Source organism: Anolis carolinensis, chromosome 4, assembly GCF_035594765.1.
Source record: "Anolis carolinensis isolate JA03-04 chromosome 4, rAnoCar3.1.pri, whole genome shotgun sequence".
In the NCBI taxonomy this organism is placed as follows: Eukaryota; Metazoa; Chordata; class Lepidosauria; order Squamata; family Dactyloidae; genus Anolis; species Anolis carolinensis.
The window spans coordinates 73,899,376-74,043,554 of record NC_085844.1 but is presented as its reverse complement, the minus strand read 5'-3'; the positions used below and the strand labels follow the sequence as shown (position 1 = coordinate 74,043,554).

Genomic DNA, 144,179 nt, shown 5'->3' with positions numbered 1-144,179 from the left:
TCCACAGGGTTTCTTTCCGGACAAGAAACAGTCAAGGTCAGCTAATCACCTCCCAACAAAGGATTCCCCCAGGCAGGAAGCAGTCAAGCTTTGAAGCTGCAAGGCTATTCAATACTAATCAAGGTGATCAATTGCAACATTCACACTTACCTCAAACAGACAAGAGTTCTTTCTCTCACCCTGGACATTCCACAGATATACATACACTCCATTTGCCTATTTTCCACCAAACTCACAACCTCTGAGGATGCCTGCCATAGATGTGGGTGAAACGTCAGGAGAGAATGCTCCTTGAACATGGTCATACAGCCCAGAAAACTCACAGCAACCCATTGAATATAATCTTTCAGAGCTGGGATATTATTTTTCCATATCCTAAATTTATTATTTTGGGATATTTTGGGATATTCAGTGGGTAGTCATTTTACTGGCTGATGCAGAAATAACATTTTCTTGAACCTGATTAAATTATTGGTGGAGCAGCTTTTTAAAATGTACTGCTTAAACTGTCACATTTCTTAAGGAGTCAGTAAAAAGAAAACAAATCCATAGAAACATTTGTCTCTCTTCAAAACATTTTGGAATAATAAGTATCAAAATAGAATCTCACTGCATGATTTATCCCTCCCTTTATGATTTTATTATCCTTTATTGCTGGCTTTGGAGTTTTATTCTAGTAAGACCTACCTTCAAATAAATGAAGGCTATGCCTGCATTCTTTCTATGTGACTTAGTTTGTTCTGTGGTGGAATACCAACTGCTGTTTAAGCTTACTCCCAAACTTATATTTAAATGTTTTGTTAGTTGCCTTTTCCAGTCTTTAATTGTGTGTGTTCAATGAATCTTTATACAGTTTGAACCCTGTATTCATGGGAGCCCTGCCCCACTCCATGGATACCTGAATCCTAATAATGAACATTATATTTTGACTATTTTTATCCCAGAAGCATACAATGAAATCATATTGGAGGAGCTAAAAAGGCCCAGAAACTCGTTCAGGGGAATATTTTTGGAGCATGGGAAGGGAAACCATGGTTATTGAATCCATAGATAAAGGAGTTGTACTGCCAATCTAGCAGTTCGAAAACATGCAAATGTGAGTAGATCAATAGGTACTGCTCCAAATAAAAGCCTGTTATTTGTTTCGGCGGGAAGGTAACAGCGCTCCATGCAGTCATGCCGGCCACATGACCTTGGAGATGTTTATGGACAATGCCAGCTCTTCGGCTTAGCAATGGAGATGAGCACAAACCCCCAGAGTGCTCGACTATACTTAATGTCAGGGGAAAACCTTTACCTTTTACTGCATTTATCTAATATATCAACAGTGGCACATAATATATCTGTTGCAGTGGTTGAAGCTTTTGTTGCTATTCCTAGGCACATTGGTGATTGTCTTATAAGCTCTGCCAACCTCACTCTGTCTCATTCTGGCACACTTTCTGGAAAGTGTCTGATTCTGAGCGGTCTTTTCTCAGAGCCAGGCCCTGTGAGTAAGATGGCTTGAGAGATCACATATGTTATAATTATATGGGAATCTTACGGTATATGTCAAAAGATGGTTCTGTCTTTTTTAGAGCTCAAATCACATCCTTGTCCTTTTTCTCACATGCACAAATGTATAGATCTCCCCATCTTTAGTGCATGTGTCTGGTGGGTAAGTATAACTCAGCTTACTTGTTATGTATGGGGCCGGGCTGTGGCGCAGACTGGTTAGCAGCCAGCTACAATAAATCACTCTGACCAAGAGGTCATGAGTTCGAGGCCAGCCCGTGTAGGGTGAGCATCCAACAATTAAAATAAAAATATAGCCCCTGCTAGTTGTTGACCTAAGCAACCCGAAAGATAGTTGCATCTATCAAGTAGGAAATTTAGGTACCACTTATATGTAGGGAGGCTAATTTATGACACCATAAAAATCACCCAGCCGCTGTTGGAATGAGGAAGTTGACGTCACAGTGGATGATGAAGCAGCTGCTCCCCCTGTGGCCGGAATCAAGCATACCCTCAGAAAGCTGGAAGCTAGAGAAGGTTTAAATTGCCTCTGCGTCTGTCTCTGTCTCTGTTCTATGTTATATGGCATTGAATGTTTGCCTTATATGTGTACAATGTGATCCGCTCTGAGTTCCCTTCAGGGTGAGAAGGGCGCAATATAAATACTGCACATAAATAAATAAATAAATAAATGTCACTTGGTGCGCGCCATCTCCTGTTGTGCCTTTATGGGAGTGAGAGGTTTACAGCCTGCATACATATGTGGAATCGTTTAAAGAAAGCTTCCCGTTTACACAATAACCCATGCATGAATACCAAGGGTGTGGTAATGAGTGTACGCAGTGCAAATACAGCTTTTGCTTTATTTGATTCTGAGCATCACCTGGACCTTGATGTGATTCAGTCCTCTGAGACCCAACTCAGCCCTGCTAACCTTGTGGTAAGCTCTTCTATCTGATGCACGTTAGCAAACAAAACAGAAAATCCAACAAAGCCACGTTTAGAGAGTTTCCAAAAGACAGAATAAACTGTGTAAATTTCAGATTTGGGTGACATTTCTGTATTTGTTTTGCCAAATCAATCAAAGCTAATTGATGAGATGCACATTAGAGTAACAGTAGAGCATAGGAACAGGTTGAGACTGCTTTCACAAGAATGGGCTGGTTTTATGACACCAGTGTTCTTGGTTCCCTATCCAAATCACTTTAATCATTTGGTTTCCTAGCTGCAAGCAGGACTGGAGGAAAGCAAGCAGCTCTTATATTTCCACAGCATCTGTCAACTTACTTGGGAGCAAATGTGGCCTGCCACGACCAGCAATTATGCCATTTTTCATAATTGCAAACAGAGAATAAAAATCAGGAGACCAGTTTAATGCATTCTGCAACATAATAAATGCTGTGACTTCTTATTCCACTCACTCTGTACATATATAGTATGTTCCCAGCATCTATATTTATATATATAATAAAAGTCAATGTTTGTATCGGAGTATGTATCAGCGTTTGATTGGCCTGGCGGAATATGTGCTCGCGTTTTGATTGGCCTGGCGGAATATGGATCAGCTTTCTGATTGGCCGGCCGGAATATGGGCCAGCTCTGATTGGCCGCCACTTTCACAGGCCACTGGGATTGCTGAGGGAAAAACTACTACCAACTGGCTTCGTTCGGCCTACTTATCTCCTCAGAACGATGCTAGCTTTGGGACAGTTAACAGCTTTCGGCCTACACTTTGGTAATAAAAAACACCACTGCCAGCCCCACGAAGACCGGACCTGGACCAAACTTGACACACATCACCCCTACGATCCATGAACCCACTGACAACAGATGGCCCCCTTTGGCCCCTCTGCTGACATGTTTAAGGCCTTCCAGGCTGGCCCCACGCCGTTAGGCCCAAAAGGGGACGCCATCTTGCCTCAGCTTTCAACTTCCTTGTAAGGCCCTACTTTCCTCAAAAGACAGCAGAGAACATTGTTATTATCTTTTTAATGATATGCTTATGAACACTTCTAGCCCCCAAAGCCCCAATCCAAGCCGCCTTTGATCATTTTGCTAACACGTTTCAGGCCTTGCAGCCTGGCTCCATTGTGCTAGGCCACAAAAGAGGCGGCCATTTTCCCTGTTCCAAACAGAGCAGCTTTTGCCTGTGTCTTTTGGATACAGCACTCTCCTTCAACAAGGTCAGACGGCAGTACGTAAATAGGTTGATCCACTGTGATGGCACTTCCTCATTCCAACGTCATAAATGAGTTAAATTTGCCTCCCCACTTTATAAGTGGTACCTTATTTCCTACTTGATAGATGCAACTATCTTTCGGGTTGCCAGGTCCTTTGGCTCTGGGAGTTATAGTTCACCGTTATATAGACAGCACTGAACCCAGCCAACTTCGGATCTGGACCAAACTTGGCACACTGCCTCATCATGCCCAACTGAGCATACAGGCAGGGTTTCGGGGTGATTCTCCTTTGGCTCTGGGAGTTGTAGTTCACCCTTATATAGTTAGCACTGAACCCAGCCGACTTCGGATCTGGACCAAACTTGGCACACTGCCTCATCATGTCCAACTGAGCATACAGGCAGGGTTTCGGGGTGATTCTCCTTTGGCTCTGGGAGTTGTAGTTCACCCTTATACAGACAGCACTGAACCCAGCTGATGACGGATCTGGACCAAACTTAAGTGATATTTCCTCACATCCCCAAACAACTCAATGCCGTCTACTAATAACCCGGGCACCGCCGGGACCCCAAGCTAGTATATAATGAAAGTAAAATGCGAGTATGTATCAGCGTTTTGATTGGCCTGGCGGAATATGTATCAGCGTTTTGATTGGCCTGGCGGAATATGTGCTCGCATTTTGATTGGCCTCCACTTTCACAGGCCACTGGGACTGCTGAGGCAAAAACTACTACCAACTGGCTTCGTTCGGCCTACTTATCTCCTCAGAACGAAGCTAGCTTTGGGACAGTTAACATCCTTCGGCCCACTCACACATTCACAGCATTCTGAATCCAACTAATGATGGGAAATAATTATGTTTTAATGCTTCCTTTGTTTATGAAAACTTCTACCCCCTCACCTCACCCCCCCCCCCATCAGCGCTTCTACTGACAGGTCAAGGCCTTTGCAGGTTGCTAGGCCCTGCTAGGCCGCAAAGGAGGGGGCCATCTTCCCCCCTCAGTACTGTTCCAAAGAAGACAGGTTTTCCCTGGCTCATTGGGACACAGTACTATTCACAGCCGACTAAAGAGAAAATAATGACTATCTTTTTATTCTTTCCTTTTAAGGATCGTTTACTCCCCCCCCCCCCCCCCAGTTTTTACTGAGGCAAAAAACTACCACAGAGCAGGCTTTGGCCTACTCACTCTAACAGGCTTGACACATACAGTCTCCATGGCCTACTATACATCCGGGCCCTGTTTGGAGTGGGATGGAGCATGGATGATGGACTTGCATATGGGAGTTGTAGTTCACCTGCCCCCACTGAACCCAGCTATGTCTTATTTATACTACTATTGCTTGACGTTACTTTTATGTTTTATTTATATGGTGGATGTTAGCACGTGGCTTAATGACCTTGCAAGCCACTTCGGGTCCATTGCAGAAAGGCGGGGGAGAAGTATCAGAATTAAATAAACAAATAAATGTCTCAATCGTATGTATGGTTGGAATGACCTTCTGTCGGAAGGGCTTGAATGGTCTCTTCCTTTGTGGCAGAAGGGGCTGGACTGGATGACCTTCAGAGACCCCTTTCAAATCTAGGACTATCTATCTCCCAATTGTATTTTTGACTGGATGGCCATCTGTCAGGAGGGCTTGGATGGTGTCTTCCTCTTTGGCAGAAGGGGGTTCGACTAGATGGGCACCCCTTCTAACTCTAGGATTCTATGGAAGCCTTTAAACCAGGCACGGGCCAACTTGGGCCCTCCAGGTGCTTTGGACTCCAACTCCCACAATTCCAGACAGCCTACCCCATGACGCGCTTTATGTCCTGGTGCCGTTTGCGGGATGATTGACCATGGGTGATGGGATATGTAGTACTTTCAATCACTACGATTCCCACAGGCCACTGCGATGCCCACCAGTGACAGAACTGGACCAAACTTGGCACACAGATGGGACATGCAGTACCTTCACTCGCTTCTTGAGACCACAGCAACTGCTACATATGACAGAACTGAACCAAATCTGGTATATATATCCCAAATGACACACTTTATATGTTGCAGCAGTTTGGGGGAGGATGGACCAAGACGATGGGATTTGCAGTACCTTCATCCAATTCACCTCCCACAGGCCACTGTGATTCCCATGAATGACGAAACTGTACCAAACTTGATACACAGGTGCAATGTCACACAATTTATGTCCTGGTGTGGTTTGCAGAAGAATGCACCAAGGATGATGGGATTTCCAGTACCTTCATCCAATTCACCTTCCACAGACCACTGTGATACCCATGAATGATGAAACTGTACCAAACTTGACATATAGGTGCAATGTGGCCCACTTTACGTCCTCCTATCATTTGAGGGAACAACAGACCAAGGATGATGGGATTGACAATACCTTCACTCACTTCCCCAGACCACTGCGACCCCCACCAATGTCTGATCAAGACCAAACTTAACACATCGAGTCCCCATGACCTGCTTTACATCCCGGAGCTGTTTGGAGGGGGATCGACCATGGACTTGCATATGGGAGTTGTAGTTCACCCGTACCAACTAAAGCCAACTGACACTGGATCGAGACTAAACTTGGAACAAAGGCAAACAATTCAGTTCTCAAATAACCCGGGCACCGCCGGGACCCCAAGCTAGTATCTTATAAATGTAAGCTTCAATTGTCTTGAGAAAAATTAAAGATACATAGCCTGAAATTGGTTAATCCCAATTAGAGTAAACCAATGAAGAAATGACGGAACAGTAAAATAACACATCAATAAGCCCAATTGGGAGCCCCTGGTGGTGCAGTGGGTTAAACCGCTGAGCTGCTGAACTTGCTAACCAAAAGGCCAGCAGTTCGAATCCAGGGAGTGGGGTGAGCTCTTGCTGTAAGCCCCAGCTTCTGCCAACTTAGTAGTTCGAAAACATGCAAATGTGAGTAGATCAATAGGTACCACTCTGGTGGGAAAGTAACTGCTCTCCATGCAGTCATGCCAGCCATATGACATTGGAGGTGTCTATGGACAACACCAACTCTTCGGCTTAGAAATTGAGATGAGCACCAACCCCCAGAATCGGACACAACTAGATTTAAATTCAGGGGAAAACCTTTACCTTTACTAAGCCCCATTGAATCAATGGTTCTATTCCAGTCAGAACTAAAAATATTTAGACTTGTTCCGGATTTGTTAAGCATTTTTTGAATGTGTTTCTCTTTTCCAAATCCCGCTCCTCCCCCAACCAGAATTGGAAATATGCGATATTTGCAACTATGAACAACTTGTTATTTCCCATTTTGAGGTTTTGGCAATATTTTGATTTAAATTGTAGTCGGGTGACAGTGCCTTTTTCCAAGCACTTTTCTCCGAAGTTAGCTATCATTTCATTTTTTTAAAAATGGCTTTTGCAAAAACAAAAAACAAAAAGCAAAACAAAAACCAAGCATGTTTCTATGAGCCAAACATGTTCTGAAAACAACAAATACAGTGCCAGGACACCTGTCTTCAATGTGCTTAGCAGTTATTAATATTCATAGACTAATTAAGGGAATAATTTACTGATCAAAGAGAGAACTATGACACAGTAAAAGTCTCAGTGCTGTATAAACTAAAAGTCTCTATAGAGAACACAGCAAGCATTGGATTGCATTCAAGGACAAAAAAAATATGCCAGTAGCAATCATCTAGGATTGGCATGAAAGAGACCCTGGAGTACACATCCAAGAGCATCACTGTAAACATAAGGGATCAGAGTGCGATGAGGAAGCTCAGCATGATTACTTTCCAAAGTTTCCATGAATTAAGAAGACTGGTGTTTCTGGTAACAGCTGACAACCATCCAAAGGTGAAGATCAGTGAGGTTCTCTTGATGTGAACGATGACAGTAATGTCAGAAAGTTAACAGTGATCTTAGCTATATCCTAAGAGCTGGGCCTGGATTCCAGGAAAGGTTGACATTTTGGCATGTAAATAAGCTTACATATACAATTAAGAATGTAGAATGAACAATACAGTATATTTAATAACACATCGGTAGTCCAGACGTCGATACTGAATCTGGGAAATCTGGCACCAAAATAAACATAGGGGCTGGGCTGTGGTGCAGCTGATTAGTAGCCAGCTGCAATAAATCACTATTGACCAAGAGGTCATGAGTTCGAAGCCCGGGTTGTATTGAGTGCCCAACCATAAATAGCGCCAGCTTGTTGTTTACCTAAGCAACCCAAAAGATAGTTGCATCTGTCAAGTAGGAAATGTAGGGACCGCTTATGCGGGGAGGCTAATTTAACTAATTTACGTCACCATAAAAAGGTCCAGCAGCGTGCGTGCCAGAAGATGAGGAAGTAATCCATCAAGGACTCGGCATCACAGTGGATGATGAAGCAGCAGCTCCCCCTGTGGCCGGAATCAAGCATACCCTCATGAAGTCAGAAGCTGGAAATGTTAAATAGCCTCTATGTCTCTGTCTGTGTGTGCCATATGTCTAATGGCATTAAATGTTTGCCATGTATATGTACATTGTGATCCGCCCTGAGTCCCCTTCGGTGTGAGAAGGGCAGAATATAGTAAAGGTAAAAGTAAAGCTTTCCCCTGACGTTAAGTCCAGTCGTGTCTGACTCTGGGGGTTGGTGCTCATCTCCATTTCTAAGCCGAAGAGCCGGCGTTGTCCGTAGACACCTCCAAGGTCATGTGGCCGGCATGACTGCATGGAGGGCCATTACCTTCCTGCCAGAGCAGTACCTATTGCAAGTTCAGCAGCTCAGCGCTTTAACACACTGAGCCACCAGAGGCTCCGGGCAGAATATAAACACTGTAAACAAATAAAATAATTAAATAAAATAAGATAAAGTGTGTTAAAGTGCTGAGCTGCTGAACTTGCAGACCAAAAGGTCCCAGATTCAAATCCCAGGAGTGGAATGAGCGCTGCTGTTAACCCCAGCTCCTGCCAACCTAGCAGTTCAAAAACATGCAAATGTGAGTAGATCAATAGGTACTGCTCCGGTGGGAAGGTAACAGTGCTCCATGCAATCATGCCGGCCATATGACCTTGGAGGAGTCTACGGACAACACCAGCTCTTCGGCTTAGACATGGAGATAAGCACCAACACCCAGAGTCGGACATGACTAGACTTAATGTCGGGAAAAGCTTTACCTTTTCCTAGTAGAAAATGCCACTTATTCAGTTGTGGGGTCAGAATGCATCATCTCCTTTTCCTTGAGATTCCCAATGCTGCCAGTTATAATTTTTCCTTATTTCAGTATATTTTTTTCTCTGGCTTAGCTGAACTTCCAGGAGCCCCCAGATGGCGTAGTGGACTAAGTGACTTAAAGGTTGGGTTGCTGACCTGAAAGCTGCCAGGTTCGAATCCCACCTGGGGAGAGTGTGGATGAGCTCCCTCTATCAGCTCCAGCTCCATGCGGGGACATGAGAGAAGCCTCCCACAAGGATGGTAAAAACATCAAAACATCCGGGTGTCCCCTGGGCAACGTCCTTGCAGACGGCCAATTCTCTCACTCCAGAAGCAACTCCGGTTGCTCCTGACACAAAAAAAAAAACCAGCTGAACTTCCAACCTTTCCCTTTAGTACTCTACTTTGGTTCAATCTCTTATCTGCCTTGCTTCAGTTTCATTTAGGTTAGTGGCATCTGTTCAGACTGTGTTGGGAATCCAAGCAGATTATAAAGAAATCTCAAGCTGGGTTTCATCAGCATATAGATAACACTTACATTCAAATTGTCACTGTATTGCTCCGAGTCATTTCATATATATGCTGATAGGTGTTATGATGAACCTTGCGAGACTTCAAGGACAAGATCCATATGCAATGTTCTCCCACACTCCCACCTCCATTTTAACATCTCCCAATCAGAAGTGAGCAAAATAATTTGAGAACAATCCCCTGAATGCTTGAAAGGTCTTACACATATACATACACAGACATCATGTTGGTCTATAAATGCATGAAAAGATCAGAAGTAGCAGTGCTTCTTGAAATGAGGTCTCCTCCTAATTTCTAGCTTTCCGCTACCAACTAGTTGAACTACATTATGTTCCAAGTTTCTGTTTAACTCACTATATGAGGCCTAATAATATGAAGCCTTGATGACTCTTTTTCAAGGGAAGGAAAGAGTGGGACATTAAACAGAACAAGCTGTCGGGAAGGCCACTTAGCGATTCTGTTGCTGAGCAGCCATCAAGTAGGTTGTATCTCTAGCTCAGCAGAGTGAGCAAATGCGAAAACAAAACACAAGGCGGCAAATGAGGTTGCTTGAAGGCAAAAAACGTCGCTTCATTTGAGCAGCCTGATGTGTTTTGATGCCTGACTAGAAACAGATGGGATCCAGATGATAACAAAGTGTGAAGGGGAAGGTAGTTTGGGGGACAGACCTGTTTAATTCACCATCCTTCAGGTGGTTTTATCATTTGACCTATTTAAATTGTCCTTAAGAATGCTCAAACAGCACAAGACACCGACAGCCATCGGTATCCTTATCAGGGAATATTTACATGAATACAGATAATAAACAGAAGGCCAGATCTCTGGTCTTTCATGGGACAGTTATTCGTTGCTAGCTGATTAATTAGCATACTAGAATAGTTCATTAATTCATGCAAAGATGGGGACTTATTTTGGCCCAGGGCTGAATTTTAATTTTGTGAAAGGTCCACATTGCAGCATGAGGCGAAGTTGAAGTAAAGTAGAAAGCAGATATAATTCTTTTCAGGAATCTCAAATGCTATTCACATGGGAGGCGGAGATAGAATCACTGTTGCTTTCTGATGGTTCAATGTACACTAATTGTGTTTTGTGCTCAAAATTATTTAAAATACTGTGAATAAAATTATCCTCAGGCTGTATGTATAAGACTGTTGGGTAGGACCAAAATATCAGCCCTGCTGTATCCTCCCTGGTGGAACACAAAACTAGGATGAGCCCTGAAACTCAGCAAGGTTGTGTTTAGACTTTGGTCCCACAGCCATGATACTTTTTTATGTATGTGTGGTAGATGCAAAATCTGAAAAATCTGAAATCCAAATCATTTCTGGTCCTATATATTTTAGTGAAGAGATGCTCAACCTATATTGAGTATTTTCTGACTGAGCATACAAAGCACAACTTTGTTCTATATATTTCTGCTAAAGAGCAATCTCCAGTGTAATCATATCTAGGTGATCCCTTGTGTTCGAGTATGATTGCCTTCCAAGTGTAGGGTCTTGGCGATGGGTCCGTAAGTATCTGTAGAGACCTATTTTGGATTTGCATGGTTTTTCACAATGAGGACATTGATTTCTAGATGAAAGGGTTTTCTTGAAGTAATTCCTACTGGCATGTTTCTCCCTTCACCCTCCATTTGTTCCTCTTCAAAATCCATAGCACCATTGGTAACAGCTAACCTCCAGTTGAAATGTTCAAGTGCCAGAGCTTCCCAGTTCTTGGTGTTTATTCCATATTTTAAAGGTTTGCTTTAAGCCAGTGGTTCTCAACCTGTGGGTCCTCAGATATTTTGGCCTTCAACTCCCAGAAATCCTAACAACTAGTAAACTGACTGGGATTTCTGGGAGTTGTAGGCCAAAGCATCTGGAGACCCACAGGTTGAAAACCACTGCTTTAAGCCCATCTTTAAATTTGTGTTGTCTGACATTCAGTTTTCCGTTCCTGAACTGAGAGTAAAGTAACTGCTTTGGGAGATGGTGATTAAGCATTTGGACAACGTGGCCAGTCCAGTGAAGTTGATGGCAGAGGATCATCGCTTCAATGTTGGTGGCCTTTGCTTCTTCCAGAACGCTAATGTTTGTCCACCTATCTTCCCAAGAGATTTGCAGGATTTTTGAAGGCAACCTTGGTAGAATCTTTCCAGAAATCAAGAGTGACGTTTGTAGACGGTCCATGCTTTGCAGGTGTACAACAGAGTTAGAAAGACAATAGCTTTATAAAGAAGCATTTTATTATCCCTACAAATGTCCCAGTCCTCAAACACTCTCTGCTTCATTCAAGAAAATGTTGCGCTCGCAGAGCTCAAATAGTGTTGTATTTTAGCATCGATGACAGCTTTTGTGGAGAGGTGGCTCCCTAGGTAGCTGAAATTGTCAATATTTTCTAGCTTTACAGCATTATGCTTTATTTCTGGCACAGCAGAGGGATTGGTTGGTGCCTACTGGTAGAGCACTTTGGTTTTCTCTTTATAATCCCCAGTCTAATTGCTTCCCAAAGCAGAACTAAATGCTATATAACAGTTTCCTCGACTGCAAAGCACAGCTGAAACCTACACAACAACTTCTTATGTTGCAAAACAGAGCTCAAACTGACGAGGAACTGGAAAATATAGATTTTAGACATATATTGTATGCACATTAGAAGCACTGAAATGTAGAAAAAGTATGCTGTCTCTGTACCAGGCACTCAGACACAGGCACAAAAAAGGTGCAAGGGGTATGTGTAAATGTACAAGCTGGCAGGACAGGGAGAAGGGGGGTCTGTTATCTATACATTTTGGTACAAGATGGTGCCAGGTATGCTAATGGAGGGAGAGTGGACTTCTCTCTTGACAAGTCAAAAGTAGGCCCCTGATTGATGTACTATAGCTGAGCCGTAGTTATCTGTAACTTGCTACAGGCTGGTTAGAATGATTAGATAGGAAAATGCTGATACGTACATATTTATGCCCATGTATGTAGACATGTGAAGTGGCGTACTGATGATGAGACGTATGTGGAAACATGTTTCTTTGTTTGAAAATGTATAAAAGGCAATGTCAATGCCTTTATCCTGGCTCTGGTTTGCTTTTGGATGAAAGTCCACCCAGAGTCTTCAGCTGAAAATAAAATCCTTTTCAGCCTCAATGAAGGGGTCATTCTTGGTGTTATCTCTCCTATCATCCACAACAAAACAATGGTTTCAATTGTTAACTTCATTTGAAGCTACTCTGTGAAAATACATACAGATAATGCTGTCAGCATAATGTCAATAAGTTCTTTATTTAAGTAATGTATTTATGCTTAGTCTACAAACAATAAGCAGCTTCTCTGTGTTATTTGGTCAAAGGCATTGTGATCTTTATTGAACAATCCCTTCGTGTCAACTGTGCTAAGAGATTTATTTTCCAAATCTACTATTGCTACACATCTTTTCTGAGGGTTTATTTGTTGTTGTTGTTTCTAAATAAAGGCTTAAGTGTACTGATTTTCTGCATACCCAACAAGCACATGTTTATTACATTGATCCCCATTATACAGGGTGAGATCGTCTGCACTGAATTAGTAGCATGAGCCCTAAAGCTTACTTAGGGTTGCATATAGATGCTTAGATTGGTCATGCTAACAGCTACTCCAGAACAGCTTCACGCAATCTGTCATTATGCCAGCACAGTGGGCAAATCCATTTGCTCCATTCTGGGAGGACTGGGATGTCAATCTTATTAAGCAACATCACGCAAGTGAGAATACTACTAGCTGTTTCTAAAACAATAAGAGCATTTTGCTCCATGGCTCTCATGACTCAGAAAAATAGCATTGCCAGCATTCTTCTGGCAAGGATCCAGTCTAGCAGATTCTATTTCTCCTGGTTTGATGGGCAGAGGGGAATTTCATTGACTGATTCTCTCATCATACGGCTTCTCCAAAGCGGACAGTCCTGCCAGAAAGAGATTAGCAAAACTCAAGGAGAGGATAAATATTTACTATAGCCAGCGGCCTACTGGAGCCAAACGGATAATGTCAAAATACTGAGACATTTTGATGACGAAGGGCACTGAAATGCACTACAAGCTTTCCTGTCCTCGCTTAACTCAACTACAAATTGCAATTATTTTGCAGGAAAATCGGTTTATCCTGTAACGTATTGTTATGAGCTATCACAGTTACAATGCATAATAGTTCAGGGTAGCATAGTCTTATAGGCACAATAAAGACCCATTAACTTTACAAAACCCTAAATCTGGTGGACATGAGAACTACTATAGCAGGTTTGTTAAAAGAGATCATTCCCATTTTTGAATTCTCCTGGAAGGCAGGATTATGAGAATTGCCATCATGAGCACTTATACTTCCAAATTTACCAATACACCATTGGCTACCCCTTGCGGTGAATGTTAGTTCTCCAGCTGTAGGTGAAACAACCTCATGCATTAAAAGTGTATTGTTGTTTTAAAATGATTATACCGTAGCCATCACAAGTTTGGAAATTACAAGTTACGATCGACTATGTGAATGTAATTTGTTTAAGTCATTACATGTGATCCCTTCTCCAGCAGTTAACATTATCACTATTGTGACTTGACAAGGAATCTATTATTGTTGTTGTTGTTGTTGTTGTTGTTGAAACTTTTTTGACATTTCGCATTAAAGTTACTGGGACTTTACTAAATAATGGAGGAAAATTTATGGGGTATTGAAGCAAGGAAAGTGTGTTTTGAACCACAGCCCAAAGGCTTGTATGATTTTATTGTTGTTGATTTAAACTAAAGTATGTAAGAAGTAACTATTCTGAACACTTTTCAGTAATGGGAAAATAAAGAGCTGTGGGTTTATGCTTTTTTTAAGATAAAAGAACTAAATATCCTGAAGGCACCAGGTCCCATCTGATCTTGGAAGCTAAGCAGGGGCAGGCCTGGTTAGTACTTGGATGAGAAATGACCAAGAAATATAAGATGCAACATACCGGCTATATATTGAAGGAAAGTAATGGTAAACCGACTTTGTGTATTTCTTGCCTAAGAGATCTCTACGAAATTTATGGAGTCAATGGATGACTTGACAGCAAATGGCCATAAGTACACAACTACAATGGTAGCTAGTTACTATTTTTTTATTTATTTATTCATTTATTTTTCCCAAAATGGAATTCAAGGTGGCTTACAATAATTGTAAAAAGATTATTTTTGAACATTAGTTTTAAAAAGTTGAAAAAAAGAATCAATTAACAATGTTCTTTTAAAAACAAGATTTACAACAATTTAAAACACTTAAAACTTATTTAAAATATAACTTAATGGTTCCTGGTACTAAACATTTTACTATGTAATTTTTAAAAGAAAATTTTCAAGCTCTGGACTGGCAACTGTAGCATTCAAGGATTGACAATGTAATGTTTGTTTAAGGATAAACTATAAGAAGTAGAGGGAAGAACAGAAAGGTAGAAAAATAGAAAGAAAATGTCTGGACTTGGAATATAGAATCAAAGAGTTGCAAAAGACCTCATGGGCCATCCAGTCCAACCCCCTGCCAAGAAGCAGGAAAATCGCATTCAAAGCACCCCCCACAGATGGCCATCCAGCCTCTGTTTAAAAGCCTCCAAAGAGGGAGCCTCCACCACAGTCTGGGGCAGAGAGTTCCACTGCTGAACATCTCTCACAGTGAGGAAGTTCTTCCTAATGTTCAGGTGGAATTTCCTTTCCTGTAGTTTGAAGCCGTTGTTCTGCGTCCTAGTCTCCAGGGCAGAAGAAAACAAGCTTGCTCCCTCCTCCCTATGACTTCCCCTCACATATTTGGATATGGCTATCATGTCTCCTCTCAGCCTTCTCTTCTGCAGGCAAAACATGCTCAGCTCTTTAAGCCACTCCTTATGGGGCTTGTTCTCCAGAGCCTTGATCATTTTAGTCGTCCTCCTCTGGACACATTCCAGCTTGTCAGCATCTCCCTTCAATTGCGGTGCCCAGAATTGGACACGGTATTCCAGGTGTGGTCTGACCAAGGCAGAATAGAGGGGGAGCATGACTTCCCTGGATCTAGACACTATACTCCTATTTATGCAGGCCAAAATCCCTTTGGCTTTTTCAGCTGCTGCGTCACATATCAACACTTCTATTAACAAGAAGGTCTTTGCTAGCTCCTGGACCACAACCTGTGATTTCTGACTCACTCAGTGCTCCCTGTATTGTTTTTGGTGCCCAAAGGCTCCCAAAATATCCTTCTGTGTGTACCAAGTGAATACGACTGAGCAGCTCCACTCTAGACATTGGCTTTGACTCCCTCTGGAGGTAAGCATTAGCTAAGCAGCGATGGAGGATTTCTTTTTTGGGTGTTCATCACTCCACCTTCAAGAAGACACAGTTGCAAACATTTTGGAGAATTAGTTATTCTTATTGGAAATTCTATAACCTATATTTCAAAGGAAGGCAGAAATGCAATTGGTTCTCTATTGATTCCTACACAAGCACAACTAAGGATCTGCTCTCTGTCCACTCTGAGGGACTCAGGTTCCCAACTATTCCTGCTCAGGGTTACCATGTGAAATATGGGACCAGGCTCCTGTTTCTTAATTTGTGTATAAACAGGAATTTAAGTGTTGCTTGTTACACTTGTTTCACTGGACAATACTATTCCTTCTCCAAGTTTGCTGTGGGTTAACACAATGGGTTCACACACTTCTTGATGTCTCTAGATCTAGCCATGAGATTATTCCACTTTAAAGTTGTGGCTATTGGCAAAATGAAGGCATTGCTTCTCCAAATCAGAATTCTGCTGCTCCCTGGAAATTTCTAACATTGCACAGTGAGAGACTGGAAATTGTTCACATCTAGATCAGTGGGGGGGGAGGGCTGGTGGCGCAGCAGATTAAACCACTGAGCTGCTGAACTTGCTGACCGAAAAGTCGAGGGTTCGAATCCAGGGAACGGAGTGAGCTCCCACTATTAGGCCCAGCTTCTGCCAACCTAGCAGTTCGAAAATATGCAAATGTGAGTAGATCAATAGGTATTGCTTTGGCGGGAAGATAACGGCGGTCCATGCAGTCATGCTGGCCACATGACCTAGGAGATGTCTACTGACAATGGCGGCTCTTGGGCTTAGAAATGGAGATGAGCACCAACCCCCAGAGTCGGACACAACTAGACTTAATGTCAGGGGAAACCTTTATCTTTACCTAAATCACATTTGGTGCCCCTGGTGGCACAGTGCGTTAAAGTGCTGAGCTGCTGAACTTGCGGACCAAAAGGTGCCAGTTTCAAATCCCGGGAGCGGAATGAGCGCCCTCTGTTAGCCCAGCTCCTGCCAACCTAGCAGTTCGAAAACATGCAAATGTGAGTAGATCAATAGGTACCGCTCCGGCGGGAAGGTAACGGCGCTCCATGCAGTCATGTTGGCCACATGACCTAGAAGATGTCTTCTGACAATGGCAGCTCTTCGGCTTAGAAATGGAGATGAGCACCAAGTCCCAGAGTTGGACACGACTAGACTTAATGTCAGGGGAAACCGTTATCTATACCTAGATCACATTTGCTGTGTTCACATTCCCATGATAATTTTGTCTGCTCATTTCTTTGCATGCTCATTTTCTAAGTGCTCAACATAAATTTTTGGGTACTGCAATGCTCTCAATTTGCTCCCTAGACCCTGTTGTACTGCTATTCCACTCAGTGCTCAGCTAATGAGTTTACAAGGCCAAGTTCAAATAAACAAGAACTTGTATCCAAGAGCAGGTCTAATCCAGAAATTTTCTTTCTGTCTTTTCTTCCTAAGACATTTGCAAGTGCCAATTAGGGAGGGAATGTTTATCCCCAATGAACCTGCACAATCCCACTTCCCAGGGAGGATTGTGAATGATCAACAGTCACAAATATTTTTTCTGATTCTGAAAAGTAGAGAAAATCTATACTGGCTGATATATTTGTGGCCAGCTCAGAGCAGAAATGCCAAAAACTGACCTCAGAGGCAGCTACATATATCCTGCCAAACCCACTGTGGAACCAAGTTGGCATCCACATGGCCCAGTCATGCCAAGATGGCATCAGCCCCATTAGACCATCACCCCATATTTTGTGTCACTGTCACTATTCCCTGCCAGCCACAGATCTCTGTGTGAGCTCTTGACTGTCATAGGCATCCAGTTCTCATATCAGCAGAGGTACTACTTTTCACTGAATCCCGAAGCTGTGTGATATGCCAGAGCTTAAAGCAGGGACGTCAAACTCATTTTCACCAAAGGCCACATCAGCCTTATGGTTGCCTTCAAAGGACTGTTTGTAACTGTAAGACTGTATAAATGTAGCTATGTTGCCCTGGCATTTAAAGCCTTGAGGGCCACATGAAATGATGGGCCTTGCATTTAATAAGTGTGGTTTTAAGCAAATACAAGCAAGTCAAAGCTAACTAAAATCAGCATAACCCATGATGTTCATTAGAAGTACAAGGGTTTTGTGAAGACTGTCTTGTCCTTAAAACAGACACTACAGATGGTGTAAAACTCTATTACAGGTCCCAATTTGGTACAAATAGATTATTTCCCATATATGAAATGAAATGAAAGAAAATGATTTCTCCTCTTATTGAAGTCAGATTGGAAACAATAATCTCTTCTTCCCTGTCAACTGTATGAAAATGGTTGTTTTGCCCCAAATGCTGAGATTAACGAAGACCTTCCAATATGATCTTCTAATGTTTCCTAATTATAAATTCAGCTTTATCCCATTGTTTAGGTCTGAAACCAAAGACAGCAGCTTCCTGAGTTATTTAACTTCAGAAAGACCACAAGGCTCACCTCCTTTAAAAAGCTGTTTACTGACAGGCTGCTGCTCAATGTAATCTCTTCAATCCCTTCTTCTGATGGTCATCCAAAATATAACATAGGATGTTTTTCATTTCACTCAAGCTTATTCAAAGATGGAGAGGGACAAAGGGAGACAGTGCAAAAGAAAAAAAAAATTCACAACTGCTCCCTTGTTTTGTTTTAAACCTTAACTAAACAAATACCATTTTTAGGTGTCTTAAAGTAGCAGAAGAAAGGGCTGAAGACATGATGGTAGCTGCAGAATCAGTGAACTAGACTAATGCTAATGTTTCTAGCCCTTATAATTTGAATGTGATCCCAGTGGGTGAGGAGTCTTTACCCGTTCATTTTAAGCAGCAGGAGCACTCTGCTGGAGAAAGCTGCCTGTGTCAATCTTTCCCTCAATCGACTATTTTCTCCAAAGTTCAGAAAGTTTCCTTTTGGATCACAATTCCCATATTCCACATGGGAATCTCCTAGTCCAAAATGTAACTGCGCATTTTTCTCAAAATGAAGCAAGGACTATCTCTGGCAAACACAGGCACTACATGTTGCCCTCCCACAAAATTTACAATGCATAAGATTAGCGGAACTCAACTTGTTACAAGAGAATTTGGCCAATACATTTCATTCCAACACATATTTAATGCACACTAAGACAGTGAAGAGAAGCAACACCCCGATTGAGAACTGCAGCTCCCAAAATTGCCTACTCAGTTACCTTTTTCTGCAGGGGCATTTCTTTTATACACTAGTCTACAATGAGAATGTGAGATAGAGTGAGCAAATTACACTCTCCAGTAGTGATGTGCACAGTATTTGTTTCATATGTTTCATTCGTCTATCCATTTAGTATCGCCCATAGTAAAGGTAAAGGTTTCCCCTGACGTTAAGTCCAGTCTTGTCCAACTCTGGGGGTTGGTGCTCATCTCCATTTCTAAGCCGAAGAGCCAGCGTTGTCTGTAGACACCTCCAAGGTCATGTGGCCGGCATGACTGCAAGGAACGCCGTTACCTTCCCGCCAGAGCGGTACCTATTGATCTACTCACATTTGCATGTTTTCGATCTGCTAGGTTGGAAGAAGCTGAAGCTAACAGCGGGCGCTCACTCCACTCCCTGGATTTAAATCTGGGACCTTTCGATCTGCAAGTTCAGCAGCTCAGCACTTTAACACACTGAGCCACCAAAGGCTCCAGTATCGTTCATACGGATGCAAAAAAGTAAAGATGCCATTTTCAGACGAAACAAAAAGTGACACAAAAGAAAAAGCTGCACGGTCACCATACTTGCTTTCATTTTCCTTTCGTTTTGGGCCATATAACAAATGCTGATTTATTATCAATAAATATTTGATTTTATGCCTATTTTATATACCTATATACCTGGGGTCACATAAAAAATTCTTGAATAGAAAGGGGTCACAAGTGGGAAAAGTTTAAGAAGCCCTGCTCTAACAGACTGTGACTGTTAGCTCTACCTTCTGTACAGGTGGATCAATAGCCTCATTCTTTGTATCTTTGATGATGTTCAATTAAAACTTCAGAAATCTGCAGACAACACCAGTTGCCATGGTTGTGTCCCTCTGTAATTACCATGCCTGTCTTTACTGTTTTCCTTCTTCTGACCTGCAAAACCATAGTGAACGGCTGATCAATATTAGGCAATCAAACAAGCTTTCAAAGTAATCCTTTTTTTCCTGTTCTCATTGAAAGAAATTACCCATCTAGAAATGTTTTTGAATGTACCAATAGTCTCACTGGCATAATAGGGTCAAACTGAATGAGGCCTCCAGGGTATTCAAATGGTAAGGTCTGTAGCTATAAGAAACTGAAAACAATTTAGTTTTACTCACCCATGGTATTTATTTTGTATATGTCAAATCATTTCCATTTGAGAAGTCCAAAATGCAAAGAATCCTTTAATGGGAAACAGAAAATGTTCCTGAAATATAAAACAACATGCTTATTTACTTGTCACTGGGGAAGGGATCTAATAGGTAATTCTATGCTTGAATACTCAGTACTTGAGAATGGTTTTCAACAGAGCTCTGGAGCCTCTTGTGGCGCAATGGATTAAACCTTTGTGCCGGCAAGACTGCTGAGCAACAGGTCGGTGATTCAAATACGGGGAGAGTGGGTGAGCTCCCTCTGTCAGCTCCAGCTCCCCATGCGGAGACATGAGGGAAGCCTCCCACAAGGATGATAAAACATCTGGACATCTCCTGGGCAACGTCCTTGCAGATGGGCAGTTTCTCAAGTCGCTCCTGGCATGAAAAAAATGGAGCTCTTCTTACTATAATAGGTAAGTCAGAGTATAAAAGTTACATTGTGGACCACAGTTCCTAGAAGCCGCTAGCCAAAACAGCCAATGGCTGGAATATTCAGTGAGTGTTGCAGTCCAAAATGGGCGAAGCGTCAGGAGAGAATACTTCTGGAACATAACCACTTATGTGGTTACTGGTTACATAACCCGGAAAACTCACAGCAACCCTTTATCAGTTCTGTTAAGCCAGGAGACTTCTTCTGGTTTCTGCTTGGCAGTTCTGGTCCAGCACTCATCATTGCATGTGTTTTGATTTCTTGGACGTCAGAGTAAATCCTCCTTGTAAATAGTTGTGTGTGAGTTTTGGGAGGCAAGTCTGCCAAGAGACACTTCTGCCAAGGCTCAACTATCCTGTTCATCTGTGTCCCATGCATGGTTTCACAGAGAAGCGACCCTTATGAACAGTGCTTTGTAAGGGAGGTCACAAGGTCCCCTTAGAAAGCAGCAAGAGACTTCAACCCTAGGAATGGTTCAAAACAGTTCAAATAGTCATTTTTCTTTCAACTTTTTTAACATCTGGCCAAAAGAATGTGGGAGAGTCTTTGAAGAAAAGAGAAGTGTGTTGATTAATTATTGGGAAGAGTGGAGAAACCATAAGAATTCCTTTGAGTTTCCTGATTTGTTTTTATCATGTCAGAAGGGGCTTGAGAATACAGTGTTCCCTCACTACTTCCCGGTTCACTTTTTGCGGATTCGCTGTTTTGAGGTTTTTCATTAAACTCTAAAAGACTATTATAAATCATAAAAAATACAATTTACAGCCTAAGAAAGGGAGGAAGGAGAAGCCAAAGGGAGAGAAAAGAAGCCCAAGCGGCAACAGGAGGAGAAGGAGGCAATTTATCAACACACAATTGGTTGATAAAGACTTAAAATAGTGTAGTAAAGGTAAAGGTTTCCCCTGACGTTAAGTCCAGTCATGTCTGACTCTGGGGGTTGGTGCTCATCTCCGTTTCTAAGCCGAAGAGCTGGCGTTGTCCGTAGACACCTCCAAGGTCATGTGGCCAGCATGACTGCATGGAGCGCCGTTACCTTCCCGCCAGAGCGGTACCTATTGATCTACTCACATTGGCATGTTTTCGAACTGCTAGGTTGGCAGGAGCTGGAGCTAACAGCGGCCGCTCACGTCACTCCCGGGGTTTGAACCTGGGACCTTTGGGTCTCCAGCTCAGTGCTTTAACGCACTTTGCCACCGGGGCTCCTAAAATAGTGTATAAAATAGTATATAACTACTAAAATAATGTATAAATATTAAAATAAATATAGCGTCCCTACTTTGCGGATTTTCACTTATTGTGGGTGGTCCTGGAACCTAACCCCCGCAATAAGTGAGGGAACAATGTATCCTGCAAGTTGCTTCTGGTGTGAGAGAATTGGCTCTCTACAGAGGCGTTGCCCAGGAGACACCCGGATGTGTTAGCTGGGAGGCTTCTCTCATGTCCCCATAAGCTAGAGCTGACAAACGGGAGTTCACCCCGTCTCGCAGATTCGAACCGGTAACCTTCAATTTCCTGATCGTACAAATGGAACCAAATATTGTGTCATTAGTTATAAGTTGCATTTCTAACATACTGTGCATTGAATTCTGATTTTTTTTTTTAAAAAAAAAACTATTTTAAATTTTGTTTTTCAAATGGAAAGCTTTGGGGAGAGCATTCCTGCATTTAAATGAACAGAATTGCTTGCTTGTGTGTGTGCTTGAGTGGGTTATTTTTTGTTTGTTTTGCTTCCTCCTGCCTTTCGGAGGGGCCTCAGACGGTTTTTTTTTTCCTATGGAATGCAGAGGTACATCTGCTCCACATCAAAGCTGACTGGCTGCTTCTCTGCCTTGTGTTGTGGTTCGTCATGCAATATTCTCAATCCATTCGCCACTCCTCATTTTTCTCTTCCACCACCAGCACCAATTCTTAATCGCTTCCTGGCAAATCCCAGCTATGTCACTAAGGAGACTACTGTTTCAAACCTTTCGAAAACAAAAGGCAGAAAGCTTTTGTTATTGTTCCAAAATCCCCTGGATTTCTGGTGAACTCCCAACAACCCCGCAGGAGGGAGATGCTCCTCTGGCTATTGTTTCTGATATCATTTCCTGGATAGTCACTGTTTATTTTATTAGCGTGGGGTGCATTGCTGCAGATATCCAGATGGGCTGAGTTTTAGATTAGAAAAGTGGCTTTAAGTCTGACAGCTGGGCCTCTGCAATGCCCCTTTTTCAGACAAAATAGGCAGGACACCAATGTCCACAAGATGTGCAGCCAGTCAGTCCACAGTCTCATCAGCTCTTAAATCAACATACTGCTGAAGTATGAAACCAGAAGGTAGTGGAACTGACAAATTTGTTGAGATAAACTCCGTTAAAAAGCTATCAGATAAAAGTGGTTGGCAGGCTGATTCATTTGGCAGGGAAAGTTCTGATTAATCCTCTGATTAATAGTACCACTTTTTCAGCTATTTTTCAAATGTCCCAGTTTTTCCTCCTTTCTCCCTTTGTCCTCAGCTGGCCCCAATCTCTGGAAACTGAAATCAAAGCCCAAAAGTAATTTACTATCAATTAACCCAGCCTCCGGTGGCTCAGTGTGTTAAAGTGCTGAGCTGCTGAACTTGCATACCGAAAGGTCCCAGGTTCAAATCCGGGAACGAAGTGAGCGCCCGCTGTTAGCTCCAGCTTCTGCCAACCTAGCAGTTCGAAAACATGCAAAATGTGAATAGATCAATAGGCACCGCTTCGGTGGCAAGGTAACGGCGTTCCATGCAGTCATGCCGGTCACATGATCTTGGATGTGTCTATGGACAATGCTGGCTCTACGGCTTAGAAATGGAGATGAGCACCAACCCCCAGAGTCAGACACGACTGGACTTAACATCTGGGGAAACCTTTACCTTTTCCTTAATTCAGCAGAGGGGTTAAAAGAACAGGGATGGAATGTCTCCTTTCCATCTAGAGTCAGAGTAATCTAGGAACTCATCACATTGAGGTCCCAAATGCGGGCGACACCAGGAGTATCACCGGGCATTGTGACAAATCCATGGGGCAGCAGGGAAATCTGTCACCATGTGCCCCACATCACATCTCTACTTTCTCCATCACACAGGGGAAAGTGTCAACACCCGGTTCCCCCCCCCACACACACACACACACACACACTGGCCTTGCTTTGAGCAATGAGAACACGGGAACACTAGGATGTGGAACAATGGCTTCAAACTTCAGGAAAGAAGATTCCACTTGAACCTGAGGAAGAAATTCCTAACTGTGAGAGCTGTTCAGCAGTGGAACTCTCTGCCACGGAGTATGGTGAAAGCTCCTTCTTTGGAGGCTTTTAAACAGAGACAGGATGGCCTGTTGGGGGTGCTTTAAATACAATTTCCTGCTTTTTGGCAAGGGGTTGGACTGGATGGCCCATGAGGTCTCTTCCAAATTTATGATTCAATGATTCTCTGAGCTCCGCCCTAGGATATTTCTTAGATAGATACAGTAGAGTCTCACTTATCCAACACTTGCTTATCCAACATTCTGGATTATCCAACGCTTTTTTGTAGTCAATGTTTTCAGTACATCGTGATATTTTGGTGCCAAGTTCGTATATATAGTAATTTCTACGTAGCATTACTGTGCATTAAACTACTTTTTCTGTCAAATTTGTGGTATAACATGATGTTTTGGTGCTTAATTTGTAAAAGCATAACCTAATTTGATGTTTAATAGGCTTTTCCGTAATCCCTCCTTATTATCCAACATATTCGCTTATCCAACGTTCTGCCGGCCCATTTATGTTGGATAAGTGAGACTCTACTGTATAAAGTTTTACTTACCTACTTAGGACAGGGCCCCACCGAAGTATCCCTGTGTCATGTGATGGGCTCCGGCCTAAAAACATCCAAGGACAGAGTCCAAACCTCATGTGATGAGATCCCTATTTCCCAAAGCCACCTTTCTCCTGTTGCAGTCCCCCAACAGAGCCATTCAAGGAAAAGTGGGGAAACACTCCACTATATTCCTATTACTGGATGCATAGCAATGATGTTTTTCTCTGCCACTCCTGGAGGAGCCTTTGGAAGTCCCAGGGGATACCTTTTCACTGTGTAACAGCTGAAATAACATAGGCCCAACCACACTACATAAATATATCACAATATTTCACTTCAATTGCCATGGCAATATCATATGGAATCACATGGCACTGGAACTCTCCGAGAATGTGAAGTGCTCCTAAATGCCAATCTCAGGATTTCATGGGATGAGACTATGACATTCAAGTGGAATGTAATGCTACAATTGTGTATTACTGACACTTCCTATAACTGGGTTTTTCCTCTGCCCTCCTATTTTCCTCCAATCCAAGTCTGAAACGATTGTAGCAAATAAAAATGGGTTAACTGTGGTTGGAAGCAGGGAATTGGCATGATACTGTTAAGCAGAAGGTCATGCTACATCTTTCTGCTCCAAAATCTTGGCCAATGTTTTCATGTGAAACAATAGGCCTATTTATGATAACTGGAAGATATCCATATAGCTGTTTTAAATTGATCTGCCTGAGATTTTTGGCATCTACAAGTGAATGGTAGTGGTATCATCTCAGACTCAGAATACGTATGCCAGTAAGAAACTCACAAACCATGTACATATGACACAAAGTTACATACATAGCTTCCATCATCCCATAACAGCAATAATGCCAGTTAACTATAATTACTACAGCGAATCAAGCAAATAGAATTATTCTATTTGTTAAGGGAAATTAAAGCTAGGGCTTTAACTTTAATTGAGATGATTAAAATGCCTTAAATGCTATTTTCTGGCATCCTTCCTAAAGCTGTTATATTCAATTCAGGCCACTGAGAAAATTTAGCCATGGGCTGAACTGCCAAAACCACCTCCTGAACTCTACACAGATATATTTATTTCACAATATTTGTATACTGATTTCTAACCATAAAAGGTATTGCAATAACAAAAATGATGGATAGTATTGTCCTGGCAATGACAAGTCCAATAAAATAGATAAAAGCACTGGAGAAAACGCTCTTTAATATATGCTCTTTAATAAATTCTCTCAAATTTGTGAGTTAACTTAATTTACAAGTCTGAAAAAAATATGACGGAAAAGGAATGAATCTTATTTTACGCCCCTCATTTTTCTGAACATTATCAATTTTCTCCATGAGAGCTTAACAATTTGTGAAGCAAAGGCCACCAGCTGAAAAGTGTGGGCTCAGTCAAGGGTCAAAAGGTGATTTGTGCTGACTTCAGAATACATATCAAACAACCTTTTTAAGCCCCTGGAATTGCAGCAGAGGGTCAGTACAGGTTAGCCAAAAATGGCATCTGTCACAAGCTCAAGAGGTTAACGAGAACAGGCTTCATATGAAAACAGAATCAGGAATGACAATCCCTTCTGTCTCCGGTCCAGGTGTACAGACGGGGTAGAAACAAGAAACAACCTGTTTCTCATATAAGTGAGCACCTGGGGTGCTTCAAGAAGGTAGCAGATGCTTGGAATATTTTACATTTTAATCAATGGAATTTAAAAATGATTGTGAACTTCCATCTGCATTGCATTTCATTTCTCATTCCTGAGTGCCTTTTACCATTTTCTTTCCGGAGGCAAGAATTTATGGAATTGTGCTGTGTTTTCTTTCCACTGTTGGACAAGAGGCAACAATGGATGAGATGCCACTGTTAGCACACAGTGAGTTCCATCTGAAAGTTGCTATCTTATTCTCCCACTAATAGCTTGCCTTTTGAATTCTGACAATGAATGCTTGCTACTGAGAAGAAAAGATTATCAGTTTTATCAGTTTCTTCCATTCTCCTCCTCTTTTATTTTCCTGCTATTTTTTTCCAGCCACTGGTTTGCACAGCACAAGGTAGTTGAATTCCGCCACCTACAGTTTTAAGGGAGATTTACAAAAAGAATCTTCACAAATACAGTTAGATAATGGATGAATGGCATAAGCACTTTGCATTCTTTTAAACTTTGTATATTGTATTTTATGACTATTTTAACTGTTTTAACATTTTAGTTCATTGTATATCAGTGTAATGGCATCAATTGCCACTTGTAAGCCGCCCTGAGTCCCCTCAGGTGAGAAGGGCAGGGTATAAATAATTGAAATGAAATGAAATGAAATAAATAAATAAATAAATAAATACAATTACAGTGGAGTCTCACTTATCCAAGCTAAACGAGCTGGCAGAAGCTTGGATAAGCAAATATCTTGGATAATAAGAAGGGATTACGGAAAAGCCTGTTAAACATCAAATTAGGTTATGACTTTACAAATTAAGCACCAAAACATCATGTTATACAACAAATTTGACAGAAAAAGTAGTTCAATATGCAGTAATGCTATGTAGTAATTACTGTATTTACGAATTTAGCACCAAAATATCACGATGTATTGAAAACACTGACTACAAAAATGCGTTGGATAATCCAGAACGTTGGATAAGTGAATGTTGGATAAGTGAGACTCTACTGTATTTATATATTATAAATTGCATTTTGTCATTTAGGGTTGTGTTTTCTACTAGAAAGAAGAATTTGAATATCCCAGAAATAAGAAGAAGTGCTAAGAGACTGAGAAGACTTCTTTGGAGATATCCAATTAAAGGCTGATAGTATGATGGTGGTTCATTGGGTTTAGGATACAGCTTGTTTTAATATTTTGTTCAAAATACAGGACAGCTATATGGCCATAAAGAAAAAAAATGGAATTCATATTAGAAAATATCTTTATTAAGATGACCAAAAAGAACACAATTATGTGTTCTTTTAGATTGATTTAATTAAAGTTATGATCCTGATATGGATTTTAGGTCTAATCTTTAATTACAGTTCAGTTGTAAATTCTGAAATGAGAGGTACAGAGACATAGTGATTTGATTTTCAGAAATAGTTACTTTTTCTTTCTTTCCACTCTCCACCTCATGCTGGTTCTGTTAATAAACTGTTAGAGAACATGGTCAGGGCAACATAAATTCTGTGTCTATATTTGCCATCAAGCATTGCAGAGTTAGTGTATTTTTATATCAGTTGGAAAATGTAGATCAATTTTGAAGAAACTCCATCAAGAGGTAAGGGCTAAAATTCTTGACAGCCATATATTTGGAGAAGGGAAAAGCATATAAACTGCTGAAATGTTCTGAAAGGTTTTACTGACTCCAACCATATGGAAAGCTTTCTTTAAATAGAAAATAAGTTTGCCAATTCTGTCAGGTGAACATCTACATCTATATTATATTCTATATTCTTTCTATATTCTATATCCATATATTCTATTCTATATTCTATAGGTAAAGGTAAAGGTTTCCCTTGACGTTAAGTCCAGTCATGTCCAACTCTAGGGGTTGGTGCTCATCTCCATTTCTAAGACGAAGAGCCAGCGTTGTCCGTAGACACCTCCAAGGTCATGTGGCCGGCCGGTATGACTATTCTATATTCTATTCTATATCTATAATAAAAGTGAAAACCCGTATTTGTGCATGTGGCACAGGTGTCTGCTCATACAGACAGCTTCCAGCCTGCACAAACAGGCTATAGTTCCCAGTACTGAGGCGCCACCAAGTCACTCTCTTCCACTGACATTGTGGTTACAGCGAGCTCCATGAACATGTAGCCCAACCCCCGCCAATGTCATCCCCAAACACTATGGCCCACCACCCAAGGAATGCTTTCGTTTGGGGACCATTTCATCCTAGATTTTGCATTTTCCTCCACCACAGGCAGGCATCCCAGGGTTCTCCATTGGTGTGGAATTTGCATGACCCCGCCTACTGCCCTTCCCTTTCAAATCTGGCTCCATAACAAACATAGCAGAACTGAGCAACAACTAAATTTCCTGGAGGAGTTTGGGGGATTGACTCCACATGGTGGAAGTTGTAGTTCACCCTGCATCAAGTCAGAGCACTGTAACTCCTACTGGAGAATTTAGAGGAGTTGTAGTTCACCCAAATGCTATGAACCCAAACAATGATGGGTCTGGGCCAAACTTGCCATGCATACCCGATATGCCCAGATTTGAATACTGGTGGGTTTGGAAGGGAAATGGCCTGGACATTTGGGAGTAGTCAGTACTGGGATTTATAGTTCACCTGCAATGAATGAGCACTCCAAACCCCTCTGATGATGGACCAGGACCAAATTTGGCACACAGAGCCCCCATAACCAAAAGAGCATATTGGACACATTTGGGGGAAAGGGAGTTATAGTTCACCTGCATCCAGAGAAATAGTGACCCCCACCGACAATGGACCGGGACCAAACTTTGCACAGAGAAGCCTCATGACCAACTGAACATACTGCAGGGGTTTGTGGGAATGGGCCTTGATTTTGGAAGCTGTAGTTCACCTGCATCCAAAGAGCACTGAACCCAGCCAATGACAGATCTGGATCAAACTTGGCAAACAGACTCAACACAGCCTCCTGTGGATACTGACAGATGTTTAGGGACAATTGCCCCTGGAATCTGAGAGTTGTAGCAGTTCACCCCCATCAAGAGAGCACTGCAGCCAGGCGATGACCAGCCAACGACAGATCTGGACCACACTTGGTACACAGGCCCAAAATGGCCAACTTTGAATACTAGCAGGGTTTGGGGAGGATTGACCCACGATTCTGGGAATTGTAGTTCACCCACTCCAAACTGAGAATACCTAACAAACAAAAATAATGTCTTTATCAAATAACCCAGGCATTGCCGGGTTCCCAAGCTAGTCTTAAATAAAACTTTCAAAAATGTAACTTCTCCCTCAACTCTGGCTTCATGGCAAATAAAAGCAACAAAAACCTTGTAAAACATATACTGCCACAAATCAAAACACTGAACAGAAAAGGGAACATTCAGACTGTCAAGGAAGATGAGAGCAGAACTATACAAACAAGAGAAAGGATGCTAATACACCTCAGCTGCAATCTAAGAAAGGTATAATCTATGAACTCTACCTTAAGGAGGAATTTGTTAGTTGTTCACCAAGATTGCATACCCTGAGGTTTCTCTTTCAGCAAGACCATATGTCATTTTAAAAGAAGTATTAAATACTTGTGTTGTATAGTGCTCCTCCTGCTGTGGTTAGAAAGTAGTACAAGTAATCATAATTGGTACTACCATTTTCAAAAGTTAAAAGGATTTTAAGCCTACAATTCAGAAGACACAAAGTGAAGACAATGTCTTGCCAGCCTGTGGTAGTGGAGTAACATTTCCAACACATTCCCCAAGTAGATTTAAATAATGTGAACGTCAACACTTTCCTGGACAATCACACACCAAAACCCAAAAGAGGTTTTGTCCTGCCTTTTTTTATCAAGTTTTATCAAGAGAATAAATATTTGCAAGTGGGATCATCATGGCATAACATGCACTGTTGCTCCACCACATTTGCAGTTTTAATTTTTGCAAAGTCGATTATTCATGGATCTGATTTAAAATGTTCTCTGTAGGAATCTCTAGGTCCTCCGGTGTGATTTCATGGTCAACTTCCTCCAGAACACCTAGTAACCTCTAGGTTTCCAATATGATGCTGTAGTCAACGTTCAGTAGAAGTTGGCCATAGAGTTCCTAGAGAAGTGTTCTCTCGGGCAAAAAAAAGTAGCATTTTTTTATTTGTAATTTTTCACATTCAAGAGGGTTCTGTCCCCCTAACCCCAGGGAAGGTGTGGGCCTGATTGTAAACAGAGGAGGACAGAAGATAGGCCGGCATCTATTGACAGGTTGTGATTTGCAGTAAATAAGCAAGAATTTCTAAGTTTGCAGTATTGTCAGCAAAATGACCCTCATATACACACACACAACCCTAATTTATGCTGCTAAAATTAAGAGAACGAAGGGTAGAATTTTGTGTGGAAGGATTAAACTCCATTCTGCTGTGTATGTGTGCATATGTGCCTTCAGGTCACCTTTCAACATATGGCGATTCTTATACATTTCATATATTCTTAAGCACGGAATAGTCAGAGACAGTTTTGTCAGTTCCTGCCTCTACAGCACCTGGTAGTCCTTCAATACATTTTTCTGCTCAAACTTAAGTGCCTATATAGCAGGCTCCGATTGATGGTGCTGCTTAACTAACAAGTTAGATCTCCTAAGTCCCAGCTCTGCCTGCTCCTTGTGTAAGGATACAGGTTGAGATAAAGACATGTTTCCAGGGTATTCTTTTTAAGAACCAGCTATGTCGGGAGTTGTTTCAAATACCTAAATTGTCTGTAGATGGCAGCCACACTTCAATTGTGTTGAAAGCAGCCGTGCTGTCTGTGGAAAGTAAGCAAACAGGTTATTCTAGGGTGAACTCAAGGGGAGGGAGGGCCAAGATATAAAATTCTAAAGCAGGTTGATACTAGCTGTCAGAGCTGCTCTTTCTTCATCTCAGCCAATGCCTTTGTTCCAGAGACCAGAGTAAATACTGAATGCTGTCACTGACAAGTCCACATACAGGAACTCTCAACCAAATATTGGTTCATCTGGGCCCAACATTACTTTATTTAAAAAAAAAACCATACAAATCTGGACTTAAAAATTATATTCCCTCCACCACACACTTTTCAAGAGCTTTCCTGGGGAAATAACATGATTCATAGAATCATATTTCATAATTTTGTATATTTCAGTTTTGTAATTGACATCTTTGGAATGAGTTTGTTAGGTGCCAAACCACAGCAGACAGGGCATTCACTCTGAGAAAGTGTGTGTTCTTTGTGAAGTGATTCCATACTTACTCTGTAAAGCATCTGCATCCCAATTTGACACCATGCAACTGCTGAGTCAAGTCTACACTACTGTTTGGGCCATAGAGTAAAGTTTTCAAATGATACCGTGAATTGAAAAGTAATAGAGTATATTGGAAAATGGCCAAGATAACTTGGGGATTCTGGAAATTGTAGTACAAAAAAGTAACTTTTCTGAGCATTCTGCCACAGGAACATATTGCACACTGGGATTTTAGCTTTAGACCATATTAATGATATAAAAAGATGGATGGAAAAGGGAGTAACTAACCAATGAAGACATAGACTGTGGTCTACAAAAGCATATGATGCAATAATTTCTTGTGAGACTGTCACATGCATTAATTGATTGGTGAAGCTATATGCCAGGAAAAATCATTCCCAAGACATGTGCCTTGTAGCATGGATAACTGAGGAGTTAAAATCACTCAGTACCTAGAGACCGGACCAGAACCACACCTCCGCTCAAGTGAGACAGATGTCATGTTCAGGGTGTCAACACAGAGATAAGCACAGAAGGGAAGTGATAAAAATACAGGATCATATGCTTGATTTCTCTCTTCTGCCTTGACTGTCTGAGTGTGAATAACTTTAAATAATTTGGAACAATAAAAAAACAATGAACCACCAAGGGCTCAAGGCAGAGATGCAAAGTTCCAGTGTGCTTGATTTAAGAAGCACAGAGGCAGGGGAAGAGCAGAGAGGTGCCACAAAGCGTACATGTCACAGATATCGCTTGTGTCTGTGACTGCAAATCCAGGGTGCCTTTTTGGGAACCTGTGACAACATGAATCTAATATTCTGCTACAGCCATGCTATCATTGTTAGTGGATATAAACTGCGTTGAGAACACCTTCAATATCACACCTCTCTTCATTAGTGCAATTGTGCAAATCTGTCAATCCATAGTCACATGTTGGTTTTTCTGCATGCCCTTATAACCTCATTTTATTTATTTATTTATTTGCCTTATTTATATACCCCACCTTTCTCTACCCCGAGGGGGACTCATGGTGGCTTACAAACAACACTATACAGTGCCTCAAACATAAAAACAAAAGCATGAGATAAATTAAAAACATACATAAAAGCATAATTAAAATACATTCCAATGATAAGACACGTCATCCAAAAACAAGATCTAAGCCATTCCATATCAATTGCATAATTTCTGATAGGGGAGTTAATCTAGGCCTTTGATATCACTTTATTGCTAGCATGCTGGTACAGAAGCGTAATAGACCCATTATCCCAAGATAGATTATGGGAATGTTGCAGGATTGAGAGCTAGAGAAGGGAGAATCACATTGAGGGGGCACAGATTGACAACGGGATGTATACAGTGTTATGTGATAGGGACCATCACCAAAGTCCAGCTGCAATGCCAGTTTGCCTGCCTCATGCTATAGTAATGCCACAAGTATCCCTTTTCCTTCCCTCTTTTTATATTAATTATATAGCTGGTATTCCTGAATGGGCTCCTGTCGTCTTTAAGCAAAATGCAGAACAATGACTTGAAGATCCAGCTAGGCATTAGTTTTGTTTTGCAATGGTGTGTGTTCAAAGATCTTTTGGCAGCTTTGCGTCTTGTGCCCCGTTGGCTGGTTTTCTGCGTTGGCGTGGAAGGTTCCCAGGTGTGAAATTCTCTTCTCCTTTTAGGTTTTGGAAGAATGATCACCAGTACATGGCCTGTTCCAAGAGTGATGAATGGTGTGCTACCTCATATTGAAATTGCATTCTGGCTGAGAACAGGCTTATGCTCACTGAGCAGCTGAAATAAGAGCAGAAGAGTGGCAAAACTCTTTCCGATGCCATGTAAATTGCCTTTGAACAGCAGGGGCTCTTTGTTTGGCTGATAAATCAATAATCAGCTACGCAGCATCTTTGCAGCTGCATACAGCATGGCGCATAATAATTTTATGATAATTATTACTATTGTTCCTTCATTTCTTGGCAAAGATCAGAGTGTGTGGAAGCACTTCTGATGAGCTTTTGTGTGCTGAGGATTTAGTTCCTACAGTTTGGCATCAGCACCACAATACCAAGGCAAGGTCAGGGAGCAGTTTGGCACCCAAGCTCTGGGAGCAAGGGCAGACTCAACAGAGTTGCTCTTCCAGGACCTCCAGGCATCTAAGGGTTTGACTACTTACAAAAAAAATCCATTTAGCACCACATGTTTCTGGTCTGCACAGACTGCAGTGATCTATATCACATATAGCATAGTGAGATCGCCATAACCAGCCATACATTTTCCCCAGCTACACTCACTATAGGGTCTGTTCCACATTTCCAATCCTCTACATTGCTTTCAGCCATACAGCAGTGGACACTTTGCACACACACACACCCTGATCATGCATGTAAATAAATGTATTTTCTTTTAGGCTGAGGCACATTAATACAGAAAATTTAATTTGGGAGAAATCTACTTTCTAGGGCAGGGGTCCCCAAACTTTTAAAACAGGGGGCCAGTTCACAATCCTTCAGACCATTGGAGGGCCGGACTATAGTTGGCCACCAAGCAATAATAATAATAATAATAATAATAATAATATCAGGACCTCAAGATCGAACTGCAAAGGCTCTGGCAGAAACCAGTGCAGGTGGTTCCAGTGGTGATTGGCACATTGGCTGCCATGCCAAGAGATCTCAGCCGGCATTTGGAAACAATAGACATTGAGAAAATCACAATCTGCCAACTGCAAAAGGCCACCCGACTGGGATCTGCGCGCATCATCCGAAAATACATCACACAGTCCTAGACACTTGGGAAGTGTTCGATTTGTGATTCTGTGATACGAAATCCAGCATATCTATCTTGTTTGCTGTGTCATACAAAATAATAATGATAATAATAATAATAATAATAAAGAGGGTTGGAAGAGACCCTTTGGGCCATTGAGTCCAACCTCCTTCTGCCTTTGTGCACCAAAAGCACAAGCAAAGCACCCCTGACAGATGGCCTCCTCACCTCAATGTTAATAATAATAATAATAGTAGTAATAATAACAACAACAGTAATAAAGAGGGTTGGAAGAGACCCCTTGGGCCATTTAGTCCAACCCTCTTCTGCCTTTGTGCATCAAAAGCACAAGCAAAGCACCCCTGACAGATGGTCTCCCAGCCTCAATGTCGTTAATAATAATAATAATAATAATAATAATAATAATAATAATAATAATAATAATAATAAATTAGGATCTGCCAACTGCAAAAGGCCACCCTACTGGGATCTGCACGCATCATCCGAAAATATATCACACAGTACTAGACACTTGGGAAGTGTTCAACTTGTGATTTTGTGATATGAAATCCAGCATGTCTATCTTGTTTGCTGTGTCATACAATAATAATAATAATAATAATAATAATAATAATAATAATAATAATAATAATAATAGAAGAGGAGAACCTTCTGCCTTTGTGCTGTGGGGGCCGGATATATGGCTTTGATAGGCCACATGTGGCCCCAAGGCCTTAGTTTGGGGACCCCTGTTCTAGGGGGATTGCTCAGTTCCCATCATCCAGTTCCACCCTGCACTAACTCCTTTCCCCAGCTTCATAACAAAGCAGTGCCACCTAGAGGACTGTCCACATGTCTAAAAGTCTGGACTTTTTGTAAAACCTGGGGGTAAAAGGCAAGACTATTTGAAACAGATTAAAGCCCAGTGAACCAGTGAAGGTGAGTTTGATTTTTTTCAGTCTGTTTAGACAAGCCCTATGCATGACCGTATTGACTGGAGAATTCAAGAAGGTAATGGCTGAAATATTTATAGTTAGCTAGCTTCCATTCAAGTACAGAACTGAATAAAAAGTTGAACAGTGAGTCAACATGTAGGTAAATCCAGTTGATTCAATGACACTATCAGATTATCCATCACTGATCGGGTCCTGGACAGCAATCTGACCAGGAATACTAATCATCACCTGCTATAAGTTAATACCGTATTTCTTCCATTTTAAGATGGTATTGATTGTAAGACTCACCCTAATTTCAGTACTGCCACCACCAACAAAAATACACAATGAACACCAAGGGATCGAGGCTATGAACACCAAGGGCTATTCTAAGACACACCCCATTTTTAGAGATGTTAACATAGGAAAAAATGCATCTTAGAATCAAAGAAATACAGTAATTTTCTTGCTAGATAGATAAATATGAGCTTTTCCTTATCAGGATTAACTCCGTTTGTAGCAGTTATGGAGTCTTAATATGGAACTGTTTAATGCCCGATTCCTTCTGTGGTTCTAAAATTCAGTATTCCACTAGTATGGCAAAAGTACTTTTACAGACTGGTCTTCTGTAATAAATATGAGATCTACAATCTCTGGAGCTCCTAAAAAGAACTATATATTCAGTCAACTGGGAGTCAATAAACTGACTTTTGAATGACAGGAAGACATCAATTTCTAGAGTTTCTGCATTGTGCTGGAGTCAGAGGTGAAACAGTTCAGACACAATGGAGATGCAGTTTTCAGAAAGGAGGAACTTCAACAGGAAATCTTTGGGAAATTATACAGGAACCAATAGAAATTCCTTAGAACACCTGGGATCTTCTTGTTACAATCTCCAAAAGAAAGACTGTATATTCTGATGGAAATGCAGTCTTCTGAAAAATCCTGTTTGGTACTAGGCTCTCTATCCTTGTTGATAATATAACAGAACAGAAGAATGGGTTTAGGATAAAAGTATGCACTAAATGAATCATACCACTATTATTTTCTTACTATATTATTGGTGATGGGCACCTCCAATGGGACAAGTGTGCTGGAAGTTGTTTATTTGTTTCTGTAGTTCTCATTTTTAAAAAATCTGTCTACCCATTCATCCATCCATTATTCCATCTATATATCGTCTATCTGTATCTAAACAACATTTCTGTTGTCCAAGACTATATTCTGATAAATCCCAGCATCAGAAGCGTTTTCTTAAAAACATTCTGAGACAAATCAGAACAATAAAGTATTCAAGAGACCAAAGTATAAGCAAGCAATTTATTGTAATGAACACTTAAAATATATTTTTATTTATTTCGTGTCAAAAGCATTGCATAATAAACTTAAAATATATGAAAAAACAGGAATAAGGAAAGAAGATGTATAATTAAAAAAGGGTTAGCAATAGATGATAACCAGGCAGTAATCCAAATGTCTCATGCAAATCCTAAAGTGATATAGTCCAGGAATAGCCACAAAGTCACAAGCACAGTCACAAAGTCACAAGCACACAAAGTCACAAGCACAGTCCATAAACAAAGGTATACTTAGTAAAACTTGAGCAAAACATAGAAAAACAAAAACAAAGAACATATCCAGGATACTTAACTCCAAAATCAAGGCTTGACTTGAAACAAGAACCAGAGAACTCAGGCATAGCTTCTCCCTTGAATGCTACATTGCCTGAACTCACTCTTAGGTAACAACTTGCCTATTAATATTGGCCCACAAACAAATCTATAACATAACCCATGAAGTCATTTTCTTTCCCACTAATTCTCTCCTCAACTTTCCCACGTAAGCGCTCTGACCGCAGCTGCCTATGTTCTGCTCTAATCTGTAAACAAAGACTTTTGTTGACCTCTGTAGCTCCAGGTACTTTTCCCTGGGAGCCTTCCATATCACTCAGCTCTTCACCTGGCTCCTTATCTAATGTTGCAGTTTCTGGCTTCTCTAACTGACCTTGAGGCCTCACTTGGGTGGAGGGCAGAATGGTGTTTGTGGAGGACACTGGCACAGTTTGGACTACATGTTCATGGTGTTCACTATAACCTGCATGTCAGTGGAGGGAGGGCTATGGGTGTCTCCTGTTCAGTGAGAACTACAGTGTTCCTTCACTACTTCACGGTTCACTTTTCGCGGATTCGCTGTTTTGCAGTTTTTCAATAAACTTTAAAAGACTATTATAAATCATAAAATTACAATTTACAGCCTAAGGAAGGGAGGAAAGAAAAGCCTTAGGGAGAGAAAAGGAACTCAAGCGGCAATGGGAGGAGAAGGAGGCGATTTATCAACACACGATTGGTTGATAAAGACTTAAAATAGTGTATAACTACTAAAATAATGTATAAATATTAAAATAAATATAGTGTCCTTACTTCGCGGATTTTCACTTATTGCAGGTGGTCCTGGAACCTAACCCCAGTGATAAGTGAGGGAACACTGTATAGCTGTTTGTGAAGATGGGAGGCTGTCTGTGTAAGTGGACACCTCCTCCACATACACACGTACAAATTTTTCACTTTTATTATGTGTATAGAAGATAGATAGATTACATGTGTGTGCTTTCTTTCTTCTAGAATGGGACCGAAGGCAGCTTCCAAATTTTGAAATAGTCACAATAGAAATGTACCACCGTTAAAATCAGATAAAACAGTTTAATACATTTTTAAAATCATATTTAGTGCCTCTATTACAGCCAGAAATGTTTATGACTTTTGAGATACCAGAAAATTTATTTCTGTTTTTGCTGCAACAGAACAACAGGACTACTGATGTAGAAATTTTTTCTTAATTTGTGATTATTCTATTTAATGAGACTATATTGCCATCACGGACTTAGAATGAAGAGGGCTATTATTCTGTGAATATTGTCGGAATCAATTGCTGGAGGCTATCTACTACATTGAAGGGAGGGATACTCTCTACTAAGAACCACTGTCCTAAATACTGCATTTTGTATAACTCAATGCCCTAAGGAGGAAAAAGCAGATAGATTTCTTTATGAGAAAGAAAGAGAGAAAACAACCCATGAGCCAATAGCTCTTGAGCTAACTATTGGGATTTCTTGCTACCTGAATGAGTCATAATTCAAAACTCATGTCTCAAGCTCAGCTGGATAGTCGGACAGAATGTAAGCGGAATCCTATTTGCATGAACTGCTGTTAAACAGATGTTAACCCCGACTTGCACACATGACTGTGGAATGCAATAAAATCAGGCCGTTCTGAGAAAATATTTTGTCTTCACTTCTGTTGCTCGCTAGAACTACAGGCTTGATCTTTCTGAAGTCTTCCACATAAAAATAATCCTGATACATGAAGGAAAGAGATGGTGTGTCTGTTTGTGATGCAAACTCCAAATCAAAAGTTCAGGGAAATGTGAACAAAATAAAAGTGACTTGCATTATTAGTACCAAAAAGTATAAAGTAGCCATCTGCATTTTGTTTCTGTCTGTCACACACCACAGGTAGTAACTGGTTGCTTAAAGCAATAGCCATTAAACCTTGCCTGCTATCTTGAAATACAATCCAAAAGCACTAACATCCCTCCAAGTTCTACTTACCGTATATTTTTTCTCAAAACAATGATAATCTTCATATGGAGAAAGCATGTATCCTGAATACATACATGTGAGAGTTTTCTGTAGTCTTATGATACGCCTTCTACACTGGCATTTAACCCAGATTATCAAAATAGATAATCCAGATTATCTGATTTGAACTGGATTATATGAGTCTACACTGCCATATAATCTACTTCAAAGCAGACAATCTGGATTTTACATGGCAGGGTAGAAGGGGCCTGAGAATAATAACAATAACAACAACAACAACAACAACAACAACAACAACAACAACAACAACAACAATAACTTTGCTTTTGTAACCCACCTCCATCTCCCCGATGGGACTCAGGGCGGCTTACATATGGCACAAGGTGTCTAAAACAACTCATAAAATAAAGAGACAGTACAATACAAAATACAACCATGAGTATATGAAATAACAATTTGAACTCAGAACAGATTAGAAGATGAAAAAAGGCTTACATCAGTGGGTTGCTGTGAGTTTTCCAGGCTGTATGGCCATGTTCCAGAAGCATTCTTTCCTGACGTTTCAACCACATCTATGATAGGCATCCTCAGAGATTGTCAGGTCTGTTAGAAACTAGGCAAGTGGCGTTTATATATCTGTGGAAATATATAAACGCCACTTGCCTTGTTTCCAACAGACCTCACAACTTCTGAGGATGCCTGCCACAGATGTGGGCGAAACATCAGGAGAGAATGCTTCTGGAACATGGCCATACAGCCTGGAAAACTCACAGCAACCTAGTGATTCTGGCCATGAAAGCCTTCGACAACATGGCTTAAATAAGGTTGTTATACAAGTTCATTAGCTCTGTCTAGCAGAGATATCTAATTACCTTACGAAACTACAGATCCCACAAACCCTTAGAACTGAGCTTTATCAGTTAATAGGATATTGGACTGAAAAAAAGGTGTGTTGCAGTTACATCTCGTTGTTATTCCAAGCTAAACTCGTGTATCGTCTGCCCTGTCCTGTTTTTTCAATCATATCAGCTCAGTGAAATGGGAATTATAGGCACCACTGAAATGAATAAAATCATTAGCATCTGATTGTAATGAATTAGGTAACAAGCACATCTTGGTAAGGCTAAAGGCAGTAGGGAAAAGACATAGGAAAATATGATGGACTCCAGATGCCTCTACAATGTAGGATTATTGAAATTTGACACTACTTTAACTTCCATGGCTCAATGCTATGGAATTGTAGTTTGGTGGGACATTAGCATTTTTTGGTAGAGAACGCTAAATACCTTATAAAACAACTGCTTTCATGATTCCATAGAACTGAGCCATGGTGGTTATAATGGTGTCAAACTGTATTCATTCTACAGTGTAGATGTGCCCTCCATCGAGGGAACTATAGTTTTGCGTTTGCAGGGCTATTCGTAATAGAATCTTTTGGGAATCTCTCATTCACAGCTAACTTGGTTAGGACATAACAACAATAATAAACAGCTATAACCAAACAATAAGTCAAGAATAACCCACTATAACCAAACAATAATAAAGAAAACAGATGTGAAGCGAAGCCCAAGTTTAGCTCCACACAGCCCTAAGGGTATAATATATTGAGAGGTACAATTGCTTTCAAAGATTTGATGAATGACACTTTCTTGGAACATTAGCTATTTGTTAAGCCTGAGAGATTTATTTCATAAAAAATTTACTTCAATTTTAATGGAAATCAATGTGCTATTTTATTTTTTCTCTGTAAGAACTGGCTAGTTATTTAGGAACTGAATTTAAGCCCCACGCGCACACACATCAGTTTTGAAACAATAACAGAAAGGCGAACAGTCTGGTAGACATGTGGCTTAATTGGAAAAATGTCAAAGAGAGCTTCTTAATTTATATTTGCTAACAGGTTTAGGGGCCTCTCAGCTTCAAGGGCAGCAGTGTTCTCTGTGCTAATTACTTTGGAGTAGCCTAGTGACCTTCAGATCAAGACAGGGTCACGTTAGGAAGACTCAGGATTACTTCATTTCAAAGACAGTCAAATTGGCGTGGAGCACCAATTTTGCACATGATCTTCCATAATAAGCAGCAAGCATGAGGCCTCCAGATTAGCCAGGCACAAAATACTAGACAACTCATTCTCTGTTGAGCAGAGTGCAGTTCCAGACAGTGGTAAAGTCCACGCTGACCTGGGTTAAAAAAAAACCTGAGTTGGGGGGACTGTAGTCCGCACACTGCCCCAAAAGCCCGAGCTCTCCGGGAGAACAGGGAGACACTCAGACACACTCCTCAAACCCCTCTCCTCCGAAAAAAAACCTTTAAAAATAAAAGAACTCATCCAGCCGCCTTTAGAATTTAGCTGGAGCTCTCCTGATGGATAGGAATGCCAAGAGAGCTCTGGCACCACACTAAAGGCGGCTGGATAAATTCTTTTATTTTTAAAGGGTTCGGGGGGCATTGGAACAGGGGTTAGAACCCTCTGTTGTAGTCTATCCTGTGCTAGTGTCTGATTTGTCTGATTCAATGAGGGTTCTGGGCCTGTGTCTGATTGCAATGTGGATAATGGTATGGACAGGTTTGCCTTAGAGCCAAAGATTTCTGCAGAACAGAGACAGGAAGCTCAAAGCCACATTCATGAAAGGGGCCAATTTTCTGAGGAGGATTTGTCAGATGCAGATGTAGAGGTTAATGGGCTGGCAGATAGACAGAGAGACTTTTGTAAACAGAGAGAGAGAGAGAGCTTTCAGGTCCTTCAAAAGTCAGCCCACCTTCAAGAAAAATAGGCAGATAAATTATCTGGTGAGAAAGTGAAATGAAATGCTGATAATACTCAGCTGATGAGGTGTTTTATGGTCAGATTGGTTCTAGCTCTTGATTCAGCCCACCAGGCTGTGCGGACAGTCCTCTCAGAAGTCCCAGGACTTCTGAGGGGCCAGTCCAGACAGAGGCCATAGTGGGTTTGCCCCACACCTTTCAAGGAGGTGTGGAACAAAACCCACTAACAAATAATCTCAGTGCAAAGCAGAATTTCCCTGCTTTGTGCCAAAAGCATTCATGATTTTTGTGAGGCATCATCTGGATGCCCCCCGCGAATATCTGGGAGGGGCACATTTTGCGCTCTGTCTGGATGTGCCCAGAGAAAAATATCTATTCCTTATATACAGTCTTCAAGATGGATCCTATGTGGACTGGACAATGCAGATTCCAAGTCTGTTTCAAATCTAAAACAAAAATGCTTTTGGGGATGAAAACTTCTTGGGGATATTTTCAGACTTGTAACTCTGGCCTTCTTCCTGGCATACCATCTCATCTCAGAAAAATCCTGCAACATTAATATAACACATACTGGGTTTCTACCATTTCTCACCCAGTAAGTGCAGGTATTAATGCTATTCTGGAAGACCACTACTATGTTCTATCAAACTGGGCAGGGCCTCTTGTCTGACAATACAGAATGGGATTGGTTCTGGAAAGAGAGGATTTATAAATTCAGCAGCCCTCACAGAGTTCAATTTTGTTGGAACTCTATGCAAAGAATATCACAAAAGGACAAAGAAACAAAGTATTTCCTCCAATCATACAGCCCTGCATTTTATCAAGATCAGTTTCCTAATGTGAGATGTACTCTCTATAGTAAGGGCAGGTAAAGATTTCCCCCTGACATTAAGTCTAGTCAGACTCTGGGGGTTGGTGCTCATCTCAATTTCTAAACCAAAGAGTCGGCATTGTCACTAGACACCTCCAAGGTTATGTAGCCAGCATGACTGCATGGAGCGCCCTTATCTTCCTGCCAGCGCAGTACCTATTTATCTACTCACATTTGCATGTTTTGGCAGAAGCTGCAGCTAGGTTGGCAGAAGCTGGGGCTAAAAGGGGGAGCTCACCCTGCTCCCTGGATTCAAACTGCCGACCTTTCAGTCAGCAAGTTCAGCAGCTCAGCGGTTTAACCCTCTGTGCCAACAGGAGCTCCATACTCTATATATCATATATGAAACTTCACTTTAGAAAACAAGGGGAGATACAGATTGTTCATGATGAATAACCATATTTTAAATGTACAGTAGAGTCTCACTTATCCAACACTCACTTATCCAACGTTCTGGATTATCCAACGCATTTTTGTAGTCAATGTTTTCAATATATCGTGATATTTTGGTGCTAAATTTATAAATACAGTAATTACTACATAACATTACTGCGTATTGAACTACTTTTTCTGCCAAATTTGTTGTCTAACATGATGTTTTGGTGCTTCATTTGTAAAATCATAACCTAATTTGATGTTTAATAGGCTTTTCCTTAATGCCTCTTTATTATCCAACATATTTGCTTATCCAACATTCTGCCGGCCCGTTTATAAGTGAGACTCTATTGTATTTGGACTAGGGCCGTTGACTAAGAATGCAGCTACACTGTTTGATTCTCTTTTAACTGCCATGGCTCAATAATGTGGAATTGTGGAAATTACAGTTTTGCATGGTCTTCAGGCTTCACTACCAAAGAGTGCTGGTGTCTCACCAAACTTGAAATCCCAGGATTTCATAGCAATTAAAGTAGTGTCAAACTGAAATCTTTCTCCAATGAAGAACCAGACAGAATTGCAGCCAGCCTATTCTGAGAATATGGTGTGCTAAACTCTTTCTTTCTCAAAATGATATCAATGAGCTTTCCCTTCCCTTTGTTTTTCCATTTACTCTCTGATCTCAGCCCTACTATTTCCTCTTTCATTTCACTTGACCCCACTATACATTTTCTTGTGTAGTTTTCATGCTTATTTTCTCTTTTCCCTACATTTTAAATTGTATTTTGCTCTTTTTTCTCTCTAAAATGGTAAGAAAATGCACATAGTTGTTATCTAGCAATAGCTCAAGGCATGCCAAAACATCTGCCTCTCATCAAGACAAATTGACATTTCATGTGGAGGAGGGCCCATAGCCATAGGGCAAGTATGTTGAAACAGAAAGAGAGGTAAAGAGATGAGATGGACAAATGACATGTTATATGTACCTGATTCTGCCAGATATGTATAAAAACTGTTGTCATGAACATAAGAAAGCACCCAGGGGAAAAGAAATTAACCCTGAAAAGAATCACTGATGTCATTGGCTTCAGTTTCCTGGGGCAGCTTGGTCATTAAAATCTGCACAGTTTAGACTGTACCAACTGATGGAAAAATATTTATTAGTTCACCAAATAATTTATAAGGTTTGGAGACACTGGATGGAAATACATTAAACAATGATGTCACCACTCTAAATGTTCACTGCCTGTCATGTTGAAATAACTAATGGTTGGTGGGTGACATGCAGCAAATTGCATTCAAAAATTCTATAATGGATGCAAAGATATTAATGTATTTCCATTTTAGCTTTGATTAGTGTAACAGGACATCACAATACACACAAAAAAATTATATCAGAAAGCAAGAAACTAAAACATCCAGATGACAGACGGCCTTCATGATGACTGTTTACTGTCACAAAAATATCAAGACCTTGAAATGGGTTTTCTCAGTTGACTACAGTAAATACATTCTGATGGTAAAACCTAAAACAACAAAGTTCATAGCATAAAACATAATTTTATCTGAAGGTCTACACAAGATTGTTTTATTTGGTGGAGTCTGGCCGAAGTGCAACATTCAAAACACAAGCTGTAGAAAGACAAGATGCTTCCAAAACTCAAAGCCTAAGTCCCAGTTTATGACTGTCCTGTTTCTCACGAGGAATAGTCAAACTTATGGATACTGAGGAATGGTGGGAGTCATACTTCATAAACATATGACTCATCAAAGATTCTCCATCTCTGTTTTTTTGCTTTTAGTACCAGTTTTAGAAGTAGGAATCAATAAAATCTGAATTAATGTTAGATATCTACTGAACTGCACAGATTGCCCATACTCTTTTTTCCCCTTCTTTCTTGGAGTGCTTCAGCCTGAAAAACCAATGGGAGTAGTTATGTGATAAATTAGTTCATCATTAATAGAAACCTGTGCTTGTGTGTATGTGCCACCAAGTCATCTGTTGACTTATGGTGACCCCATGAAATTCATAGAGTTTTCTTAGGCAAGAAATACTCAAATATGCCATATCATCTATTTCGGCGTCCATATTATCTGCTTTGAACTGGATTATATTAGGCTGGATTTATACGGGCACATAAAATCCAGATTATCTGCTTTGAGCTGGATTATATGGCAGTGTAGGCTCATATAATCCAGTTGAGAGCAGATAATGTGGATTATCTGATTTGATGATCTGGATTATGTGGCAGTATAGATCCAGCCTGAGTCTATACTGCCATATGACTCAGTTCAAAGCAGATAATCATGATTCAGAAACTGCATTATATGAAAGTTTAGATGGACCCAGATGCCCCTTCTACCCTGTTTCCCCTAAAATAAGACATCCCCAGAAAATAAGACCTAGTAGAAGTTTTGCTGAATTGCTAAATATAAGGCCTCCCCCAAAAGTAAGACCTAGCAAAAGTTTTGTTTGGAAGCATGCACACCGAACAGAACACCAGAGCATCCAGGATTGATAAATGTATATACCATAGACTGTTGTACATGGAAATAATGATAGTAACAAGAAATTCTTGATAGTATTCCGTTTGTCTGGTTATACTGGTTTGTGATGACAGCTAATGTACAGTATATAATAAATGTTCATTTTTTATTCAACAATAAATGTGAATTCTTCTCCATGGAAAAATAAGACATCCCCTGAAAATAAGACCTAGAGCATCTTTGGGAGCAAAAATTAATATAAGATACTGTCTTATTTTCGGGGAAACACAGTACACTGCCATATAATCCAGATTAGCTCTCTTTGTTGTTTATGTGTCCAGTACCGAAAAATGTAATCAGCAAGGCTTGAATTAAATATTCTATGCCATGAATCATGGGCTCCCAGTGGGGGGTCATGGAGAACCCATCCCTCTATGCCCCACATCATATGACTGCCCAGCTTCCCCCCATTGCTGGTAAGGCAACACGTTACTTGCTCTCCCCTTTCTGGATGGAGCCTGGCCAGAAGTAAACGTGCATCATGTAATGGGCTCTGTCCTGAAAGGGGACAACAAGCAGCATACAATGGGCCAAGTAGTCTGTCTGATGAGGTAGTAAATCATATGACCCTCTAGATGTTGTTGGACTGCAGCTCTCAGAAGCCTTAGGCAGCATAGTCAATGGTGACAAATGCTGGGTGCTTCAGTCTAATAACAACTGGAGGGGCGTATGATTGCTATAGCAGTTTAAAAGGTCAGTTAACGATCACTTTAAAAGGCATATGCAATCACAATCTGAGATACCCAGATGAAGTAAATTCAAGCCCATAATTTAAATAGGACATGACCATAAAGAAGCCTGCAATGGAAACACCTTTTTAAGTATTGTTTTTGTTGTTTATGTATTCTGGGTGCTGAATTAGAAAAACAAAATAATAATGTCATTCAGTACCCACAGTTATTCTGCAAACACAATATTTTATCAATTCAGTTGTGGCTTCGTTTAATGCTTTTGAATGGATATCAGAAACCTAAAGTGTTTTGAAAATCTATTAGGAGATTTTAATCCATGTTTTAGTCTTTGTAGGATAAATCTTTGTAGCATGAATTCCATGTAAGCACATATTACAACATAAAAATATCAAAGCAAGCTGTGAAATAGCCGTGCCACAAATGCCAACCAATTTAGATCTTCTCCTCCTTCCCTGTAAATCTAGAAAGATAACAAGTCAGGTAAAGATTGTAATCCTTACAATACTAAAGGAATTTGACTTCTTGGACAGGTGTTAAATCACAGCAAATAACCAGGAAACTGCCAAATAAATAAATGTAATGCACAGCTACATGAAGATCTGTGTGTAGAGAAAATAAATGATGGAACCAATTGAACTGACAATAATTCCAGTTGCTGATGGAATTCAGGCTCATGATCCCAGACAGCCATGGCTTATCTTTGCTTTATGGGAATGGAGGAGTGCCTAATAGCCTTAAACCTTTCCTCCGACTGCAGATACTTTGATGTAGCATGATGAATAAATAGCAGACTCAACTCATTTCAGAGAGAACAGATACCAAACACTGAGCCAACTTGCAATCATTCCTTAGGAGTCACATTTTAGTGCAGAATCTACAAAGAACTACAATCTTGGCATTTTACCTCTTTGTTACCTGTATAGTTTTAAACAATGTTTCGAGATCTCAGCCATTTGCCATGAACAATGTTTCCCTTCTATAATTAAAATGTCAGGAACAACAGCAACAGCAATAACAAAACAACCCAATGCAAACCAAAAACACCTCCCAAAAGTTCTACTTGATTTATTTTGGTTTGTTTTGACATGATCCTATCCAACGTGAAACACTGGAACAAATTATATCATGTTATTGATCAGTAAACTGCTATGTAGCAAGCTAGAACTTTTTCTTTTCATTATATTGATAATGGCTGGATCTAGGGGCCCTTCCAGTCAGGTCCTGTATCCCAGGATCTGATTCCAGGATTTCTGTTTATCCCAGATTATCTGACAGTGTGGACTCATGTAACCCAGTTTAAAGCAGAAAACCTGGGATCAGATCCTAAGATACAGGGCCTGTCTGGAAGGGCCATTCATTGCCATATAACATCTTGATTATCTGCTTTGAACTGGATTATATGGCAGTGTAGACTCATATAATCCAGTTCAAAGCAGATAATGTGGATTAGCCGCTTTGATAATCTGGATTATATGGAACTGAAGGCAGAAATTAGGCAGAAATTGAAACTGCTTCCATTGGTGAAACATTGGGGCTTAGAAACATTTCAAAATGCAAAAGGTTCCGGAATCCTATCAGTGATTTATGATCAGTCTAACCTGTCAGCAGTTCCAATCCAGGGAGCAGAGTGAGCTCCCATTGTTAGCCCCAGCTTCTGCCAACCTAGGAGTCCGAAAATATGCAAATATGAGTAGATCAATAGGTACTGCTCTGTCGGGAAGGTAATGGCACTCCATGCAGTCATGCCGGCCACATGACCTTGGAGGTTTTCTACGGACAATGCTGGCTCTCCTTGGCTTAGAAATTGAGATGAGCACCAACCCTCAGAGTCGGACACGAGTAGACTTAATGTAAGGGGGAAACCTTTACCTTTACCTAACCTGTGCCATCACAGTTTGCCTTTTTGGGGTGTTGAATAGATCAGAATTCTGTTCTGCCCTTACAAGAATCAACTCCCTACAAACCCACCATCCAGCCCCATTAACATGACCACTTCTTCCAGGTTATCTGAAGATGAGGGGATCTGTGACAGTGGATGCATCTACACTGTCAAATTAAGGCAGATTTAACCCCATGGCTCAGTGCTATGGGATCTGCAATTTGTAGATTTATGAGGCACCAGCACTCTTGTCAGGGGGTTCCACTGCATTAGGTCATGGCATAAACTACATTTATTCAACGGTGTGGATTTTTTTTCGTGTCAGAAGTGACTTGAGAAACTGCAAGTCGCTTCTGGTGTGAGAGAATTGCCATCTGCAAGGACATTGCTCAGGGGACACCTGGATGTTTTGATGTTTTTTACCATCCTTGTGGTAGGCTCTCCCTGGGTTGGATTCAAACTGGCAACTTTCAGGTCACCAACCCAATCTTCAAGTCAGCAGTCCTGCTGGCACAAGGGTTTAACCCACTGCACCACCGGGGTGGATCCAGTGTGGATGCATTCAGAGTGGTCAGCTATTACCCTATTGCTGGATGTGCTGCAAGGATGTCGTCACCAGGGATGTCCAGATGACCCCCAGATGTCCCTTCCTATCACATTATTATTATTATTATTATCATTATTATTATTATTATTATTATCATCATTATTATTATTATTATTATTATTATTATTATTATTATTATTATTTATACCCCACTTTATCTCTCCCAGAGGAGACTCAAAGCAGCTTAATATCAAAACATTAGCACCCAATTTAATAATAATACACTTTATTTATATTCCGCTTTATCTCTCTGGAGGAACTCAGAGCTGATTATAATACACATATAGGCAAATATTCAATGCCTTTTTAAACAGTGAATGACATACAATAGACAGACAAAGGTAAAAGCTAGGCTTTTTCATCTCTAGTGACTGGAGGCAATGCTCAACTCCAACCATGGGGAGGTGCTCTTCTTCCATTTTCCATGCTGAGAAGCCTGTTGTCGATAGACTTCTCCGATTGCCAGCATGTCTGCATGAAACTACATTTATCTAGCATCTATTAATGCTCATGTGTGCATATGAGGCCCCATCTATACTGCCATATAAAATCCAGATGAACTTGATTGTATGGCACTGTAGACACGGGCTGGATCTACACTGCCATACAACCCAGTGTTTGATCCAGGTTATCTGCTTTGAGCTGGATTATATGAGTCTACACTGCCTTAGAGTTATGCTGAAGGACCTAGATTCCTATAAATGTGGGGTTTTGTATTTACATTTTCCCCACTTTCACGAGAGCCCTGCACTCCTAATCCCAGTGAATGTGGAGGGTTGACTGTTAATAGCATATTGCTAGGAAAATGAAACAATATGCAAGTAAATTCTGTGGAAGATTTTAGAAGACCTAACTTAGCTGCAAACTTAAGTAGTTTCCCAATTATAAATATTTACAGAAAGGTGTCTCTTAGTCGCACAGTGATATATGTTATTGCAGTGTCTGTGATGTGTTGTAGTTTGCAACAATTTGTTTAACTGTGAATATAAATATATTACAGGCAATCACCAAGTTATGAACAAGATAGATTCTGTAGGTTTGTTCTTAAGTTTAATTTGCATGTAAGTTGGAACAAGGGGCATTTTTAAGTGTGTGTGTGTATGACGTTGGATAGCATAGGGAAGGGTTATGACCCTTGTGGTGTTTGCTTTGCTGACTGTGCCCCTGTTCAGAAGATTTCACCTCACTTTCTCCCCCTGTGATAAATTGGATTTTGAATTTTTTGACTTGTTGTGGAAACAAGGACCTGTGATAAAGCCAAAGTTTTCACCATGATAACTCTTCCAGAAGTGAATTTCCCTTCTGAGGAGTAGATTTATTTCATTTCCTGTTGTCTCACCTCTATTCTTAACTATGACTTGTTTGTAAGTCAGATATTTGTAACCCAGTGGTGTTATTGTAGCAAATGTTATACTGTGTTCACAGTGTGCCATTTCCCCCTAGGTAGGTGCTAACATAAACACAAAAATTTCACATAACACTAGTGGATGCTACAAGGATACTTGAAATTAACAAAGGCCCCATCCACACAGTTCTATAAAATCCACATTGAACTGGATTATATGGCAATGTGGACTCAGATAATTCAGTTCAAAGCAAATACTGTGGATTATCTGCCTTGATATTCTGGGTTATATGGCTGTGTGGAAGGGCCCAAAGTTTTTGACAAAGAGGCTTCTTTTGACAATATTTTATTACACGCTTGCCCAGGCTTTTTTCCACTCCTTCCTCTGTTTAGCCTGAAGGTTTTTAGCAGTATCAGCATTGGGAGAATAGTCAAGCAGGGCTGGAGAAACAAATTGTTCAGTGACACATTGCCATAGCATGTCTGCAATGAATAATGAGATGAAGCTTAAAGGTGGGGAAAGCAGGTTTTCCAATCCTTTTGCAGCGGGGTGTGTCTGCTTACAATAGGCAAAGTAAACAGCAGCTCCCTCCAGGATCCCTTGTTTAGACGGCATGGCACAAAAAGGCCGGAGGTACCATTCTTCTACCTTTGCGCGCACAGAGCAATACAAGGACATCTTTTTTAAAGAAAACAAAAAACACACAAAATTGCCACAGAAATGAAACTGAATTAATTTTCAAACATTGCAACAAATGATGGCAATGCATTGCTTTCAAAAAATAACTTTCTATGCTGTGAATCTCACTAAGAAAACCTTGTGACAGGGTTGTCGTAGGGTTGCCATAAGTCAGAAACAACTTGAAGGCATACAACAGCAGGAGCAGGAACAACAACAACAACAACAACAACAACAGGAATATTATATTAGTTGCCTTGAATTCAGAAGGGTGGCATAGAAATTGAATTAATACTATATTTTTTTGATGCTAAGACACATTTTTCCCCTCAAAACAACCATCTCTCAAATAAGGTGTGTCTTAGAATTACAAATATAAATAAAGCTTTTTTTCCTATTGGTGGTACTGACAGTACTATATGTCTTACAATCAATGGTGTTTTAGAATCGAAGAAATGCCGTTCATGTCTTAAAAAGAATGAGATTCCAGATGTAATCCCCTTCCCGACATCGTCTCCTGTCTCAGTGGAGAAAGACAGGAGTTTCCTAGATCAATGATTCACCAGGGACAGGAGACAGAAAACTGGATCTGTCTGGGTTGCATCTGATTCCAGGGATAAACCCTTGTGTCAATGTATCCGGTGCCAAATGTTACAAAGTTATCTTCTGATGCAAAGTAAGTATCTCTTTATTGGTTTGTAATACTCTTAATATATTTGCCAATGTATCAATCCTTCAAATACATAATCTCTGACAGTGGGGGGAAACCATTCAAGATAGCTCATGTAATCCATATTATTAAATCAGATAATCCAGGTTATCTGCTTTGAACTGGATTATATAAGTCTACACTACCATATAATCCAGCTCAAAGCAGATAATCTGGATTTCATATGGCAGTGTAGATGAGGCCTCACAGTCGTGTCTATCCTAGGATGAGTTCAAATACTACGATACAACGTTGTGTAAGCTTTTTAAAAAAGACTAGTGCCGATGACAACGTAGTCTGTTCGCATTCAGAAGAAGACCTACAAGAAGCATACAAGAAGCATACGAGAAGCCCGGCCTCTCATTGAACATCGAGAAAACCAAAGTGCTCTTCCAACAGGCACCAGTCAATCCCTCTGCAATGCCAGGAATACAGCTTAATGGTGTGACATTAGAAAACGTTGACCATTTCCGCTACCTTGGCAGCCACCTCTCCACAAAAGTCAATATTGACACTGAAATACAACACCGCTTGAGCTCTGCGAGTGCAGCATTTTTCAGAATGAAGCAGAGAGTGTTTGATGACCGGGACATCCGTAGAGATACCAAGGTGCTCATTTATAAAGCCATTGTCCTCCCAATTCTGGTCTACGCCTGCAAAACATGGATGGTCTACAGACGTCACACTCAACTCCTGGAGCATTTCCATCAGTGCTGCCTCAGAAAAATCCTGCAAATCTCTTGGGAAGACAGGCGGACAAATGTCAGCGTGCTGGAAGAAGCAAAGACCACCAGCATTGAAGCGATTCTCTTACGCCATCAACTCCGCTGGACTGGCCACGTTGTCCGAATGCCCGATCACCATCTCCCAAAGCAGTTACTCTACTCCGAACTCAAGAATGGGAAATGTAATGTTGGTGGGCAGGAAAAGAGATTTAAAGATGGGCTTAAAGCCAACCTTAAAAACTGTGGCATAGACACTGAGAACTGGGAAGCCCTGGCCCTTGAGCGCTCTAATTGGAGGTCAGCTGTAACCAGCAGTGCTGCGGAGTTTAAAGAGGCACGAATGGAGGGCTTAAGGGAGAAATGTGCCAATAGGAAGGCGCGTCAAGCCAGCCCTGACCAGGACCGCCTTCCACCTGAAAACTAATGTCCTCACTGCGGAGAACATGCGGATCAAGAAAAGGTCTCTTCAGCTACCTATGGACACACCCCCAGGACACCAGAAATGGAGGACCATCATCCTCAGCCTACAAGGGATCGCCTAAGTAAGTAAGTGGAGTTGAATGGGAGATCTCCAATTAATATAAGGTGCTGTAAACTAAGTTTTAGAGGAAGGAACTAGCAAAATCACCTCCAATTATTCCTTGCATAAGAAAATATTATGAAATTCATGGGGTTGTTATAAGTCAACAGGCGACTTCAAGGCAACACATAGAAGTGAGTACAGAAAGTTCAAGCATCCCTTATCCGGAAATCTGAAATACTCTGAAATTGTCCACCTGGGTGGCTGAGATTGCTTCCTAATGGTTCCGTGCACACTTACATAAACCGCATGCATAACATTATTGTGAACTTCAGACTATGTAAGGTGTATAAATGAAACATAAATTAATTTTGTAAGGAGACTTGGGTCTCATCACCAAGATCTGTGTATGTGCCTACACTTTGCCTGTTGACTTATGGCAACCCAATCAATTTTATAGGGTTTTCCTAGGCAAGGAATGCTCACAGCTAGTAATGCCATTTCCTACCTCTGAAATAGAGCCTGTAGCACCTGGCTTTATTTCAGAGCCTCTATAGTCCAACTATAGACTATATGGAGCCCCCAGTGGTGCAGTGGGTTAAACCACTGAGCTGCTGAACTTGAGGACCAAAATCTGGGGAGCGGAGTGAGTTCCTGCTATTAACCCCAGCTTCTGCCAACCTAGCAATTCAAAAACATGCAAATATTAGTAGATCAATAGGTACCACTCCGGCAGGAAGGTAACAGCACTCCATGCAGTCATGCCGGCCACATTTCCTTGGAGACGTCTACGGAAAATGTTGACTCTTCGGCTTAGAAATGGAGATGAGCACCAACCTTCCAAACAGGCCCTATATCCCAGGATCTGATCCCAGGTTTTCTGCTTTAAACTGGATTATATGAGCCTGAAGTACCAGATAATCTGGGATAAACAGAAAATCTGGGATCAGATCCTGAGATATAGGGTCTGTCTGGAAGGACCCTCAGTAAACCCATGGGGATGTCTGGATGCTGTGTAAATTTAGCCTCTGGATGCTTTGTGTCACTACAAAAAAATAGGCCTAACTAATACCAAACCATAAACTCTGTATTGATTTGATATTTATAGTGAAATATAGCAATTGAAAGCAAATAAATTAACTCAACTTAAATTAACACAGTTTTACTATATTATAAAAACTGATTTTATGGTACTATTAAAATGGATTTGATTTTACAGTAATTGTTATTTCAAAAAACTTTGGCCACTTGCTTGAGAATTCAAGCCTCTTGCATATTAAATATTACATTTAATATGCAATGGTTTCTAATAGGCAAATTACAGAGTGATACAATTTATTTCAATTTGCAACAACTAAATCAAAGTTTGAAAGTTGTAGATAAAGGTGTGTTAGTTACTTTTGTATATAATTCAAAAATGTTTTGGTTTCCATTGGTAGTGGTTTTTGCAATTTTTCAGAAATTTCCTTTTCTTTTGTTGTATTTTATAACTATGCTTTTCCTTTGTTTATATGTTTGAATTTTTTAAAAAAAGAGAGAGAGAGAGAGAGCCCCGGCTGCTTGAGTTAACTAAGAGTCTGCTTGATATATATTAAATATATAATAAGAATCCCTTATCTGGAAACCTGAAATACCCTAAATATATATTTAATATAGTCTTTAATGTGGCTAAGATATAGCATTATATATATTAAATGGATAGTATATGCAACATAGGGTTTTCCGGGGGGCTAACATATTGCATTATATATATATATATATATATATATATATATATATATATATATATATATAAATGGATAGTATAGCTAATATAGGAGCTTTAATGGGGCTAAGGTTTCATTTATGTATGTATGTATGTATGTATGTATTTATATGTATATGTATATATAAATAATAGTATATGTAATATAGGGTCTTTAATGGGGCTAAGAGATTGCATTATATGTATATTAAATGAATAGTATAGCTAAAACAGGGTCTCTAATGGAGCTAAGATATCATATTATATACATTAAATGGATAGTATAGTTAATATAGGGTCTGTAGCGGGGCTAAGATATATTATATATATTAAATGGATGGTATAGCTAATATAGGGTCTCTAAATTGGCAACGATATCACATTATATATATTACATGGATAGTAGTTAATATAGGGCCTGTAATCTGGCTAAGATATTATATTATATATGGATAGTATAGCCAATATAGGGTCGTTCATGAGGCTAAGATATTGCATTATATATATTAAATGACTAGTATAGTTAATATAGAGTCTCTAATGGGGCTAAATATATTATATATATATTAAATGAATTGTATATGCAATATAGGTCTTTAATGGGGATAAGATATCACATTATATATACCAAATGGGTAGTATAGCTAATGTAGGGTCTGTAGTGTGGCTAAGGTACAGTAGAGTCTCACTTATCCAACATAAACGGGCCAGCAGAACGTTGGATAAGTGAATATGTTGGAGAATAAGGAGAGATTAAGGAGAAGCCTATTAGACATCAAATTAGGTTATGATTTTACAAATTAAGCACCAAAACATCATGTTATACAACAAATTTGACAGAAAAAGTAGTTCAATACGCATTAATGCTATGTAGTACTTACTGTATTTACGAATTTAGCACCAAAATATCATGATGTATTGAAAACGTTGACTACAAAAATGTGTTGGATAATCCAGAACGTTGGATAAGCGAGGCTTGGATAAGTGAGACTCTAATGTATTATGAATTTAGCACCAAAATATCACGATGTATTGAAAGCATTGACTACAAAAATGCGTTGGATAATCCAGAACGTTGGATAAGCGAATGTTGGATAAGTGAGACTGTACTGTATCGCATTATATATACCAAATTGATAGTATAGTTAATATATAGGGTCTTAAATGTAGATAAAATATATTTATATGCAACAATTCCAAATTGTAAAAAAAACAAAAAAACAATTTCGGACAAAAGGGATTCAAGATGCATCAAGCATTTTAAATAGACGTTTGGCATCCTGACCGAAAAGCCACCCAACCAATGAGAAAGCGAGGCGGCGTGACGTCACACTCGGAGTCTCTTTCCGCCCCGCCCTCCGTGCGCCCCCTGTCGGCCAAGAGGCGGTTGGCAGCCGCCGGAGTCGAGATACGAAAAAGGCAAGTGGGCGGTGCCGCGAAGGAGGTGGGCGTGGCTTCGTCGGGGCCCCGCCTCCCCCTTGAGTCAGAGGCGCGCGGCGGGCAGACAGGCAGGCAGGCAGGCAAGCGGGCTGCCTGGGAAGCGAGGGCAACAAACAGAGCGGCGGAGAGGCAGGCGGGCGCCCTGATTGGCGGGCGGAGACAAAGTGGCCGAATCTTGGGAGCCTGGACGCTCGGAGGAGAGAGGGTGGGCAGCAACGGCCGCAGCGAGCCCGAGGCGCCGTTGTTTCGGAGCGAGGAGAGCGAGTTGGCGGCGTTGGAGAAGGAGGACGGCTCGGGGAGGGGGAGACCGACGCCCGGGAAAATGAATCGGAGCGTTAGCCCGTCCCCGAGCCAGGAGAGTTTGGGCTTCGAGCCCTTGGAAGTCAAAAGCAAGGTAAGCCCCTCCTTCCACGCCCCATCCGCCCCCCTTCCTCCAAATGAATGGAGAGGGAAACTTTCTGCGGCTCCCGGAGGCTTTTGTTCGAGGCGCCTTCCTTCCCGCAGAAGAGTTGGAGGTCTTGGCATTCCTTCTCTTCTGCGCTTCCCCACACTTCTCTGCCTCCCCGACTTCTCCAGGCCTGGCTCACACACACACACCCCCTCCTTCCCCTCTTCCTCCCTCCCCCCTCTCGCCCCTGATGCTGCTCTGCGTGCCTTCAGCTCCGCCAACTCGCTCCTCTTTCTCCTCCTGTTTCAACTTGTTGGGACAGTTGCGCCTCTCCGAGTCTGGCTCCCTTTCTTTCTCCTGAGCCGCCCCATCTCTCTTCTCTGGTAGGAAACAGAGCTGGATGTCTCTTAAAGAAGACAATCACCTCAGGCCCCTTCCACCCAGCCCTATAGCCCAGGACATCAAGGCAGAAAAATCCCACAATATCTGCTTTGAACTGGGTTGTCTGAATCCACGCTCAAATAATGTGGGATTTTCTGTCTTGATATTCTGGGATATAGGGCTGTGTGGAAGGGCCCTTAGCATGATTTTCAAGCCAAACTCTTGTTTATATAATTTAAACATTAAAAAAAACATTATTTTTAAAGAAAAAAACACAGCAAACAATGCTTCTAGATTCAGTTCTTTGTGATTGTTATTTAGGGAAGTAACAAATCAATAAGTTTTTATTTAGGGCGCTTCCACACAGCCCTACATCCCAGAATATCAAGGCAGAAAATCCCACATTGTCTAAGTGTGGACTCTAATAAAACCCAGTTCAAAGCAGATATTGTGGGATTTTCTGCCCTGATATTCTGGGTTATAGGGCTGTGTGGAAGGGCCCTGAGTCCACACTGCCATATAAACCAGTTCAATGTGGATTTTATACAGCTGTATGGAAGTGGCCTTAGAGCCCTTATAACCCCGAATTTCAAGGCAGAAAATCCCACAATATTTGCTTTGAACTGGGTTATCTGAGGGCACTTCCACACAGCCCTATATCCCAGAATATCAAGGCAGAAAATTCCACAATACCTAATTTGAACTGAAATATATAGCAGTGAGGAGTCAGATAACCCAATTCAAAGCAGATATCATGGGGTTTCCTGCCTTGAAATTCTGGGATATAGATCTGTGTGGAAGGGCCCTCAGTTAACCCAGTTCAAAGCAGATATTGTGGGATTTTCTGCCTTGATATTCTGGGATATAGGGCTGTGTGGAAGGGCCCTCAGTTAACCCAGTTCAAAGCAGATATTGTGGGATTTTCTGCCTTGATATTCTGGGATATAGGGCTGTGTAGAAGGGCCCTCAGTTAACCCAGTTCAAAGCAGATATTGTGGGATTTTCTGCCTTGATATTCTGGGATATAGGGCTGTGTGGAAGGGCCCTCAGTTAACCCAGTTCAAAGCAGATATTGTGGGATTTTCTGCCTTGATATTCTGGGATATAGGGCTGTGTAGAAGGGCCCTCAGTTAACCCAGTTCAAAGCAGATATTGTGGGATTTTCTGCCTTGATATTCTGGGATATAGGGCTGTGTGGAAGGGCCCTCAGTTAACCCAGTTCAAAGCAGATATTGTGGGATTTTCTGCCTTGATATTCTGGGATATAGGGCTGTGTAGAAGGGCCCTCAGTTAACCCAGTTCAAAGCAGATATTGTGGGATTTTCTGCCTTGATATTCTGGGATATAGGGCTGTGTAGAAGGGCCCTCAGTTAACCCAGTTCAAATCAGATATTGTGAATTATCTGTCTTTATATTCTGGGTTATATGGCTGTGTGGAAGGGCCCTAAGTAGACTTAAGGTGCATCTGCACTGAGGAATGTATGCAGTTTGGCAAAAACGTGAACTGCCCTGGCTCAATGCGATGAAATCCTGGGAGTTGCGTTTATTTAATTACTAGTTTAGATACCTGGCATTGCCCAGGTTATTTGAAAAAGACAATTTTTAATTGTCCAAAATGAATAAGTTTGTGTGCGAACTACAACTCACGTCATACCAGGTTAACCTTCTGAAACTACATTAATGGTTAAAGTTTGTCATGCTGGGCAAGTTTGCTCTCTAGATGCATCATTATTCAAAGTCATTCCAATTGTCAATTGTACATATTCCTTATTCATTTCTTTCACTGCTCACTAACCAAAGGCTTGGTCCCACAGCCATGACTTTGCTTTTTTCAGATGGCCAGAGGGGAGGGCGCTGATCCAATTTCACTGGGGAGATAGTTTCACTGGGGAGATAGATCCAAAGCTGAAGGGACACCACTGAGAAAGCCCTGTCTCTCGTCCCTACCAGTTGTGCCTGCGAAGGAGGTGGGGCCGAGAGCAGGGCCTCCCCCAAAGATCTTAATCTCCTAGATCAGGGGTCCCCAAACTTTTTAAACTGGGGGCCAGTTCACGATCCTTCGGACTGTTGGAGGGCCGGACTATAGTTGGCCACCAAGCAACAACAACAACAACAATAATAATAATAATAATAATAATAATAATAATAATAATAATAATAATAAAGAGGATTGGAAGAGACCCTTTGGGCCATTGAGTCCAATCCCCTTCTGCTTTTGGGCACCAAAAGCACAAGCAAAGCACCCCTGACAGATGGCCTCCCAGCCTCAATGTTTAATAATAATAATAATAGGAAGAGAAGAAGAGAACCCTTGGGTCATTTAGCCCAACCCCCTTCTGCCTTTGTGCCGTTGGGGGCCAGATAAATGGCTTCGATGGGCCGCATGTGGCCCCCGGGCCTTAGTTTGGGGACCCCTGTCCTAGATGGTTCATAGAGGGAAATGTGTTCAGACATGTAAATTGGGCAGGATTGAGAAGATCTTGAGCATTCTTTGTCATAGGGTACTTACTGGTGCATCAGCAAGCTATAACTGCCATTATTCCATCACATAGAATCAAGTGATGTCAAACCACATTGATTCTACAGTTTACAGAACCTGGTGTTACCAACTTCTTTCTCAGTTAGCCTCAAAGTTTCTACACAAGATCCCTTCATGGAGTCATATTCCAGATTAACATGGCTGTTTCTTTAGAGTAAGGGGGTGTTGCTTGCAGAGTGTGACAACTTTCTCCATGAGACATGGGATGTATCCACACAGTAGAATTAATGCAGTGTAATTGCTATGACACAATGCTGTGGAATTAGGGGAGCTGGAGTTTTACTCAGTCTGCCAAAGAGTGCTGGTTCCTCACCAAACTCGCATGATTCCATAGTATTGAGCCCTGCCAATTAAAATGCACTAATTCTACAGTGTCAATGCACCCGTAGTCTAAACTGCATCTCGGCCTATTGGCTCCCTCCCCTCCCTTCCCCATGGCCTTATAAAGAGCCTTCTAAGGAACATTGAACTTGAGCGAAAACAGCGTTTTTGCCCTTCCTCTGGGCCTGGCCAATGACAGGGTATCTGTCTGGGTAATGAGGCATAGATTACATACCTCTGGTTCACTTGCTTGGTAGTCAACCTCAGATTCCAAAAGGCTTCCCAGTTTTAAAAATAGTAAAAAACAAAAAACAGTGATGGGTCAAGTGAACTAGTCCAAAGAGCCATGTTGTCTCATGGTAGAGAGACAGAGGAGTCTGCTAGTAGATGTTCGGAGCTTCCACAATTCTTTTGCTATGTGAAGATGTCATGCCTCTGAATATGTACGCTCCATTTAACAATCATGCCTAAGAGCTGTTGATAGGCCTGTCTACCCCAGATCATGGTCATTAAAAAAAATCTTGTTGGTAACATCTCCCTGTCTAGTGGCAATGGAGTCTCACACGTTGGCTGTGTGTTGTATGAGACAGTACTTCCCACTGCTGAACATGCTCCCAAATGTAGAGCCAGGCCTATCATTGGGTAGAGTGAAGCGGTCGCTTTAGGCTGCAACTACTGGGGTGGGGAGAGGGTGCAATAGGAAGACCTCTGTGTGTTTCTTGGACTGCTTCATGAAACCCTATATGACTTGCTGTCTTAAAATATGGTAGGTATGTTGACTTGTCACCAGTGTTGATGCAAGATTCAATCATAACCCTCCAGGTCAGCTTTGTAGCAAAATGCCTGACCGATTTCACCAAATGAACTCAAAATTTAGTATTACACAATGTACCACGATTTTTGTTCCTGGGTTATAAAGTTTGTTCTATCATAAAAACATGGAAAATGTTTAGTAATCTGCAAAAATTTTGTTTTTGCGGGATATCTTGCAGCACAATTTGCTATAGTTTTTCAATAAATAAATTCCAGCCAATTCAACATAGGCCCCATCTACACTGCCACAAGAGATAGCCTATGATGACTATGACATACTTGTACTGCATCGCAGAATCTCCTGCAGCATTGCAGAGAACCCTTGGAGCAGAGGCTGTTTTCTCAGGAGAGGCATAAGACCAGAAACAAGCACATTTAGTATGATGACTAGTATCCCTTGAACTGCACTGCTCTGGGTACAATGGTGAAGATGAAGAGTAGGGGTAGTCTCTCTCTCTTTCTTTGGTAAGAGTTCAGGTGTAGTGCTGACATGGATGTCACGGCTACTACTTTCCTGTTAGAAATGTGTGCAAAACTGAAGAAGGAGAGATGGCCCTGATGTATCTGTGTTTGGTTTTTTTGTTTGGCTGGTTTTTAAAAACACCAATGGTATGAAGTTGAGACACTGGCTTTGTGACATTGCCTCGGTGTGACTTCCTTGGAAGGCAAGGCAGATGTTAGTTTTTAAAAAGCTAAAGAAAAGATGTTTTGACGAAGAGTAGCATTCTTCTGGGTGATTAACTCCACTCAAGTACATTCCTAGTAAATCGATTTATGATAATTAGCATGTCATGTTTGCGGTCTTTTTCTCCAGGCAATAGTAACATTCTTAACTTGCGTCTTGAGAAATATTCAGGTGAAGGGGCTTGCCTATAAGGGGAAAAATTAGGTAAACAATCAGCATTTTTGAAAGTGTGTATTGTTTTTTTCTTTCTGCTTTGGTTTGAGAATCTCCCTCTTAATCCAGTTATCATAATCCTGCTAGAGATGCCCAACTTTTATTTCAGGATCCTTTATGCAGATAACTTGTGTTTCTATTTCAATAAAGGCTACTTGTAGGTTAGATTAAATATTTCTCGTATTTGAAGCAGATCTGGTCTAAGATCTGTTGTTGTCAATGGCTTAAGTATGTTTGTTCCTGCTTATGAACGACAATTAGCAGCTTCTTACCATTGGCATACTCCTACCACAACTCCTGTACTTTCCTGTGTGTGCACTCATTGACAAGTGCGAGTGATGGTTTTCAAATGTTATTTTTCACCATGGGATGATTCACACATACATGTGCATCCTGTGATTTCCTTGTATTTACTAATTACTTGTGTGCTTAATGACAGGAAGTTGAATATGTGAACTGACACTCTTGCCTGATCATGTGTATAATGTGATGCATCGGCATAGTCCCACACAGGCACACGTGAATTGTCAAGTAGCAAAAATATACATAACTAGCCAGATTAATATCTCTAATTCAGTGGTTCTCAACCTGTGGGTGCCCAGGTGTTTTGGCCTCCAACTCCCAGAAATCCCAGCCGGTTTACCAGCTGTTAGGATTTCTAGGAGTTGAAGGCCAAAACATCTGGGGACCCACAGGCTGAGGACCACTGTTCTAATTTATGAAATGCGGAAACAGGTATTTGAAGATAATAGTTTTTTCATTTAAGAATGCATAGTTTTCAAGAATACTTGCTTTTGTTTTAGATCAGTGCAGTGATATTTAAAAGAGAGCTCATGTTTTAATGAAATCAAGGTACAAATTTACCATTAACTAAAACTTGTACCCTGTTTGCGTTCTAAATCTCCAAAATGCTCAGAATCCTTTAATGTTTATTGTGTAGAAGATTGTATTTTATGAGTTGCTGTGAGTTTTCCAGACTGTATGGCCATGTGTTCCAGAAACATTCTCTCTTGATGTTTCGCCTACATCTATGGCAGGCATCCTCAGAGGTTGTGAGGTCTGTTGGAAACTAGGCAAGTGGGGTTAATATATCTATGGAAGGTCCAGGATAGTTGAAAGAACTCTTGTCTGCTTGAGGCAAATGTAAATGGTGCAGGTGGCCACCTTGATTAGCATTGGATGGCCTTGCAGCTTCAAAATCTGGCTTCTTCCTGCCTGGGGAATCCTTTGTTGGGAGGTGTTAGGTAGCCCTGATTGTTTCCTGTCTGGAATTCCCCTGTTTTCAGAGTATCGTTCTTTATTTACTGTCCTGGTTTTAGAGGGTTTTTTTATACTAGTAGGTTTAGCATGGAAATTATTCATCCTTTTAGAAAGGCAGCAAGAGTTGGGAAAGGATCGGTTGGGATCTAAGCAAGGATTGTAAATGATGCACCGGTTCTGTTCAACATCTTTATTAACGACTTAGACGAAGGGTTAGAAGGCACGATCATCAAGTTTGCAGACGACACCAAACTGGGAGGGATAGCTAACACTCCAGAAGACAGGAGCAGAATTCAAAACGATCTTGACAGACAAGAGAGATGGGCCGAAACTAACAAAATGAAGTTCAACAGGGACAAATGCAAGATACTTCATTTCGGCAGAAAAAATGGAAATCAAAGATACAGAATGGGGGACGCCTGGCTTGACAGCAGTGTGTGCAAAAAAGACCTTGGAGTCCTTGTGGACAACAAGTTAAACATGAGCCAACAATGTGATGCAGCAGCTAAAAAAACCAATGGGATTCTGGCCTGCATCAATAGGGGAATAGCGTCTAGATCCAGGGAAGTCATGCTCCCCCTCTATTCTGCCTTGGTCAGACCACACCTGGAATACTGCATCCAATTCTGGGCACCACAGTTGAAGGGAGATGTTGACAAGCTGGAAAGCGTCCAGAGGAGGGCGACTAAAATGATTAAGGGTCTGGAGAACAAGCCCTATGAAGAGCGGCTTAAAGAGCTTGGCATGTTTAGCCTGCAGAAGAGAAGGCTGAGAGGAGACATGATAGCCATGTACAAATATGTGAGGGGAAGTCATAGGGAGGAGGGAGCAAGCTTGTTTTCTGCTGCCCTGCAGACTAGGACACGGAACAATGGCTTCAAACTACAGGAAAGGAGATTCCACCTGAACATCAGGAAGAACTTCCTCACTGTGAGGGCTGTTCGACAGTGGAACTCTCTCCCCCAGACTGTGGTGGAGGCTCCTTCCTTGTAGGCTTTTAAGCAGAGGCTGGATGGCCATCTGTCGGGGGTGCTTTGAATGCGATTTCCTGCTTCTTGGCAGGGGGTTGGACTGGATGGCCCATGAGGTCTCTTCCAACTCTACTATTCTATGATTCTATAACACCCGTCTCCACTCCGAGCTCCCTTCAAACATATTGGACCACAACACTCATGAACTAAACTGAGTGGGGATGATGAGAGTTGTAGTACAGGACCTCAGGAGGACACTAAGGTCGAGTACTATACTACAAGGTCTCGCCATAGGATTAAGTTTGTGACACATTTCCCCAGGAGTAACCCTGATTACTCAGAAGGATGTCCTACTCTGTTCAGACATGCCTTAAGAATGAGTAGGCAAAACATCAAGTGGATATTCTGTAAAATGCCAAATATGATTGCATTGATAAGAGAGCACTTATTATTTTCTTAGGGGAACAAAATACAAGAGCTTGGAAGGCTTCCTGATAATATAAAAACCTTTTGAAAATCGAATGAACAATCTTGTTAAAATTAGTTGAATTTGAATACAGTATAAATGTATATAAAGCCATAATAAATTGAATAAAATAAAATGTACCAATTAAATATCCTTCTGTGCACCCAGTTCATTGGTAAATGCAAAAAGATCTTCACATTCCAGATATGGGGGATGGCTAGCCTCTTGTGGAAGAGTTTCCAATGAACTGGGAGAAGTCACCAAGAAGGCCCTCTCAAGATGGATCTACACTGCCATAGAATCCAGATTATTTGCTTTAGACTGGATTATATGAGTCTACACTGCCATATAATCCAGTTCAAAGCAGATAATCAGAAACTAGGTTCTATGGCAGTGTAGTTGGCATCTCACATATTCTCATTAGACAGGCCTGTAAATAGTGGGATCAAGAGAAAGCCCTTCCCTGAGGATCTTCTGACTGAAGCAGGTTCATACGGGGAGAATAAGGTCTTACAAAGATCTAAACAAGCAACACTAAAATTTAAAAGCCTTATGAAAAAGGCACTGCTTGGCTGGATCAGATGCAGGTCAAGATGCCAGTTGGCATGCTATACTCTTCCTAGAATATGTTCATGCTGTCATGTTATTTTTTTTAAAAAATTAAAAAGTTAAATCTACTCATTTCTATGTTGTAAACAGTCACAACTTGTCAAAACCTGTCTTAAGAACTCGAAAGGTGAGAAGGAGTACTCATGGTTTTTTTTGCTTATCCTCTAATGGAAAAAGTAGGAGTGAGTGGGTGCAGTTCAGCATCTTGGGCCTTCAGGTGCAATAGGGTTGGAATTGTGGTGTTCTGCTTGTGTTTAAAGGGGGAAAGATGACAGAACTGGGAATGGTGGATTTGTATTCTCTGTATTTGGCTCTGAGGCTTCAAACAAGTAACTGGATAGAGGAACTGTCTCAGAATACAAACTGGTTGTTGGCTGGGTCCAACGCAAACAAGTACAGACATACCTCAGTTAACACAGCTTCCGACAAAGAAGTTCCTTCTCACAATATCTCTTTTATCCTTTTCCGGCCCCTCTTTTTTCCCATCCTAGCTGGAAAGTATTTAAAAACAGCATCAACATATACAGCATGGGGATAATTGGGAGAGTGTAAAGCATTAGAGGAGGCCCTAATGGTGCAGTGAGTTAAACCACTGAGCTGCTGAACATGCTGACGAAAAGGTCAGCGGTTCAAATCTAGGGAGCAGGGTGAGTTCCTGCTCTTAGCCCCAGCTTCTGCGAACCTAACAGTTCAAAAACATGCAAATGTGAATAGATCAATGGGTACTGGTCCGATGGGAAGGTGACGGTGCTCCATGTAGTCACATGACCTTGGAGATGTCTACGGACAATGCCGGCTCTTTGGCTTAGAAATGGAGATGAGCACCAACCCCAGAGTCGGACATGGCTAGACTTAATGTCAAGGGGGAAATTTTCCCTTATCTTTAAAGCATTAGAAACAATAGTGGTGGTGGTCTCTGCAGTCAACATTATTCCTTGTTTGTCTAAAAAAGAGAATTTGTGTTCAGTGTTTCATTGGACCTTAAGGAACGTCCACTGCTATGTGAAATTCGCAAGCTAATTTTTGTTTAAATTTAGGTAGGTGCAATTTGTAACTTGAGGTTTGAGGTTTTGAAATACTATGCATGGTAGCCATTGGCTGTTGATTTTGACACTTCATCGGAATTGATCTAATAAACCTGTTCACCCATAGTTTGTAGCATCGTCTAAGACAGTTGTTCTCAACCTGTGGGCCCCCAGGTGTTTTGGCCTACAACTCCCAGAAATTCCAGCCAGTTAGGATTTCTGGGAATTGAAAGCCAAAAACATCTAGTAACCCATAGGTTGAAACCACTGGGCTAAGACTTGTAGTCTTACTAATACACATGCAGGTTTCCTGGGAAAACTGCTATGTTTATATAAGTTGCTATAGTTCTCCAAGCAAAGAGAGGGTTTAGTGTTGTTGTAAATATAGTGTTCAATTTGTTGGGCAGTAGAAGGTAGAAGCTAGACAAGTAGTTGAAACAGTGCTTGAAGAATCTAATGTGTGATTCTCCAGGAGTTGCTGAACTACTGCTCCCATTATCCCACACCACTGCCTTGTTGTTTATGTTGTTTTGCAGTCCAAGAACAGCTGGAAGTCCACACATTTTCAAGCTTGGTCTCAGCTGAGATCTGGGTAAACTGTGTCTTTCACATCTTACGTGTCAAAACGGGCAACAGCGACTGCATTGTCTGTAGCTTTAAACAGTTCTTCCTCTGGCATGAGGCAGGGCATTATGGGCAAGCATGCAGATGCTGAGTTGTTTGTTCTGCTCCACAATTACACAAGGTGGAGGATTCTTCTAAGTTGTACCATTTGACCAGGTTATCTTTTGATCTGCCCACTGCACTTCTGAGTCTGTTCAGGGACTTCCAAGTTGCCCATTCTTGGTTTGCCCCTGGAGGAAGACCCTCGTGGGGACCATCCAATTGGGATTGCCTGATTTTGCTGCCCACAGGGATAGTCTTTCTGTTGCTGGAGGAGCATTTAGAGGAGTGGTGGTTCTCATGAAACTTTCCCTTGATTTAAGTCTACTGGGAGGAGGCTGATAGCCATTCAGTGATTGGCTTTCACAGTGTTCAATCTTATTTTTCTCATAATTGGCAGCAACTTTCCGTTGCACATCGGGGGGGGGGGAGGGCAATGCCACCTACCGTGTTTCCCTGAAAATAAAACAGTGTCTTATATTAATTTTTGACCCCAAAGGTGCTCTAGGTCTTATCTTCAGGGAATGTCTTATTTTTCCATGAAGAAGAATTTACATTTATTGTTGAACAAAAAAATGAACATTTATTATATACTGTACAGTGGTTGTCATCACAAACCAGCATAAGCAGACAAACAGTGAATCCTATCAAGAATTTCTTGTTACTACCATGTATAACACTCTGTGGTATGTACATTTACCAATCCTGCATGTTCTGGTGTTCTGTTCAGTGGACATGCTTCCAAACAAAAACTTTCCTAGGTCTTACTTTCGGGGGAGGCCTTATATGTAGCAATTCAGCAAAACCTCTACTAGGTCTTATTTTCTGGGGGTGTCTTATTTTAGGGGAAACAGGGTAGCTTATAAAGTCTATCAACAGATGAAGGTTTAAGACATCCTGTGATTATTCTACATGTCTCATTCAGTGCTATATTCACCTGCTGTGCAGATTTATGCCAGACAGGGCAGACATACTCAGTTGTTGAGTAAGACAAGGCCATGGCTGATGTTCTTACTAATTTTGGATCTGAACTCCATGCACTATTAGTAAGTTTCCGCAGGATGTAATTGCGTATAACTACTTTGTGCTGGGTGTTCACACAGTGTTTCCTAAATATTAGTGTTCGATCTAAGGTGACGTCGAGATATTTAGGTGGGAACAGTGTTCAAGCTCTTGGCCTTCCCAGGTAAAGTAGGAGTTCAGGAATTTAGAATTTTCCAAGGTGAATCTTTCTCTTGGAAAAAAAATCAAACTTCTTGAATAGTGTCTTCACAAGAAATAATTGTTAGGTGTATTTAAATGGCTAGCTTCTATCAAGTAGAACAGCTTTGTGACAGGATAACCTTTCATCATATTTAGGTGTATTGGGATATTGCCACATTCTTACCGGTTTGCTAGTGTTGTTTACTTTTTAAAAAATGAATAAGTTGTTTACGATATTGGGAAGGTGACCGATATGCCTGAAAAATGAAGAAGATAAAATCAGAAATGAGGGAGACTTCCAGCATGTAAGCCCTGACTTGACAAGCCTTGTTCCCTTACATCAAGAATATGCAGTCTAAAATAGGACCCTCTAGTTCAGTGGTTCTCAACCTGTGGGTGGCCTAGGGGATAAAAGCCTTGTGACTTGAAGGTTGGGTTGCTGACCTAAAGGCTGCCAGGTTCGAATCCCACCCGGGGAGAGCGCGGATGAGCTCCCTCTATCAGCTCCAGCTCCATGCGGGGACATGAGAGAAGCCTCCCACAAGGATGGTAAAACATCAAAATATCCGGACGTCCCCTGGGCAACGTCCTTGCAGACGGCCAATTCTCTCACTCCAGAAACAACTCCGGTTGCTCCTGACACGAGAAAAAAAAACCTGTGGGTCCCCAGGTGTTTTGGCCTACAACTCCTAGAAATCCCAGTCAGTTTACCAGCTGTTAGGATTTCTGGGAGTTGAAGGCCAAAACATCTGGGGACCCACAGATTGAGAATACTTACTGCCTTAGTTCCCCATGCATTTTGTGAAGAAACCACATTTTGACATAGGATTTTATATCAGGCAAAAACGGAACTAGCAAATCAATTTAGTGTCCATTTCACATTTGTTGGGATTTTATGTCAATATCTTATCTATTTTATGAAGGCATTGGATGTATGCTGTTGTTTGTTGGAATCTGCCGTGTGTCTCTTTGGGGAGATAGGGTGAAATAGAAATAAAGTTTTATTTATTTATTATCTGTATGGGTTCTGATTTCATTTTATTCATTGTATCCTATTGCTGTATTCCTTTGTGGATTTTCTCCTTTAAAACCTGTTTGAAAGTTCAGAGAAAACTTTGATATTTCACAAAAGGAGGACAGCTTTGGAACACAAAGTACAGAATCTGATAGTTAACCAGAGTTCTGATCTATGTACTACTGGCCTATGAAGTGCCTGTCAGGTCATGTCAGAATTCACAAAAATCAAACTCCTTCAAGTATCCTTAGTTGCTCTGTCCTTGATTCATTCTGTGAACAAGTTAATAAAACAGATGATGTTCTTCTCCCATCTAACAATGTCTAGATTATTCTGTTTGTTTGTTTTAATTTGTATTAAGTTATTAACAACATGACTTAGTGCCATAATGTAACCATTTTTAAAAATGGAACGAACAAGAAATTTGCCATGTATTGCAAAAGAAACATTCAAGGATTTATATGAAATCTTTGGGTAATTGGTTCACAGCATGAGAAAATAACAAAATGTTTACTACTCAATTAAGGTATCCATAGGTCCAAATGTGACCGTGAAGGAGGTGGAAACTCTTGGCTGTTGTTGATGAAATTAATAGGATGAAACCATTTTGAAAAGAATCTTAGTTCTAATCAGTCATTTCTGTCCTCTTGTACTGTGAATGCCAAAATTACTATTTCCAGTTTTTTTCTAGGCTTCAGTGGAGATGTGTACGGGTTTCTTCCAATTCTGAGCTATCATTAGTCCTTCAACAAAACAAAAAGAATAATTAAATCTTTGTGATTTAATACCTTCCAGTTGTCACACAATGTGGGAAGGAATCCTGTTTTGGGGTCAACAGAAATGGCTTGCCTTGTAATTTGACTTATTCTCAAAAATACCTTTTTCCAAGATTGTTCTGGTTTAGACAGTGAATACTGCTGGCATTCTAGTAGTTTCAATTTCTACGAGCTCATGCTAAAGTTGGTTAGTCCTGTGGCATCCAATGAACAATTGGATGGGTGAAGCAATATGATCAGCTTGTAATCTGTCTTGTTTGATCATGCATTATTGGGAATATAGTAATGCACACTGACAATTGAAATCCAAAATTTTGCAACCATGGCTAAGATTTCCTTCATATAACAACAACAACAATAAGCTATATTTATATTCTACCCTACCTTCCTGAAGGGACTTGGGGAGGGTTCCAGTCACAAGAAGGCAAACATTCAATGTCTGAATACGACAACAAATACACACATAACAGCAAAAAATAAAAAATAACCCAACATATAAAAACAAATTATAACCTAATATCTAAAATTAAAAATAACCTATCAAATAAATGATATCAACATAAAACAAAACATCAAACAGAAGCATCCATTTCCCAGAGCCAATAGAATTCATTGGAGGTATATAAGTTGATTATTGCCAGAGATGTTAATTGGGCGAATAAAGTAAACCGAGCCCGGATACGGGTAACAGATTTAAATCAGAATAATAGTAGCAGTATCATTTTCTAATCCTCCTCTTCATAAGCCAATGAGCAGAAGTATGTTTTCAGTTGGTTTTTTGATAGCTACTCAGCCTATCATTTATTGCAGACACCAAACTACAAGTATGTAGATTGTCCTGATATTTAGTAAGCAAAACTACTACGTTTGAGACTCTGTGTGTGTATCTACACAAATTAAATCTTAAGCAAGTACTCTTTTAAGTTTGAAGCAGAGCTCTTTTCACATTTAAAACTTGTGTGGCAATGGGATTAAAAGGATGACAACAATTTTTAAAAATACATTATGTGTGAAATGTTTTTCTCCACAAATGTAGATATACTTATTCTGATCTCTTGGTGTTTCATAATAAGGTGCTGCTAGAAATATGATACCTTCTGCTATTGGGGCATGTTAGTACAGATTTTAGGTTTCTTCCCAGATGGAGATCAAGCCATTGGTAACTGATTTTTAAAGTCTTTTTAAAAAATCCTTTTCAATATATGTAAGAGTTGATTTTGTTTTCTTGTTTTTTCCAAACATGAGAAATGGTGTCCCAACAAAAAGAACAAACTGTATAGGGTAGGAATATTGTTTTTTTTGAAAAGACAAAATGCCAGATTTCTTTCACTAATTTTAGTACTGGGATGACTGTGGTATTGTCTAAATGACAGCTGTGTGAGCAGGACTGAATGTTTCAGTTGCCACTTTTAGTTAAAAATGATTTCATTTGGGGTTAGTGCTCATTTCCATTTTTAAGCCGAAGAGCCGGCATTGTCCGTAGACCCCTCTAAGATCATATGACTGCATGAAGTGCTGTTCCCTTCTTGCTGAAGTAGTACCTATTGATCTACTCACATTTGTATGTTTTTGAACTGCTAGGTTGGCAGAAGCTGGGGCTAACAGCGGGAGCTCACCTTGCTTCCCGGATTTGAACCACTGACCATTCAGTTAGCAAGTTCAGCAGCTCAGCGGTTTAATTGCTGCGCCACCGGGGGCTCTGTTTACTTAAGTCAGGGGTCCTCAAACTAAGGCCCGGGGGCCGGATGCGGCCCTCCGAGGTCATTTACCTGGCCCCCGCCCTCAGTTTTATAATATAATATATTGTATATACATATAATATTGATAATAATATTATAATGAAATACAATATAACACTAATAATACCATATAATAATATTAATTATATGTTCTATATTACATATAATATTACTAATAATATTATAGTATAGTGGTATAGTTCAATATAGTAATATATAATGCTAATATTGTTCTTTGCTAATAATATAATATATTGTATGTACATATAATTTGTAAGCCACTCTGAGTCCCCTTTGGGGTGAGAAGGGTGTGATTCAAATGTAGTAAATTAATGCAGTAAATAAATAAATAATAAATAAATTTTAGACTTAGGCTCGCCCAAAGTCTGAAATGACTTGAAGGCACACAACAACAACAACAACAATCCTAATTAACTTGACTATCTCATTGGCCAGAAGCAGGACCACACTTCCCATTGAAATCCTGATCAATGTATGTTGGTTAAAATTGTTTTTATTTTTAAATACTGTATTGTTCTTTCATTTTTCTTCTTGTTGTTGTTTTTGCACTACAAATAAGACATGTGCAGTGTGCATCAGAATTTGTTTGTTTGTTTTTTTCAAATGATAATCTGGCCCCTCAACAGTCTGAAGGATTGTGGACCGGCCCTCAGCTTAAAAAGTTTGGGGACCCCTGACTTAAGTAATAATAAATAATAAACACCACTCCTACTATTACAGGTAGAATAGCCTTTATCTGGAAACCTGATATGCTCCAAAATCCAACATTGTCCAAAAGGGATGGCTGATATAGTGACACTTTTGTTTTCTGATGGTTCGGTATATACCAACTTTGTTTTGTTTGTAAAATGATTAAAACATACTATGTATAAAATTACCTTCAGACTATGTGTATATGGTATATATGAAACAAATGCATTCTTTGCAGAAATCATAGAATCATAGAATAGTAGAGTTGGAAGAGACCACATGGGCCATCCAGTCCAACCCTGCTAAGAAGCAGGAAATCGCATTCAAAGCACCCCCGACAGATGGCCATCCAGCCTTTGCTTAAAAGCCTACAAGGAAGGAGCCTCCACCACGGCCCCGGGGAGAGAGTTCCACTGTCGAACAGCCCTCACAGTGAGGAAGTTCTTCCTGATGTTCAGGTGGAATCTCCTTTCCTGTAGTTTGAAGCCATTGTTCCGTGTCCTAGTCTGCAGGGCAGCAGAAAACAAGCTTGCTCCCTCCTCCCTATGACTTCCCTTCACGTATTTGTACATGGCTATCATGTCTCCTCTCTGCCTTCTCTTCTGCAGGCTAAACATGCCCAGCTCTTTAAGCCGCTCCTCATAGGGCTTGTTCTCCAGACCCTTAATCATTTTAGTCGCCCTCCTCTGGACGCTTTCCAGCTTGTCAACATCTCCCTTCAACTGTGGTGCCCAGAATTGGACGCAGTATTCCAGGTGTGGTCTGACCAAGGCAGAATAGAGGGGGAGCATAACTTCCCTGGATCTAGATGCTATTCCCCTATTGATGCAGGCCAGAATCCCATTGACTTTTTTAACAGCCGCATCACATTGTTGGCTCATGTTTAACTTGTTGTCCACAAGGACTCCAAGGTCTTTTTCGCACACACTGCTGTCAAGCCAGGCGTCCCCCATTCTGTATCTTTGATTTCCATTTTTTCTGCCGAAGTGAAGTATCTTGCATTTGTCCCTGTTGAACTTCATTTTGTTAGTTTTGGCCCATCTCTCTAGTCTGTCAAGATCGTTTTGAATTCTGCTCCTGTCTTCTGGAGTGTTAGCTATCCCTCCCAGTTTTGTGTCGTCTGCAAACTTGATGATCGTGCCTTCTAACCCTTCGTCTAAGTCGTTAATAAAGATTTTGAACAGAACCGGCCCAGGACGGAGCCCTGCGGCACTCCACTTGTCACTTCTTTCCATGATGAAGACGACGCATTGGTGAGCACCCTTTGGGTTCGTTCGCTTAGCCAATTACAGATCCACCTAACCGTAGTTTTGTCTAGCCCACATTTTACTAGTTTGTTTGCCAGAAGGTCGTGGGGGACTTTGTCGAAGGCCTTACTGAAATCCAGGTACGCTACATCCACAGCATTCCCTGTATCGACCCAACTCGTAACTCTATCGAAAAAAGAGATCAGATTAGTCTGGCATGACTTGTTTTTGGTAAATCCGTGTTGACTATTAGCAATGACCGCATTTGTTTCTAAGTGTTCGCAGACACTTCCTTAATGATCTTTTCCAGAATTTTGCCTGGTATTGATGTGAGGCTGACCGGACGGTAATTGTTTGGGTCGTTCTTTTTTCCCTTCTTGAAGATAGGGACCACATTCGCCCTCCTCCAATCTGCTGGGACTTCTCCCGTTCTCCAAGAACTCTCGAAGATAATTGCCAGTGGTTCTGAAATAACTTCCGCTAGTTCCTTCAGTACTCTTGGATGTAGCTGATCTGGCCCTGGGGACTTGAATTCGTTTAGAGTGGCCAGGTGTTCCTGGACAACTTGTTTCCCTGTTTGGGGTTGGATTTCCCCCAATCCTTCGTCCATTCCATGTTGCTGAGGTTGAAGATGGCTTTCTTTTTGTGAGAAGACCGAGGCAAAGAAGGCATTAAGTAGTTCTGCCTTTTGTCCCCTGTCGCCATCACCCCATCTTCTCCTTGCAATGGCCCTATCGCCTCCTTTTTCTTCCTTTTTCTACCAACGTAAGCAAAAAAGCCTTTTTTGTTTTTTTTTTTATGTCCCTGGCAAGCCTGAGTTCATTTTGCGCTTTAGCCTTGCGAACCTTTTCCCTACAGGTGTTGACTATACGTTTGAATTCTTCTTTGGTGATTTCTCCCCTTTTCCACTTCTTGTGCATGTCACTTTTGAGCTTTAGCTCAGTTAGAAGTTCTTTGGACATCCATTCTGGCTTCTTTGCACTTGTCTTATTTTTCTTCTTTGTTGGCACTGTTTGCATTTGCGCCTTGAGTATTTCACTTTTGAAAAACTCCCATCCATCCTTAACTCCCTTGTTTTTTAATATCGGCGTCCATGGAATGCCGCTCAGTAATTCCTTCATTTTTGGAAGTCAGCTCTCTTAAAGTCCAGAATGCGTGTTTGACTTGTCTTAGTTTCAGCATTCCTTTGTATTGCAAACTGCAGGAGCACATGGTCACTTGCCCCTAAGGATCCAACCACTTCAACTGTATTGATCAGGTCTTCCACATTTGTTAAGATTAGATCAAGAGTTGCTGATCCCCTTGTTGCCTCTTCTACCTTCTGGACCATAAAATTATCTGCAAGGCAAGTGAGGAATTTGTTGGACTTTGTACTCTTGGCTGAGTTTGTTTTCCAGCAGATATCGGGATAATTGAAATCGCCCATGACTACTATATCTCTTCTTTGTGCCTGTTTGGTCAGCTGTTGACAGAAGGCTTCATCAAGTCCTTCATCCTGACTCGGAGGTCTGTAGTAGACACCCACGACAAGATCTTTTTGAGTCCCGGTTCCCTTGATTCTTATCCAGATGCTTTCAAGCTGGTTTCCCGGATTACAGTCTTGCATTTCTTCTGCAACGTAACTGTTTTTGACATATAAAGCTACTCCCCCTCCTCTCCCCTTTGTTCTATTTCTGTGAAAGAGGTTATAGCCCTCAATGGTTAAATTCCAATGATGGGAGTCATCCCACCAGGTTTCAGTGATGCCTATGACATCGTATGTGTGGTGCTGTGCTAGGAGTTGGAGTTCGTCTTGCTTATTTCCCATGCTCTGAGCATTAGTATAAAGACATGTAACCCCTGTGACCTCCCCTCAAACTGTTTATTTGGGATTATTGTGCTCTCTGTACTTGGTCCTTGCTGTGTTTGTGCAGCCCTCCGTTTAGCCTTTCGGCGGTTCCCTGTGGTCGTGGGTAATATAGTGTTCGTCAGGCTGTTGTTCCCCTCCCCCAGTGGATCTAGTTTAAAGTGCGCCTGATGAGGTTTGTGAGTCTGTGTGCAAAAAGATGTTTTCCTACTTGTGTGAGATGCACCCCATCGCTTGCCAGTAGTCCATCCTCTTGGAAGAGTAGACCATGGTCAAGGAAGCCAAAATGCTCCTCTTGACACCATTTTCTGAGCCAGTTATTGACTTGTACTATTTTTCCGGCCCTTGTAGAGCCGTGTCCTACAACGGGGAGGAGGGATGAAAAGATCACATGTACATTATACAGTTTTAGCTTTGTTCCCAGAGCTCGAAAATCATTTGTGATCTTTTGAAAAGTATGCCTAGCGGTGTCATTGGTACCTACATGAATCAACATAAGGTGGGGAGGGTGATGGGGCTTTAGGAGCCTGCTGAGCCTCTGAGTGATATGGTGTATTTTTGCCCCCGGGAGGCAGCATGTTTCTCGAGCCATCCCATCCGGTCTGGAATTGATGGCTTCCGTTTCTCTAAGGAGGGAGTCACCTACTACCAAGACCTGTTTCCTTTGAGGATTGACAGGGTCCCTTTTGTGCAAGACAGTGTGTATGTCCCCTGAAGAGTGTTCCTGTTGAAGTGAATCATGTAGGTGTAAAGTGTTGTCCTCCTCCTCAACATCCCCAGTGCATTCATCAATGACAATCCATTGAGATACATCCGAGAGCCCATTACTCTCCCAAGGATGTTCCTGTTGCTCCTGGTCTATGATTGGGGATGGAGCATTTGCATGATTACATAAGTGTGACTGTGGTGATGCACTGTCCCCGTCAGGGCTATCCCCTGCGCATTGATCCAGGGTGGTCCACTGAGTGGTATCTAAGAAACTGTGGTCCTCCACAAGATGTGTTTCCTGATTGTATGTTAATGATGTAAGAATTTCAAATCTGTTGTGTAAATGCAGCTGAGCAGAGGAGTTCTGCGGAGGCTGCCTGGTCCTGCGTCTCCTTCTATGGGTGACCTCCTTCCAAGCCTGAGGGTTGTCTACCTTTGAGTTGATCTCCCCATAAGGTTCCTGATCCTGGTCTTGGTGGTGTTGGTGTGATGCAGGCTGCAGATCTACAGCAGCGTGTTGTGCAGTGTCCAAGAAGAGCTCGAGTGCCTGAATGTCCTTAAGGGTCTTAATACGGTGCTCGAGCTGTTGGATCTTCTGCTCCATCAGAGTCATCTGTTTGCATTTGGAGCAGATGTAGTTGTCTAGTTTTTGTGTGAAAAAGCGGAACATGCCACAGCTGGTGCATGTGATGGGAATGTTTTGCTTTTGTTGCATCTCTTGGTGAGCGTGGTGGCCAAGTGGGATCTTTGTACAGTTAAGTAATATGCACGCACTTTATGTGCAGACTGCACATAATCATCTCCAAGATACCTTGTTATGTATATGCAATATTCCAAAATCCAGATTCATCAATCCAAAATCCAAAACGCTTCTGGTCCTGGGCATTTTGGACAAGCGATATTCAATCAGTACTAGCAATACTTCTACCAGCTCATCAGTATTGGATGGGATGCACCAAAGGTCAAACTTGGTATAAAGCATTTTCCTAAGTACCCAAAGAACTGCAGGTTAGAATTTGCTTCCATAAATTAACATACACTTGTGAAATAATGAGAAAGCTACAACCAACTGATGAAGAATAAGGAAGGAGGTGCAAGAGCACCAATGATGTGGCAGCAGTCAGTAGAGTTCCCACAAAAATTGGCAGCTCAGCAGTTTGAATGATGCAGGGACTATATGCTTTGCACGGATTGCATCCGTTAATGAGGCAAACTCACAAATTTGGAAGACAATCAAGCAGCTGAACACCCAAATACAAAAAAAGAAGTTCCCAGACTTGAAAGCGACCCAGTGAAAGTGTTGTAACCGTCTCCTAAGAAAAAACAAAATGGGTGAATTCCAGTATAATAGGCACAATTTCAATATGTAGTGGGTCAGAACTAAAAATGGCCTCAGACATAAGAAAGCTAATGAAGTCTGTTCAATCAACACTGGAAACAAGCCTCTCTCTGAATAAACAGATAGATGAGGCAGATTCAAATGACAGCGTCTCAGATAAGGCAGGGCTTAGTTGAGATGCAAATACAGACCAATCAGAGCATTGTTTTAGTCCTCTAATTTTTATCAGGTTTTCATCACTCACAGTGGTCTTTGACAAGAACCAAAGATAAGATTTATGGCTTAATGTATAAGCACAAATACTGACAATTAAACAACCAGAAATCTCTAAATAGATTCAGCAGTGTTCTTAATAGCTGGCAATTGTGGGGAGTGGAACAGAGGATGAGATGGACTTTGATCTGATCCAGGAAGGTTATTCTCAGGCAAAGACAGAATATGGAATGAGGACCAACTATCTGGAAAAATCTCTACCATCCAAAAAGAAGAGGCAGAGATTGTAAATATCTGATTGCTAAGTAATTTATGTTAAAAGACACAATCAGCATCAGGGTTGTTACTATGAGGAAGAAATGGGGAGGAAAAGAGACCTGAGCTCACACAAGAAAACGACAGATAAATGCTGGAAATAAGTTAAGGACTCAGATGGCTTTTTTAGTAACAGTCATGGAAATTTTATAAAAGTATCACTTCAGTATGATTTACGAGCACCCATTTAGTATAGTAAACACATTTAGTATAATTTGTATTTATCTTTTTTTTTTCTTTTGGGCAGACTATGTCTTAATTTTTGAGATGGTTTGTCCCAAATAAAAAAATAAATGCCAGTTATACTAAAAGGGCTTAGTTCTAGCATGCACTCCATGTGCCACAAATGGTCTCTAGGCAGTCATGAGCTGGAGCAACTTGGTAATTGCAATTTCTTTTTTCTGAAAATCAGTTAGAATACTGACTTGGGTATAGCAAGAGTGAGGGCTTTAAAAAGAATAAAGGATTTGGGTTTTCTGGTGACATGAAAAAGGGAAATTTGAACATTAAGGGAGTATATTCTGAGAAAGTGGCCCCTTAATGTTAATTTTACAGGGCTGAGAAATGGGAGCCAATGGGAATTAATTTTTTCCTACAAGAATCCTGGCAGGAAAAAAAATGGAATTAAAAGTACATATTCTGAATTTGGCCTGTATGTGATGGCACTTGTCTCTCAATGGATTCCCTTACATACACACACATGTTGGGGTTTACAAATAGGAGCGATAATTCTTGCTTGCACACACAGGGAGATCCAAATCAAGCTTATGTTGGTATTGTATCAGGTATGATTTTCAAGTCCATAAGGGAAGTGCTCAGAAAGCTTTAACTTTGCAAATTGACTTCTGATAACCAGGTATTGAAGATAACTTTAAATAAAGTCTGTTTCACTCTATTTATAACTATCTGCAGATCAGTGGAAATAAGCAGTCTCCATTAGTACCAGCACAAGTCTTTTTCATTCAGAACTTCTTGTAATGGAGAAATGTAGGGAAGAAAACTAATGGCGGGAAAGTTAAATCTCCCTGCTATGTAGTGGTCCTGGTATTAACTGTGTCACTACAGGTTTAATTATCAGTAAATAAAAAATACAGGGACAGCCACGTGTCACATATTTAATGCAACATGCAGCTGGATTAATTTGAAAAGTGGAATTTACTTTCCATTGCTGGCACCCTTCAAAAGCTGAGCACCACATTGTATCTGTCTTACTAATCCTGTAACAGTATCGGAGTCTGGAAAAATAGCTTTGTTGTGGTGGTGTTAACCAAATTTTCTCTTCACTTGTTTAAGCCAATTGCTTCATTTTATCACACTCTGTTTCCCTGGAAATTCCTTGGTTAATTCACATGAGACTTTCCCTGCTGGGGAAACAGGGCTGTTGGAAAGGTTGAGGTTAGAGATGGTACATCTATTTGATGGCCTGATTCTTTGCACTTCTTTGCAAAATAGAATGATTTGCTCTGAACTTTAATGAATCACTTTTTCTAAGATCAGGTTTTGTGCCACAGTTTTGAGTTTTGCATAATATTTAAACAAAACAGTGAGAAACACTTGCCTGCATAGTGGCTGCCTTGTTACTTGATCAAACTCAATCTTCATTCCATCAGTGTTGTTTACAGCATTCATATATATGGCATTTTCTTTTTAATGGGAAAAGACAAAAAATAATTCTGTTCTGTTAAGACAAGTTGGTTCCTTGGATAGCCTTTGTTGCTTTAGCTGAGAATTGACCAGGCAATGACTAATATTCAGGAGAGTCTTAGGAAGAGAGCCCATTGTTTGGAAAGTAAGCATGTGTAATTCTGTTTTGTTAGTCACCATTCGTAGCACTGTCAGCCTAAATTACCTTCAAACCCCTTGTTGCTCTCCCTCCTCTTTCTTTAGCTTTGTAATGTCAGTAGGGATGTTTGCATTAGGTAAGTGGGTCAAAGTAGATTACTGTACTTCATTGTGCAAAAACTGCCGTAATAAGTAGATTAGGTTCCCATAATGAAGGATTGTTCTGGTTGGTGTCTTAGTGTAGTCTGGGTGATAGGGAGACATACAGTCCTCTAAAGCTATTTGGCATACTAGTGATAGGATGATTCAAAAGTAACAGAGGAGACACTTCTGATAAACATTCTGTGGAAGAGAGGGAGAGGCAGACAGTTATCAGTGTGGTACTGAGATGTGTAGCACAGATATTCACCAGCCTTTAATTGGGGAGAAGATAATGTAAATGACTTCAAAGCAGTGAGAGAGTATGTATGGAACAATATGGCGCAGTGGGTTAAACCACGGAGCTGCTGAACTTGCTGACCGAAATGTCAGTGGTTTGAATCCAGGGAGCGGGGTGAGCTCCCACTGTTAGCCACAGCTTCTGCCAACCTAGCAGTTTGAAAATATGCAAATGTGAGTAGATCAATAGGTACTGCTCCGGCGGGAAGGTAATGGCGCTCCATGCAGTTAACGCCGGTTCTTCGGTTTAGAAATAGAGATGAGCACCAACCCCCAGAGTCAGACATGACTAGACTTAATGTCAAGGGGAAACCTTTACCATTACTTAAATTAAAAATTGGTCTTAAAAGAAGGATGGCTCACTCAGAGTCCACTGAATTTTCAAGCCACTTAGAAGAGCTTTAAGCCATATTAAGTATTTCCATTGTGATTCTTACACTGTTGGTGGTAGAGTATCTCTATGACTTCACATGTGTATTTGTGTGCAAACATCTGGACATCAATCTGTCAGACAATCCCTTATAGGTCCTTAAAAGTGCTGATATTTTGTTTGGCAGAGACTAAAGTTCATAAAATAGTTGCTGCTTAATTGTTGGATTGATTTTCATTGTGGTATGCAAGCTTCCGGATTGCACAGAATCCAGTTGTGGTTGTTGCTATATTCTTGTTATTATAGCGGGCCATTGGTGTCCACTGAGGTTTGATTCCAGGATACCAAATGGTTCCATGGATATCAAAATTCATGGATGCTTAAGTTCTATTCTAAGCAGTGGCATAGTATAAAGCAGTAGTCTTCAACCTGTGGATCCCCAAATGTTTGGCCTTTTAAGTCCCAGAAATCCTAACAGCTGATAAACTGGCTGGGATTTCTGGGAGTTGTAGGCCAAAACACCTGGGGACCCACAGGTTGAGAACCACTGCTATAAAGGGTGCCGCTTGTATAAAATGGCAAAATATAGGGGGGGGGATGATTGTGTGTGTTTGGGAATATTTTCATTCTGTGGGTGGTTGAATCTATGGTCACAGAGGGCCAGTTGTATATGAAGTCTGGCGCCCCTATTAAGGTCTTTTTTAAGGTACAATTTATTCAAAGGAAGTTTACTATTGCCTCCCATTGAGGCCGAAAGAGTGTGACTTGCTCAAGGTCAGGCAGTGAGTTTCCATGGTTGAGCAGGGAGTCAAATTCCCAGTCTAACACTCAAATCATTATACCATGCTAGTTCTGTTATCACGGTTCTTGTCATTGTTGTTGTTATTTCTATTGGAAGGATTCCATGAGGCTTATGTTCAGTAAAATGTCATTTGTCTTTGTTCAGAAATGAACTGGACGATTCTAGTTTTCTGAGTTGTTTCAATATTCCCATTAACTTAAAAATGGCTTATTAAGCAGAAAAAGCAGTTGTGGTCAATGGACAACAAATAAGATACTGTACCTTGGTACATCGGAAAAATAGCTTTGCTGGTTCCCCTCATCAGGTAACTTAAGAAAGACTGTTATACACCACAGATCCTTCACAGTGAATTGCAGTGGGTAGCTACTACCTGTGCTTCTTTCTTATATCCCAGATTGCACCTATATTCTGAATTCATTCCTATTTTTCAATATTATTTCATGGAGCCCTCAGTGGTGCAATGGATCAAACCCTTGTGCTGGCAGGACTGCTGACTTGAAGGTTGGGTTGCTGACCTGAAGGTTGCCGGTTCGAATCTGGGGAGAGCATGGATGAGCTCCCTCTGTCAGCTCTAGCTCCCCATACAGGGACATGAGAGAAGCCTCCTACAAGGATGGTAAAAACATCAATCATCCGGGTGTCCCCTGAGCAATGTCCTTGAAGACGGCCAATTCTCTCAAACCAGAAGTGACTTGCAGTTTCTCAAGTCATTCCTGACTTGAAAAGAAAAATTATTTCATCAAGTCCATTCCCATCTTGTCTTCCTGCAGCCATTTTGTGGTGGTCCTTAACATTTATCTATGGCTTCTGTTGTCAAGTAATCATATAAATCTCTCCTACGCTGATTTAACAGATTTCTTGTTTTCTTGGATAACGCTGTGCCTTCTTGTGCTTGACATCTCTTGCACTTGATATCATGCAGTGAGTTCAAGATGCTCATTACCAGCACCTGTGACGAGTTTCCAACACCATGAAGGGGAAGAATATACAGTATATTTAAGAAGACGTTTAAAAGACTTCCCATGGGCTTCTTTTTATAATACAGTGATGTTAAGAGCACTTGAACTGAAGCAAGTTTTCCCCCAAGAACAGTCCGTTTGTATCTTCTCTCCTCTTTAACTTAATCTTGTGCCTTCTCAGTCAGAACTGGTGCATGGGGATGGGCTAAGAAAACTCTCAGAAGAATGTTCTCAAATGTCACTCACTGAATTGAGCAGAACCGACTTGCAGTTTGTGAACAGTAGGTTTGTTGGAATATGACTGTGGGGTTCAAATTCCTGCTTGGTTGTGAAACCCCACTGAGTGACTTTAAGAAAGTTGTACACTTTTAGCCCCAGAAAACACCATGATAGGCTTGCCTAGGGTTGCTCTAAGTGGGAAACAACCTGAAGGTACACAACAGCAATCGTGATTGGATCATGCTAGGTCTTGGGAAGATGCTGTTGGAAAATAAGGCTTGAAGGAAGATATGACAGGGCTTCTAAAATCTTTTGTGCCTCTGTATTCTTTTGTAATCCAGCTTTTGTAATCAAGGATGGGATAGGGGCCAAATCCCTTCAGAACTAGTCACCTGTCCCAGCAGAGATTCTGTTTTGATCTCCAAATGGTAAACCAGTCTTATTCCCAAGCTCTCTGCTTGTAAATAGATTTGTGCAAAAGTGTCTATTGTGTTTTTGTTTGAAGATGCTGATAATTGCAGGGTAGGAAGTGAATCTTCCTGGGAAATGAGGGATAAACTGAAATCCCTAAAAGTAAATTACATTGAGATCTTGCACGAGGAAATTGCTGCTGAGAAATGAAGCATTATAAACTAGGGGAAAGTGGAAATGCTGCATTTTGGTTGAGATGTATTTTGTTCTACTTCACGTGGGGGACCATAGGAGAGGGCACACCTTTGTTACAACTGTGGTTGGAGATGGTAGTTAAATGGCCAATGTCATGGTTAGCAATTGCTCTGCCTACAGATTGTGCACTAAGTGGAGACAGGCCTGAATTTATGAAGCTGAACTCGGTTTGAGGAATGGAAGGAGAAACAGCTCAGTGGTTTGCTTTTTTATACATTCAGACTAGAGTTTTGATTCTGAAAGAAACTGCATTCAAAGTATAGCTTGTCCTAATTATTGAATTACAGCAACTAAAAAATCTTCAACTGTCAATTTCTGAGAAATGTCTCCCTATGGATGAACTCACCCAAGTGATGGAAATATGAAAGATCTCCTTTTGACTAACCTATTGTCAATTATTTGAAACTCAATGTGCTCCATTATTACTTCTATCTGGAATTGTAATAAGAAAATAACGTTGTTTACCAACCCAGTTTATTAGTCAGATTTTCCCTTTTTTCATGTTGTAGCAAATACATTTGCAAAATCCTGACACCTGTTTCTCTTCATTTCTTCCTTTGATTATAGTTTGGTGCTGAATTTAGAAGATTTTCCATTCACCGCTATAAGCCAGGAAACTTTGAAGACTTCTACAAACTTATTCTTCATGTTCATCATATAGTCAACATGAAAGTAACTATTAGATATGCAGATATACATGGGGATCTACTTCCTATTAATAATAACGACAACTTCTTTAAGTCTCTTTCAACTGCATACCCAACGCTTAGAATATTTGTACAGCCGCAAGGTAAGAGAATGTATCTGCTCTATATTTTTTCAAGTGATTTACAATTTTTGAAGCTCCACTTCAGAGGAGAATATTATTTGTATTGGATCCTCAGCCACAGTATTTAGGGAGCATAATATGTTATAATGGAAGCAGGACTTTGTCTTAAAATAGAGAACTGAAATGGATCAGCATATCAAAATAGCATGCACCTAGAATAATTTGGATATTCATCTCATTAATATGCAAATGTGAATGATATTGCACCTGCTTTAGTGTTATTTAAAAACCTTTCTTGGTATGCAGATCATTTAATTTGGATCTTATTTTTTAAAAATAGCTGAAATTTAGTCAATATTACGTGAACTACTCATGATCCACCAATGACTTATTTCTTTGCCTATATACTAAATGTATGTTTACCTCCCCTTTCCTTCCTCATTGCAACCATAAAAAGCTAGAATCCTTAAAAAAATTACACACTAGAAATCAACATATTTTTAAACAGGTAAATACACACACTACTGGCAAGGGAAAGAACCATCTATGTTATATTACTTATTTCCCACTGTTGCGTTAGTTCCCACTCCACCTGATTCGCACCTAATTTATTTGACGTGCATATTAACTATCCCAAACTATTGCTAAACCATTCTCAGGTTTGCAGAGATATTGAAGAAGTAAAGATTTTGTTCCCATATGGCTGTGTTTAGAGTTAGGCTGAGATAACTGAGTGACAGAGTGATGGAGAGGTACAAATGTGAATAAACTCTCTTAGGAGTGAGATCTAAACCAAAGTTATACTGTGGACCTTTCTTGCACATAGTCAGGAGCTTAGTTTTGTGTGATGTTTCAATCCATGTGTTGTGTTATAAGATTTAAATGAGGCTTAAGTGTGATTTAGTCTACTGGTATTGTCCATTACTTTTCACAACTGGAGTGTGGAGTGTCATTATACAGTAAGACACCCTTATTTCTAGATTCAGTACACTCTCCCCAAAATAATCCACCTCGTATGTGTTTGTGAGCTTGTCTAGATCTCCCAAAGCTATTCTATGGCTCAAGTATTGTCAAAATATAGGGTTCACTATTATCCACAGATTCAGGTATCCACGGTGGGTCTTGGAAAGTATCCCCGGCGAATACAGGGATTGCATTTTATAATGTGGAAAGTGGTGGTCATATATGCTGTCTCTTGGTCAAAACAAATACTACTGTTAGCAAATGGCAATTAAATCATGAAGGACAGCTCCTTCTTTTGTTCTAACAGTGTCAATTCAAATTTACTTATACCTCCAGATCAATTCTCTCTTGAAAAAACAAGGTGTACTTCTGATTTAACTTGCATATAGTACTGGAAAATGCAGAGTCTCATGATCTTGCACCACATTTTTACAATGTTCCTTTATTTAAATAATGCCGAGGGAGGAGGAGGAATGGGGTGGGGAAAATGGCTTAGTCCTTGAGTCCTGGAGTAAACACACTGCTGTGTTTGGCAATCATGTTTTGAAGGCGATAGACTGTTATACTGACAGCCATAGCCAGTGTTAAATCTGTTTGCAGTAAAATACATCTTCTTCCTGTGTTCCTCTTTTTGTATTCCCTTACCAGCCATTACAATCTTACAGCTGGTGTTCAATTTCACAGCTTCAAATGTAGAACGAATTAAACATTTTTTTATAAAGTTTTCTTTGGAGTGTATTTGGGAGCCACAGATACCTACAAAGCAGGGTATAGTTCGCTTGGTCTGGCTTCTCTTTTTGTCCCCAAAATAAAACATTCCTTCTTGTTTAAGCATTTAATTCTTTTTCATTAAACAAACACCCTGATTCATTTCCCGGCTCTTTGAATAGGTTTTTATTCTTATTCTGCAATATTATTGCATTTGCTCTGTTATGGATCTCTTGTGGATAAGTATGAATTTGATGATGATAAAAAGAGCTCAATCTCATTGTGTCTCCCAATGAGACCTACAGAATCAGTGCGGTTGTTGTAAGTGTTGCATTTCATTCAGAAGTGGTTTCAAAGAGCCTTCTTCAATTGAGATTAACACTTGGATTTAGACCTAAGGTTGAGTTTAAGGTGCTCAGTTCTTCTATTTGTTCCTGGGACCAGAGCATTCAGGAACTCCCAAGAAGGAAATGGGTGTTCCTCTGCCATCTGACTTTCTGCTGTCGCTTGACAGTGGCTGAGCGGGTTGTAACTAGATTGCCATCTTGGGCCAATATCCCGCTCTCATTTCAAGATCAAGGGAAATGCACAGCTGTTCTGCTCCAGGGTTTTTTCTTTCCCCTGCTAAGTCTACTGAGCATCAGGGCTGCTAATCGCAATGGAAACAGACTTGCTTCACAGGTGGAAAAGTTAATAGACTGTGGTACGGGGACATGGGTTTAAATCCCACCTGAATTTGACTGGGTTGGCCTTGGGGCGCATTGTGTTCATTTAGCCTTTGTACTCTGGGAAAGGTGCCTTGCTTCAGTGGTTGTGATAAGAAAGGAATGGTTATCTGCCCCGAGCCTTGGGGGTTAAAAAAAAGAAGCATATCTAAATAAAAATATAGGACCAGTAATAAGTGAGCCATTGGCTTTTTGCCTTGGCGTGACCAGACATCCGCTGGTCTCTTGTGAAGGACAGTCTTTGTGTCCTGCTGCTGCTGCTGCTAATCCCTTGAGCATCCATGTGGGTTGTAATGCAAAATCCTTCTATGTAGATATGGATAAGATTTTTTGTTTGCTAATGAGGAAGGGCTGGCTTTGCCCACTCTCTGGAAGGCAGACATGAGCAAAGAAGTTCATCTTGCCAAGGGATGCACCTATTTTCTTCTAATATGACAATGCAAAACACTTTCAACAGGTGACATATGTTCTTCTTCCTTTTTTTCTCCCCTCTCTGCCATTACCGCTTCCTGGCTTAAGCATTGCAAGAAGATGAAGCAGCCTTGCAGTGAAATGAGCACTTAATCCTTTTTAGCTTCATGCAAATATTGGAATCGCAACAGAAAGCTGTTAAAATTGTTAACAGCCATTAGAGCTCCAGGCTGCAGCTCATGTCCCTTTCCTTATCCTATTGTATTTATTTGTTATCTTGGCCTTCCTGAGCTCAAGCTGGATCTTAAAGGTCTCCAGTCCAGGCTCTCCCCAGTCCTTGATCTCATTAAAAGTGTCCCAGGTAGAAACAACCAATATGCCTTCAGGCCACCATTAACTGTGTTTTGTCCCCCATGAGCACTGTCTGATGCTTCTCCTATTTCATTCAGCCTTTGGTATTGATTGAGATTATGCCTGTCTGGTAATATCTTCCAGTGGCATCTGGTTGTTTTGTTTTGAGCATGGTAATGGAGCGCAGAAAACATTCATGGGGAAAGTAGTTGTCAAGGACAGAACGCCACAAGATTCAAAGTAACAGAGTTTATTAGATTACAGAACTCAAAAATGCCCGTAAAACACAAGGGCCAGGCAGTTTTTGCCTTTAGGAGCAAAAAGGGGCAAAAGTAAATGTTCAAAAGATAAACCGAATTAAACCGGAGTTTAATCCGGGTAAAAACAAACTGCTTGCTTCAGCCTGGGTATAAACGAAACGAAAGCCAAGGAACAAAAGATACAAAGAATGCAACTAATTGGCAGCAGATTCCTCTCTGCTGCCAACACTGTGCTTAGAGTAACTTGCGTCGCTCCCCCACACACACAGTAGACAGGATCTCCAACACGAGTAAATCAGCCAAGGATTGTAGCAGTTGAGTAGACCAGTTCCGTTCCGTAGATCAAAGCCAGAAGCAGACGTTTGTAGTTTTTCCAAGTCCAAGAAGGGGGGAAGACAAGCCGTGGTCAGTTCAGTCCGAGTTCTCAAAGCAGGAGATGGCGTCCGTCAAGAAGACGACGGAAGGTCAAGGTCACAGCACAGGAAAGCACACAAGTCTTCAGGGAAGCGTCCCACACACACACGGATCCCAAGCGTTTGCCCAGATTACCTTGCCCAACGCAATTTGCAATTGCTCTCAAGCCCCATTTTATGCCAGTTACAAATCTTCATCACTGTCAGCTGTCCTCCTTAACCCGGGCGTTTCCTCATCACTTTCCTCGTCAGAGCTGGAACACCTCTGACTACGCCCAACAGCATCTCCAGCTGTGGATCCCGTCCCATCCCTCCAGCTAAACCATGGGTCTAATCCTGAAGGTCCCCATTCATCTTCTGTCCCATCATGGCCAGTGGCACCCACTTCCTCCCTTACCCGAGTCCAATCCATCTCATCCTCCTCTGAGCTAACCAGCCCCTCCTCCATTCTCTCCGTAAACCCTTCGAAAGACTCCTCGTCAGATGGTGCTGCAAATATGTCTCGCAGTCTTTTTCTCTCTCGCTCCTCGAGAGTATCTGACTCTCGAGGAGTCTTACGCCCGCGTCTGTCAGTAACAGAGCCATGAGGCTCAATCATAACACTATCCCCTCTCACAAAGGCCTCCTCCCCCGATGGCGGAGAAGTGGCAGTGATACCCTCCGCTATAGCACCACGACGACTAGAGGTATCAAGTTTCAACAGCGAACGATGAAAGACTGGATGGACCTTTAAACTAGACGGTAAACGCAAACGAAACGCAACAGAAGAAATCTTTTTAACGATAGGAAAGGGACCCAAATACCGAGGCGCAAACTTTCCCCCAGCCTGTTTAATATGTTTGGAAGATAACCACACCAAATCCCCTTCTTCCAACTCCTCCCCTGCCTGCCTGTGGCGGTCAGCCTGAGTCTTCTGCGTTGCCTTAGCTTCCAACAGTAAGCGACGGGCAACATCATGCAATGCAGCCATTTCCGAAGAGCGGTACACAGGGTCCGAAGAGACCACATTGGTCGACGGCGCCACACCTCCCCGTGGGTGAAAACCATAAGTTAGCTCAAATGGCGTATGCTGACTAGACGTGTGCACCGCATTGTTGTAAGCAAATTCCGCCACCGGTAACCACTTTACCCAAGCCGTGGGTTGATCTAAACAAAAACAACGCAGATACTGCTCTAAGAGCCCATTAACCCGTTCCGACTGTCCATCCGTTTGCGGATGGAAAGCTGAAGACACGTTTAACTTAGTCCCCAAACACTCATGGAAGTGTTTCCAAAAGCGTGACACAAATTGCGGAGCCCTATCTGAAATAATCACCTCGGGTGCTCCGTGCAAACGATAGATGTGCTTTGTAAATAGTAAGGCCAACGTAGGGGCCGCCGGAATGGTTGAACAAGGAATAAAATGAGCCAGTTTACTAAATAAATCCACCACCACCCAAATACAAGTATAACCCCCAGACTTAGGCAAATCTGAAATAAAATCCATGGAAATGATTTGCCATGGCCTCTCCGGAACAGGTAAAGACGATAACAACCCTCTAGGGCGCCCAACAGGCGTCTTACTCTGCTGACAAACGGCGCAGCTGTCACAAAAGCGCAGAATGTCTTGCCGCATCTTTGGCCACCAGTAGCTCCTGGTGATAAGCTGTACGGTCTTGAACCTGCCAAAGTGCCCAGCCATGGGTTCGTCATGGTGGGCTCTAATCACCTCCAACCTGAGGGTCCCCACTGGTACGTAAACCTGCCCCCTACGCACCAATACCCCGTCTTGATCCTGGAGATGCGGCAGTATGGTACGGTTACCTGCAGAGAGCAGCATCAGTTGCTCCTGAGTCCACACATCATCCTTCTGAGCCTCAAGGATCTGGTCATGTAACCCAAGCTCATTATCTACAACACACAGAGAGGCAGTAGGCAAGATGGTCTGACATACTACCTGCTCATTGGTCTTAAATTCCGGCTTGCGGGATAAAGCATCGGCCCGCAAGTTTGCCTTCCCCTCCACGAACTGCACCTTGAAGTTAAACCTGGAGAAAAACAAAGCCCAGCGGATTTGACGCTGGTTTAACTTCTTTGCTGTTTGCAAGTGCTCTAAGTTCTTGTGATCAGATCTGACCACGATCTGGTGCCGTGCCCCTTCAAGCCAGTGCCGCCACACCTCAAACGCCACCTTAATCGCCAACAACTCCTTCTCCCATATGGTATAGTTCTGCTCGAAGGGTGTTAGTTGCCGCGAGTAAAATCCACAGGGACGCAAGGTCCCTGAGGAATCCTTCTGAGACAATACAGCCCCCAACGCGTAGCTAGAAGCGTCCGCTTCTACCACGAACGGTTTGTCAACATCAGGATGGGTTAGTATGTTGTCCGATTGAAAACTAGACTTTAGTTGTAGAAACGCCTCGTGAGCTTCCCGCCCCCACACAAATGGCTGTTTCTTGCGCAGAAGCTGCGTCAAAGGTACCGTGAGCTTTGCAAAATTCGGAATAAACTCCCGGTAGTAATTAGCGAAACCCAAGAACCTTTGTACATCCTTCTTAGACTTCAGCTCCTGCCATGAGTTGACGGCGTCAACCTTATGTGGGTCCATTTTAAGTTCCCTACCTGACACTACATGACCTAGGAACTCCACTTCAGGCACATGAAAGACGCACTTGGAAGCCTTGGCGAAAAGCCCATTAGCCCGCAGTCGGTGCAGAACCTGCTTGACATGTTGACGATGTTCTTTCTCGTCCTTAGAAAAAATCAAGATATCATCCAAATAAATCACTAAAAATTGGTCAATTAGGTCCCTGAACACATCGTTCATGAACCTCTGGAATACCGCAGGAGCATTACAAAGCCCAAAAGGCATGACTCGGAACTCGTGGCATCCGAAACACGTGTTAAATGCCGTCTTCCATTCATCCCCTTCCCGTATACGGATTAAGTTATAGGCCCCCCGCAGGTCAAGCTTGGTAAAGACCTTAGCCCCTTGCACCCTTGATAACAGTTCCGAGATTAAAGGGAGCGGGTACCTATCCCGAATGGTGTATTTGTTTAGGATCCGATAGTCACAGACCAGCCTAAGTTCCCCAGTCTTTTTGGCTACAAAGAATACTGGTGCCGCAGTTGGAGAACTAGATGGGCGAATAAACCCCTTGGCTAAATTTTCATCTAGAAACTCCCGCAAAGCTTGCCTTTCCGGTACAGTCAAGGCATACAGCCTCCCTGCTGGCAGTTTCGCACCTTCTGCCAACTTGATGGCGCAATCATATGGCCTGTGCGGTGGTAATTTGTCCGCTTCTCTTTTACAAAATACATCAGAGAACTCCCCATACTCAGCAGGCACTCCCTCCATATCAGAATGAGTAACATTTAGAGTGCAACAGTCCTGCCTCTTTAAGATCACTTTACGTGTTGCCCAATCTACTTGTGGGTTTACTACAGCTAGCCAATCCATCCCCAGGATCACATCATATCTAGGCAAGCTCGTAATATCCCACACAAACGTTCCCGTTACTCCCTGCACCTCCCACGTTACTGCTGAGGTTTCATGGTTAACCACCCCAGTCTCCAGCAGTCTCCCATCTGCTCCTTCCACCCACACGTCGCATGCCTTGCGCACTCTAGGAATGCCATGCTTCTTAGCAAACTCAACATCTACATAGGAGACCGTAGCCCCTGAGTCCAGCAGTGCCAAAGTAGAAACAAGTTCCCTTCCCCCAACAGATAATGTAATGGGTACGAAAACATGCTTCCTCCCCTCAGTTGACTGCTTGAGGAGCCCTAGTGCGTTGGACTCACGTCGCACTAGGGCTGGCCTTTTCCCGAAAGCTGGGAAGGTTTCACATTACAATTTTTGGCAAAATGCCCAGCATTCCCACAGTACAAACACAAGCCCAGCTGCCTCCTACGGCTCTTTTCCTCTGTAGACAGCTTTTTAAAGACCCCAAGCTCCATGGGCTCTTCCCCCATCACCACAGGTGCCCTGGTTACATGCATGGGTGGCGCACACATTGCTTTTGAGTGTTTACGAGCCTCGAACCTTGCGTCTAAACGCAGCACCTTAGCTACTAAGGCGTCCCAGCTTTCAGCCGGCTCCAAGCGTGCTAATTCATCCTGGAGCATATCACTTAACCCGGCAGTAAATAAAAGCATGAATGCATTTTCCCCCCAATCCAGCTGGTGGCGATACAGGTTAAACTTATTTAAGTAATCCAAAACAGTCCCCTTTCCCTGTTTCAACCGATACAGAGCCCACCCAGCGTTCTCCGTGCGGAGAGGATCCCCAAAAGTATCAGTTAACAACTTTTTGAAATTATTCAAATTGTCCTTGACTGGGTCATTTCCCAAAATTAAATTAGTGGCCCATTGTCCTGCGGGACCGGTCAACAAACTCAAAATAAAGGCCACCTTGCTAGTGTCTGTAGGAAAAGCATGAGCACTGAGCTGAGAAAAATAAAGCTCCACTTGTGCCAAAAAGGTTGGCAACTTGCACCTGGTTCCGTCAAAGCGTTCAGGAGTCAAAACATGTCCTTTCACAGCCTGAGCTGTTTGGCTAACGGTAAAAGCCGTTTGCAATTGGTCTACTTTGGCCCTTAACTCATCCATCGTCTTCCTGACGGGTTTATTGCTGCAATAAACTTTTTATGGGCGTTGGGCAATCTGTCAAGGACAGAACGCCACAAGATTCAAAGTAACAGAGTTTATTAGATTACAGAACTCAAAAATGCCCGTAAAACACAAGGGCCAGGCAGTTTTTGCCTTTAGGAGCAAAAAGGGGCAAAAGTAAATGTTCAAAAGATAAACCGAATTAAACCGGAGTTTAATCCGGGTAAAAACAAACTGCTTGCTTCAGCCTGGGTATAAACGAAACGAAAGCCAAGGAACAAAAGATACAAAGAATGCAACTAATTGGCAGCAGATTCCTCTCTGCTGCCAACACTGTGCTTAGAGTAACTTGCGTCGCTCCCCCACACACACAGTAGACAGGATCTCCAACACGAGTAAATCAGCCAAGGATTGTAGCAGTTGAGTAGACCAGTTCCGTTCCGTAGATCAAAGCCAGAAGCAGACGTTTGTAGTTTTTCCAAGTCCAAGAAGGGGGGAAGACAAGCCGTGGTCAGTTCAGTCCGAGTTCTCAAAGCAGGAGATGGCGTCCGTCAAGAAGACGACGGAAGGTCAAGGTCACAGCACAGGAAAGCACACAAGTCTTCAGGGAAGCGTCCCACACACACACGGATCCCAAGCGTTTGCCCAGATTACCTTGCCCAACGCAATTTGCAATTGCTCTCAAGCCCCATTTTATGCCAGTTACAAATCTTCATCACTGTCAGCTGTCCTCCTTAACCCGGGCGTTTCCTCATCACTTTCCTCGTCAGAGCTGGAACACCTCTGACTACGCCCAACAGCATCTCCAGCTGTGGATCCCGTCCCATCCCTCCAGCTAAACCATGGGTCTAATCCTGAAGGTCCCCATTCATCTTCTGTCCCATCATGGCCAGTGGCACCCACTTCCTCCCTTACCCGAGTCCAATCCATCTCATCCTCCTCTGAGCTAACCAGCCCCTCCTCCATTCTCTCCGTAAACCCTTCGAAAGACTCCTCGTCAGATGGTGCTGCAAATATGTCTCGCAGTCTTTTTCTCTCTCGCTCCTCGAGAGTATCTGACTCTCGAGGAGTCTTACGCCCGCGTCTGTCAGTAACAGAGCCATGAGGCTCAATCATAACAGTAGTCTTGTTTTTCTACACTTCACTTCCATGTTTGCTGTGGGTAACAAGTTTCATGAATCGCGTGGAAGACTCCAGATTTGTAGGCTGATGTGTGAGGGACAGAGAAAGAGACAGAAAAACAGCATAACATTTTCACTGCTGGATTCAGCAGCTTCCTGTTAGCAGTGGACTAAGAACACTCTGAAAGTGTGCCAAGAATGTAAGAAGAACCGTCCTGGATCAGACCAAAGCTGTGTCTCGTCCAGCATGCTGTAGTGTTTACTCAGTGACCTACCTGTTGTTTGTACAAACCCCGCTCTTCTGGGCAAGATGTCCCATGGGTTGTAATTTTGGTTTTGGGACATATAAGCCCCTTGGTAGTGTAGTAGTCTAGTTACTGCTTTGTGCAAGTAAATATATGCACTAAAGTATCCCTTATCCAAAATACTTAGGACCAGAAGTGTTTTGGATTTCAGATTTGTCCAGATTTTGGAATATCTATGTTTGCATATACATATATGAGATACCTTGGAGATGGGACACTAGTCTAAACTCATGTAAGTTTCATATATACCCTATACACCAGTGGTTCCCAACCCTTTTTTGACCAGGGACCACTCTCCAACATTAATCCCAAAAGGGTTACGAATCAGCTTTTGGTCAACTTTAGATTCAGTTTGGTTATTTGGGGTGATGAATTAGAAAATTGCATTGGATAGACCACATCAGTTCTAGTTTCTGATACAGAACATATGCCATCCAATAGTCACCATCTGCTCGCCCATAGAAAACTATATTTAATAATCTAGAGCTGATGTGGTCTAGTCAATGCAATTTTCTGAATTAGCACCCCAAATAACCCCAGGAACAGGTCTAAAAAAGAAGACACCAAGGAGCCCCGCTTCAAGGCATCACATGAAATTACTCTGCTTAGGGGGAGGGGGGGAGGGAGAGAGGGAGGGAGGAGAAACAGCAATCAGGAGGCTTGTTGTCATGCCTTTCATGGTTAGTCAGTCTTTCCCCTCCCAACATCCCCGTTGCCTTGGCACTATAAGAGGGTTTCACAAGACCAGTCGCTCTCCTTGCAATGGTGTAGTAACAGTGAGGCCATATTTTAGTTCTTGGGGACCACTGGTGGTCCACGGACCACAGGTTAGGAACCACTGCTATACCCACATGACCAAAAGGTAATTGTATACAGTATTTTAAATAACATGCATGAAAGAATGTTTGGGTACACTGAACCACCAGAAGGCAAAGATGTCACTATCTCAGCTACCTCAGTAAACAGCTTCAGATTTTTGAAGTATTTTGGATCTCAGAATTATGGACAAGGGATGCTTAACCTGTACTTTGAGAGTGCTGAATTGGTCTGTAAACATGAACAGCTCCATTAAGCTATTCTGGCAACCAACTCCCAAGCTAGCATTTGCTTCCTTGGTTTCTTCTAGCAGCCTATTTCAAGCATCATTAATAGTACAATGGTGTTTTCTCCCCTTAAATAGCCTGGAGGAGAGATGTGGTTGACCAATTTTGAGGGAATGTTTGCTTAACTGAACATCAAACAGTCATTAAAAGGAAAGTATTAACACTGTCGACTGTCTTTTCTTCACCTGAAATAAAAAGAATGCTTCTCACGTGTCTTTCTGAGGCTTTGTTTCACAGGCCCAGCCCTTATCTGTGAAAATTTCGGACAGTCATAGTTGTGGTATTGGCTCTCATAGCGTTGTTCTTCAGTAATTAAGCCAACCAAACCTGAAATGTTCTCTGTAATACTAGGTGTCAGCTTCATCAGAGATTGTGTTCACGCATGCGCTTTTGACTTGCCTATTGACGTGCGGCAGACCCATTAATTTCATAGTGTTTTCTTGGGAAAGGAATATTTGGGGATGATTGTGCCAATTCCTTCCCTACGGTAGCTGGTATTCTTTAGTGGTCTCCTAAGTATGAAAGCTTGGGCAAATCGCATTCTCTTAGACTCAGAGGAAGCAAAGGCAAATCCCCTCTGAACAAGACTTGTTAAGAAAACCCCATGATAGATTTGCCATAAAAACAACTTGAAGCATACATGAAACAAGAATTGTACTTGGCATATGGCCAGTGTTTTGGAGGGAAATGTGGTAACCCCAAATCAAAAGAAATGCATTTTAATTAGCATTGAGCTAGAAGGTTTTTCTACAAAACTGCATTGAATTTACACTGTTTTGGTAGATAAAGATGGTTCTGAATAAAGTTCAGTATACTAAAAGAAGCTGAGCATTGTAAAATTCAGGACCTTATACCTTGTACATTGAAGATTGTTTTCAAACTCAAAAAATTGCAAGGTAGGTATTTGATTTTTGTGGGACTTTACCAGTAAAAGCAGACTTGTTGGAAGAAGTCTGTTTTTCTGTTCATCTGGTTTCTTGTGTGGCTTTTTGGAGGCACAAAATGCTCTTATTGCAAAAAATGAATAATAACTAAAGATTCAGAAAAATCATGTGGTGTATCTTTGGGACAATTTAGTTCAGAGAAGATAAGATGGAACAGCATCTCTAAATGTTCTTGCACCTGAAAAACACAACCCTGAGTCATCAAGGAGTAGATGGGATGGGAAGGAAAATCAATGGATGCTGTGAGACTATATTTTGGCATTTGCTCAAGGACCTTGTGTTCTAACCTTTCTTAAAACATTAATACCTAAAATTTAGGTACATGTAAATAGAGTAAAATGAGACGAGATGAATTTAGAAATCTTAATTAGATATAATGAAATGTATTAAAATTCTTTTCACTTTGTGTTAATAAATCCATTCATATCTGACTTTTAAATGTATAGTTTTATACAAATGAATGTTAAGTGTACTTAAAATTAACTGAATACTTATATCAAACAAAAATGAATTACATTGTTTGTTACATTATTTAGAATGCATGTACCATATATACTCGTGTATAAGCTGATTTTTTCAGTGCTTTCGATTATTTAGGTAATCAGAGTTTTGGACAGTCTTATCTATTAAAGTCTTATTATTATCTTAAATTACAGTTTTATGTGAATATTCAAAAACATTTAATCTATTGATGCCTCAATTAATGTAATTTTATTGATTTTTATTTTTATTTTTGAAATTTACCTGTAGCTGCTGTATTTCACACCCTTGTCTTATATTCGAGTCAATAAGTTTTCCCATTTTTTTGTGATAAAATTAGGTGCCTCAGGTTATATTTGGGTCGGCTTATACTCAAGTATATAACGGTAGTTTCTTTTACCATTAACTATAGTGCATTTAGAAATTGCCTGCTGAAGATTAGCAGTGACTGCAGATTTTGATTAAAAAATAAGTATAGTATGTAACACAAGAAAGAGCTGGAAGCTGTGTGTGGCTGATGGGCCTCACTTTGTCCATTCTTGTTCTCTGTATAGATGAGTCTTACTTTGGAGAAACAGTTGTAAAGCAGCATCGTGGCACCCAAAATCGAAGGCGAGGCTTCGATTTCAGATCTCTATTTTGTGGAATGAACGATCAAAGAGAGTTTAGTCCAGGTATTTTGCCAGTCTAGATAGAGCATAAGTATAAGTTATGAATGAAACTAATTATTGGCCCGTGATATTAAAAAATACATAGGAGTTTTGCTGGAGAGTTTGCTTCATATAAGGGGGAAATGCTACCTAATTGCCATTGCTTCTTTTCTCTGTTCTGATGAAGCAGATTACAATGCTTACTGGTAAGTAAATTGAGCTATACTCCAATAGCAATAGCTACCATCCAAGTGGTTTTAAAAAGCTGTTTGGAAACCATTAAAAGTGGGAGTACTTTGTTTTAATGAGTTTGTGAACTAGATCATAAAGAAAATAGCTTTGTTTGGAGAGATTCTGGTGCAACTCCCCTGCCCCCCACAAACTGCCTTAAGCAAAACAAGGGCGGGATTGCTGTGCGTTTTCCAGGCTGTATGGCCATGTTCCAGAAGCATTCTGTCCTGATGTTTCACCCACATCTATGGCAAGCATCCTCAGACCTCGCAACCTCCGAGGATGCCTGCCATAGATGTGGGTGAAACGTTAGGGGAGAATGCTTCTGGAACATGACCATACAGCCCGGAAAACGTGCAGCAACACAGTGATTCCAGCCATGAAAGCCTTTGACAAAACAGTAATTCCTTTTTTTTTAGAAGTACATTGGGATCGCTTGCCATTCTGGGGTTTCATTTGTCATATTTACAGAAATTCCCTCTTTTTCTTTAATAATGGTACATTTGAACTACTGATAGTATTACAAGGAGGCTACCTTGGTACATGTATTCATATAGTTGTGAATATTTATGGCCATTAGGTTTGGATGACTTTCTCTTTTGTCCCGTGGGCATGAAGGGTCGTATTAAGCATGCACCGCTTTTCACCGCTCCCGCCAATGCTGAATCACAAGTATGCATGTTAACGGGATACAGTCATCTCATTGGACTTCACTTACCCTTGCAAATTGCAGCCACGAACTGTCTTTTTGCATCTGAATAGCCAAGATGATTGTTCAGGAATTCCATTTCCCATGCTTTAAATACAATCCACCGTTGAGTGGGCAAATACAATAACATCCCACTCTTGTTTTAAATTCCAAAGGACAAATCGTGTGAGCGTTCTCTTGCTTCCTTATTTTTCGCATATGTGTAAAGTGTTCTTAGCCACAAATGAAATTTTTCGGTAAGAATTCAACAACAGGTTTTATGGGATGAAATAACTCACAGCCTTTTTACTTATTACTGAAAGAGCATTGCATTGATAACATTAGCCAACACACATTTTGGTGCCATAAATGTTAGATCTGTTTCTGGGAAGAAGGAGGAGGAGGAGCAACAACAACAACAAGAACATTTGTATCCTGACCCATCTGCCCGAGGGGACGTGGAGTGGCTTACAACCTTTGAGTTATTTATTTGACCTGCAGATTCCAAAAATGGCACATGCTTTGCCATATCAGCTCTAGTTTTTGAGATAACATGTGTAGTATACCAGCTTTCATCTGCTTGCCCATGGAAAATCGAGATAACCATATTTAAAAAATTAGAACTGATGCTGTCTATCCAATGCAATTTTCTGAATAAACTCCCCTAAATAACCCCAGGAACAGGCCTAAAAACCAAGACACCAAGAAAAAATTGGGCTCTGTAATGTGTTATTTTTTCTCATGATGATGATTTTCACTTGCATATACAAAGATGGTACTAAATCCCTCTCAAGGAGTAATGGTTTTTATTTCTTAAATAAGTTTTTATTAAGTGAATTAATGGCATACAGAACATGAGAAAGAAAAATATTTAAAGATAATTGAATACACATAATACTGGTATGCCATTCCCCTGAAACAATGCTTAAGAGTACAGTGAACTTTCCACATTGATTGGGATGAATAGTATAGGGCCCTGAAAAAAAACCCAGAAAGAATGATATTCTTGGTTCTTTTTACCTGGGAGAACACTCCTGGGAAGTTCTGAGACATCCAGAAGGAGTCCACTGGAAGCTGACCATAAAGTCTCACTGAAAGACCTAGAGATTTGTGAAGAAAGTATTTTAATCAAACCTGTGAATAATCAAACCCACAAATGTGGAAGTCTCACTGTACTGTAATGAGTACGTTTTTTTATTATATGCACACACACACACACGCATTATAAAGTTAACAATTATTATTGTTGCTCCCTAGAAAATTTGTTGCTTTTCCTCCCTGCCGCAAGAGAGTTCCCAACTTTTTTTGACGAGGGACCACTTGGCCAGGGACCACTCTCCAACGTTAGTACCAAAAAGGTTACAAATTTTTGATCAACTTTAGATTGGTTTGGTTATTTGGGGTGCTGGTTCAGAAAATTGCATTGGATAGACCACAACAGCTCTAGTTTCTGATAAAGAACATATGTCATCCTGTAGTTGCCATCTGCTCGCCCACAGAAAACCATATTTAATAATCTAGAGCTGATGTGGTCTATCTATCCCATTGGTTCGCAATCCTGTGGGTCCCCAGATGTTTTAGCCTTCAACTCCCAGAAATCCTAACTGCTGGTACACTGGTTGGGATTTCTAGGAGTTGTAGGCCAAAACACCTGTGGACCCACAGGTTGAGTACCATTGATCTATCCAATGTGATTTTCTGAATCAGCACCCCAAATAACCCCAGGCCTAAAAACGAAGACACCAAGAAAAAAATTTTGGTTGGGCTGTGTAGTAATGGTGAGACAGCTGACCATATTTTGGTTCTTGTGGACCACTGGTTGGGAACCACTGCTCTAAAGAAATGGGTCCTAACCAGGAACCTTTAAGATGTGTTGGAATGTAATTTATATGATTCAGTTTATGTAGCTGACTGTGCAGTTGTGAGGGTTGCATTCTAATGCACTTGTTGAGTACTGTTTGTTTTTCTTGATATTTCATATAGTGTATTCATGTTTCGCCTCTTTAGCAAAGCTCCATTTGATCTGTGGTTATGCTAAACAATTTTACAAATTAGAATGGAGACAAGTGTGCGGATCAGCTTTCTTCCCTCTGCTCCTTACTTCGATCAAGGCGTATGGAAATGCCTCACCTGGCATCTTTTTATGACTCTTGAGTCTGGTGTGCCTCTAAAGAAGAACAGTCATTAAATGCCTTACACCAGCATTTTATTACTGGCAGGCTGTTATTCCTATCAGCCTGCTGAGTCAGGCTACAGGAATTGCCTAACAGGAGAAGGGAAAAGATATTTGGAAGGGGGTTCAGAGAAGTCTCAAACAACTGGTGGTCTTGTCTGCATCTCTCCCACTGGATGTGTTGAATCAACTGAACCCTTTGGTGTACTTTCTCCGTCTCCTGGTCCATTTCTCCCCACCCTTTCTGCAAGGGTAAAAAGGCACTCGTATTTTGGTGTGTTGGCAAAACTGACTCTTGAATTATGTCCATGAGAATTGTAGAAGGAGGGGGGAGGTGCAGAGCTAAATAGCTAGTGCCTTTTTGCCAATGGGTTATTTTTGGTGGCTTCAATTACAGCCTTCTTTCTCTCACTCTCTTGTTCTCCCTCTGGCAACCGCACTCGTGTCATGTAAATGTATGCTGAGTTGCAATAGCAAAGCCGCTAAATGAATAAGCTCAGTCCGGGGTGAGGCGAGGTGGGGGGAAAGACACGTTTACATCAGCATGTCTCCCCCTCCTATCCTTCATTTCTCTTATCTCCTCCCTAACCCACCCACTTTTTGAAGATCTGGACTGCTTTTAATAAATAACTATCCCTTGGTCAGGGATATTTTGGTTTGGGAGATTAGCAACAGGAAGTTTCACTTGGAAGATGCTGCATAGGAGCTTGGATTGTGGTCAGGCTTTTCAGTGTTGCCTCAGAGGGAAAGTATGAAAGTGTTTAATGCTGAATTTGCAATGTTTTGCATACATGAATAGTAGTAATAGTTATGCTACTTTGCAGCAGTTATGCATGCTGTGGGAATAGAAATGAGGAGAGATTTTGGGCCGCTTTTGATCACATATTATAACAGGCAACTGCTCCCCATTCTTTCCTGGTCTTCTTCTCATCCAGTAAGGTCAGTGTAAACACATGGGTTTTGTGAATGGCAAAGTCTTTAGTGTCTGACTTCTGTTTGAGAAGCAGCCAGGAGTGACTAACTCCCCTTAATCCAATTTATAGGGGATTTTCTCTATTCCCTCTCTCTCCCTTCCTCCCTCACAAACACACACACATACCAACATTTTGTTTCTATTCCTTCTCAATTGACAGAGAAGCAAAAGGGTCTGTGATAAGAACAGATTAGTCAGATTTTGTTCTCATAAATGTTTTCAACTAGTATTTTATGCCCAAAATTCAGGAAAAAATGTTTTACTCTTCCTCCCAGTATATCCTGGGTAGCCTGGCCAAGGCTTTTTGATGTTACAGTAGGACACTCAGACCTCCCTATCCACAGTTTCTGCATCCATGTATTTCGCCATTCACAGCTTGAAGATATTCTTTAAATTTTCCCCCAAAAAACACCTCAAATTTACCTTTTAGAAAAGACACTATGCCATTCTATAAAATGGGACTTAAGCATCAGTTGATTTAAATATCCATAGGAGGCTCTGGAATCACTGTATTTAGGTTCTTGTCCAGCTATGGCCTTTCCCTTTTTGTAAAAAGGGTATAGCCACTGGATTGGATCCAGATTTTGTTATTTACCTGAAGTAGTAAAGGTAAAGGTAAAGTCGTGACCGACTCTGGGGGTTGGTGCTCATCTCCATTTCTAAGCCGAAGAGCTGGCGTTGTCCGTAGACACCTCCAAGGTCATGTGGCTGGCATGACTGCATGGAGCACCATTACCTTCCCACCGGAGCGGTACCTATTGACCTACTCACACTTGCATTTTTCGAACTGCTAGGTTGGCAGGAGCTGAGGCTAACAGCGGGCGCTCATTCCGCTCCCGGGATTTGAACCTGGGACCTTTTGGTCTGCAAGTTCAGCAGCTCAGCGCTTTAACACACTGCGCCACCACCAGGGGATCTACCTGAAGTAGATCCTGATAATGTTATTTACTTGAAGAGGGCTTTAGTTAGTAAGTGATAGATCGTTTTTTTTCCAAAGTGGCTACATCTGGATCGAAAGTATTGTGATTGACATAAGGTTGCTGGCTTGTTTGTTCTCTCCACTTCTCATTCTCTTTCATGAGTCACCCCTTTTCATTGTGGATTCTATAGCCAAGACCAAGGAAGTGCACAGTCATGCCAACTTTCTCTTATCTTATTAAGTTCTTAGGGTCAGGAGGAGGCTTTTTAATAACTTTGCTGTATACAAAAATAAACAAATGTCTGCTAAGGAGACTCAAACCAAAAGCGTCCAATGCTTTTCTAGCATTCATTACATCATTGTCATGTTTCCTGGCTTCCAAAAAGCTTCTAAGTGTGTGAACCCAGCTTAACCTTTGACTGCCCAGTACTGTCCAGTGCATCCAACTGCTTTCCATTGATAAATATTGCATATAATTTTCCACTGTAAACCCCCCCCCCCCGGGGTGGAGCAATGTGGGTACAGTACTATTCAATCAGAGTCCCTTCCGAATTATTTTTAAAGGGTGTCTTAGAACCTCAGAGGTCTACCTGAAAAGTCAGTAGGTAGGTAATTTCTCTTGCTAGACAGGAGCTTTGTCTATAGCCGGGTTGGGCCATGCATGGCCACACATGTTCCAGGATTTCAATTGCTATCAGCCACAGCCTGCAGAGTTAGGGTTGTGGTATAAGTTTTTTTTAAGTGTCAGGAGCGACTTGAGAAACTACAAGTTGCTTCTGGTGTGAGAGAATTGGCCGTCTGCAAAGACGTTTCCCAGGGGACGCCCAGATGTTTTGAGGTTTTTACCATCCTTGTGGGAGGCTTCTCTCATGTCCCTGCATGGAGCTGGACCTGATAGAGGGAGCTCATCCCTGGGTTGGATTCGAACCTGGCAGCGACCCAACCTTCAAGTCACAAGTCTTTATACCACTACGCCATCGGGGGCTTCTATGATGAGAAGTGTAGCTCATCATTGGGAGGGCCACACATGTTGTACCTTTGAACACAGACCTACAGTTTTACTTACAATAGGCTAGGGTTTGGCTAAATTAACCCCCCCCCCCCCCCCCACACACACACACACACCTTTTCAGTCAGTCAGTAGCCTTTATTTCAGTCAAAACCTTCAACTGAAGCCACTCTTACTAGTTTGCCAACTCACTTCGACTGACCTTTTGGGGGGCAAAGTGGTGGTACATTATCTCTTCTGGATACTCCTAAAAGCCATGACTCAATTTTTAAATATGTCAACTGTATAACATGAAAGAATATCCAGTTTTCAAAACTACACGAGTAATCATGCCTGGCCATCTGCCCCTTTTACAATTTTCTTAATTTTTTGGCTGCACTATTGTCTGATCCACTACTGCTGGATTAGACTATCATATAAATGGATGTCTATTTGCCTTCCTCCTCCAGCATTAAAAGCATCCTCAAACTCATTATAGAATACTATGAAACACACTTAGTAGGTCTCTCTGTTTTGTTCCTTTATTTCAAGCCATTTTTCAGTGGACCTTGTAAGTTATCATAGTAATTGTTTGAAAGTATAGAGATATTTAGATACTACAATGCATTCTAGAAAATGTAAATCTATTTTTAAATCCAACATAAGTGAATATTCAAACTGATGGCTGATTATGGTATACACTTTCTGTTTTGAACATGTGCTTACCTTATTCTCCGCTCCCCACCCAATTTCTCTTTCATCACAATAGGTTCATTTGGCAGGTGGTTAAGTATCGTAGATATGTTCTAGGGCTATAGCACGAAGTCCTTAGTCATGAAGTTCACAAAAAAAATAAAAACCAGTTAGTCCTAAAGGTGCTACTACATTCCTTTCTATCCTCTCCCTCCTTTCCCTTTTCTCTGCTGCAAGAGACTAACACGGCTACATCTTTAAAAAGGGAACCTTGGGTCAGTCACAGATTTTTAGCATTGCTCATCCAAGAAAGCTTTGTTTCTGAGGATAGAGATGAATTCCTTTGGGAGGCAGGGACAACAGAAGCAAAACAGAATGTTCTGTTTTGTGAATTATTTTCAAGGCCTGATGCTGTCTTCAGGTTTTTGTGCTGAGTTGTGGATTCAGTGGTTTGTCCAAATAATTTGGAGGGCATCTCAGTCTCTTTAATAATATATTATTACCGATTTATAGATACTATAAGGTTCCTGGCATTCTCTGACTAAACTGAATTTTTAGCTCCATTTGAATGGAGGATTTGAAAGTAGAATCTGCCCTGGGCTTGGGCCCAAGATTGCTTTGATTGGCATGATGGGCAACATGTACTGGAAGATAGACCAAGAAATGGGAGAATCTGGCTCTCTTGATTCTCCTAGGCTCCTTAGAAGCTTTCAGTTCTATTACATTTTTGTCTTCTTGTTGATATCTAGGCTAGGATGGAACTAGGGGTGCTATTACCATTGTTCCATTCTTGCCTTGTGGTTTTTGTTTGTTCTTCCTTTTTTCCTGTTTATGCATCATTGTATTGTTTCTGTAAACTCTTCTGGAAGTGTAATTGAAGGGTGATTTGCAAATGCTTATAATAAGTAATTATGGGATTCCACATAAGGATGTTTCACCTCCTTAATGGTTTAGGATTGTGTGTGTGATTCTGGATAAACAATGCAGTAGATGTTATGTAGGGTGTTTGGACTTTGGAAAGGCTTTTGCTGTCCCCACTAAATGCTACTGAGTAGATTCAGCAATCTTGGAAGAAGAGGATGTGTTTTCTGTTAGGCTGATAATTTGTTAAAGAAATGAAACACATACCGTACTAGATAGAAATGGATAGTTCTTGCAATAGAGGAGATTATCTAGTACCCAAGAATTTGAAATTGGATAGGTGCTATGTAACATTTAATGAGTTATCTAGAGTCAGGGGCAAGAACCAGTTTTCCAGATGAATCTAAATGAACAAACAGTGTCGGGAGGAATAATTTTTGGTGAGTTACAGAACTTTTAAGTACTTTGGGGGAGCTGGAATGGACAGGCACTGCAACCACTGCGTTGTCATTTAGTTTTGGACTGAGCCTGATATGTACAAAAGCCTCAAATTAATTTTCAGGAGAGATACACATTTCAAATATAACTTGTCATACATGCTGTGTATTGACAATGTTGGTTTTGTATTAGCCTGCCTTCATTAAAACTCCCTTTTGAATCCTCCTTAGCTTATATAGCCTGTCCTTTACAAAGCGTTAAAGTCTCAGCATTCATGAACATTACTCATTTTTATCACTTGTCTTTATCTCCCACCCTTCTCTGCTTTGGATAGAGAAGATTATGCCACAGCAGCTGCTCTGGCTGCTGTTCATGGCATTCATTTTCTACTCACTATCAACCGTTGACTCTGAACATAATAACCTACTTCCCACAAATTGGAATGTGCTCGCTTCACCCATGACTGTGTTTTGTTGGAATGGGAAAATCCAGTTTGGCTGGTATGTAGGCACTCTGGTGCCAGTGACTTTCCCTCCTCTGCTCCCTTGCTCATTGAAGAGCAAGCCTACCTGGTTTGGAGAATCTTGGGACACCTGTCTCCACACCCTGCCTCTTCCTGTTGAGCCTACACTAGCTGTGTCGAAATCACTCCTTCATTGTGCACAGTCATTAAAAAAAAATAAAACACTTGCTTGTCGGAAGTGTCAAAATTCTCAAGCTTCTGGGAGAAATTAATTTTCCTGCCAGAACCACATGTGCTGTGTCCGATATCTTCATCATGCCAAACTTTGAATTGCTCTTTAGGGAGGAGATCAACAAAACAACTGTTGTCAGCAGCCCAGCTACTAGTAAATTGCAAATTCCATTTCCCTCATCCCACATATCCACCCTAGCCATTTAGAGCAGGCAGTGTGCATGAAATGCTGTTGGGACGCTGGAGTCTTCTGTCCCCGAGGACCTGTGTTGGGTGTTCTCAACTAGAAACTAGACCAGTCGCTTCCAAACAACTTACACCCTACTTGCGAGTGGATGCATACAGCAAAAACATTCCTCCTAGTTCCTTTTGTCTTTAAAGCATGCTTCTGCTAGTGTCTCCTGGCAGCTGAATGTATATTTTGTAAATGTAGATTTATTGGAGCGCCTTCTCTCGAGGGATCTTTGAAATAACCCTTTCAAATGAAAACAAAGCTTGTCGTTGCTCTTTTCCAAGTTGAAATCACTTTCAGCAATGTCCAAATGCAGTGTTGACAGGATGACTTCTACTGAAGAGCTCTTCATTTTTCCGTTAAATCCGTTTTTATTTTCTTCTTTTGGAAAGATCTGTTAATTTTCGTTGCTCCACATTAACAGGAGTCCAATATAAGATGGAAAGATGAGTATTAGATCTAAATATGGGGAAGGTTCTGTGCCAAATGTCTCATGCCACTATCTTCCAGCCTTATTTTGTTTAATGAGTGGATGAGAATAAATCACTTAGCAATCTGTAGGTATGATTTCCCCCCTACCTCAAACTAGAGAAGAAATTAGGATTACTTCTTGTTTTACCGTCTGCTTATTGCTTTTTATATACAGAAAAGCTTGTGCTCTTGTGAAATATTTGCACAATTTTCACTGGCCCTTTTGATTTTATTATTTTGACTAATATACATACATATATTTTAAGTGCTATAGACTGACATTTCAATAGGCTTATTTATGTCGACCGACAAAAGGCCTGAGGAATGTGTATCAGATTCTTAGTCATCCTTGGAAAAACTTGGAAAGTCTTTAACAAAATGATGGGTACTTTAAATCTGCTCCAGTCCAAGTTTGCTTTGGAGTCGAATCCTTGCTATTCTCAGCATAGCTTTATGAGACACTGCTTTTTTAAAACTTTATCCTCCCAAAGAAACCAAGTCCTTTCAAGTCCAGCTTGGTATGTTTATCTTGAGTCATGTGTTTCTTTCTCATATTGAGGGGAGTAAAAAGATAATAAGATGGCCTCTCAGCCTTTCAGTTTTGAAACATATATTACAAATGATAAACTAGTTGCAGTGTTGGTTAAAAACAGGTGCTGTTTGCAGCCAGCTGTGGAAGAGTATTAGAAAGACTGGCAACAAGCCGCAGACTCTTTCCATCCCTCCTATTAGCTATTAAAAAGTTTGACAAGGGAGATCTTGAACCTCTGGTTGTAAAAAAAGGTGCATAATATTGTTTTATTTGGTGATTTTCTGGTGGAAATGTTGTTTTTGGACTGCACTTTCCAAATCTGTATATCTACCAAGGATCATTCAGTATGCAATCTCCATTTGGGACTGAGTTTAACTGGTGATCTCTTAACTTCAACATGTGGTCTAGTTTTTTTACTAAATTCTGTTCCATCTTCATTTCCTAATTTTAGTACCACTTAGTTTGTTGAGTCCCGAAGAAATGGATTGTCATCCACAGTTTTGTGGCAATTCGGGGAGCCTTAATAACGATATTGTCCAATAGGGAATTTAATTATCATTAATGGACCACATAGCTGCCAATGGACTCTTGGTATAAGCTCATAGTAGGCAAAAGAATGGTAGGTCAATTTGCACTAGTCGTTTTGTCAAGATAAGGGATGAAAGGATACCTATAAAAAACAATCCGTGTCTTTAGTAATGACTTATTGCAAGTCTATTGGGATACTATCCAGAAGTGCATTCCTCGTTCACAATCTAAACCACTCTGCTCAGATTATTACTCCTTTTGAGGGTTTTTTCCTGCCTTTTTATAGCTTAGTTTATAATGTTGCTGATTTTACTTGTATGCTTTTGTGTCATCTATTTGCTTATCTTCTTTTGGCGTGTGTGTGTGTGTGTATCTCAGGACATGAACAGGGTCTAGAACCTCAACGTGTCATTTCTGATTTATGGCAGCCTTAGGTCAACTTGCCACAGGGCACAATTTGTTTGTCTTTCCTTTTTCTGAGCTGAGAGAGCAGGACTTGCCCAAGGACACCCATTGGGTTTCCTTGTCTGAGTCATAGCCTAACACCCAAATCTCTGTGCCACACTGGCAAAGCCTAATTCCTTGTTGTCACTATAGAAGTGATGTGTTCTATTATTTCCACTAAGGCAAGAGTTGTAGAAGGGAAATCTATAGCTCCTGGTATCCATCACCCCTGGCATTCCTGGCTAAAGATAAATAAAGCTGATTCCAACAACATCAAGAGAACAGTATTTCCCCCATTCCTTGAGTAAGGTAAAGGTTTTCCCCTGACATTAAGTCTAGTACCTATTGATTTTCTCATATTTGCATGTTTTCAAACTGCTAGGTTCGCAGAAGCTGGGGCTAATGATGGGAGCTCACTCCGCCCCCCAGATTTGAACCACCAACCTTTTGGTCAGCAAGTTCAACAGCTCAGCTGCACAACCGAGTTAAACCAATTACACTTGGGTATCAGATAGTATTTAGAGCATTAAACCATGGGTTCGGCAATATGACATGAGGCTTGAATAATGAATTCTATAGTGTAACTTGACTGCAGCCTTTGGGTTGAGCTTTACCTGCTGCATGGTGCGGGGGGCTTACAAGTTTCTTAGGCAATGATCAATCCTGGGTGACTAATGTGAAATCCTTAATCATTTGCACAAAGCGATGACCCGTCTGCCTCTGGCGGTGGGGATAGTGATTGGAGTAAATCAGCCAGCTGGCTCTCAGTAGACTAATAATGAAGTACACACAGGGTTTTTAAAAGTTGGTTGTGTCAAAGTGTTTGGGCTTGAACAGACATGCTTTCGAAGGAGGGAGTGTAGCTATACCAGATTCTTGCTGCTCCGAAAGGCGCAGTCGGAGATTGGCTGCCTTCTCTGTGCTTCAACAAGCTTAGGCTGGAAGCTGTTATTGCAAGGCATCCTGTGACCTGTAACCCAACCTTAGATGAGCTTGTCACGCTTTCTGCCAATAGAAAATAAGGTAAAAAGATGTGTAAGGCAGGGCGTTATGATGTGGCAGCAGTTCTGGATGATCGTAATGTGGAGGATGAAATGATCTGTGGCTGGCTAGTATTCTTTGACTTTGAAAAGTATGTGTCTGTAATCCTCCTTAAGAGCTTCATGGCCTCAATCTTGAGAAAGGTTGAATAGTTGAAGGGAGGAGGAGGGGAAGACCTGGTCACTCCCTCTAACTGGATATCACCTTAGTTGTGAATTAGGAAATAGAGGTATCTCTGGTGCTTGGGATAAGATTGGAAGTACCTCACTTGGGGAGGGGGTGGAATTTTCAGAAGTGTTTGGGGTAAATATGGAAATCTTGGACACATGGTGAAAACAGATATGATGAAACAACGGTGCAACGAAGGAAACAACAGGCACAGAAGGATTTTTATTGATAAGTACAGGTATCTATAGGGAGTTCATGGTGGTGCAGTGGGTTAAACCGCTGAGCTGCTGAACTTGCTGACTGAAAGGTCGGCAGTTCGAATCCGGAGAGTTGGGTGAGCTGTTCGCGCCAATCTAGCAGTTCGAAAACTTGCAAAATGCAAGTAGATCAATAAGTAACGCTCTGGCAAAAAGATAACGGCGCTCCATGCTGTCATGCTGACCACATGACCTTGGCGGCATCTACGAACAACGCTGGCTCTTCGGCTTAGAAATGGAGATGAGCACCAACCCCCAGAGTTGGACATGATTAGACTTAGTGTCAGGGGAAAACCTTTACTTTCACCTTAGGGACTGTCCCCATCTTTCCTTAACTAGGAAGCAGCCAGTATGAGCAATAAGAGTCCAGTCCCCTGTTGATCAAATAGCAGCTGACAGACATTCCCACCCTTAACACAAACAATTCCAGTTCAGCAAAACACCATGATAATTTCACAAAGGCTTGCCTAAACTGGGACTGGTAAAATGTGCAGGACGGATAAAGGAAAATTATCATATTAATTTGAAATAAATTTCTACATATCTACACCAATTTCAGAATAGATATGGGTGTGAGATATTGATAAATTACAACAGCCCCCATTTAAAAATTAAGAAAACAGGATTATAGTAGGAAAAACTTTTATGCGACCAGATTTTACTTGAAAATCAGTATTGTACAGTTTGGTTTTTCTCACACTAATCTGAATGTGTATCTGTTTTTCTGAAACAAAATATATAGCAAGCACAATGGCTGTTGTCTACAACTGTGTTTAAAAAGTGAAATATAATCTAAATACTTGACATTATTAGGTCAGTTCAGTTAATGCGGGTGCTTTTATGACCTCTCCATGGAATTGCTCGCTATTAATGGTTGTTGAGTTCTGCCATTTTAGCTCTAAGCTCAATGCATTTATCTGGATTTCCAGAACTGACCAGAAAGCTTTGTTCTGAGCCAGATGCTCTTCTGCTTTTGTAATCCTATATCTATCTGTGGGGCATGTTTGGAGAAGGGTTCTCAGCATAAGGTTGCAGGCATTCTTATCTCTCTTAATGCTGTTCCTGTTGACAGAGGCTAAACCGTGGGATTAGTTAATTTTCTAAGGCGTTGATGTTATGCCTTGCCTTAATAGATTTGTATTTGGTCTGCATAACCCACACTTATAAAAATGTAATCTGAAATATCATGTGCAATTATGGCACACTTTTAAATGCCATCTGCTTGCCAGATTAGCCATGGTAACATTTCCCAGTGACTGGGTGGAAGGTGGGCATCACTTTCCAAATTATAGATTCATAAATAGTAAAACATACCCCTTTCTACTGCAGCTCCCAAAATTCCCCAGCCAAAGTAGCCACCTACCACCTTATTTCATTTTATTACTAGTTCCCATTTTCTGATGTCGAGAAGACACTGTAATTTTGTGTTTAATCTCATTGTTATTCCACCGAAAACAAAAGATTGGCTTTTTACCATATCTTGGGCTAGATTTCAGAATAATTTACAAATGTAAATTTTTTAACCTACCTTTGCTTCTGGAAGAAATATTGCGTCGTTTGAAAGCCATACTCTCAGTATATGTATCTTAAAAGCTACCTCTTCTCTTTGGAGATTTTTGATCTACTCTTATATATTGTATATATCTGCCAAGTTCTTCCAGTTTAAAGGGAACAGCCAAGTTGCATTCTGTTCATGGGAAAATACTTCTTTATTCTTTCATTTAAAAGAAATAGCATTTTTCAGTTGATTTGGAATGCCTTTTGTGCTTTGCTTATGCTGGTGAAAAGGATAAACCTTCCTTACTTAGGAAAGTGGAGTGGTGAAGATTCATGCCTGGTCATCAGAACCTTACTGGTTGCTCTCTGCAAATCCATGCTCTCCACATGGATGTTGTCTTAGGGTTTGTTTATAATATTCCTCAGTATCCCTTTACATCGGTGGTTCTCAATTTATGGGTCCCCAGGTGTTTTGGCCTACAACTCCAAGAAATCCCAGCCAGTTTACCAGCTGTTAGGATTTCTGGGAGTTGAAGGCCAAAACATCTGGGGATCCACAGGTTGAGAACCACTGCTTTACATTCACTGGGGTTAAGGGTGCAAGACCACCATGAAAATGCAAAAATGCAAATAACACTATAGAATTGTGCTGGAGAACCTAAAGATTCCTAGAGATCTCCTCTCTAGGAATCTCTTGTCCTCCAACACAATTAATTAAATAGACGCCTTCTGAGGTCCTATACGTGCCTAGGGAAGTGTTCTATTTACGAATCTCTTGGTCACCCCGTGTGGCTCTATAATTAACTACTGCTAGATGTTGACGATAGAGTCAACATCTGGCCAAAGGAGGACCTAGAGATTTCTATAGAGCAGATGTTCTCAAACTTTTTCAGCCACAGAGGCCTTTTTGAGCCACAAGAAATGTTTATATATTATATTATGCATAATGTATGTATATGTATATATCAGGCATGGGCAAACATTTTGACACATTGCATTTTAAAAATTGACAGACGGGCTGGGCCAGTGGCAGAGGGATGGGTTTTTTTTGTGGGAACTAGTTGAAAAAAACATGAACAGATTCCTATGCACACTGCACATATCTCATTTGTAGTGCAAAAAAAAAGGACAGAAAGAAGAATACAATGTTTGTAATTGACAGTTTTAACCAACATAAACTTAACAGCCTTTCAGTGGAAGATCTAAGGGGCCTTCCAGTCCGTCCCGCTTCTGCCATGCAAGGCGAGGGGGAAAGGATTTGGGCAGCAAGGAAAGTGAGGAAAAGAAGCTTTTGGCAACAAGGGAAGCGGGGGGAAATGCTTTTGGTGGCGAGGGAGGTGGGGAGAGGGGAGGAGCAGGAAAGATAAGGGAAAGCTTAGAGAAGGGAGTGTAGACCCCCCCCCCAAATGTTTCGCGGAGTCCCAAGGGCTCTGTGGAGCACACTTTAAGAACCACTGCTATAGAGAATATATTAATGAAATCTGTGAATGATCAAATCTGCAGGGCTGACTGTAGTAAAGAGACTCTCATCTTGACGTAATTGCAGTCAAAACCAAAGGACATAAACATTGGCAGTGTGAAAGTTACTTTTTGGACTATAGTTCCCAGAATCCCCTAGTGTAATGGGATCAGTGTGGTGTGATACATACCTGAGCCAAGGAACACACTGATGATTGTGTCTTTGGAGAAGATGTAGCAGCAGAAGTGATTCTCAAATCGGACACAGAGGCACTTGGTAAACCCCTGAACCAAACAGGGTGGACTCTCAGTTCCCAGGACTCATTCCAAAACACCAAAGGTTGGCCCTGTTTTTCATCCTAGCCTTTGGCACTGAAACCTCCCAATTTCCTTTAGCTTGAATCTTTCATTTCTACTAAGCCCACAGCTCTGGCTTGCAAAACCACACAATGACAACCTTTCGTACTTCAGTATTCACTTTACGTAAGGCTGGGAAGCTGAAACCTTAGCCATTAGGGGGAAATGGACCTTAATTGCACTAACATCTGTTAATACTTTTCTTGTATGGTTTATGTGGGCTAGCAGGATGTTTGGAGTTTCATTTTATGGACTGAGCTTTGCCATGCCTGCAGCTTTTGGGAACCAGTAGCAGCAAGCAAGTGACGTGCTTTGCTGATATGGACTTGGTGATCTATAGTAGCTCACTATACTTTATTCAGTGCGTTTGAAAGAGATATGAACATGTTTAAAAGAATCTGCCTGTGGAATTGGTGATAGCTGCATCACCAAGGTGAACTATTTTTTTTTCTTCTGGTAATTTCACAAACTCCTCAGAAGAGACCTGCTCAACCTTTCTAGGTAAGGACTGAAGTGGGGTGTACAAAAAGTTAGATTCATGTCAAAAGAGAGGTTGAATATGCATTATACACTTCTTCTCCTTCCGAATAAACTAATATAGTTGAAAGACGGCAGTGGATTACATGCAGGATCATCTGTACGTGTGTGAACCTATCAACAAGATTAGTTAGATTGATAAGCAAACAAAACAAGGTATCTTCTCTGGCAGGCCCTTATTTGCAGAACTGACTCGGTTGAGACGTACCTTTTGAATCCCTTCTTGTTTTCTTTTAGGCATAATTTTAAAATCGTACATTTCCATCCATATTTAGTTGAAGTGGGTAGGCTGGATTTTAAATCCCTCTTGCTCTTATGTTAATGTGTTTCAGAAGTTGAGTCTGTCTATTGGTTTGAAGTGGGTTCTATGCTACTCCTTTAGTAATAATATTTTAGGCGTTGATGTTAAGGGGAAATGTTTGTGTAGTGACTGTATTACTTCCTTGGGGGTAACTGCCTTTTGAGACACAGTGTCTGTATCCAGCAAATTAATATTTCATAATGACTGGAGGGGAAAAGCAGTTCACCTGTGAACAGCAGCCCTGAACAAAACACTGCTGTTACTCTCCATCCATATTTTTCTAAGGGAATATACACAGGAAGTTTAGGTTGACAGTTGGTTTTCTTCTGCCTTTACTTGTTTGGTTGTTGAGGGCCGCTGTCCCTCCTATTTGAAGGAGTTGTCTTCCTCTAGAACAGTGGTTCTCAACCTGTGGGTTCCCAGGTGTTTTGACCTACAACTCTCAGAAATCCCAGCCAGTTTACCAAGTGTTAGGATTTCTGGGAGTTGAAGGCCAAAACATCTGGGGACCCATAGGTTTAGAACCACTGTTCTAGAATAACAGGATCTTCTCTTAGGAACATAATAGTTGCAAATGAGAAGATAAATATTCTTGGTCAATAGGTAATGTTTAGGGGAGCTTCATTTTGGAAGATGATTGTTCCCCCAAAATATGTTCTCTCCCTCAAAGGTACAGCTTTGTCCAAGAAATGTTGGTTGCCGATCTCTGGTCAGAGTAAAGTGCTTTATAAAGTATCAATGTTCTGAATTGATGTAGCAATGACTGCAAATGGTCATTTGAGACTTGTTTTTGTTTTGTTTCGTGTTGCTTTCCTACAGCAACAAGTGTTCATTTCCTTATTTTGCTTTTTGGGTGATGTTTCCTTTCCTCTGGACCAGGAGTGGGCAAAATGCTACCTAATTTCCCTAGATGTTGTATTTTCTGGCAAAATATAAGAGTAAATTGCCCTACTTGGAAGCTTCCCTTTGAATAGATATTAAAAGAAGAGTGAATCTCTGACTCAGCAATGGTTCTCAACCTGTGAGTCCTCAAGTGTTTTGGCCTACAATTCTCAGAAATCCCGGTCAGTTTACCAGGTTTTAGGATTCCTGGAAGGCCAAAACATCTGGGGACCAACAGGTTAAGAACCACTACAGTTTTGGACATTTTATAGTAATGTTTGGAAGTCAGTATGGTCCCCAAACAGTCCTGGCTTAGAAAATGGCTGCAGAGATATACTGAAGTTACCCACCTTTGTTTAGACTGTTAATTAACCAGTAAACAGATTTAAAAATACTCTTTGTGTCTCAGCAAGCCATCTAAGTTTATACAGTATCCCAAGCTAATTAAGGTTTAATAGTCGAGAGTAACTATTAATACTATTCTATCACAGCAAAAGTATCAAAAGCAGAACTCATCTCTGATGGAGTTATTCATTATATCCTGGTAATAACTGTAGCTTGAAAAACCAACTCTTTGGTGCATGAAATTGTGTTGTATAGGACAGTATGTTGCTTTAGGCCACATTTCAGAGGGAAGAAACTGACAAAACCACCTCTGATTAATCCTTGCCTAAGAAAACCCTGTGAAATTTATGGGGTTGCGATAAATCAACAGGTGACTTGAAGGCACATAGTCACAAATAGGTTGCTGATACAGTTTTCTCATTTAGCAAAGCACGGTAAATGGGAGAGTGGGGGGTTTTTTTCAGTCTCCCTTGAGCAGAAATCAGCTTTCTTAATGTCTAAATCGTCTCTGAAAAAATCTACATGAATTTTTCATTATAGCAGATTGTAAAAACATTCCTCCGTGGAAGAAAATTGTGGCTTGTGACTCTGGAACTGGTTCACAAGAGTCATATGACTTGACTGTGTATCTCCCTGCATTACTTCTCGGGGCTGTAAACATTTGTTCTACCTTAGTTCTGGTTTGTCTCCTAATTTTGTTATTGAACTCATTTGAAAGAATAAGGAACAATTGTTTAGTTTTTGAGGAGGCATTTGGATATTTTTGCTTCAGTTCTAAAACTGTGCTGAATTGTAAACAGAGATCCTCCAGATTCCTTCTGTGCATTAGAGATATTTTCAGGGTTTTGTGCGGTCAACTAAAGTTTTTATGCACCCTCAGCTGGTTCTGTAGCAACAATGAGCTTTTCTTCTTTTCATATACCATATTTTCCCAGGGCTCTGCTGGCACAGGTCAGTGTATGCTGGTGGGAAACATAAAAATGTTTGGGCATGACGTGGTGACTACAAAATTTTTAAAAACAAAAGACCCGTTTGTTAATGTTGAGCTTTTCCTTACAGAACGAAGCAGAAAATCCCTTGTATTAACGAAATGAAAACAGATCACGTGCATGAGGGTAACTCTTTCCCAAGCTCTTCAGGAAAATTGAAAGAGTTGTCTTAAAAAAAACATTTCCAGCTGGAAAAGATCCAGCACAAATATTTAAAAAGTTACTCCCTTACATAACTAATTTCTTTAGCTGTATCTCTCTTTTTTAAATATGGAGGATGCTTGGAGCACAAAGAAAGAAGCCACTCCAAGCTATTGTGTTAATTGCTTCTACTTTTTTGAAGTATTTTTTGCAATTTATCAGAATTAACACTTTTGGGCAACAAATGCAGCAGCTGCAAAATAATAGCCTCTGTTTGACCTGAAGCTTGTGTATACACAGATGTTTTGACTGAACATCTGTTGAAGATTAATTTAACCAATGTGGAAAACCTACCTTGCAAATTTTATTGTAATCTAGTACGTAAAACAATATAGAGTTCAAATCATATGTATGTTCAGTTTCTTAAGTTAAGTAACTAGTTATGCAACCCATAGCTCTAATACTCATATTTTGTTTAGACAGCATTTTTTCATAATTTGCTGCATTAACTGAATTCTGAAATATCTTACAGTTGCCTTAAAGCATTTTCTGTGGAAAGGGGAAGTTTGGAAAAGTTAATTTTTTGGACCATAACTCCCTGAATACCCAGTAAGCATGGACAGTGGCTAATGTGCTTGAGATATCCTGGAAGTGGAAGAAGTCCCTGCTTCACTGCATGATAATGCCTTTCCCTATGAAGGAAAGGCAGTGCAAAAGTCTCCAATATTACCTTGATGTCTTGCCAGAGTTATCTCAAAAGGAGGATGACTAGGGCATGCCATGGCTGGCTATAGTGCCTCAGGTTTGAGCAATTCTGCCTCAAGAGAAAAACCCCAGCTGGAAACTCCAGCAGTACAGAAGAGAAATGATTTATCGTTCTTTGTCTCCAATTTCTATCATAGAGCAATAGTGCCTCCCAAAGCACAACGTTAAAACTTTTCATCTATATGTGATTTTTTAAATTCAAGAACATAATAGAATGGCAATATTATATAAACAAGCAGATTTTGTTGATACATGATACTAAAACTACAGCTATTTTGGAAGTTTCCCAAATGCATATAGAGATTATTTTTTCTACTTTCACTTGTCTCTACTTTCATTATGATTTAGTTTTGGTGGCCATATTTACAAACCTATGCTATTTAACATGCTGAAGGTAGCTAATGAGACAATCTTCACTGCTCTCCCATTTTCTCTGTTTGCTGATCACTCATCTCCATAAGGGATTCAAGAGGCAGCTGCTGTTTACCCTGCTATTGTAGGCAGGCATATACAGCTATGATAGGGTGAGCTGGAGCAGAATTCCACTCTTTTACAAATCAAGTTTTATATATTCTTTAATGTCAGTGCAACAGTATGTCTACATACTGTGTTTCTTCTTCGCTGAATGCTCAGTGTCAGTGCTACTAAAAACTTCCGGCTAGAAGATGAGGAGGAGGAAAGGTTGGAGGTGAGGAGGTATAAGAAGACTTTGTGAAAAAGAGCTGCTTGGTCAGAGGCTTTCTTGACTGGGGTATGTTTGTAGGGAGAGTGATTTCTGCTCTTCTTTCATCCTTCCTAACCCTTTGACCATGGAATAATAGATTTTGGAGAGACCACATGGGCCATCTAGTCCAACCCCCTGCTGTATAGGAAAAGCACAATTAAAGCACCCCCGATGAATTGCCATCTAGCCTCCGTTTAAAACTCTCCAAAGAAGGAGCTTGGCAAAGAGTTCCACTGTTGATAGGGTTTTCTTGGCAAGGTTTATTCAGAGGAGGTTTGTATCACCTTTTCCTGGGGCTGAAGTAATCCAAAGTCACCCCATCTGTTTCCAGAGCTAAATAAGGATTTGAACCCTGGTCTCCTGGGTTCTAAGTGGACCATTTAAGTTACAACACAGTTGCAACCTGTGCAATCCTGGGTTCTGTCATTTGGTGGGGCGTTATGTCTCTTGGGGAATTCTAAATTGCTCTCCATGAACTGCAAATCTCAGAATTCCACAGGCTGGAACAATATCATTTTAAAATGCAATCATAATGCTAAAATCATGGGACATGAAAACTCAGGAATGTGCCATTATTTAGAACTCTTCAGGTTCTGGTGATTATGAGCTTTTTTTTTAAGGATTGTTGGTATATTAAGATTTATCAGATGTCGTACTTCCACATAAATCACTTTTATCCAGGTGAATCTTTCCTGAACAGAAGAAAGTCGAGACCATTCTTGCAAATCCCTCCTTTTTCTTGCAGTCCAACTCAAGTCGCCTGCCACAATGTTTTAGAGGTTCTCCCAACCCTCCAGGGCGGATTTTGGTAGGATCAGAGAGTTATCGAGAGACAATGAAGTCTCCCTGCCTCTGTTTTCTGTAAATGTAAGTCTCTGGTGCAACAAAGAGCCCTCCATTAATAGAAGGAGATGGTTGGCTGCACCCTTTGTCTCAAGTAGCCATAAATATTCCACAAATACTGACATAATTATCATGAGTTGCATGAGCTAGAGGCAAGGTGGAGAAGGACTCCCTTGAGCAGGCACTGCAGTTGAAACCACATGATAGAAATCTCTCCCTTGTATTTTAGTTTTCAGAGTTGGATGGCAGGATTACCCAGGCTGTTGAAGGTACTCTGAAAGCCAATAGGAAATCCTTGCACCTTTTTATGATAAGATGATATCACACTGCATTGTGGCCAGGATGAATTTGGAGGTTACCCAGAATGAAGCATCAACTGTGCTGTTGCTTGACACCACTGCCTCGCTTTCCCACATTTTTTGCTTGGATCATGCATTGTCTTTACCTGTCAGGCAACTTTTAAAATCCTTCTCCCTCTCTCTCCTCCATTCCCTTTCCACCGAAGTGCCTAGAATAAATAGGCCTCTTCCCAATTGTCACTGATTTCTTCTGTTGCCACCAGGATGGGTGAGACGCACAACAGAGAAATGTTGGCAAGCACAGGTTTCAAAAGCAACTGAATTATAACCATCCAAGGTATTTGCCACTGGCAGTGGAAATACATCCTTTGCAACACCAGGATGGCAGTTTCCTCTGTAAAAATTCCTACAAAATAAAACTGCATTCCTTTAGCAGAGCCAGTTCCAAGTGACTCATATTTCCTCCCATCCTAAATGCTAGCCTACCTTGGATAATATTCAGTAACTGGTAGCCATTGTGTTTTCATTATGATTTACTGGCATTCCATTACGATACCTAACCTGGTTTGAGGCTTTTGTTTGTCCATTTATATGTCCTTTAGCTCTTATTTGACCGCAGACTATGCTGGATGGGAAATTTCCACCCAGATGAGTTTTGCAACTGGAAGAACACTCTGGAATGTTTTCTTTCTCCTCATTATCGGCACTACAGTTTATTCAGATATTTCCTCTAGCACAGTCCGAGTGAATATATTGCATAGACAAGAGAAGTTGCTGCAGTGAGTGCCATTTATCTATGCTAGCTACGGCAGCTTGGTTTCTTTTCTATACAGTGATGGGAGTGAGGATGGGAAAAGCAGGAAATGTTAATTGCTTGAATGAATAACTAGTCACACTTCTTTGTATTAATTTAGTACAAAGTGTCACAGCTAGATAGGTGGTAAACACAATTACATTTGCAACAGAATTGCTATAATTCAGTTACCATCAGTGAAGTTAACAGTATTGCATACTGTAGAATCAGGGCTTTTGTTGACAAGAACAAGATGGCACTCTCAGTTCAATTCTATCTACAAAACCTGACTGGAGATGCAGTTGAATTTCCTCTTGACACTGACAGTGGAGTAGTGGTGTCCTCCACACACTTTCATCCCAGCACTTGATAGTACCATCTTCCAGCATCTACTGCCTAAGACGACACACTCATTTTCTCTAATAGTACCATTGCCTCAGCCCAGTAGTACTATCTATATATATAAAAGAGTGATGGCATCACAGCAATTCACAAAACAACAAAAGTACAGGCCCCCCAACCTCAAAATTTGACAACACAACCCATCATCCACGCCTCAAGGTTGATACAACAAAAAGAAAAGAAAAATAAAGTCCTAATTAGAGGGAGAGCAATAATTTTTTTTATCCAATTGCTGCCAGTTTAGAGGGCTAATCTCTGCCCACTTGGTTGCCTAGCAACCAGCCAAGGGACAGCCAGGTTTCAGTTAGGGGACAGACAGATTTAGGCCTCACTGAGTCTTCTTCCACAGATTATCTAATTTGCACTGGATTATATGGCAGTGTAGACTCAAGGCCCTTCCACACAGCTATATAACCCATTTATAATCTTATATTATCTACTTTGCACTGGATTATCTTGACTCCGCACTACCATATAATCCACTTCAGTGTGCATTTTATACAGCTGTGAAGAAGGGGCCTCAGATAATCCAGTTCTGAGCAGATAATATAAGATTAGAAATATACAGTAGAGTCTCACTTATCCAACGTAAACAGGCCGGCAGGATAAGTGAATATGTTGGATAATAAGAAGGGATTCAGGAAAAGCCAATTAAACATCAAATTAGGTAATCGTTATACAAATTAAGCACCAAAACATCATATTATACAACAAATTTGACAGAAAAAGTACTTCCATGCGCAGTAATGCTATGTAGTATTTACAGTAGAGTCTCACTTATTTATTTATTTATTATTACATCACTTCTACCCCGCCCTTCTCACCCATCAGGGGACTCAGGGCGGCTTAGGCTTATCCAACACTCGCTTATCCAACGTTCTGGATTATCCAAAGCATTTTTGTAATCATTGCTTTCAATATATCGTGATATTTTGGTGCTAAATTCATAAATCCAGTAATTTCTACACAGAATTACTGTGTATTGAACGACTTTTTCTTTCAAATTTGTTGTCTAACATGATGTTTTGGTCCTTAATTTGTGAAATCATAACTTAATTTGATGTTTAATAGGCTTATCCTTAATCCCTCCTTATTATCCAACATATTCGCTTATCCAATATTCTGCCGGCCCGTTTATGTTGGATAAGTGAGACTCTACTGTACTGTATTTACAAATTTACCGCTAAAATATCAGAATGAATTTAAAACACTGACTACAAAAACATTGATTATGAAAAGGCAGACTGCGTTGGATAATCCAGAACATTGTATAAGCGAATGTTGGATAAATGAGATTCTTCTTTAATATGAAATAATTACTGGGATAGAATAATGCAGAACAATATAATCTCTAAAACCAAGACAGTAAATAAACAGGGGAATTCCACACAGGAAACAATCAGGGCCAGCTAACACCTCCCAACAAAGTATTCCCATCCTCAAAGTCTGGCAAATCCTCTGTTTTCTCAGGGCCACAGACAGTAGAAGCACATAAAATATCGCAAACAACACCACTCTGAAAACAAGGGAATTCCAGACAGGAAACAATCAGGGCCAGCTAACACCTCCCAACAAAAAATTCACTCAGGGAGGAAACAGCCAGGCTTTAAAGCTACAAGGCCATTACATCCTAATCATTTTTCCTAATTGCAGCATTCATACTTGCCTCCAACAAACAAAAAAAACCAATCAGAAATATTGTATATTCACAGCCTTTAGGAAATAATATCCCCTGATGGCGCAGCGTGTTAAAGCGCTGAGCTACTGAACTTCTGGACTGAAAGGCCGCAGGTTTGAATTGGGGGAGCGGAGAGAGCCCCCACTGTTAGCTCCAGCTTCTGCCAACCCAGAAGTTCGAAAACATGCAAATGTGAGTGCATCAATATGTACTGCTCCGGCGGGAAGGTAACGCCGCTCCATGTAGTCATCCCACATGACCTTGGAGGAGTCTACGGACAACGCCGGTTCTTCGGCTTAGAAATGGAGATGAGCCCCAACCCCCAGAGTCAGACACGACTGGACTTAATGTCTGGGGAAAATCTTTACCCTTGACCTTAACTACCACCAATTCCTCAATACTTTATTTCCCATACCACCATACTTCGCCAGAGTAACGCGTGGCCGGGCACAGCTAGTTAGCATATATATCTATAGAAAGAAATGTTGACAACATACAAGTATTTTAGACTTTTGAATATTTCTGACTCCCCCCAGCCAACATCGGGCACATCTACATCCAACCACTGGAATGTCAGAAACTGGTTTCACTGTGCAGATGATTAGATTGGCCTCAAACTGGTTCTAAGATCTCCAGGATCTATGCCTTGATACATGGAGAATGAAGGTTTGTTTAACTCCCTCTGCAGAAATATGCATTTGCATATCAGTTTGGTGCTTTGGGTAACCGCACCATGATTCACATTCTGTAGAGTTGCTTTCACCAAGCGATGTGGTTTACACTATGGCACGCTGATGTGCTTTAGGGGCTCTATTTCGGCATATTCCTCGACTTAGCTTATCTCAGTTTAAAGGGTTTAAAGTATGTGGCAGCACACTTTCGCAGTGTGTTTTATATAGTTACTGCACTTTGAATCTGACTCAAAGCTATCATTTAAATGTTAGATGGGCCCATAGTCAGCAGTCAGAGGTTAAGGGAATTGTAATGCAAAAATCAGTTCTGTCCTACATGACATGCAGCAAAGGAGTCCTGCCTTTCAGAGTTGATGTGATAAGTGATAAGGGACCTATTTGAGGGTTATTGCCTTCACACAACTACATTAGTGTGGTGAGAGAGAGCAGGGTATACGTGAACCTTGCTTTTCCACTGTGTCTTATTATTATTATTATTATTATTATTATTATTATTATTATTATTATTTATACGCCGTTTTGAGGGGACTCAAAATGGCTTAACATATAAGCATCAACATAATCATTTAAAATATACAGATATACAAACATTAAAACAGGATTAAATATAAACAGTATTTTTAAATCACAGTTAAAAACCATTTAAAATAAATTCAAAGTTAAAAACACAGCATCCCTAGAATTGATCTTAAAAACCTTCAACCTTTAAAGCCTGTCTGAATATAGTAGGTCCTCAACATTCACAGGGGTTGAGGCACAGGATTCACAAAAGTGGGGGGAAGGTGAATCGAAACACCACTTTTTAAAACCTTAAATAATGCATCTCTAACAACATGTGGGTCCCCAGATGTTTTGGCCTTCAACTCCCAGAAATCCAACAGCTAGTAAACTGGCTGGGATTTCTGGGAGTTGTAGGCCAAAACACCTGGGGACCCACAGGTTGAGAACCACTGCCCTAGGTCCGCCAATGTAAACATTCACCAGATCGTCATAGAATCATACTTGAAGACCTATAAAAGCTTATACATAGAAGTGCCATAAGTTGACCATAGACACACTGGAGAGCCTAGAGATTTCCTAGAAAGAACATATTAATCAACTGTACGATCTGTTCAACGGTGGAACTCTCTGCCTTGGAGTGTGGTGGAAGTGCCTTCCTTGTAAAGTTTTAAACAGAGGCTGGGTGGCCATTTGTTAGGGATACTTTGTGCATTTCCTGCATGGCAGGGGGTTGGACTAGATGGCCCATGTGGTCTCTTCCAACTCTATTATTCTCTAATTTTATGAAAAACACAATACAGTAGTTGCGAAAGGTAGAGGATGCAGTCAGTAAGGGTGCCGTGTTTACTTGTTCAGGCTTCCATGCAAGGTTTTGCAGATCCTGGGTTGTCTATAGTGTTAAAGAAACAGAAACGGGAGGTACCTCTGCCCTTCACTCTTTAGCTTTTTTTTGTATGCTCTTCCTACTCAGACAACATACAGGCAGAAATGTACAAAATGGAGAAATGTCTATGATTTGACAACTGTGACAAATTACTGGACTGCAGCTCCCATAACCGCTCATCATTGGCCATGCTGGCTAGGGCTGATGTGATTTGCATTCCCACCTTGCATCAGGAGGGTCACAACAGTGTTTAAGATAATAGGTCAATATTTATGCTTCAGCCATAGACAACTTAGTGGACTTGTGTATTTAGGACTTTTGTTTGGGCAGAACTTGGAAGATCCAGTTACATCTGACTCCACACAAAAGCAGGCAGTCTTCTTTCATGGCAAACGTTGGAGAGTGCCTATCTAATCTCCTTCTGCTTTTAGCACATCTTGATCAGCTTATTAGGAGTTTCTGATTAAAACTGTTACAAGTCCAGAAATCTTCTCACTTCCCATGAGCTGCATAGTATATGAGCATGTTTAAATTAATATACCACTTAGAGGAGTTTAGCCAAAATCATAACATGCTGTCATTTGGGGGAAAGGAGTCAGTGTGAAGTCTACCTTGTTTGCATTGTTCTGGCCTTTGACTGCATATGCTCAAAAATATACAAAACTGAAATGTCTTTCCAAGTGCACAATATCTGTCCGGAAAAATATTCTACAGCATTTCCAGGAAATACTGTTTTTTATGTACCTTCAAATCCTGTTCAACTGAAGGTGATCCTAAGGCAACTCTGTAATGGGTTTTCTGTGGCTGAGAGTGCGTGACTTGTCCAAAGTCATCCAGTGGATTTCCATGCCCAAGCAGAGAATTGAACCCTGGTTTTCAGAGTTGTGTATAAGTTTTTTATCATTATCTTCCAATTTATTTGAGTGAGTTTGGATGTACAAAGCAAGCCAGATTCAAGTGAAATGTGCAAGTGTGGAGTGTTGAGTCCAAAACGGGTCATAGCTGCACATTGAAAGTTTCAAGGAGTAACATCTACATCCTCATTTATATTAAGTTATTGTGCCCAAAAGAAAATGTCTCCATGTTCATGCTTTGTGATGGTGCTGGGTGATGAAGATTACCAAATTGTGTTTCAGAAATGAGATCGGAAAGTCCATTTATCTTGCATTTAAAATAGCCACCTGGAACTACTGGTATCTAGATTGTAACATTGTTGCCTAGCTAGTCTCAGTAATTTTTTGAGACAGGTTTGTTGTAACCGCCAATTTTTTTTAGGAAAAACAAAGCTTTGAAGGAAGAACTGGAAATAACTGGACTCTGCAAAATTCTGAGTAATTTTATTTAGTTCCTTGGTGATGTTCTAGGGCACGAGTGGAAGAACATCATGAGCTACAAAACTGAAACAAACTGATGAAGTGAAATCAATTAATCATTCATATTTTACAACAAAATTAGAACAAGCAAAGCCAAGGGAAACATTTATGGTACAGTCAAGGAAGCCCCGCACTACTTTTGGCAAAAGGGGTTTAACACCAATATCCCAGTTTCCTTATTCATTCTAATGCCCTCGGTATCTGGAGAGCTATTACTTCAGGGAGAAGGCTTCTATTCTCTCTGTACATGTTAGGTTCTATCCACAAAGTATTTTATTAATGCAAGAGAATATGCAATTTCTGAAACAAGTGGGAATTAAATGTGCATAACCTCATTAAATGTGCACTGTTATTAATGTGACACTAGATGTTTGTTAGGATGGGATAGAAATGTCACTCCTTCTTGGAGATAAATTCAGCTTGAAACAGATGTCTGTCGTTTGAAATTGTGTTTTAAAAACATGGGCTGGAATCTTGTTGGTGAGTTACAAATACATGTAATCACATTCATTATTATTATTATATTTATTTTTACCCTAGTTTAACTCCCCAAAGGGGACTCAAAGTAGCTGTATGGTATTCACAATCCTTACATGTTATCTAGTTTATGGGGCGCATAGGGACTGTAGTTTATGGGGCACATAGGGACTGTAAGAAGCCCCCAGTGGTTAAGCAGGTTAAACTGCTGAGCTGCTGAACTTGCTGACCAAAAGGTCGGCTGTTCGAATCCAGGGAGCAGGGTGGGCTCCTGCTATTAGCCCCAGCTTCTGCCAACCTAGCCAACATGCAAATGTGAGTAGATCAATAGGTATCGCTCCAGCGGGAAAGTAGCAGCACTTCATGCAGGTGTCTACAGACAACACCAGCTCGTCGGCTTAGAAATGAAGATGAGCACCAACCCCTAGAGTCGGACACGATTAGACTTAATGTCTGGAGAAAACCTTTACCTTTATCTTAGGGACTGTAAAAGTCCCCATCTCCCCTTAACCAGGAAGCAGCCACTGTGAGCAATAAGAGTCCAGTCCCCTGTTGATTGAATAGCAGCTGACTGACATTCCCACCCACCTTTAACACAAACAACTTCCAGTTTGAGGGATAATTGAGACAGGGACCCCACTTCCCACATGTCACAATGGAAATGATACCCAGGAGGGAGTGGGATTGTTGCTAAAGTTATTCCTGATCAATAGAAATTCACCCTTATTGATCACATTAGCTACTTCCCAGTCAGTGGGGATGGAGTGGAAGGTCATGCCAGGATTCACTATCTAGCTCCCTAACTAATTTGTAAGATTTTTTTATTTTAAAAAATTGCTGTTATTATTGAGTGGTGCCAAAATGATTTATTTTCTCAAAAGCTTGCAATCACATTTTCTTGTGATCTTGAAAACACACACAGGAGGAGATTCCATGTGATTCACATCTACCTGTTTCCATTGTCCATTTTCCCTAATCATTAAGACACATCTTTAATTTTTAACCCTTGTTGACTTTTCTGTAAGTTAGTATGTTTTTTCTTGTCTGGCACTCAGGGTCAGTAAATAACAATGATTCTCAAGTCTCTTCCCCTTTGTGACAGCTTTAACATGTTTGTGTTTTAGTTTCACCCCCCTCTCAGTTTCCTCATGAATGTGAATTCTGAACTATCTTGCTGAATTTACCAATTCAGCAAAACACCATGATAATTTCGCAAATGTTTCAGCAATGACTCCTGCCTTTCCCATTACACTGGTTGCTTTATGGAATCTTGCCTGAGGACCAGGTGAATCCATACAGATAGTTCTAAAAAGTATTTTAAAAATAATTTAAAGATATTTAAATTACAATTAATTGCGAGCCAGTGTGGTGTAATAGTCTGAGCATTGGACTATGGGCACATCCACACATCCCTATATCCCAGAATATCAAAGTAGAAAATCCCACAATATCTGCTTTGAACTTGGTTATCTGTGTCCACACTGCCATATATTCCAGTTCAAAGCAGAAAATGTGGGATTTTATTCAGCTGTGTGAAAGGGGCCTATGCCTTTGGAGACCTGGGTTGAAATCCCCATTCAGCCTTGGAAATCAATTGGCTGGCCTTGAGTAATTCATGCTTATACATTCTTGTCCATGATAATCAAATAATCAAATATTCACCTCCACAGTGCAATGCAAATTAACACTAACGCAATCCACATTTGTGGAGATTTCTTCAGTTTTTTTAAAAAAAACTTGGGTTAAAGTAACAGTAAAAGGAAGAGAACAACAGCATCTTGACGACATGATGTAGATGCAAAATGTTGAGAGAAGAGAATATGTGTGAGTGTTCCAGATTAATAATCAAGTATAGAAACATTTTGTAGCATCCTCATGGCTGTGATTTTCTAGAAAATATTTAATTTAGGCCTGAGGAGAGAATTTGCCTCAGTTGGAGTTTACATCTGTGAAAACAAAGTTTTAAACCATAGGTCCAGTATACTCCTTGTCTCTTCAGGAGATATGTTCCTGAACTTGCTGAAGAAACAGGAAATTGTGGTTAATTGGGAACTCTATTGAAATGAATAACTTCCTATAAAAGTTATCATAGACTCACCCTGAGGGACTAGAAAATTCCTAGAGATGAAGTTGCTTTAGGAATTTGCTAGGTCTTTTGAAGTGACTCTGTGGTATCTTCTGTCAGAAGCCTTTCTTGGAGGACCTATACAATTCTAGCGAGGACATACTTTGTCAGATTATGGGTAGGGGAGACCATGGGTTCCCGTCATGTGGGTACAGTGGTTGTATAGGCTTTCTTACCTTGCAAAGCTTCTTGGAGAGATCCTGTAAAGCAGTGGTTCTCAACCTGTGGGTCTCCAGATGTTTTGGCTTTCCTTCCAGAAATCCTAACAACTGGTAAACTGGCTGGGATTTCTGAGAATTGTAGACCAAAACACTTGGGGAGCCACAGGTTGAGAACCACTGCTAAAGGAACAAGAAATTTTCTTTATCCCGACTGAGAGCTATGTGGCAAAGTTGGAGCTACATCCAATGTGATAGGTCATTAGTTAAGAAATAAGGATCTAATGTGCAAATTCTTTGTTAGCTGGCTTCATATAAAGGAGTATCTTTAGCTTCTCCCTGTCTTCGTGGGATGCCCTCTTGGATTGCCTAGAAGAGCTGCCAAGGATGGTATTTGTCTGATCTTTTCCGGGAATGCTGGGAGTGTGGGACAAATGATCTGGAGGCAGGCAGGACACTGTTGCTGCCAAGCTCTTGGATCAGCACTTACACCACTGCCGAGAACTGGGGAGGAGGGACATCCTATAATGGAGGAATCTGACTTATCTTACATTACATTCCTTTATCTGTTGTACATAGAGGAAGCCAACTGGAAACTTCTCAGGTTTCTGGTTGTTCTCAAATGCAGAAAAAGATTAAAAATGAAGAACAAATAACACGATCTATTAGATCAGAGCTATTTGAGTTTTAATGTGTTATTTGGCTGGAGTGAAGCATTTTGTAATTATGGCTTTCCTCTTAGTTCTCATGCACTGTGGACAACATTGGTATCCATCCTGACTCCGCGATCCTTTTTGCTCTTCGTGCTCTTAATTTCCTGTGTTCCCATGCTCTACGCACGCCCTGTCTTAAAGGCACTAAGTTGTCACAACCATTTTCCAAACACGAAATTATGACTGACTGACTCTCCGTTGGAGCTCCTGAGAGCCACTCCTTGTTGTGCCCTGCGGAGCTGCTCTGGAGTAATGCATGGCACGCCCAGCAGCCTTTGAAATGAGTGACTGGGAACTGGATCTCATGTCCGGAAGTTGGAGGATTGAATTCCTCTTCCCCCATGATGACATAGATAAGAAACAAGGGAGCCAGCCTTTCAGTCAGTAGAGCCAACAGTTGTTTTCCTTCTGCTGTGCAGGTGACAGGTGGGGCTGCCAGTTCGGAAAAGATCTTGTATCCTGGATAGCAACTGTGTAGAGCTGATTAAAGAAGACGATCCAGCTGTGTCCTGATGTGTGTTTATCTAGAGATTGACTAAGCTTCTCCGAGCAATGCTTGGGAGCCTTCCAACGTTTAGGAATCGAAAGGGTGTTGCGTTTCTTGTATCATCCCCTTAATATGATGCCAGTTATTTCTATATACTTTCTTTTAGATTGCCTTCATATTGAGCAGGGGCAATATTTAATAGTTTACTCTTAGGCAAAGCCAACTGAATTAATAGCCGAATATTTTGTCCTTTGCAACAGGAGTTGGGAAGTGTGGCATGAGCAGAGGCAAAGTTTCACTCTTGTTGTAGGTGGCAGCACTAAATTTTCAGCTAAAATTATTACTAGGAGTCATTTCTCTTTCTATTTTTTTAAAGTAAATTGTGGGACTTTTTGTTAATCTGCCATTCCTGGAGACACTCAGGAATAGTACTTGACCTCTCGATTATGTTTTTAGTTTATGGTGCCAGAAAATTCCCAGGAATTTGGGAACTTTCCTCATTCTTGATCTCGAACAACTACAGCATAGTATTCAACACTAAACCCCAAATCTTTACTATTCCCATTCTGTGAATAATGTGGTGAATTTACAGCCTTCTGGTTGTTGTTGGATTGCAACCCCCATCGTCCTTCACTTTGACTTGGTTAGATAGGACTGGTAGGAGTTTCGTTGTTGCTCATCACTGATGTAAAAAGTACACATTCCAGTACATTGAAAAGATTACATTTTCCCATAGGCACATTCCAGTGAAATGAAGTCTATAAAGTTGGTTCCTGAGGAGCTTTAAACTGTTTTTACATTTGCTGTACTATTTATCTTGCTGAAGAAGCAAGCTCCACTCTGTTCTCTCAATATCATTCCCAGGAAAGTGCCCACAAGATAATAGCTTGAGTGAAGTATTTTGTCTTCAAAGAATTGTTTCTTTTATAAATTCATGCATGAATTCACCAGCTAAATTTAATTGCCAAATAGACAGGGGGGGCAGTTCCCTTGAAATAACAGAGCTAGTGAAGATATAATAGGTTGGGATCTTGAAATTATACAGAATTGTATTGAGGCTGGATTTCATCTTTGTTTGTGCTGAATCAAAGTCACTGTACAAATTGCTTGAGGTTCATAAAAGTCTCTCCCACTTTAATCGTATCTAGACAAAGCCTTCTAAATTAAATTAGGCTACTGAAAGAAACCAAGGTTCACCTGCTGGGAATCAACCGTCTACCCAGATTCACTTTGCCACTCACTGTAATTGATTTCACATGCACTTATTTGTTACAGTTTCCTAATCTCTATGGCCCAGTTGTTTTCATTCTCCACATCAATATCTCAATTTTTATTCATAAACAGGCAAAACATATACCACTCATTTTACTCAAGGGAGCTCCCAGTCAGTGCAGGGTGACAGTTTTCTTCCCATTATCTCATTTACTGTGAATGAATATTCCTGTATGACTAAGACTAGATCTACACTGCCATATAATCTGGATTATCTGCTTTGAACTGGATTATATGAGTCTATGCTGCCATATAATCTGGTTCAAAGCAGATAATCTTGATTTTATATGACAGTGTAGATGGATCCTAAGAAAACTGCTTGTGTGAATATCTAGTTGTACAGATCAGAAGCTGGAGGAGATTTTCTGTATCAAGGCTACCAAAGGGAGAAAATCCAGGAGGCCATGTTGGTGGAAATCATTGAGTTGAACAGGGCTTCCTTTGGCAAGGCATTATTTTCTTTCTGCAGTACGAATTCTTGAATATAAGAAAAGAATAAGCATTGCTTCAAGGGCATATAAGGTTACTTTGCAGGCTACAATAGTCAGTTCCATGGAGAGGGTGAGGATGGAGTTATTATTATTTCCTTTCCCATCAGTTAAACAAAAGATTGAGAATGTCATCATTCTTCCCACCTTTGGCAGCAGCTCTAGCTAGGACTATCTTCATAGTTGAAAGACCAGCCAAATATACTCCTGGGAAAGAATCCCATAGTTTTGTTCCATAGTTCTGTTAAAAAACAACAACCCAATTTTACTACATTAATTTGATACCAGAAAGCTTCTAAATTAGTGGTTCCCAACCTGTGGTCCACAAGAACAACAATATGGTCCACAGTTCATTGCTACTACACAGTTGCAACGAGAGTGACTGGTCTCTTATAGTGCCAAGCCTTATAGTGCCAAGCCAAACCCTCTTATAGTGCCAAGCCTTATTAAATATGATTTTCTGTGGGTGAGCAGATGGCGACTATTGGATGGCATATATTCTGTATCAGAAACTAGAGCTGATGTGGTCTATCTAATGCAATTTTCTGAATCAGCACCTCAAATAACCAAACCAAATCTAAAGTTGACCAAAAAGTGATTTGTAGCCCTTTTGATACTAATTTTTGAAGAGTGGTCCCTGATCAGAGTCATCCCTGGTCAAAGGGTCCCTAGTCAAAAAGGGTTGGGAACCACTGCTCTAAAGAAGTGGATTTATGAAGTTCATGAAACTTTGACCAACAAACTAGCAAATTTTCTTGAACCTCTAAAGCCCTGTGGGGGTCCTCAATAGCTGAGTGAAATATCGAGATAGGAATATCACAAACTGTCCCTGATTGAAACCAAAGGATATTCTTCTCAGTGCTTTTTCCATGCTTGTTCATGCTCTGTGCAAAGTGGGATGTGGTATAGAAGATTTTTCCTTTCATTAACTAATATCAAATTTCTACCCCTGTACCCAGAGGAAAACCCCAACATGAATTGATTTTTCTACACCACAGATATCACTCTGCATAATTGCATAATTCAGTGGTTCTCAACCTGGGAGTCCCAGATGTTTTTGGCCTTCAATTCCCAGAAATCCTGACAGCTGGTAAACTGGTTGGAATTTTTGAGAGTTGTAAGCCAAAAACATCTGGGGACCCCAGGTTGAGAACCACTGGCATAATTGGTGATAAAAACTAGGTAGGATGGAAAGCAATGAAAGTGGTAGATAGTATGAGGTCTGTGAAAGTCGAAAGGAATGTTTCTGTTCCAATTTTCCTTTCCATGCCATAGGTTAGAGAAAGTGATGCCATGGGATATGCAGGGTAACCTATTTTCCACATCAGAGAGTTGCTTTTTTTATTTGAAACATATACAGGTAAATGTTTCAGTTATGTGACTCATTCTACATTGTGTAAGTGCATGGATGTGAGTGTGTGCCCACATAGGTATGTGTGTGCAGAATGCCATTCTTGCTTTTTGATGCCTAAGTAGAAAACATCTGGAAGCTGAGCAGTGGCCTCCAGTGGTCATTGACTCAAATTGCTGAAAGCAGAACTTAGATAAATCTTCTCTAATTGCTAATCCTGATCATGAAGCGCTTGAAATCAGAAATGCCATGGTTAGCTCATAATAAGCCTTATAGCGAGAAAGATTAACTCTCAAAAATTTAAACTGAACCAGAGGTCTTCCTAATTCCCAAACTTTGTGTGGTTCTTGAGATATTTCATCCAAAAATTCTCTCAGTTTAACCTTCCAAAGCCAAGTCTCAATGTTATTAAAGAAAATGTCTCCTTGTGCAATTAAGTTAACAGTGCTAGCTGTTGTGTAGAAACAGAGCTCTTCCAGACGTCTAAAAATAAAACAGCTGGTTCTAATAAAAGACCACGGAGAAGGTTGATGTCTAGGTGGTTTGTAGTAGATTATTTAGTAAACACTAACTAATCTGTTAAGCAGCAGCAAAAACAAGAAGCATGTGTTTCCTGCTAAATCAGGTTATTAAACTCAAAATAGCATATGAGGGAGCAGGAAAGAAATTAGCATTGGAAAGGATCTGCAGGCATGGCAAACCCCTGTTTTGGTTCTAAAAGTGTATATACATGTACTTTGTTAAGCAATTATGCCACCATTTTGCCTCTGAATCCAGCTGGCGAGCTTCAGTTGTCCAATGAAAACAAATAGATCCAGCCAGCCAAACGTTTACCCACCTCTCTTCTTGATAAGCCTGGGTGGGAAACCTTTGGCCTCTAGGTATTTTCTATTTTGACCCTCAGAAACCTTAGCCAGCATGACTAATAATGAAGGATTGCTGGGATTATAGTCCATAGCATCTCTTGAGGGTTCCCCAAATGTTTAATATTCAAGGTGAGGAATTTATTTTAGGACAAAGTGCAAATATAGTTTAAATATAGTTGAATTAAAGGTAAAGGTTTTCCCCTAACATTAAGTCTAGTCGTGTCCAATTCTAGGGGTTGGTGCTCATCTCCATTTCTAAGCCGAAGAGCCAGCATTGTCCGTAGACACCTCCAAGGTCATGTGGCCAACATGACATCATGGAGCGCCATTGCCTTCACCCTGGAGCAGTACCTATTGATCTACTCACATTTGCGTGTTTTTGAACTGCTAGGTTGGCAGAAGGTGGGGCAAACAGCAGGAGCTCACTCTGCTCCTCGGATTCAAACCACCAATCTTCTGGTCAGCAAGCTGAGCAGCTCAGTGGTTTAACCCACTGTGTCGTCAGGGGCTCCTGTTGAATTAGTTTAATGTAAAATCATTCCCTTTAAAAAAAGACGGGATGAACAAAGAGAAAAGAAGGCTATAGATCAGTGATTCCCAAATGTTGGCCCTCCCTTTGTTTTGGACTTCATCTCCCATAAATCCCAGCTGGCTTACTAGCTGTTCAGCATTGTGGGATCTGAAGTTCAAAACACCTGGAGAACCAAAGGTTGTGAACCACTGCTATAAATGGTTCAGTTATTTTCTCCATTTCCTCCATATATTTTTCCATTTCCTTCCAGCTGCAGAATCTTACTGGAAGAGGCTTTTAATATGAGGACCATTTCCTGCCATAGAGGGTTAAATTCATGTAACTTTACAGGTGTTTTTGGACTGGAACTTCCAGCATTCTTCATCTTGGGTTACAAAGGGAATTGCAGACCAACATCAGCTATAAAGTTGCATGATTACCACCCCACCACCCCAACCCCTCAAATAGGGAATTTATTTATGCAGGAGGGCAAGACTGCAGATGGCTTCAAAGAAAAAGATACGGAATCTGGATGGAAACCAGGAGTCAGTGGGAGAGTTTAAGAAGTGGCTTCATATGGTCTACATCAGGATGGACAGCGTACAGCTTCCCCCCGCCCTTTCCCCCCTGACATTAAGTCTAGTAATGTCTGACTCTGGGAGTTGGTGGTCATCTCAATTTCTAAGCCGAAGAGCTGGCATTGTCCGTAAACACCTCCAAGGTCATGTGGTCAGCATGACTTCATGGAGCGCCGTTACTTTCCTGCCGGAGTAGTACCTATTGATCTACTCACATTTGCATGTTTTCAAACTGCTAGGTTGGCAGAAGCTGGGGCTAACAGTGGGAGCTCACCCTGCTCCCCAAATTCGAACCGCCAACCTTTAGGTCAGCACGTTCAGCAAAGAAAAATATATGTTTAATCCACTGTTCCATCAGGGGCTTGGGTTTGTATTAAATGCTACTTTTGTTTACTTTTGTGTACTAATTATCTTTTCGTAAAAACCCCAATGGTATAGTGCAGACTAAAGCTTGTATCCCTGCTTGGTCATGGAAACCCACTGGGTCACCTTGGGCAAGCTTTCTAGCTTTAATCCTTCTAGTGGTGCATAAAGCAGGATGCAAGTACATTTTAGGACTACTTTGTTGGGAGAGTGACGTAAATGCTTCAGGAAATGAGCACAGAGGTGAGTTCAGGGTAGAAACTACAGAATCCGTTATAAGGAGTGATCAAAAGAGATGATTCTCCCATAAACACATTAAAGAAGTGCAACTATGTATATGTTTCTTCATTCTAGAAATGCTACGTGTAACCTGAAATCTTCATAGCACTTAGAAAAGCTTGGTTTGAACATTTTGTAGCCTCCTCCTGCATTCTTTCTTGAGACTAAGTGAATGCAGACATTGTAGCTTCAGCATCAGCCAGACTTTGCTTCTTCTCTTTCTCTGCTTTGGCTACCATCTAGCTGTATTAAGATTTCTGGAAAGCTCAAAGTCTAGCACACAAATGGATGCACACATATGGCCTTTTGGTTGGTCTTACAAATATACTGTCCTAATAAAGATGTTGGCGTTTATTTTAGGAGATTTGCTTTTTAAAAAACTAGTCTTGTTTATTTAGAGTTTATTGTTTAGCTCCTAAGTTTTGGCATTAGTGTAAACCAGCCTGGTTAGAATACCTGTCTTGTTGTTCTTTCTTGCTTATCGCTGCTGTATAAAGGAAGCAGCCTGAGTCAAAGTTCACTATATATCTGTTTCCTTTAAAACTTTCTGTATCTCTGCTTGTTCCATCACTTTTAAAACAAATGATGGGATTGTTCCCCTGCCAAGCTTACCACATTGCAGAAAAGCTTGTTTTGATCTCTATGGAGGAGGCGTGTGTGACAACAGGGCTTTTAAAAAAATAAAAATGTTATTATTCTGTAAATTGTCTGGAAAGCATTGTGCAATATGTACAAGGCTTGAACCACATCCCGGTGTTAAGTTATGTGTGTTTACGTTTGCCTTTAGTAATAGAGATCTATGGGTTTGGGGAGCAGCCCATTGCTCTTAATGAGTCGTTGGCTTCATTCCTAAAGCTGCCTGAAGTGCTTCTGCTCTCCTTAGTGGAAGTAATTCTGTCTTTGATGTAGTTTCCAGAGCTGTTAACCAATGTCGCCCAGTTCCCAGAGGAAAAAATGCACTAAGAGCATGAGCAGGCTGAAAATGCAAAGCCCAAAATGAATTCTTCCTATAGGAGCCTGACAGTCTGGTTCTCTGTGGAATCTTGCTTGTTTACATAACGTTATCTGGCTAAGCTTTGGTATTTCATCTGGCTGGCAATCCCTATGAAAGGCAGCTGTCCAAGCAGTGGGAGCATCGCTTCTGGTATGTGTATGTGTTGGTTTTGAAGTCAGTAACCTCTTGCTCAAAACACTGTTTCTTCCTAATGCCAGCTTAATATTTCTATGGATCTGCAGGAGTCCAGTGTGGCTCTTATTTCCCTTTTTTTTAAGTTAAAGATGATATAATTACAGTAGTATCCAGGGACGTCTGCTGAGATTTATAGTTAAAGCACTTCTATAAATGTACTAGATTCTTTTGTTCCAGAAAGAGCTTTTTACAATTAAAAACAGTTTCTTGTGTCATGAACCAGAATATTAAAAACTTTTAAAAAACAGAAACCAAGGGAAATTGTCAGAAGTTGTAGCATTTTTGCCTGAACATGTGAGGTTAGGAGGAGTGATGAGCTGCAGAGGTGTACATTTTGGACTCACTTTGGGCATTCCTGTCTGTTATACTCCTGCTCATCTTGCATGTAGTGCAAAGAACATAATGCAGTATTGGGAGTAAAGGCACCTGGAAGTATCTGTCAAATTAGGAACCCAGTCTTATCAGGCCATACAACTGAATATTTGTACTTGTATTGCCACTTAAAACCACAGAGTTCTCTTGCACATACAGTAGAGTCTCACTTATCCAACATTCTGGATTATCCAGCACAGTTTTGTAGTCAATGTTTTCAATACATCGTGATATTTTGGTGCTAAATTCGTAAATACAGTAATTACTACATAGCATTACTGCATATTGAACTACTTTTTCTGTCAAATTTGTTGTATAACATGATGCTTTGATGCTTAATTTGTAAAATCATAACCTAATTTAATGTTTAATAGGCTTCTACTTAATCTCTCCTTATTATCCAACATATTCGCTTATCCAACATTCTGCCGGCCCGTTTATGTTGAATAAGTGAGACTCTACTGTACTTTGAATTCTGCCGTGTTCAAGCCAATAGAGATGCTTGTCTCCTGAAAATCTTGATACATTTATCATCAGTGGGACCCATGTCTTTTTCTTCCTCCAAATACTGTTGTGATGTTTTTGCTGAAAAGTTTAATCTTCTGTTCTGTCTGTAAGAGGAATGTCTCAAAGATGGGCAAAACGGAGAGGAGGTCAAGAGAGCAGAACGAGTTGCATTCCTTTTCTAAACGGTGTGGAATTTAAATAATACCTTTCAGCGGATGTTTTGACCACACGCAGGAGGGAAGCATACAGTAGATGTGTCCTAACCTCAGTTGCTTCACCAGAGCCATAAATCAAAGCAGCTTTGAAAATACTTATCCATTCATCAACCCCACCCACACAGCCAGGTGCTGTGACTTGTCAAGGCACTTGTGGCTTCATTTTGTCTTTGGCAGAAGGGGAACTAGTGAACAGCAACAGGAAACGCTTGCCCTGTACTCTTTTGCTCAACATATTTGCTGGTTTCAGACTCCTGAAGAGGGAGAGAGCATTTCTCTTCACTGCTGCCATTCTGGGTTTTTTCACACATGTGTATAACCAACATACTGTGCCTTAAAATTTAATATACAAATGACTTGTGCTAATTTCTTAATGCGTTCACAGCCACACTTAAACAATTAAGTATTTGCGTCAGGAGGAAACTGCAAGTCGCTTCTAGTGTGAGAGAATTGGCCGTCTGCAAGAACATTGCCCAGGGGATGCCCGGATGTTTGATGTTTTACCATCCTTATGGGAGGCTACTCTCATGTCCTCACATGGAGCTGGAGTTGACAGAGGGAGCTCACCTTGCTCCCCGGATTTGTTCAGCAGTCCTACCATCACAAGGGTTTAACCCATTGGATTCAAACCGGCAACTTTCATGTCAACCCCCCAACCTTCAAGTCAGCAGTCCTTCTGGCACAAGGATGTAACCCATTGTGCCATCGGGGGCAAAGTATATGAGTGTGTAAGAAACACACATCATAGCTGTCAGTTATCAGATACTTGTTTCTAGCTCTTTTCGCCTTTTAAAAAAGGTGGCAGGTTGATGATGATAGTTCTGCACGTGCATCATACTTTCAGATGTACAACTTAGCATTTCTACCATCACATCATCATACCCTACTTTCTTTCAGGAAGAGCCTGAAAACTTGGCTATTCCAGAAGGCCTTCGTTGACTGATCCTTGTGGGATCATGTTATTTACCTATTAAGCAGTAGACCCTCTGGATTGTTTTTAGGATTCATTCAGCACTTTAAGTATTACACCTGCTGTATAATTATCCCTCCCTGATAACTTGATATTGCTTTGCACCTTGGCCTGGATCTTTTGACCCAAAGCGGGATTTTAATATTATTGTGTATATTGACTTTTATGACTGTTTTTAATCATGTTGAAGTTTTACTGCTCGGTTTGATGTTTTATCTGATTTGTGCTGTCGTGTCTGGGCATGGCCCCATGTAAGCCGCCCCGAGTCCCTCCAGGGAGATGGGGCGGGATATAAGAATAAAATAATAATAATAATAATTATTATTATTATTGTTGTTGTTGTTGTTGTTGTTGTTATTATTATTATTATTATTTCTATCAACTTTCAAATATATGCCTTAGTACACAGAATAAATATACTAATGCAGGAAATTCATTTGTTTCTAATAATGACTTTATAAAGACTATAGTTCATATATTTTAAGTTGTACAATAATTTTATCATTAGGATCACAACACACCATAAGGAATTACATTAAATGATAGAAGATTATACTTAAAAGATAAATAAGGTGTAAAGATGCAGATCTCTCAGTTCAATTTGAGAGCTGTTTACTTATTTTAAATGTGGTAATGATGGGTAGAATACTAAGTTCACCCATCAAGTAGTCTGATACAATCTGCAAAGCCATGTCTTATCTACCAGTTGAAAGCAACTTGCAGATAGTGGGTTAAACACCCCAGCCTTTCTACGTTGGCTCAGATAGCCATCAATGTCTTCTTCTTTTTTTTCTTTTTTTCTTTTTTTTTTTTACAAAAAATGCAGGAGTGGATATCTTCTAAAGATCTATATCCTGTCACTTGGACATTGCAAGGATACACATGCACCACATGCCCTGGTGACATCCCTCCCCCCCCCCCCCCAAAAAAAAAAAACCGTAGTTGCCTTTTAAAGTCATTTGAGCCATGGAAAATGATTTTACAACTCTTTGGTGTCTCTTGACTCTTTGAGACCTAGGAAACATATCTTTTATACACAGAAATGGAATTGAATTTGCAAAAATGTGTGTGCCATTACCTGTAAAAGGGTACAAGGGGATTGCTAACTTTAAAAACAATTGACCACACTTTGCTCATGGCTGAGATGGGAGATTTTGGGCTCTAAAATTGTTTCTTACCTGGTTTTTGAAGGTATAGTCAACAACCAAAAGTATATCTGCTTATACCTTCAAACATTCCTTGTCCTGTACTTCTCATCTCAATAACAGTTTATAGGTTTCATGTAAGTATGTAATGATTAAGGCATAGGTTGGGCCACTTGCCTCACATTTGCCCCTGGCCTGGTCTGCGAATCAGTCTAGACATTCTTGAAGAGAGACTCACTGATATAGTTTTTCAGCAGCAGCAGCAGCACTCATTGATTGACAGGTCCATTCACTATCTGGATTTTTTAAAGCACAGATTTCAGCATACATATATTAGCCATTTATACTAGCTGGAGCTAATTCTCTTATTCTTGTTGGGAAAAGCCCATAGTTTGATTTGTGCAACTGAAATTTTGTTCTTTTCTTTCCAGATGAAGACGATTATGGTAACTATGGTTCAAACACCTTAACCAGAAAAAAGAAGGCACTGGTAACCCTCCGGAATGACAGGCGTCCCCATGTTAACATTAGCATGCCTCAAGACTTTAGACCAGTTTCCTCTATCATCGATGTGGACATTCTGCCAGAAACGCACAGGAGAGTAAGACTGTATCGACACAGCTGTGAGAAACCATTAGGATTTTACATTCGTGATGGGACAAGTGTAAGAGTAACTCCTCATGGGTTGGAAAAGGTACCTGGCATTTTTATCTCGCGGATGGTTCCCGGCGGTTTAGCTGAGAGTACAGGTTTACTTGCTGTCAATGACGAGGTCCTGGAAGTCAATGGCATAGAAGTCGCAGGAAAAACTCTAGACCAAGTAACAGACATGATGATTGCCAACAGCCATAATCTTATCATCACTGTCAAGCCAGCAAATCAAAGGAACAATATCATCAGAAGCAGCCGGATGTCTGGGAGCTCTGGCCAGTCGACGGATAGTGCCACAAGTCACCACAGTTTGCCTTCTACTCATGTCTTGCAAAACTTCCACCCGGATGAAATGGAGAGTGATGAGGATGCTGACATTGTCATTGAGGGCTGTCTGGAGCCTCAGCCCACTCCAAAATCACATAGCCTTCCTTCCGGTAGCCTTTCTCCACTTAATGGCAATAGTCTTTGCCCCAAAATACAGAGGGACCTGGTAATCAGCAGCAGTTTGGGACGGGAAAGTAATGGAAATATTCACAAAATTTTAAGTTCCTTAAAATCTGATCCTCGCCATAGCTTGGTTCTTCCCAAAGGAGGCATTGAAGAGGATGGAACTGTGATCACACTTTAATGGTTTTCCCAAGTGTGTGTGTGTTTCTAGTCTGAAGTGCCAATTGAAACACACTGAAGAAAGAGAGGACCTTTATTCTCACGGACCTATTGCTATTTGAAATGTGCTGAACTGTCAAGGAAGGATGGTGTTCACAGTTAGACATCGAAGGGTCAACTACTGCAACCCAACAGAAAATGTAAATATGATTTTTGGACCCAGAATAAGAGATGGAATCATCTTTTTTATTTATTTTTTAATGTATTTTTATTAAGGGTATATAGGTAGATAAAGGGGAAGGGGGTTTGGCAAAAAGGGGAAGGGGGTATTTTTTTTACAAGTAAAGTGGGAGAACAATATTGTGATAGAAAAGTAGGACATTTATGAAAGAATTGTAAAAAATAAAAAACAAAAAAAGAAAAAAAAGTCCTAGTAAGACTTCCTTCTAGACTTTTGCAGCTTTGTTTTTGTCTCTACATATAAAATCCATTTTGAGGGTAAACAAAGAAATTCTTAAAAACCAAAAACAGAAATGGAACAACTCTTCATAATTCTTAATTCGAGAAAGGAAACATGTCCACTTTAATGTTTCTTTTATTTTCCCTTTTATTCGTAGTCCTCTATTTTGAACCAGTCTGTGTGCTTAATCGAATTTCCCAAATTTTTCTTTAATAAAAATGTTAATTTGTCCATGTCTTTAATCTCTCTCAGTTTCTGTCTCCATTCATCTATGTTTGGTATTTCTTTCTGCTTCCAATGTTTCACGTAACTGATTCTGGCAGCAGTGGTCATGTATGTAAGCAAGATATCATCCTTTAAATTTAACTGGATATCCGAATCTGTAATGCCTAATAAATAGTATTCTGGCTTCATGGGGAATTTTAATGTAAGAATATGCTGGCATTCTACATGGACTTTCTCCCAGAACCTTTTTGCTTCTTTACAGGTCCACCACGTATGGAAGAAGCTTCCCTCTTGATCCTTGCACTTCCAACAGTTTTTTTGTGTATTTTTATACATTAAACTTAATTTCTTCAGTGTGATGTACCAGCGGTGGAACACTTTTAGCCAGTTCTCCTTCAGATCCATTGCATATTATATTTTAATTTTTTTATTTCAAATGTTTCCCATTCTGAGAGAGTTATTGTTCTTCTCAGATTTTCTGCCCATTTAATGATACAATCTTTTATTATCATCTTTTTTAAAACAACTATGAAATCCCTCTGGATAGGTTACTGAAAATGCTGCCTATTGAATTCCGTATCTTCTACATGTATGAAGGTGCCCTGCCACCATACATGGAAATGGGTGTATATCTGGGTGATAAATAACTCAACACAGAGAATTTGCAATAAGCATTAATAAATTAATATGGAGGGTGGGGATTGTACATAATTTTTTAAAAAGTTTTGAGAGTTGATTTGTTTTGCTGCCATTAAATCCTGCCTTCTGACTTGTTTACACAGAAAAGTGGCTATATTACCCCCCTTCCCAGTTCAGGAAGGGTTGTCTAAAGGAATAGCTTTCTAAACTGAACAGTGCAGATGCTCCATTTTCTTTTTTGAGGAGGGACAGTGAATCTTTGACCAAATTATTTTGTTTTTTATATATGTATTTTTTAAAGTGAGAATAGAGATGGCTAGTGTTGGCATACAGTACTTTCTTTCTAGATCAGCACCATCTGCTGGTCACTGATAGTTCTGTTTGAATGAACCTTTCTGTATGGATGTATTGTGAAGAACAGGCAAGCACATTGTGGTTTAGTTAATGCATCATCATAATGCGTGATGGGCATTTTCTTTTTATTACTAAAATATTTATTAGACAAAGATTTAAACTTTAATTACCATTGGTTTCCATTTCTATTCATCTAACAGTACAGAGTAAGCAAATAAGCAGTTTGCTTAGACACATGTTATGACTCTTCTAAGACACTATACGAATTCCATCTAAATTTATCTAGCTGTTTAAAATTACATTGAACCCATGGAATCTTTAATCGCAAAAGTTGATCCTTCTTTTCTGATACATTTTTTGACTTTTTGATCTCCTTTGTTAAAACTTTGCCCCGGATGCTACAATTTAGCAATATATTAGACTTTTGAGTAAGATTTGTTTTAAATTATCATTATTGAGGTTCTCTATAAGTTAGCCAGTAAAATTATTCCAAAAGGAGGGGGTTTACTCCCAGCTCTGCGTTTCTGTTCCATAAAATGCCACAAGTTGTTAAAATGGTTTAATAGAAAAAAAATTGAATATATTCATTAAATGTTTAGGAATTTTTTATTGTTTTACAATGTATTTTTCTACTTTTAGCTGTCATTTTTGTTTTTTTACTGTGTAGTACTGTGCATTAAAGTGTTTCTAAAGAAATGTGCTTTCTCTAATTTATAGTCCCAATCCCTTATACCCCATTTCTTTGTACTATGCAGGGTTTGAACCCTTGAAGAGTTGATAAGGCTTTCTATTCTTGTACTTGAAATAAAACTCTAGAAATGTTTATATTGCTTAACTCAGAAGCTTTTTTTTAAAAAAAAAAATTCAATTACTTACTTTATTTTATTCATTATTCATGGGACTCCAGGTGGCTAACAGCATATTTCAATAAATACAAATTTAAAAGTATACAAAAACATTAATAAAAATATAAGATTTTAAAAAACAAATATATAAAGTTAAAACATTAAACACTGAAAATATTAACATTTATTAAAAGACCAGAGACAACCCTTAAAAGCAGCACTATGCTGCATCGAAAACCCATCCCTACTCAGTTTGTAAAAGTCTGATGGCCCAAAATATTTCCACTGGGCATAGAATTAAATTGGCAGCTGTAACAAAGATCTTCAGGGCGATTAGAAACTTCTCCATTTGGCAGTGGGCGATCTCTGTTCCAAAATCCCAGCCACTGCCGATAATATACACATAATAAGCATATACGTATGCGCTATGAGGCAATATGGTGCTGAGGGGAGAGGGATGGAAGGATCCTGGCAGACTCTGTGAGGTGCAGTTCACAACTTGAAGACACTATCTTTATTGAAACAAAGACATATTTGTTTATGAATTCTTTGGTACATAAAGCGTATCTCGTTACAAAGGTTCTTTTCTTTAGTTCCACTTGGTTGTTATAATAGATATTGTCTTGTACTCACTTGGTTACACAAAGCTGTTGATATGTATAACTTTCCGAACACTCAAACTTAATTTAACTTGTTAATGCTCTATTTTTCCTTTCAAAAATATATTATTTCTCCACAGCCTTTTTGACTGGGAATTCAATCTCAAAGTTACTCTTCACTCTCGTCACCCGACTGAATCCTAGTCTCAAAAGACTCTCTATTCCTCTCAGTTTTTTTCCTAACTGAGGACCCAGACTTAAATCAGTCTTTTTTTACCTCAATATACATTGGAAGCTACAAACATGAACACATAACATACATCTTCCATCTCGCTCACCGGCTAGAAACTGGATGAACTTTTAAAACATTCCCTGCTTTTTCTTCCAGCTACCTCCACCCCTTTCACCTCGCCTCTCAGAATACAGTAGAGTCTCACTTATCCAACATAAACGGGCCAGCAGAATGTTGGATAAATGAAAATGTTGGATAATAAGAAGGGATTAAGGAAAAGCCTACTAAACATAAAATTACATTATGATTTTACAAATTAAGCACCAAAACATCATGTTTTACAACAAACTGACAGAAAAAGCAGTTCAATACACAGTAATGTTTTGTAGTAATTACTGTATTTACGAGTTTAGCACCAAAACATTGAACATTTACTACAAAAACATTGACTACTAAAAGGCAGATTGCATTGGATAATACAGAACATTGGATAAGTGAAGGTTGGATAAGTGAGACTCTACTGTAGTTACATTTATACAGCAGTAGCCATGTTACCATGGTGACACAATAACCAATCAGAAGTAGCTAACTCCTGCATACCTTTGCCATATAAACAACATTAAATAACATAGACAAAAATCCCCATTAAAATAAGGTTTTCCGTTACAGCAGCAGACAGGGCTGGTCCATGAGGTCACTGAACATATAAACAACAAAGAGCTTTTACAATAAGAAAGTTGGGTGCTCCATGTTGCTAATAGCCCCAATTAACAACCTACCTACAGCTCTTTGGGCCAGATGGCATTTTCAAAAAAATCTTCAATGGCAGCCCCATCTACAGCACATTGTAGTAATTGAAAAGGAATATATCCAAGGAATGTACCACTATGGCCAGATGTAACTTCTTCAGGAATAGGTACAGTTGGCACATTAGCTTTAACTATGCGAAGCACTCCTGGTCACTGTTGACCAGTTTATCTATCCTCATCCAGTCCATTACAGCTGCCAGGCACTGGTTTAGCAAAGGAACAACTTCCTTGGAATTAGGTGGAAATAATAATAAATAAAAATTTATTTCTACCCTGCCACCATCTCCCAAAAAGGACTCGGGGCAGCTTACAAAGTACTCGTAATGGAACAATACATAAGGTGCAACAAATAGAGATACATCAGCATCAAAGGAAAACATAATTTACATCATCAATACATAAAACAATACCAAAGTAAAATCAATCAGCCCTAAAATAGATGTCAATAAAACATTATGGTAATTATAAACATAAAATTAATAGCAACCAACCAGTCATATAAAGTGCTTTCAGTGAAAAACCACTGGGTCTACAATTTAAACCTTTTGGGCTCTATACCTATTGAAAAGCTTGGTTAAAGAGCCAGGTTTTTAGGTTGGAAAGGATAATAGAGCTGGACATCACAAGCATACTGGTGACACGTGACCCCAAAACCCAATGACCTATCACTGCAGTTATATATTCTAGCAATCTTCCATATTTTCTTTACAGATAGTCATCCAGAATTCCCAAGGTCTCATCATGAAATCAACCTTAAGAATATTTTCCAGCATTGCATGTGTTTGAATCCAATATATCTGGGCTTTTCTACAAGATTATAGCATACTAGCTTTGCCCGGCCACGTGTTGCTGTGGCTTATGGGAATCATTTGTTGGCCAGGTGGAATAGCAGTGAATAGCCTTGCAGCCTCAAAGCCTGGCCGTTTTCTGGAGTAGTTGGAGTAGCACCCTCAATCAAAGCCACTTTCAAGCCTGGCTACTTACTTCATAGGGGAATCATTGTTTGGCCATCTTTAATTGCACTGAATAGTCTTGCAGCTTAAAAGCCTGGCCGCTTTCTACGTAG

At 40.7% G+C, this 144,179-nt stretch overlaps 1 protein-coding gene across 1 annotated transcript; it reads left to right on the top strand.

Moving 5' to 3' along the window:
* Positions 1-55,224: 55,224 nt before the first annotated feature.
* On the top strand, positions 55,225-139,647 carry pard6g (par-6 family cell polarity regulator gamma). The gene is made up of 3 exons (XM_003219770.3): positions 55,225-55,752; positions 82,608-82,830; positions 138,122-139,647. Exons 1-3 carry the CDS (start codon positions 55,681-55,683, stop codon positions 138,970-138,972), a joined length of 1,146 nt encoding a protein of 381 aa, XP_003219818.2. The 5' UTR covers positions 55,225-55,680; the 3' UTR covers positions 138,973-139,647.
* Positions 139,648-144,179: the final 4,532 nt, after the last annotated feature.

Excerpts from the sequence above, each read along its gene's own strand:
- pard6g (XM_003219770.3), top strand. The coding sequence starts at position 55,681 with ATGAATCGGAGCGTTAGCCCGTCCCCGAGCCAGGAGAGTTTGGGCTTC. Across the intron at positions 55,753-82,607 it reads CCTTGGAAGTCAAAAGCAAG|TTTGGTGCTGAATTTAGAAG; the intron begins GTAAGCCCCTCC and ends CTTTGATTATAG. Across the intron at positions 82,831-138,121 it reads AATATTTGTACAGCCGCAAG|ATGAAGACGATTATGGTAAC; the intron begins GTAAGAGAATGT and ends TTTTCTTTCCAG.